At 39.0% G+C, this 121,896-nt stretch overlaps 4 protein-coding genes across 7 annotated transcripts in view; 3 read left to right on the forward strand and 1 right to left on the reverse strand.

Annotated features, from left to right (window-relative positions):
- DCAF17 (DDB1 and CUL4 associated factor 17) overlaps positions 1–4,166 on the forward strand; it is a 12,006-nt gene extending 7,840 nt beyond the window's left edge. For all 4 annotated transcript variants that reach the window (XM_053471579.1, XM_053471580.1, XM_053471581.1 and 1 more), the window contains 5 exons: positions 152–261; positions 2,009–2,096; positions 2,843–2,926; positions 3,702–3,857; positions 4,029–4,166. In XM_053471579.1, the coding sequence (XP_053327554.1) occupies positions 152–261; positions 2,009–2,096; positions 2,843–2,926; positions 3,702–3,857; positions 4,029–4,142 (552 nt within the window). In that variant the 3' untranslated portion in view covers positions 4,143–4,166. The remainder of the gene's footprint in view (positions 1–151; positions 262–2,008; positions 2,097–2,842; positions 2,927–3,701; positions 3,858–4,028) is intronic.
- Positions 4,167–8,980: 4,814 nt separating this feature from the next.
- On the forward strand, positions 8,981–16,848 carry LOC128501810 (plasma membrane ascorbate-dependent reductase CYBRD1). Its single transcript, XM_053471438.1, has 4 exons — positions 8,981–9,272; positions 15,191–15,399; positions 15,683–15,837; positions 16,247–16,848. The coding sequence occupies exons 1-4, from the start codon at positions 9,086–9,088 to the stop codon at positions 16,548–16,550; spliced, it is 855 nt and encodes a 284-aa protein (XP_053327413.1). The 5' UTR covers positions 8,981–9,085; the 3' UTR covers positions 16,551–16,848.
- Positions 16,849–25,378: 8,530 nt separating this feature from the next.
- DYNC1I2 (dynein cytoplasmic 1 intermediate chain 2) lies at positions 25,379–62,763 on the forward strand. The gene is made up of 19 exons (XM_053470635.1): positions 25,379–25,502; positions 27,298–27,341; positions 30,828–30,945; positions 31,820–31,934; positions 37,022–37,112; positions 38,390–38,413; positions 40,556–40,615; positions 41,308–41,423; positions 50,387–50,476; positions 51,033–51,195; positions 51,466–51,565; positions 54,080–54,205; positions 54,954–55,100; positions 56,312–56,425; positions 56,769–56,902; positions 57,415–57,559; positions 60,304–60,444; positions 61,421–61,546; positions 62,056–62,763. Exons 3-19 carry the CDS (start codon positions 30,838–30,840, stop codon positions 62,167–62,169), a joined length of 1,914 nt encoding a protein of 637 aa, XP_053326610.1. The 5' UTR covers positions 25,379–25,502; positions 27,298–27,341; positions 30,828–30,837; the 3' UTR covers positions 62,170–62,763.
- Positions 62,764–68,990: 6,227 nt separating this feature from the next.
- Positions 68,991–120,346, reverse strand: SLC25A12 (solute carrier family 25 member 12). The gene is made up of 18 exons (XM_053470758.1): positions 120,206–120,346; positions 119,391–119,438; positions 105,531–105,673; positions 104,560–104,675; positions 103,082–103,221; positions 102,681–102,827; positions 102,010–102,148; positions 101,727–101,820; positions 100,680–100,764; positions 91,936–92,020; positions 90,445–90,597; positions 83,281–83,333; positions 82,548–82,628; positions 74,187–74,327; positions 73,186–73,324; positions 71,364–71,522; positions 70,872–70,962; positions 68,991–69,733 (listed from the first exon to the last, which is right to left on the reverse strand). The coding sequence occupies exons 1-18, from the start codon at positions 120,215–120,217 to the stop codon at positions 69,538–69,540; spliced, it is 2,022 nt and encodes a 673-aa protein (XP_053326733.1). The 5' UTR covers positions 120,218–120,346; the 3' UTR covers positions 68,991–69,537.
- Positions 120,347–121,896: the final 1,550 nt, after the last annotated feature.

Raw genomic sequence — 121,896 nt, forward strand, 5'->3', positions numbered from 1 at the left:
TAATATTTAATAATGTTTATTATCTTTCAGCTATTATCTTTAGTGACTTTTTTGTTATTTGCAATGTATCTGTACACAGTGTTTGACTTCTACGACATTGGCTGTAGATAAGTAGTTTTTTTTTTAGTGTTATACAAACCTTTTTTCTCAGGCAAAGAATGGAGTAAGAGAAATGAATTGCTGCTCTTTAGAACCCGATTGGATTCACTTTCACCCTGATGCTTCAGAACGAATAATTCATGTAGGACCTGACCGGATCAGGTAAAGTCTAGTTTCCTCCCGGTCTTCTTTGACCAGGTCGGTAGAGAATAAATTAATGAAAGGGTAAAAATAGTTATGCGAATCCAGCAGTTAAGACGACTGTTTCCATAAAGAAAGAGTTGATTGTGCTACTTCTGAATTATATATTTACACAATCTTAAATTCCCCGCAGTTTTAACTATGTCTGCTTCAGTATACCTATGTCATTAATTGAGAAAACCTACTCATTCAGTTGCCCGGCAGCTGCTTCTGTTTTGGCCCTGCTTATTAATCTGGAACACTAGGTCCCTGTAACTACTTCCTCCCCCTTGTGGTCAGATTCAGCAATGAACCCAGCAGTGCCTCTTGCTGTTGGTACACCCTTCAGGGTTATGCTGAGGCTTCTGGTAACCGAAGCGGCCAGCCTTACCCCTCCTCAGCCAACAAATGCGTGTGTGTGTGTGTGTAAGTATGTAATTGTATGTGTATGTATTTTTACTGTTTGTGTGTAGGTATGTTACTGTTTGTATGTGTGTTTGTAAGCATGTTAGTCTGTGTAAGTATGTTATTGTGTGTGTATCTTAATATGTGTATATGTCAGTATTTTACTGTGTGTTAGCTTGTGTGTGAAGAAATCTCTTACTATGTGTGTGTAGTTTTGTTAGTGTGCGTGGATGTGTGGGTGTTAGTATGTTACTGTGTGTGTAAGTAAATGTGCTAGTGTGTGTAGGTATGTTAGTGTGTGTGGGGGTGTTAGTATGTTACTGTGTGTGTAAGTACATGTGCTAGTGTGTGAAGGTATGTTAATAATCAAAATATTTTTGCTCCATGATGCAGACAGGATAAGGCTCCCCCTTTACCATTTGGGATGAAGTACATTAGATGACTGCTGTTTTTTTCAGTGTCCTATGTGTTCATTTGCTGCATAAATTAAGAAAATAAAGATGGATTTTTACTTTAAAAGTCCACTCTAATCCTGTTTGCGTTATTGGGCAGAAATTATTTTGATTATTGCTTATACCAAGCTCACTTGGGCAGGCTGGGAAACTGCCTCTTGATTAAAACCCTGAACTTCAGTTAAAGCAATTTTTCCAGTATGTTACTGTGTGTGTTTGTATGTGAAGTAGGAGCTTGGGGTCCCACCTGTACATTTTTCAGGGCCCCCCTGGCATTTTTGGTTCAGCCATTGAGTACAGATTCAGCGTCTGCCTGCATGGAGAGTGTTAGCTGCGTGGGAGACGGGTCTCAGCCAGGTAAGAGGAGAGTAAGTCTGTGTGTATATATGGGTACTGTAATGTTGTGTTAGAGTGCGGTATGTATGTAAAAGTGTTGGTGTGGGTATATATATATATATATATATATATATATATATATATATATATATACACATACACAATGCTATACACACTCTAACGCTATACATATATACACACACTGACTGTGTTAGTGCTTGTATGTATAGTGTTAGAGTCATTTTGTCTGTTACTGTATGTTGGATAATGTGTGCATGTATATAAGAGTGTGGTGTTAGCTTGTATGAGCATATAGTGTTGTGTGTGTTGGCATTAGTATTAGTGTGTATATCTTGTTGTCTTAGAGTGTGTATTGCTGAATGGCTTAAGTGTGTGAGATGTATAGATCTCAAGTAATGGCATTTTAATAAATTAGTGAAAATATGCCAAGTGACGGCCCAAAGACTTTAGTCGCTAGGCTGTATTTTGTCACACAGATGAAAGCCAGTGTTTATTAACTTGGAGTTTTTCTTTAGTGTTCTAAGGCTGAAGGAGCTTCAGAATGACGCCCATGAACATCAGGTTACGGAAGAGTTTACCATTTTAGCCAACAGAGAAAGAGAGGTAAGCAGAAGTGCATGTAATTAATGCTAGCTTTATGTTAAACATGTTAGATTAAAGGCAGCTTTTGATTTATATACATAAGATTTAGTCACTAAAACGTGGTTGTAGGTGAGTCGCCAGCTCCGTCGGATTCACCTGCCTGAAGAGCTGAGTTGGACTTCATAATAATTTGCTAAACCAGTGAGTTTTCTTCAACACAGGCCTTCTATGCCTTCTCACAGGAGAAACTCACCCAGGCTGGCCCATAATAATGTATATGTACTGCATTTAGCTAGTATAAAACTTGAGGACCAGAGGCTTAGTTGTAATGTAAGGAGATCTTACTTCACAGGCAAGGTGGGACAGCCTTACAGCAAAAGTGGTAGAGGTTAATTTCCGTCAGCTAATTTAAACATGCACTATATTACATTACTTTACATTTATTTATATAGTGCCAGCAGATGCCGTAGCGCTGTTGCAATAGAGTCAGTAGAATATTTTAATATCACACACAATAACAAACTGGTACAAAATGAGAAGAGGACCCTGCTCTTGCGAGGTTACAGTCTAGGTGGTGCTTGAGGGGGACGTGAAACAGTAGAATGGAATAGGCATACGGCTATCCTTAATCAACAACAGGACCATATAAAGGCTAAGATAAAAATAGCCACATGAGATGGACTTGTTTCATCTGCCGTGGAAATCCCTGAAACTTGCTTTATATGAGTTAGGATCGAACTGAACTCATGCTGGTCTTTGTATTTTAGGTCAATAACCGCGTTACTGTAACTGCTTCTGGGAGGTTGGTGAAAAGGCGTTTCAATCAACTAGATGATGATCCAGAGAAAGAGGTAAAAACGGTAGTCATCTGTTATTCCACCTTTACTTGGTTTGTTACATTTGAGGATCATGTGTAAGGATTCAGTAAAATTTTAGAGGTCAGGAAACAAAGTTAGTGTTTATGTCTTATTGTGGTTTCTAATCTGGTACGTCTTTCTTCTGCATTCATGGGCACTGTTTATAAAACTCATGCACCGTATTACTGCCACTTTTGTAATGGAAATTTATATATATTTCAATAATATAAATTATGGATTGATAGTTTGGACCTGCAAAGAACTTCGGAATGTTCCCTTATGGTTTAGCAGCTTCGTCCTGTCCTGTGGTTCTGATTTCTTTGGTGAATTGGGAAAATGCAATGTGGCGGCACTCTAAAGTCAATACCAATATAATGAGAAACATGTTAAAAATGAAAGTGCCAAAGCCATATAGAAGAAACAAGTTTTGTGCATACTTTAGGGCATGATATCCCAAGACACTTGGTTAGGTGTAGGTAGATGAATGTGTTCCTGGATGCTCCTCAGTTATCTCCTGCTGTGTCTGAAAAGATAAATTGCTGAATATGTATAAAAATGATTCTGGTGCGTAGTTTAAAATGGAGTTATCGCTCTGGCAACCAGCCAAATAGCAGACCATTCCACTGGTTGCTATGGTATTAAGAGCACTTTTCAAAGTTCCATCCTTAATGGAAACTGATGCCATGACTGGTTGGTATATTGCATACCATGTTAAAAAAAAACCCAACCATTAACCCTACAGTTCATCCTTCCCTTAAATCTCTTCTAGACTTTTAAGATGGTGGTTTATGAAGATGAATTGGACCTCCTGACCGTGGTTGCCGTGACTCAGACTGAAGCTGAAGGGATAGCACATGTTAACATGCATTGTAACGCAACAGGGAAACTTCTGAAAAAGATCAAACTGCTGGAATCCTGGGATGTGGTAAGAACTTTCAAGGCAATATCTGTCAATCTGGTTTTTTTAAAATGGTTATATGAAGTTAACTGGATTTCAGTAGTAATTGTTAAGTGAAAGCACCCACTGATGTTATTAGTATAGATTTTATAACAGGATCTGAATTACTCTAAGAAGCCACTTTATGTCTTTTTTCAGACCCACAGCCATGCTGTATTTTTTGACAGAGATACCCTGATACACTTAGAGGAAAGACCTAACCGCAATTTCTCCTGCTATGTTTATAAAATGCTCTACAATTCCGAGGACTAAATGGATCATTGTCGATATTCTTCTTCATTCTTCTAAGAAAATTCTAGTTATCTAGTTATACATTTTTTATGACCAGTCTTCAATTCTATTGTTAAATAAAAAAAAGTCTGAAAAAAGAAAAGTCATTTTGCTTGCTATTTTACTAAAATGGATGTCTGTATACCAATAATCTAATCAAATGCCAACAGTTAGTCCTTACCTGGAACCGTAGTTCCTTTACAGTACCCAAGATGGGAATTCTTAAAATCTTTACCAATTACTTTGAAAAGCCAACTGTAAGACACAGCTTGCCATGGTCCATCACAGTCCCTGACCTATGTGAGTTCATTCCTAAAAACACACGAGCCAGTAACTGAGATCTGGAAAGGTTCCTCCAGTAGAGTCCTGTTGGAAATGTTAAGTTCCTCTTCCGATTGTAATTTTGACTGGGACACCATTTCACCACACGCTAGAGATAATGTATAGACTCTATAGATAATGTATAGACCCTATGTCTTTGTGATTCTACTTTCAAACTTCACTTGGAGTATAAGATTTATTATATCTTTTGGGGTACAGAAAACTGTATTCAGGAAAATCTTGCACATAAAATAATTAAACAATGCCAGAAATGTTTCTACAGATGGACCCCTGGCAACTCTTTATAACATTTTGGACCTCTTTACAAAGGTAAACTGACAGCCCTGGTCAATGCATACCCTTAAAGGTCTGCCCAGTTCAAATCTATAGAGACCCCAAACTCCTTTACTGTATCCAATTATCATTAAAAAAGTAATTCTAAAACATAATTCACTTATTGCGCTTATGTAACCATAAACATAAGTAAGAAGCATAACTTCTATATTGCTGCTGCTTTGATTTTAAAATAAAATAATTTGTGGAATCCGTCACCATTTGATTCTGTATCCACACCTGTTTACATTCCATGCATTTTACGCGTTCACATGAGTAGGCTTAAGGGGGGTGAGCTATGGAAATTTTTGTTGCCAAGGGGCTGTATTGGCACATTGTAAGTAAATGGAAACTGCTTTTTTTGCTGGATTTTTTTTACTTTTTTATAGCCGAGATGCACTTATCTGTGAATTTCTTAGTGTCATGGCTGCACACTGTCTTCTGGATGAGCTTATAACTAAAAAGGAATGTTAGTTGGTGGAGGCTCATGATCAGGTGCTGGAAGGAATCCTACACATTCTTTGTAAATTCTTTAGCTGGCATTGATGGAGAGCGGTAACTCAGCAGCACTTGTGTTTGGGGCAGCATGTGATTTGCCCCCAAAATAAATGTATCCAGTATAGTACTCACTTTAACACACCATATTTGCCCGAATATAGGCCTCACTCCCCCCCCCTTTAAGTCTTTAAAGTGGGGGTGCGGCCTATAATCCGGGTTTAGCGCAGGAACGCGCAATTCATATCTCCAGATCCCCCGCAGCGCTGCAGGGGAACTGGATCCTACTCTCCGGCAGCCGATACGCATAGACAAGTTCGGGTTCCGGCACTTCCGCCGTAGGCGGGGGGTGGGCAGAGAGGCATATCTATAACTAAGGTGCATTAAAATGGCTATTGGTTTTCAGTTTGTATGTAATATAAGTTGGCTAACTGCATAATAGAAACCAAATGTTTGGTAGAATACTGTTTTACTATTCCACTAATGTGTATTTTTCCTGAAAATATACATTTTTCTTTTTGTTTAAAAAAGCACCTCTAGGGTGCGGCCTATAATCGAGCCCAATACGGTAATAATCTGAATGATTTCTTCGATAGTTGTAACCAATATGTTTTCACTTTACTCCTATTTTCAGGTCGGATAAATTTGAAGCAATTTGCACTCTGATGATTATCAAAATACCCAACAGTATTGAAAGAAAACAACAGGGAAGGGAATTCTCCTACCAGGTCCTGGTGATCTGGTTTCACAGTGAGAACATCTGTAGTTTTTATAGTACAATGTTTTAGGTTTTGAGAAATTAAATGTTTTCACCGGGCCTTTAAAAATGTCCAGACTCTGTTTTGTTTAAACATCTGTGGTACTTTAGAGGCCGAGGGACTGCTGCTGCATGACTCCCAGCCGTTCCCGGCCACCCTGAAAGGGGCCAATGGTGGAACTGTGACCACAACAGAAAGTTTAAAGGTCCCGCGGGTTATTGTAAACCAAGTTTCAGTAGTTTCATAGTGATTCACAGCAGGGGAGAGGGTGCAGGTTGAGCAGGGAACGTGTCCAAGTCAATCATTTAGGAGCCGGAGTTGTTTCTGAATGAAGCACTCTCACATACTCCCGTTGCGTTTTATCTTAACCCCTTCGTGACAAAACCCTTACATGTCATTTCACTGAAAGATGTGGTTTCCTGCACATTGGTGATTATGGTGCAAACAATGAAAAGTAACCTTTTCACCATCAGTGATAGGCAAAGTGACACCAGTGTCTGTGGCAAGTACATAGAACATCAATTAACTGTCCACCACAAACCCCAGTAAATGTCCACCGTGAGCAATGTTGGTGCCTAACTGTGTTCACTAAAGCAACAAACGATGCAACAATTCAGCAGATGTACTTCATTTGCTACTATGGTGATTAACTGCATCAGACGCACCTTTTATACATAACCCTTGTAGTTCTCATAGGAACACTCGGTGCTTGGCGGGGGGTAGAGGGACTTCAGTTTTCCAACTTTTAACCCCTTAAGGACAATGGGCGCTCCCTAAACCCATTGAAAACAATACATTTTGAGCCCGTACATGTACGGGCTTTGTCATTAAGGGGTTAACATCTTAATTGCCATTTGTGTTTAAAGGATAACATTTTTATAAACGTATTTTTTTCGTTTGCCTCATGTGATTATACGGAATTTTGTTTTCTAAACTTTCTCCCCGCATCTGTTTCCTGTTATCAACTCACCTCAGCGTGTCTGTGTAATGTAGATACGTGCCATCTATTGCTGCAGCCAATAAAACATATTCTTTAGAAAGAAAATTAAAAAGTCCATCCATAATAGCCCCAGCATCACAAGGAGTTTATACATTTAAATTGATTGACTTGTCACCATGGCAACCGACAGAATGGTCCAGTCAGCAGGATTTAATTTGTTGCTATTGTGAGACCACTTTTCTACTGGTCACTATTTATACAAAACCTACTTTGTTTCAGAATAATATGTTAATATATTTTTCTTAGTAAGATTAAACCGTCAGTCCTCTATGTACATTGATAAAGTGTCCTGCAACAAATGAGGTTCTCATTTCTAGGAAAGAATGCATTGGCCATGCCGTGCGAAATACCCAACACTTAAATTACAGCCAGGACTACTGCAGGGGGCCGACTCGTACAGGGTTCTGGACAGCTAATCATTTTAATGTGTACATACGCGGAAAGATGCTGGCGTGGAGACAAAATGATGTGCCATGTTTGTGAGTACAGGAGAGGCTTTGGTATCAAAAGTGGTCCAAGGAAAAAAAAATGGTGAACTGGCGAAAGGGTCGTGGACGGCCAAAGCTAATTGATGCACATGGGGGTGAAGGCTGGTCTTTGTGGTGTCGGAATACACAGTGCATTGCAGTTTGTTGCGTATAGGAGTTGCGTAGCTGCAGACCAGTCAGGGGGCCCATGCTGACCCCTTTCCACTGCCAAAAGCGCCTACAATGGGCAAGTGAGCATAAGAACTAGACCACGGAGCAATGGAAGACCGTGGCCTGGTAGGATGAATCACGTTTTCTTTTATATCACGTAGATGGCCGGGTGCGTGAGAACACATGGCACCAGGATGCATCCATGGAGGACCCACAACTCAGCTTACAGGCTTCTTAAAGGATCTGCTGCTAACGTCTTGGTGCAGATACCACAGCACACCAAAAGGGGGACCTATGCAATATCAGGCAGGTGGTCATAATGTTATGTTATATATATATATATATATATAATGTGAAAACAAAATATGAAATTGATCCTATCATAGGATTCTGACAATTAACAAACCTCCCAAGAGTCCTGGCTTCCATAGGGCAGTCCAGATTTTCCCATGCTATCCCGCGTAGCCACCCCACTGTCCTGCAAGTAGATTCTTTCATCTCACCTGATCGGCTCATGATGCTGCAAGCTGAGTACTGTCTGTTGAGTTTTGTATTGGGGACCGTACACTTGCATGCACACAACAATATCTACCTTATGCCCCCCCCCTTCTGCTACCAGATGGTGTAATTCAGGGACATGTAATGTGACCCCACTGAATGCCTGCTTCCCAAATCCAATAGTCTGCATTGCAGCCTATATGGCTGCTGGTGGTGTAGTGGAAGATTATCCATTCGTACTCAGGGTCCCTAGGCACATGCCTATTGTGCGTAATAGATAATCAGCCACTGAATTTGACCCAGACCCGAGTTGGCCACTGGACCATTTCTTTCTTCCATTGGTATAATAAAAGAATAATATGAAAAGTGCAGTGTAGTTCCCTAAAGACATCCATTATAAATTTTATTCAAGCCAAACATTTCTCGTTACACTTAAAATACATTTAGTGTGTATTTGGCAATACAGCCCAAACCACAAGTTCTACAACATCGGCTTCTACCGTGCGTTCTGTTTAGTTTTCCTCTAGACTTGATAAAGGAAGGTTAATGCTCTTGAACTAAAAACGAACTGTTAGTCCAAGGAAAAAGTATTACCCCATACCTTTTGTGGACAGTATATACAGTTTTAAGGCTAGAGCCCCTTAACGCCGACAGTGGTTACGCTGTGAGAGATGAAGTAGGGTGTTGTAACGGGACCCCGGCCAGGCAGGGATTGCGTAACCCTTTTAGCACACTGTTATGGGGACGTTCTCCCTGCAGAGCTCTCCTCCGCCTCCTTCTTTATTCCTCCACATCAGGGGAGGGAAGGAGGGCCTGTTCGCTTACTCTCTGCACACTCTCTCCGCAGCACAGTTATTCCTGCTGCTGCTGCCGCTGCTGAAGATGGAAGGATACAAAAGTTTTTTGGTTTTCCTAGTTTCGTCTCTGCTGCTTGGATTCCTGGGAGTTATATTTGTCCTGGTTTGGGTTTTGCATTGGAGAGAAGGTCTTGGATGGGACGGTGGATTCGCTGAATTCAACTGGCATCCCGTGTTAGTCATCACGGGCTTCATATTTATCGAAGGCATCGGTACGTCTCATATGTTAAATACTGGGGTATGAAAAAGCAGCCGCACTATAAATAATTAATTTGGGGGGCAAAGACTATGGCGGCGGATACAGCCTGTTGCATTATTGCTAATAAGCAACTGGTAAGCAATATAATCAACATCTAAATTGTACTATTCATTCTCGCCGCAAAGTATTTTTGTTGCTGTTTGTGTTGTTGCGTAATAGTTTGATTAGTATTATATATTTTGTTGTCCCAAATATATAACCTTTGGTGTACTATATCTGCTTTACATTTAACCCTTTGAGTGGTATGGATAGTTTTACGACACAGAAGGCATGTGGATAAATGGGTATTAACGTGAGAGCCGAGTTGTAGATATCTTTCATAAAACTACCAAGTTACCCAATAAAGTTGGTGGCGGATACTCAGAACAACAAACATCTGACAGGAAGTTCTATTCCACATTCTCTAGCACTGATGGGCCAGACGCATCCTCATCATTTGGCTCCAGAACATTTAATATCCCTGTTATTGCGCAGCGAAAATACCCTGATCCTATTTTAATCTGCCAATACTAATTCTACTTGTACCCCCTTTGTTTACTTCAGGCAGGCCTATCATATGAAAAACAAACATGTTAAATTAACGGGAAAATAATGTGGCGGTCCCTAAAAATAATGCATTGGTCTATCCCAATCTAAACTGTAAAATTTGTATAATCGGAACGTCCACTGACTGTCTTGTATGCTAATGTAAGAAATTGGTTATATTTCGCCAACAATATACACGGCACTTCTTATAGAACATAATCAAAGTGTACGATGAAACTCGAACAGACAGGCGAAGACAAACCGATACATTAGGCTTGCAAGCTTATAATCTATTATAATATGTTTATATATATATGGGTGTAATATTGTATCCGTCTGGCTTACCAGTTGCATTATATAACTAAGAAAGTAATATTTCATAAAAGTAGAGGTGTTTAAAAGTTTGAGTATTATGCGTCAAAAGTGCCCAAAACTATTCTTTACATTAAATGCTATTCAAATGTGCAATGTATTGAAAAAATGTTACTGAGAAATGCATATTCCCATCTTTAATTATTTTCTGTAACCTTTTGGGTGACTGTGTCCTAAATCGCTATAATCATATATCCCGAGTGGTCCCCTTTCATAACTAAGATCTTAATTTAAGGATCCTGCCCTCCTCTGCCCTTTGATGTATATGATAGCTGCTGCTTTATATTAGACGGTTTACCTTCATATGTAATGAAAGAGGAATGGGAGTTCCCAGGCAGAGGGGGGGAGGGGGTCATTTAACCCCTCTTGGAATTTTGCCCACATCAGCATTTCCCTTAAAGGGACAGTCTACTGCCCAAAACAGGCTCGCAAAACATGAATGCATATTAACCCCTACCATGCTACTCTCTCATGGAAGTAGTGGGCTTTAAACCTGTTTAAAAACCGCAATGATTCACAGTGTGACGGACTGCCTCACACCAGGGCAGAACGATCCGCAAGCCACCTCAAACCATGGAAATCTTGTACAATTATACACACAATTATATACAATTATACACACTTGGAAACTTCCTGTATAGAATCCTTACATTAGGACCAATTGTAAGCTGTGAACACGAGAATGCAGCTGATTGGTCAGTGGAGCAGGGATCGGTGCATGAACACACCATGGCATCACCATACCTGGGAACTTTGTGGCTCCGGCTACCCCTAGCCCTCAACTTGAGGGATGTGGGTGGACGGTCCCACTGATGTCGGGTTATCCCCACATGCGGGTGGAAGCCATTGTTGTAGGGGATTGGGGGGGGGGTTCCCCATGGTGTCCCAGAGAAGCGGAAGTATGGACATCATACTGGCACATTGGCAGCCGATCCATGCTTCTCTGCAGGCTGGCATGCAAGAAAACTTGTCTGATCCCTGCTATCATGCAGGAACAAATGAGGGGTGGATTGGAACTGGAGACTGTATTATCAAATATAAGTATATCCATTTAAAACGAAGTAGGTTTAAAGAAAAAAGAAGGGATCTTATGATAGATTTTGTTTCTGCCACCTTTTAAGAAAATATTGCAAGTACTTATCATGAAGCTCTATGTACTTTCTATGTCAAAGGAAAAGGACATACATGTGGTATTTTTCAAATTGTTTGAGTTTTTCAAAATTGAGAGAAAAAAACATTTAGAATACTTGAAATGTATGTACTGATTATTACTATGCATTATGCAGGGCAAGCTCAGCCCTTTTCAGAATTATCGCTGCCCGCTATAGGATGGTTAAACCAGTGAGATGGAACATTTAATATAAACTCATTTGTTTCATTTGCAATTATGACAAATAAACTAAAATATAAAAAGTAATTATTTTACATAAAGAACCTGTTATGGTGTTTCTGTGTGTCAAATACTATGCTTCTCTAGCAATATTACATTCTTTACCAAATCTTTTGCTACTTTTAGATGATACTATTGCTGCACATATGCATAAAAACACAAATTATTATGGAATGCTGACCTGCGAAACGTCATAGAAACGCGTGGATTTTAAAAACCACACACACTGCCCTCTAGTGGAAGGATTGTGCACAGCATCAGATGCCTGATTCAGGGCTGTGTATATATTTTCACTTTGTGGTGGTTCAGTGAGTAGCGTATTCGGTACAGATGACGCCTGCGAGCTTCCTAGACTGCTAGAGGCTCTCTATGAGGGATGGTAATTAAAGGGGAAGTCCCATGGACAAAAATATTTTTCTCCTTCATAACACCTGAATTATCACATGACTGCAGGACACGGCTGCAGACCACAGAAGTTCACTGGAACACAATTAAATATTGTTCTCCAATGTTACCTATATTTAGCTGAAAAAGCATTTGGGCCCAACTAAGGGGCCCAAACCCCGAAAAACAGCCCCAGAACATTATCCCTCCTCCATTAAACTGCACCAACTGGGGCAGATCTAGCAGGGCAGACATTTTGCTGACTATGTGCTTGATTTAATACACATTTCTTGGGTCATATGGTGTATTTTTGTATTTCATGACATTTTCTGACCCTGAGAAAAGTCTCTCTAATCCACTGGTAAATATGGATGACCTTTTTAACCATCCTTTGCGTAATACATAAAACAAATAGTACCATGTCTTCTCTGTTTACCATTCAATGATAGGTGATAGCGATGTAAAACCTTCAGCAGAGGCTTAATCAGTCTTAGAGTTAGTGCATCCGTTTCTGAGGTTTCATCGCCATCTTTCATTGGTTAGACTGCTGCAAATTATGTGGCATACAGGGGCATAACTAGACACCTATATGAGCCATTCAAAAACCAAAGGTGTTAATATGAAGCCCCCCCCCTTGAAACTATACCAGTTTCAACTCTTCTGATTTTCCTTATTTATTTTACAGCCAGTTCTGGAATCCACATAAAGAAAGTGTGAAAGATCTTTTGATAAATGTATTTTAAACATTTTTGACTTGCATGAGGTGCAAGGTGATTTAGATTCAGTAGCCATATGCCCATAATGCATGTTTATATTCCCTTACTCTATTAACCTCCACCATTTCTGCTGGGAGGCTGTTCCATGTTTCTACCACCGTTTCAATAAAGTAAAACTTGCTTTCATTACATCTCAACCTCTGACCTCCTTAATTTTAGATAATGATCTCTTGTTCTAAAGTTTCTCCTCATTTGAAATAAAACATAAATCATGGAAGCTACACCGGACAACAAGACAATGCTTGAAAATTAGGACTATCCTGTGAAAATTGGGGCAAGTGGGAGGTATTTTATCCCATTTTTGCTTTACTGAACAAACTACTTTTTCTTCAGGTGATTAAAATATATTTAAGAATTAGAATTTAATGTAATTTGGTTAAATTGATTAAATTAACATTATTTTTGATCACACGGAATACTATAGGTGTATGTTGGATTTTAGCTGGGTCGATTTAACCCCTTCCGTTGATGAGAGTACAGATTGCATCGCAGCAGTTATCTCACTTTACTGGTTTAGTATCTGCCAGGAGTACCTTCCCCATTAACCCCGCATCCAACTCGCTGGGGCTTTTTTGTTTTTTTCCTTTCTTCTGTGCCCTTTGATGATTCTTTGCACTTTTTTATATTACCTTCCCATAGCTGTGAAAATATTTGGACAATCTCTTTTTGTTGCCGAAGTGCTATAACATCATAAGAGTGTTAGCCCTTTCACACTCATTTTTGTTACGTTAAGAACAGATTCAAATGAAAACACACAAGAGTTTACATTAAAAAAAAATGTATTTCAGTTGTAACAGAAAACAGCATATTGACAATGAAGGAAGAAAAACTGTAGGGCAAACAACCCTAAAGGGGAAAAAACCCCACCACTAACCTACAGCCTGATCCTAAACTTCCTGCCTAGCGATCCAGAGGAAGGCAATAAAACTTGGGGGACAAAAGGTTGTCTCTGTTCCAAGTAAAAAATTCCTTCCTGACCCCTTGAATAGGCGATCAGCACGTTTCACACTAAAGAACAGAATAAAACCGCTAACCAAAAAACTGAACCCTAACTGAGCTCACACACTGCCAGCTCCGGCTTTTATAGCTCCAGTCTATTGTGACACGGCCAAGCTTTATGATGTAATGTGGGTGTGGCTCTAATAAGCCTTACATGGAAAACCTGCTTATATAACTCCAGCCTATTATGATACACTGCGCTTTATGAGATAAAGTGGGCGTGGCTCCAACAAAAAATAGTATACATGTGCTGTTGTTTTAACCCATTGTTGCCCAGTTAATAACCAATATTGTGGTTCTAGCTCTTTATAGCTCTGTATGGCTCTAGGGCTCCCTACACAAACCCACAGATTAAATTGTGTTCTATAATTGAATATTTAACAGATTCTGGGCCCAGCTTCTTCCTTTATTTCTGTATTACAAAAGCAAAGCAACAATGTTTAGCTTAAATCAGAGAAATCTTTTAGATGCATATTCACTGTTTAGTTCACTAAATGGCATAATTTCCATACGGTGTGTGTGTGAGTGTTGCTGTGTGTGTCTAAATGCAGGGGCATAACTAGAAAACTGAGTGCCACACAAAATTTGCCCTAGCCCCTCCCCCAACTTCACCAAGCAACATGTCCCACAGTGCCACCTTTGCCCCCCCAAAACAGCTTGTGAGTATCTCATTTGCCCTTGTACTACATTTGCCCCAAGCAGCTTATCAGTGCCCCCACGGTTTATCTGTGTCATCTTTGCCACAAACAGCTTGTCTGTGCCATCACTGCCCCTTGCTCCCCAACATACACTATGGCACACACATATAAACACACTCATTCTAACACACATTCCCTCTCACATCCCTCATGCTAACACAAACTTCATCTACACATCTATGCTCACACACATACATACACATTTACGCTCACACACACTTACACATCCATGCTCACACACACTTACACCCATGCTCACGCACACTTACACATCTATGCTCACACATGGCATTGGTTTCCCAAATAACTATGCTTAAAGTTAGCATAATATAGAACTCCACAAGGGAGTTGGGACATCTAATATGATATATGTCCCTCGAGACTGGGAGTTCGACCAGAGGAATGGTGCAGAAGGGCAGAAGATACCCCTGGAGCTCCTCTAAATGTGTTTTGGACTGCCTTATCATTGTGCCACCTTTATTGACTTGTTTCCCCATGCTGAATACTGCCGACTCTCCTCCTAATTTGACATGTTTGTCTTCAACTAATCATGACCTTGGCACCCCCTTCCTGCATTAAAGTCCCTTCTGTTTGACAATATCGCCCCCCGTCATAGTAAGTTCCCCGATTAGTTCTTATGGACAAGTTGACATTGACAACTATAAAGCACAGCCTATAATGTATTACTGTTGGTTAGTATGCCTGCTGATGACTGCCATTTTTCCAGCTATTATCGTATACAGATTACCGTGGACATGGAAATGCAGCAAACTGCTCATGAAAAGTATACATGCCGGCCTCCATCTCATAGCCATGGTTCTAATGATTGTTTCCTTGGTTGCTGTATTTGATTATCACAATGCAAGGAACATCCCCAACATGTACAGTCTGCACAGCTGGGTCGGTTTGACTGTCGTCATCCTCTTTGCACTACAGGTTAGTTTATTATTATTTTTATTATTATCTTTTATTTATATAGCACCAACAATTTACGCAGCACTTAATACAATACATATATTCAAGGGGTATGACAAGACGAGAATTGACAGACTAAGAAAAACCGATAACATTAGGTGGAGAGAGCCCTGCTCTCCTAAACTACTATGTTATATAAGTGAGCACAGCACATATGTGATATTCTAAGAGTCAGATAAAAGTAATGTATAATTCCAAATAGGCCATTATATTGTTTGCTAAATGTCTTATTTCTTATTTTTAGCTTGTTTTAAGTTTTCTTGTATACCTCCTCCCTTTCGCGTCGCCTTCGTTGAGAGCGGCTCTGATGCCAGTGCACGTCTACTCTGGGATTCTTCTGTATGGGTCTATTATAGCAACCGCACTTATGGGATTCACCGAGAAACTCATCTTTGCGCTGTAAGTATTCACAGGGTGTATATATATAATAGTATCTAATTAAGAATAAAAGTATGGTGATATTTTTGCATGTAAGGAAACAAGACAACATACAACAAGGACATCTCTATCCAGGTCTGAATTAAGTTTACAAAACAATTTAAAGGGGAAGAAAATATATTTTTCAACTTGAGCATAAAATTACAGTTCTCTGTATAGTAATGTGGACTACTGTACTGTAGTACACTGTGTATAGATATATATATATATATATATATATATATATATATATATATATATACAGAATGCAATATATATTGACCTCAAACATAATGTCCACAAGCTATTAGGAAAGCAGGAGAGGCTTGTTCATAACTGTTTTTTTGTTATGATTTAGTCCCTTTACGTGTATATATTCCATTTTTTTAAGGAAATCTCCAGCATACAGTACGCTTCCACCAGAAGGGATCTTTGTCAATACCCTGGGGCTTCTTATCATTGTGTTTGGTGCTTTGGTTATTTGGATGGTCACTCAGCCAGCATGGAAGCGCCCTCAGGACCAGAGTGGCAACACCCCGCACCCTAATAGATGTACCTCTGATGGTTCAGACGGTGGCTCGATGGCCACGGATTGCAACATCACGGACAATAAGTCGGACGTGGAACAGAACAGTGAATCAGCCAGGAAAAGGAACCTGAAACTCGATGAGGCAGACCAAAGGTCAACGATGTGAAAATGATCCCAAATGCTACAACAAAGAAGCTTTTCATTATTATTATTTTTTTTCTTAAAAAACACAAAACATTTTACAGACTAGAAGAGAATACTGCATTTGCTTTGTTTTTTTTTCCTTTTTCAATGTTGCTTTGTGTTTCAGGTTCAAAAATGAAGCATCTTTTTAATTAAGAGGAGATCTGCATCAGACAGCAGCCAGGGTGCCAGTGGCTGTGATCATTGGTCTCTTGGCTATTTTGTTATAGACTGGACATTGTTCATAAACCCCCAGTCGGGTTACACTCAGCTGACCAGATTTTTAAAGCAAATACTCGGCTGTAACATCTCTTGCCTCCTGGGTGCCTTAAGCCGTCATACAGATCAAAGAACACTAACAAAATCCCATGCAGGCTTCTAGGTATTATCTATACCAGCTAAAAGGCAGTAAGTGGGACCAAAGTTTTAATCCCTCATAGTATAGTCATAGGTACAGATTATAAATCAAAATCACGGGACATTTTTCATTTCATGTATATATTATTGAAGTTTGATATACAATACGTTGATAATATTTTTATAATGGTGTTGACTACCACAGTTATGTTTTATGGCATTTAAAGCAAGAGGCCATTCTATTTCTAAATGTTTTTATACGTAGGATAAAGAGGGTTTAGGGGACACTAATAATTAGGGACAGGATCTCCAATTTAGGGACGGTCCCCTAAAAATGGTGACATCTCTTCCTTGTAGGTTATACATAAAAACAAACCGAGCCTAACGAGGAGCTATCCCATTCCAGATATTCTAATATTTAAACCTGTATATTATGTTTTTATGTGTTCTTTTCGCTTCTGTATCATAAAAAAAATACATCTATTATTGTGCTATATGTATTATATGTATGTGTAGCCGCATCACAGATTCGAAAAATGTTTTAAAGGGGAACGGTCACATTATTTTTACAAATGATCCCAACTGTAATCCTTACACCGACGTGCATATACCTCCCGTGACCTTCTGATTGATTTCTCGGTATTGTCAATTGTATACTTTGCATCTTAACACATCGGTGGCTAATGTAAGACATTGTGTCACGAGGTTTGCAAAATATATATACACTAAATAGCCAGACGTTGATAAAAAATAATGAAGGAAAAGTGATTTAACAAGACAGTTAAGGACTTTGGGGACCTTTTGCACAAAGATGAGCCAGTCCAAGGGAACAAGGAGAACCTTGCTGTGGCTAGCAAATGGCCAAGCATACTTGCCTTCTACTTGGTTGATGATAGAGGTGCCCTGGTGCCTTCTGTAAAAACCTAATCCTACAGTCATTATTATTATTCCAAAAGCTTGTCAATTATTGAACGCTGTAAACTCCTGATGCTATCAACAAAAATGTCTTGTTGAAATTAAAGAACACATCAAGTATTATTTATTCATGTCGTCTTATGATGGGTGTAAGAATGAGGAAGCGAGACAAAGAGTATGAAACCTACGTTAGGGATATTTAGCCTTTAGGCCTGTAGTTATTTCTCTACAACTCCCATCATCCTTAGCCAGCCACAGTTGGAGTTCAACGACTGCTGGCTGCCATAGGCTGGGCGTCCCAAACCCAACCTAAGTGAAGGAATTGTGCGTATAAATATTTTTTCAAAGTATTCTGTTTCATATGGTTGGGAATCCGTAAATAGTTTAAGGAGCTTTAGACTCTCAGTTCTATTTTTATTATAATATTGTTATATACATGTAACTGCATCTCAAAATAAAACGCGTATGCCTCACATTCTTGTTGTGTTACTATTGGTGTTTTATGAGGTTGAGTAAGTCATGTTCATGCGATGCAGGGTCATATATAACACGGGCACAGGCTCACCTTAGTACCGACCCCTCCACCATTTCTCCTTCATGTCAGTGCACCACCTAGGGTTTCCATATTGGCCATGTTTTCCTGGACACATCTAATTTATACATGTTGCTAACCACCACCTATTAAGTGCTTCCCTGCATTATGGAGAATGTATTAACTTGATAAAGGAATTGTTTTCCCTCCCTGATTTTATCTATAACACATACTGCAGGGCAGCACTAAAGGTGGTGAACAGAACGGAAACAATAGCCACCTGCTCTAGACCCACTTGCACTGGGATTTAGGGGGAAGGACTGTGCCAGTGGCTCCGCAGACCTCCATTGTGGAACGAAGGGGCGTTCTGGAGCAGGTACTGATGTGGGGGGCTTGCCACCGTCCCCATTACGATTAATAACATTGCTACTATCCAACAAGTAATAAGTGCGGTGCATTATGGGATTTATCAATGAGTTTGCTAGAGTAATAATTAAACCATGTCATGCGCTCTATAATCATGTGTACATTTATTTAAATAGTAGCATGACATTTACCTTCATTTTCACGGGTCACCTACACAATAAAACTCTTAAGAAAAATGGGGCCATTACAAGGAATTTGGGTATTATCTGTTTTTCGTCAGGGGTAAGATTATGATTTGGCATTAATCTTAACGAGTATATTAAGTGTGCATTGTGTGCATGTGTGTTTATTGTGTATTATTTAACTTTACCAAGGTTAGATTGTGTTTAAATGTAGATAATCACAGCCCTACAAACAGTTTGCTGATAAGTTGGGCAAACCAACATGAAAGCTATAAAGTTGCTTTTCCACACCACCCCTAAATATGATTTCTTGTCAATATTATCCTCAAGATACAATTGGAGGATTCTTCCAATGAAATGCTAAATTTGAGCCGTGAAAATCTTAAGGATATTCTGATTGATAATCTTGTAAAACCATATGATCAATTAGTCGACCAATTCTGTTTACCATCTACAGAAGTTTTTCCCTATTTAAGGATAAAAAATTTCCTTAGATATGCACTTTATAACAATGATGCAAACATTCATTCAAAATTAGGCCACATTTTCAACCGAAAAGAATCCAAGAAAATTTTGACAAAGATACATGAGGTAATAGAAAAGATAGACGGAGTAGACCACTCTAACACCATTTCTAAATGGTCTAAAGCGACACGGACACAGATTACAAAGAAAAATTGGCAAAATGCAATATCTTTAACTCATAATATTATACATTCTATTTCAATTAGAGAAAATTATTTTAAAGTTCTAAATTACTGGTATTGGATTCCGTCTAAGTTATGCCTAATGTTCCCTGGAGCATCAGAGATATGTTGGAGATGCAATAGGGAAAAAGGCGATTACATACATATATGGTGGTCATGTGGGGTGGTCAGTCAGCTGTGGGACATGGTCTTTGATCTTCTTACAAAATTGGCAGTAGATAAGATAAATAAGTCCCCTGATGTTGCTCTTCTTCATCTATTTCCATCCCCTCTTTCAATTGATAATAAAATTTTATTAACACACTCTTTTTCGGCAGCTAAAATTTTGATTGCCAGGTTTTGGAAACATAATCATTTCTTTCAATGGTCGCAACTGAAGAAACAATTATTATACCAACTACAAATGGAAAAAGGGCTAGGATGGGTTAGTCAGACTCACCTTAGAAGAGTAGTAATTTATGAGGACTGGATTTCAAAACTAAATAATGTTTAAGCATACCTACAATAATTATAACACCCCCGGCTTCTTTCTCTTTCTCTTTTTTTTTTTTTTTCTTTTTCTTTTTTGTTTTCTTTGCTAGATTATTAGACATAATTGCTTGTTTGATAATAAGTATTGATACTGCTGCTGAAAAATATTTGTATTTATGAATTATGGCATGTCCCCCTTCCTTATTTCTCTTCTGTTATCCCTTATTTTGTTTAAAAAAATCTTAAATAAACATTTGAAATAAAAAAAAAAAAAACATAAAGTCAATGATATATTACCAACATCGGCTCATCACCTCATCGCCAGAAACACATTCATTTACTGAGCCATCGCCCAAAAACATAGGTTTTCTGGTATTTCTTTAAAAGTCTCAAATTATACAAATTAAATAAATGTTTCTGCTAGCTGGCCATTGTATTAGCTGGTATGGTGATAAAACTACTTTTCAAACATTGCATCGGAATTACTTTTTATACTTTCCTACAATATGATCCAAATCTCACAGTAAATTGATAACATATATATATATATATATGTGAGGTTTAGAATTGTATTCATGTTATTGTTTTACATAGCGGGATCATATTCTGCAGCGCTGTACAATTTATATGGCAAAAGCAAAAAAGGTAAAACAGGAGGCTTCTGAATATTTCATTTTTTGTTAGGGTGTACATTACCACCATGTAGCCAAAGTGCAATGTATTTCCTGCCCATCAATGGTCCTATTATAACTTCTGGACAAAGAGGTCCATTGATGGCAGCTCATTCCATTCCCTTGCTTACCTTCTGAAGTTACGCAGTGTCTGTCTGTTGGCTACAAGTAACGGTGCTAGAACACAGGAGCTGATTATCATCATGCATTACTTACATTCACACTTTGAATTGGAGAAAATCAGATGACACCGAATTTTCTGCTGAAATCAGCATTAACGTGCTAGTGTAAGCTGGTTTGCGATAATTTAAAACAATAGCGTTTTTTTTGTTGTTTTTTTTTTATTTAACCCCGCACCTTAACCCTGGACTCTGGACTGGATTCTGTGACGATGGCTTGGACAGAGCATCCCCCCGGGGCATTACTGATTCCCGGTGTAAGGGGGAAATGCTTTGGGATTACATGTAGATACATTCTGCTGGCGGATCGTAGGAGGCAGCATCAATTCCCACCTCTCTACAATGAATCTGACAATTTACCTAAACCCACATCTTGCAGTTCAGTGCACTAAAAGCTTGTAATGGCGCTTACAGATTATAGCAAGCAATATGTATGTATCTGAAGCCTATCCTGTGTGCATTATGCCGTGTGTCATGTTAGCTTTGTGTTGCATGGTTATTCCCCAACATGTTATTTCTCACCCATTGTTGTTAGAGAGACACCCTGACCAGGGTCATTGGTCCAAGTCCAATAGCAAGTGTGACATGTGCCATCAACATCTTTACCTACCTTTATCCCTTTATATATACATATAAATAATAGCTGTATATAAAAAATACCTGGTTTTCAGCTTACTTATGTGCTTTTAGCTTCCCTCCACATATTAAAGAGTTGTGACTTTATTGGAAGCCTGCAAGTCCACCCAGGTGCCCCTGTCTCTGTAATACCGTGTGCAGCTGGAAGGGGGCAGCGTTGTGCCTCGTTGGGTTTAGTTTACTCGCTTTAGCACCCACTCACTCACATCCACATACTCACTATATCCACACACACCAAATGTCTTCTTTTCTCAGAAAAGGCAGGTAAAAATGTTGGCAGTACATGTGTTACAGGACCCCGCAGCGCATCTGGGTTACCAGAACAACCGGGGGCTAAAATGGGAAGCAGTGACCCACTAAAACACTACATATATATATATATATCTCTAACAGCATGTATTCTACGTCAATAGAACCTTTCAATCCAAACATGACATAAATAAATGTTTTGTATGAATACACCCGCTGTATATCTGTATGAACCAAGTAAAGTGACTCACTATACAATTACTTTTTTAATCTCGCAAAAGTTGGTAAGTGGAATCGTCTCAATGAGCAAATACTTGCCAATGTCAGTAAGAGGGCCTTAGTATTATCCCAGTGATGAATGGTAGCCTAAAACATGATGAAATTGCTCGAGGCAGCAGAAAATGTTTACCTGCTTGCAACATACTGTTTTCCTGTCTCTTTCGATGACATCTTCAAGTTAAATTACCCTCAGTTAATCAAGGCTCTCTGCCGTACTACAGTAGATCTTTCCCATTACGTATAAATCTAGGAAAGCAATTTTAAAGTATTTTAGTGGTTCACGTATTATAATCATTGATATGTTCAATCCTATCATCAAGATATAACCTAAAAAGGTTAGGGCAGGAAAACATTTTTCAATTACAGGGAGAAATTGTTAGATTATATTTGCAAAGCTGGAAATATTCACACTAGATGGCAAGCTAGTCAAGGCATTCATGGCTGCTCAGCTATCAATTTGTTTCATAGGGAAATGGTTTTGATAAATTATATATGATGGCATAGTAAGCAACTAAATAGCATTTTCTTGACGGGGTATAGGAGAAAGGTGGTAATGGAGGTGTCATATATATATATATATATATATATATATTGTTTGTCTCAGATGGCCGGGGGCAAGAATTTCGAGAGGGAGAGGGGGCATCCTTGACTTGTGCAATTGCATTAAGTGACATGTTTGGAGAGAGATTACCATCCCTTAAATCATCCTTTAAGAGACTGTTGGTGAACAAAATAGGCATTGTGGATCAGATTCAAGGTATTTTATATGCATTGTTAAAAGCTGGAAAAATATTGCCTTGTGAAGAAGCTGCAGCTTCCAACCTCCTCTGTGGTGGGACATTTCGCCCCACTGATTGGCTGCTTAATGCAGCCAATCAGCAGCAGGAAATCCCATTAAACTCAACGGTAGCTCTTTTCATTCATGCACACAGTGGTCGCGCCAAACCATCACTGGAGCTGAATAACATTAAATTTATCACGTGCCAGCAGATGTACAGTAAATAGCTAGGTGGGGAAATGCAGAGACCACCCATGCATTTATAACAGGGACACCTTCAAAATGCATGTGATGGCTGGGGGATCCCTTTTAAAGGTTACCTTTTGAAGGCAGCCACCCGCAAATGGTAAAATGTATTGTAAACAATACAAATATTCAGCATCTATTTGTACTGAAAAAAGTGCATAATCTGCTACAAATATGGCTTATTATATATTAATTTGCAGATGATTTTGTTTTAACCATGTATTACATACACTTTGACGGGCTACAAGAAACAATGTGTTATATTAGTTGGTATTAAATATACTGATCGCATAATACATTTAAAAACCCGAGCACACATCGTATACAATGTATATACATACACACTGCACACCGCACAGCTGCCAGAGGCGTCTCCCTGCTGATGATCCAAGATTATGGAGAAACATTTTAGGAGTTTAAATGGTAACAGATGTAAATGACACAACATCTCTACAGCAATACAAAAAGTAACTTTTATACTTGGATTACCTTATAACAATAACTTAAATGGACACTCCACCCATCAAACTATTCCCACAAAGTTAGAAGCATAGCATTGTCCAGAATGTCTTGGAATGCTGAAGGAGACATACCAAGACATGGTTGAGTTTGGTCTGGAAGAACTTGACTGGCCCACACAGAACCCAGAACTCAACCCTATCAAACACCTTTGGAATAAACTGGAACAGAGATTGCGAGCCGGCCTTCTCTTCCAACATCAGTGCCTGACCTCACAAATGCTCTACTGGATGAATGGGCAAAACATCCAAAATCTTGTGGAAAGACTTCCCAGAAGAGTAGAAGCTGTTATAGCTGCAAATGGTAACCAACTACATAATAACATGTATTTAGAATGCAATGCCATAAAAGTCGATGTTGGTGTAATGGTCAGGTGTCCCAATAATAATGGTCAGGTGTCCATATAGTGCATGTCTTTGACTCTTTCCTCATCTACCCATGCAGGAGATGTGTTCTGTCAAACTTATCTCCCGGCACATGACATACTTACAGCCAATCAGCTCCAATGCAGGCTCTGTGAATATATTGTGGGGGGAGGCCAATGAAGAAGCACTCGTTTTGATTTAAATGGGAGCTCTTTCATCCTTCAAGCAGCCAATCAGTGGCGCAAAATGTCAAACCACGGAGGGGGCAGGGATCTGCAACTTCTACTTACCTTAAGGGTATGTATGATTTAGGCTTAATCCATGCATATAAAAGAGGTGGCACAGACAGTATGTTTAAGGGGCAGAGGTGGCACTAACAGGCTGTTTAGGGGCAGAGATGGCACAGGCAGGCTGTTTGGGTGCAAAGGTGGCACGGGCAGGCTGTTTGGGTGCAAAAGGCGTTACTGTGGGACATATTGCTTGTGAAGTTGGGGGCAATTTGCGCACATGGGGCCCTGTGGTTTCTAGTTACACCCCTAGTATGGTGTGTGGGCACATGAGCTTGACAACTATACATGGGGCTGGTGTCCATTTTTCCAGGGTTGCTTTTCCTTCCTAATCCGGCCCTGTAAAGGAGCATTTACAAATCACAGCATCGATCCAGGGCCAGTCAAGCTTCATCCTACTGGACTTTTTTACAAACTGAATTAGAAAGTCATCATTAAGGAGCACCTTACATATAAAGGGAAACAAACAAGCCGCACCAGTGTCAATTTTATCCACAGGCCGGTGCTTAAACTCCATTCAGCTTAGATTCATATGTTGTAATGCTGTAGAGTAAATTGACGCTAGCGCGTCTTATGTTTTCCTTTTATGTGTAAGGTGTTTTTTGATGGTTATGAACACCATCGGGGTGCTGAGTAGCTATATTTCTATTACTCTTTTTACTTTATATGTGGGGAGTTGTCTCACCTTTTCAGATATCATTAAGGAGCAATTATGGATTTGGCTCACTGCCATTTCTTTATTAATATTATTATTATTATTAAGTATACAGTTTGAACAGATCCCACAGCACTGCACAAGACAATGTCAGTTAAAGCAAATGGAGACAGAAGATGTGGATGTCCCCGATATTTATGTGGACCTATAAAGTAACAATTTTATTACCAAAGTTAAGGCAGGATAAAAGCTCCGCTATGATGAATATGCTTCTTACATTTCTGATGGAACACTAACAAATGTCAACGCATTCCAATGATCCATCGATTTCAAAAGCATTTTTTTATGGGAAATACATACTTTCCTCCAGTCCATACCGGTGACGTCATTACACTTGCGCCTCCGCAGCTTTGTCCCTGTGTGCTCGCCGTAGAGCTGCAGTCACTGGCAGTGTGTATGTGTGGCGGGCGGGGTTCACGGGGAAACAGTTGGGCGTACAGACGTTTGGACCCAGTGGGGAAGCTGTGAGGTTGGTGACTCGGTGGGTAACGTTTGTTGGCATTGAGTCGAGCTGGCTGCAGAGCCGGGGGGGCGCAGGGTGAGAGCGGGGGCCCTGCGGTGCCGGGGCAGAGGGGAGCGGCCTCAGTCCTGTCATTGTCAGAGCCAGCCGCCGTCATTAGCACGAGCGGAAGAATACAATGAATCAGAATCTTAGGAGAAAGTCGCGGAGGGATACTGGGAACCCTAAATTCTAGACTGAGGGGTGCTGTATGCCGGCATTAGGCTGGTGCCTCCATACTGCGCCGCTTTTCGTGTTTAACCAATGAGATCCCTTTATTAGCTTTTACGACAGGGGTGTCTTTTGTGTACTTCTCTCGCTCATATTATCATATGTTTGCCGGGATGAGGGGCAGACGATACTGTTCTGGAGCCAACACCGATAAACATTCATCAGGGGATATCCCGGTCTATCCCTGTGCTGAGCAAAACATATCATGTTCATGTGCTCGCCGCCTCGGGAGCCAATATGTAGAAGTGTTTTAATCCTTCACCGAAGGCCGGAAGAAATAGTTCAGTCCTCAGTGCCTGGTCCAGATGGCAGGGGGTCCATTACAATGGCTGATGCCCCTTCATCACTGTTCTTCCCGTGTATTAGAGCTCTAGACATGAAGGCCTGGGTGTGGTACCCTGACTCACCCAGAACTCCAGCATCTAATACACTGCAAAGCTTGGCCGGGTAACATGGGAAATCAGTACATTAAACCTATTAAATCTGCTTCATTATTGGCTTAAGGTTTGCCTGGCAATGTTACCATGAGACATAGTCACCGTCACTGAAGCGGTAGATGGTATTAAACATTTCTATGTGTGCGTTTCAATGACATGCGCGAGTCTCCGATTTGGTAGATGCCACCTTACAATGCAACTTAAGGGATGTCAACGTTAAGCTGTCAATGATGCCCTCGTAGCGCCATGTGACAGAGGCGGCTTATGAAGAGTGCGTGATGCGGAGGAATAATTGCAGCCTGGAAGATTGTTTTTCTTCCATAGGCACTCTGGTCAGCTGAGAAACCAAATAAGACATGACTACCCCACCTTCTTGAATACATAATGATCTTTAGTTACTATTGCAATGCTTAGTGGGTAGAATCCTCCTCGCTGATGGTGCCAGAGCTTTAAGGCAAAGCCTCAATAACAGGGCCGTTCATGAGAAAATGTTAAAAATTAGGAGAAATCCCTTTAGATGTATCCTATATAAATATATATATATAGAAGCTCTACGGGGGTTTAGTTTTGATGTTCTATTATTTTACTCTTTTTGGTTCTGGATGGTTTTCCATCTGTATTTTTTAACAGAAATAAGTTATATTTTGATGAGGGACATTCGGTGTTGCCGTGTGAGGTTTTGCGTTATCTAGAATCTTTATCTTCACATATTACATTCACTGGGCTGCCGGGTTCTTTGGCAGATTGGAATGTAATTTTATAGATGTGGAAATACCTGGCAGACGAGGTTCATTCGATGCACCAATGATGTCAGGAGGCATCTGTACACTGCCTTTTTGTGTTACCGAGACACTGAAGCTATTGCTTATTTACAGTTTGCTGATATATTGTTTTCCAAAATATAAACGTTTGGCCATGAATCCTCATCAACCGTGTTTTGGTAAACAAAGTGCTTCATGGCAGAACCTGTATGCTGCCAGCTGTTACGGTCAGGTACTTGGCTACACGCAGCAAACATGTTTGAGAAGATATAATTGTTTCCATAGACATCTTTATTTTGCAGGGTTTATCACCATGTTTGACTTACACAAGATCTGTTTGTATTGCAGATCTCTACACAACGCTCTTCGTTTTCGCTGTAGAAGAATAAAAGGTATGTGACGTGTTAAATTTTTATTATGTGAAAGTAGGCCACTTTGAGTCTTACTCCTATGCCTTAAGTGTGTTTAAAATACCTGGATAACTAGTGCTTGATGTCACTTCGTCAACATCGTCGGGAATAGCATCGAACCCCTACATGTAATGTGCGCAATGAAACATTTTTCTACCCTAGTGAAAAACATGCCCCACCTGCACTGTTTGTGTGTTGTCCGTATTGACTTGGAAATGATTTCTGGAGTTTCCTAATCCGTGGGAAGATTTTAATGTCTCTCCTGCTCACCACCCATATTAGTTAATTGTGACCCCTGTGTATATTTCATAGGAAGGCCCTAGAAATACCTGTATCACCATTTTGGAACATGATTATCGGTCTACGAATGAACGGTTAATTGTGACGCTCTAATGCAAGAACTTGGACTGAGCCATTTTAAGGACTCCGTGATTAATTAGTCTGATAAATTCACTGCCTGCGTTTCCCTTTCCTCCTCATCTATGATCGAATGTATAATTATTGTCTGCCTTAAAGAAATGCTTGTTTTGAAGAATCTGGTCTTTCCATCCTGTCTTCAAGCCCCTTCGCTGTAGCCTTTTATCACGAACCCGAACAATTACTTTTTGAAGGTAATTGTCTATTGTCATCTAAGCAAAATGATTCATGTAACTAATGCTTTCATCTTCTGGAATAAAGTAGTGTACATGTTCTCTGCTAATATGCTTTTCCTATTTGGTATAATTAGTGTTAAGGCACAGAGGAAGTAAATCATTCTGTATAACAGACCGTAAGCTTGTAAGAGCACAAATTACTTCTCTTTCTTACATACGGTATGTTCATGTGATTGCTATTTTTACATGTTAATATATTAGCATTTATTTATTCTTCCACGTTGTAATAGTGCTAGAGAATCTGTTGGTGCAAGTAAATATAATGTAATGCATTGTTTGCCGCTATTGTTAGGAATTCTGTTGTTGTTTAATGCAAAAAACTATTTATGGTAGATTAAGTCATACACGTTTGCCAAAGCTGACACAAGCTACACTATGTGACCAAAAGTATGTGGCACCCCCCTTAATTATTGAGTTAATACAGTTAACATATGCAGCCATATCTTGATTGGTAGAATGAGCCGTACCGAAGAGCTCAGTGACTTCAAACAAGGCACTGACATAGGATGCCACCTTTGGCACAAACAAACTTCTGCCCTCTTAGATCGACTGGTATACTGAAGCATGTAGAGTGAATGGGCACAAATTCCCACAGAAACAATCTTGTGCAAGCCTTCCCTGTTACAGCCATAAAGGGAGGCAACTCCATATTAATGGATAATGGTTTAGAGATGGGATGTCCAACAAGCTCATATAGGTGTGATGGATGGTTGTCTATATACTTTTGGTTATATAACGTATTCGTTGAAGATTCAGTTACTAATAGAGGAAATATCCTGCTGTACTTATATCCCTTAGTTACAGTCCTATAGTTTGTAAGGAGTATGTATGTTGTATGTGTTGCAAAAAGTCATGAGTAGTAAATGTTGGAATGACAATGTGTAAAACTACAAACTATACACACAAAAAATGATCGGAAAAACAATAGACCTCTATCCATACAAACATTTTACAGGCCTGTGAGATCCCTTCACAGATCACCTAACCACGTTATAACCCACTGACCGTCCTCGGGTCACAGCGGGACTCCTAGTAAACGCAACAAACGTTTAGGCGGATCGGGAGCAGAAAAAGGGAATACCAAACCCAGGCGGAAAAGAAAACAATTCTCCTTAAAAGTGCAGATATTTGTGCAAATTTCAAATAATCATTCCATTTAAAGTGACAATAAAGTGATTTCAAGAGGTTTAAAACGTTATACAGTGTTTAGTACAATTACCTTAGAAAGATGTTCTGAGGTTTTTACGCCAGCGACATTAAACTAATAACATTACGTTAACCCAAGAACCGTGTGAAATTCTCCAACGCCGTGTGCTGGTATTCATACGATTTAAATGACAGAAGTCGATTTCCGTAAACGTAATCATTTTATATCGTACAATAGTATTCTTGCTTGAGATCACATCATGGGATTCCAGTAACATGGGAGGCTATAAAGAAATCATTGTGAGACGGATTGTCGATGTAACTTTAACCCGTTATAATTCTCTGCCAGGCTTCACATTGTATACACCCAGTAGTGTTCTTTATTCAGTAGTATTTATGTAATGTTTGTGGAGATTTATCTTCTATTGCAGTCTAATATAAAGCATTGTTGGAAGCTCTGTATATTTTCACGTGAGGGATGGACATTTTCTGGTTGAGGGGTAGGTAGATAGATAGTGGGGTTTCCAGTATGCCCATATTGCAGTTTTCAATCAGTCATTAGCCCAACCATTTATTTTATTTGCGAAAAAGGCATTATAAAGCTTTAGCTTGTATGGCATTTGAACAGGACTTGTTGGTCTGGTTGAGTTTTGGTGCTAAATGCCAGTGGCCAAAGCAATGCAGGCCCTGGAGTCTGGTAATAGTGGTACCAATCTTGCCCACGGAATGAAGAATGAAGGGCTGACTATGTCTGGGCCTGGGTATTGTTGGAAGGGTGATCTGTGGGTTACTCTACCATTTGTATAAGGGGTGTACTTATGTCGCATAACTCCATACTACTGGTTCCCCCAAAGGGGAATTCCATCGATTCTGCGCTGTCTGTCTTCCAGGTCAGGTGTGGTGGTGGTTGGCTTGTCATTGTATGATCATGACCTATAGATGTCCTGTGTCTCCTGAAGAAGTCTGTCAGACGCAATGAAAGACCTTCCTCCAGGGCCCAAAGTCCAGATATTTAAGATATATAAGTTGTTTTTTTTAATTTGTTTCATTATTTAGTATATTCAACATAATTACTGACTGAGGTTGAGTCGTGTGTTAAGCTAGTATCTCATTAGATCCAGATCTTGCAATTTGCTGCGTGGTTAACGGTGGTGTATTTTATAATGAAAATAATGCCCACCAGAGGCATGAAGCTCCTGAAAAATCTTTAGAGTTGTGTGAGAGCAAATCTGAAAATCGTCACAGAGGTAATGTGCCTCAACAAGCGCGTTGTGGTGCGGTCTATAGATTATAGGTGTGTTTCGAAGGAGAAAAGTACGATCTGTGCAAACAATTGTTGCCACAAATAATGAAGTGTGTTTTTGACAGGTCTTCTAGGCTTGAATATTAAATTGATAGCTGCTCTCAATAAGTCCTGTGTGTAATAACCATACTGTGCTGTATGTAATAACCAATGGAAAAAAGAAACACGCTCTTGTTATGCTGTTGGAAAGGTCTTTTAAGGGCGCAAGCTTGGGGGTAGAGGGTTAACAAATGTTGTATGGTAGTTGGTTTGATTTGGGATTGCTGCAGGCAGGGTAAATATTGAAGTGTTGTTATGTTCTGCATTCTTTGTGCTGGTAGTAGGTCTATGAACTGGCAAAAAAGTGAATTTATATCTTATCTACAGGGCTTTCATCATGTCTGACAAAAGCGAGCTGAAGGCCGAACTGGAACGCAAGAAGCAGCGTTTGGCTCAGATAAGGGAGGAGAAAAAACGAAAGGAAGAGGAGAAGAAAAAGAAAGAAGTAAGTTGGATTAGTGTATTTTTATTTTACGTTTGGAAATATTTAACTGGTGTTCCCGGCATAAATCCAAATTCTGGAATCCATTCTGCATTCAAATCAAAACGTACAGATCAATAAATCTTTTAAAAAATGTATATGTTGTATTTTAAGATGATTGAGATGTATGTGGTTTGCAGAGACAATTAATGGGAAGCAATAATCCAATAGATCCTTAGAAAAGTTTGCTGATGCCCCACTGCCAATTATTTCCATTCTCACTGTGACTGGTCCGGGTGTTTGGCAATTTAACGCTGCGTTATATAGGAGAGGTTTCCGAGTTAGTGAATGTTTTTATGTGCAAAAATGTAGGACTGTTTTTGGTCCCCTGGGTAGCAATGATATAACGGCACACACAGAAATATGAAGCAATACAATGCTCTCTTCCGCTGTGGCAGGAGGTGGCATAGCTGTGCATTTTGTATTTATTAATGGAGGCGTTTGCTCTTATGATTTTATGGATTTCTCCACAGTCGCAGTGACATGAAGCTAGCAGCAGGGGGCGCCCAAACCCCACATTAGTCTCTATTTGCTTGGATCCAGTTCACAAAGATATTTTAAAAGTATGACTATAATGATCACCAGTTAGTAACTTTTACATGCAAAAATACTTATTGAAGTGCACAAATATTCACATATTAGTTGGGGTTGTCTATCTCTATGTGCTTAAAGCTAAAAGAAATTAATAGGAGGCAGCGTCACTTTCAAATTAGTCTTTTAAACGGAATATTATGGGATACTATCATGTCTATAGTATCTTTGTCTTTGTACAGTACACTTATTCTTTAGAAAAGCCATACTGCGAAGTCATTAGGAATGTCATGTCTCCTATTTTCAGACAGATCAAAAGAAGGATGCTCCCCCTCCGCAGGAAGAGTCTGACTTGGAAAAAAAACGCAGAGAAGCCGAAGCTTTGCTACAAAGCATGGGCATCACCCCCGAGCCACCACTGGGTAAGAACTGGAAACGCATGATGGAATGGTGACTGCCCCGTATCGCATGTTTGCCTGCTCTGTGCCTGTACATAACACTCTTGTGATGGTCATACGGATCTTGTGCGAATAGCTGTCTTTCAAGGGAAATCTGTACAGCAAAATTTGATGGTTTGAATTTTCTGCTTCCACCTTCTAAGTGGAAAATGTCTGACTCAGAATGTTATTTCTTCTGGTAAGAGGCTCACTTAGTCATGTTAGCAGTCAATGGTATTATTTCATTTTTGCTGTATAGAGTGACACAAACTGTTATTTAGCAATGGTTTTAAATAATGATCTGATATACTGTGCACATGGCTGTTCTGTGACATAAAATCACTCTGTGGGTAACATGAGCCTTCAGCAGATTAGCCCCATTATATAAAATAAATTCTTGCATTGACTGGATCAGCATCCATCAGGATGCAGGCTGGTTCACCGCTCATAATAAGACTATTTTATAGGCTCATTTCCTATTATGTTTAACATTGATGACTCGTATTAATGCCGCAGAGGTAAGACTTTGTGCCGTTCTCTGCTCTCAAAGTGATAGCGGTAAAAATCCAATGTACAACATCTTTTAATTAGACTTACACCTCCGATCCATGTGAATTCTTAGCTAATTCAAGCATTGCCAAGCGGCCCAAAACCGACTGCCCTTTGATTTAATTGGAAATCACAAACCCCTGGAAGTTTTAATAGACGTTACCTGGCCCTTTAAATGTTTGAGAGGGAGAACCCAGTGATGATAAATGCTTGCAGAGTACAACCTCGTCTGTCGTTGAGGTTATTGGGCCTTTGGTTTAAAAGAATAATAAAGGAAAACTTGACGTTTGAAATTGCCATGATATAGGAATAAATCAACTGCAGTTAATGACACATCATAGATTTATTTTCTTATCACTCCAATAACCGCTGAGTGTGATGTACAATTAATATTTTGAAGGCGGCTAATCTATCAGTTATATTTATAACTATATACGGGTGGAAATCTAAACCACTTGGCATCTTCTATCATTTTTACTGAGCTTTAGTCTTTCTCCAGCCACGTTTTGCAGAGCACATGCATGTTCTAAACCTTTGTTTTACCAAAAGTTAATGCAGTGAGACATTTATCTCTGATGCCTGCCTTAATGTGCCATTCCCTCTGTGTAAACCTGCACAAAGCTGTACGAAGCCTCATTATACCCTTTGTGCGCTGGCGGTTTAGGGTTAGTTACTTTTGGCCAGGTGTCTGCATCCTAAACACCATTAATTGGTTTGTTAGCTACAGTTTCCAAGAAGTGGCCTTCCAGTGAATAGATAGAGAGGCTGAGCCGAGCCCTGCAGGTGGCCGGCTCTCACCCCCTTCTCAGACCAAGCCGGGGATTAGAAGGCATTGGAAGTCAGTGGGAATAGGCCAGCTTTTTGCTGTTTCTGTTTTGTGAACCAGCAGGACCTCCCTTACCCACACCGCTCATCTGCCCCCTATTCAGATGACCTAAATCTGCAACTTAATGTTCCCTTTAGAGCCTAAAACAATGATACAGTTGTAATAATATATTAATGCATGTTCAGGTTGCCCTTCTCTAATATTTGCACATTGAACTAGGCAATCCTTCCAATTAAGGAGTTACTAATCTATAAATACACGTACAGTAGATTATTATTTTTTTTATAAAATGCCATCAGAGAACATAACATTTTCTGAAACTCTCCGTCGCAGATGAGGCAGGGCTTTAATTTGCTTTTTTAATTAGGAGCGAAATTACATTGAACAAAAGTTCTACTTTAATGCTTAAGTTTCAGAATTACATTTTCCATCTGTATATATCTAAACTGTTATAATATAGTGTTAAAAAAACAAGACAGCTATCAGAATATGCTGGCGTGGGGCAAACTCAAAATAATACGCTTTCTGGCACATTAACCTTAGTAATCATAGGTTCTGCCCCAAAGTGTGGCTCTTCCGTTACAGATGCAGAATTTCAATTAAAATGCTTTTTATTTTTTTAAAAAGGAGTCATTGAATGAAATTAATTAACACGTGAGCCGCCATGATATAGGAGAAATCATCTGTTGTAGACGGCCTCGTAGTTTGACTTTCTGCAGTTACTGCAACAAAGACGAGCTTCGGGACTCAAACTACTGTCACCGATTTATTCCAACAGCAGAGAATCACTTGGCCCTCTAGTATTATCTCTGAGACCATGGTGGGGGCAGACCTAATCTTCTCATGCCTCATTATATTTCTACAAGGCATTTACTCTTGTTCAAATTACACGCTTAAAAAAAGGGGGAGGATTGGGGGGAGGATTTAAATGTAAATGGCTTTGAGAATCCTTTGTAACTTATCAGCAGTTCTGAAAGAACTAAGAACATCTTATTGATACAAGCAGTGCCTCCTTTGATTCCAAGTGATTCTCCTTCTTTATATCCTAGAAGTTTCACAATACACACACCCCTACTTAACTGCTCTACCGTTCACGAGGACTTCCTTTAATAAAAACGTTGTTCGTGGCTAATCCACAATTAAGCATTATGCCAAAAATTCAGCTGGAGTCCCTTTTGTAGCAATCTGAATATGTTTAACGTGGGGACAAAACTGGGTCATAAAGTACAACTAGAAGGAACATCATATTAGCTATGAGGACATGGGTTTGCATCTTTATAAAGATGAGTACACTTGCTAATATGTATATGTTATGTCTGAGCAGTTAACTTGTGGCCATTTGCAACGTCACATTAGCCATTTTGGGGCATTTTGGGGCTATGTGTAAATATGTACTCGCGTAATCTCTGTTCACAAAGTCACACAAATGAAGATTCATGGAAATGCTAATTAACAAAAAAAAGGAAATCGCTAATCCAGATAAATCCTTTTACTAAGATATTTCTGTGCTGTTTTGTAGTAATCTTGTGGCATTTCTCTGTATGTTGTGACAGTGTACTCATTAGCTGGTGATCACTGTATCTGTCTCACATACAATATCGTTGCGCTGAATGCTCGTAGAACGGTGTTGCACTGAATGCGCGTAGAATATCATTACACTGTTGTCAGCAAACTGTACATCCAATGTATATGTAGTGTCTGTAGTGCACCAGAAGGGGCCGGTTTCTTTAATGGGGCAGATGTATACCGTAGGGTTGAACAGTAGATGGCAGTAGGTTCCTATAGCTCGTAGATACTCTGAATTTTAAGAGACACCGTAGCAGGTGAATTTACACGGTCATAGCGGTTACATTAACTACCAGTCCATTAACAAAACATAATCATTTGCCACCGCACCTGGTAAGAATAGGTTATTTCAGGTGAAATGTGACTCTTTAGGATCGCCATTACTTGGGTAAAAATTACTAAATCCGCATGGCCCTTAGTGGCTAACAATGTCAAAAGTGATTAGCAATAAGTTACAAGGAACAGAACTCTGCTTCTTCATTGAAAAATACTGTACTGTGGAGTTAGGAAGCTTCTTAACTGTATTAATTTGTTATTACATTACATTTTTATTATTATTACATTTATTACATTGTAGACAATCTGTGACCTCTTTTGCTACTGTTCAGTTTCAATTTGCGATGTTTTGAAATATTTCTGTCTCGCTGTCTTCTCTGTGGTATCACTAATTACTGTGATTCTGGCCTACATGCGTTACTACTCTGTTCTGTGCGCTTTTCCTAAAGCTGATTTGTCACCGTTTTGGACAAACATTAAACTTCCTGGTTTATAGGAGTTGGTAGAGGGGTAAAGCAGTATTTTCTCTCTCGCTCACACTCATGCTGTCTTAACGTCTTCTCTCCTTTTGTGTCCCTGTCTCCTTTACTGCAACTTGGCTTCTTCTCTTGCCTCTTCTTCTTCTTCTGTTTTCTCTCTTGTTTCTTCATCTTGGGACGTCTGAGACAGCATAGGAAAAGTAAAAACACCATCCTGAATATCGAAGCCCCGATTATAGGAGGCACCCCTAATTTAAACATTTTAATCAGGGGGAAGTGTTGTCTATAATCGGGACGATAGGGTATTCCTTCAGAAGAAAATCTCTGAGAAGGTTAAACAAGAAAGCTTACAGTGTTGTGAAAAAGTATTTGCTTCCTGCCCAATTTCTTTAATTTTTGCACCTTTGACATCAGATCATCAGAAAAAAACCATCTTCATGACCCCCAAGACTTCTGAGATAATCTGTGGACCTAAAGTTCCAGAAGCATGATGATCCAAAGCAAACATGCATGTCTGGATGGCTTAAAAGAAACATAATTAAGGGTTAAAACCCTGACTTGAATCTGATTGAGATGCTGTGGCAAGACCCTAAAAAGGCAGTTCATGCGCTAAAACCCCCCAATATGGCTGAATTAAACCTATTCTGCCAAGAAGAGCGGCCAAAACTCCTTGACATCGATGTGAAAGAATCATTTCCGGTTATCGCAAACATTTGATCGCTGTCACTCATTTTATATTTGTGTATATATTTGTATTCTTTTTATATTAAATTTAGTTGGATGATCTGAACAATTTAAATGTGACGAATAATCAAAAATACAAGAAATCGTGAACAGGCGAATACTTTTACACAGCTCTGTATGTTCCAGAAGCGATCTGAGTCGTGCGAAAATGGCCCCTAAAGGAGGCTCCGCTTTGCAGTTACCGATAAATGATTATGATGCTGATTAATATGTTTGTCGCAACGTGTGACGGATCTGCTTTGAGATGAGTGCAGATGGCTCAGAGGCTGTACACGACGTAAAATCCTGAATAATTTGCACAAAGTATGCACCATTGGAATGAAATCGCCCCAAACTCTCTCATCACTTTTCATTCCTCCTTCCTTGTATGTCACCGACATGTTTATGCCTATTTGGATGCATGAATAATCTAGCATGTGATTTGTAACACTCTCTTTCCTTCTCTTTCCTCCCATTGTTCATCTCCATCCATGTTTGTTTTTGGTTATCCATTCTTCTGGTTTTGTCGCCCCTTTTTTTTGTTTTTTTTACATTTGTTTTGAACCCTTCATGTTAACTTGCTTTGGAAACATCTTAAGCGGTCCAACCCCTGCGAATAGTAACAGAGGATACGTGTCTGTTTCACTATTTAGTCCCCCCGCCAACGTCTCCGTCCTCTAAATCTGTGAGCACCCCAAGTGAGGCCGGAAGCCAAGACTCTGGAGATGGGCCTGGTGGAGCGAGGTATGTGCCGATGAACACTTGTACTGTTTCTACATGAAGCACTTGTTTGCGCATAACATTTTACAGCATTGGAACTGTTAAGACCCTGTTAGTTGTGAAATAATGTGTCTGTGCGCAGCTGACGCACCTTGTAGCCCCTAGAAAACTCTCGATTTGCCCACTGGATTTAGCCCTCTGGGCCTTTCTCTCATGTGAGTCAAAATCTAGAGACTAGAGCATTGCTAGATGAAAAGACTCAATAAAATGTTTAAAATACTATGTCTACACGGGACCCGTTAAATAAATGGGGATCTGGGGCGTCACTTATCGGGATATAACCCTGAACAGTCCATCTTCAGGATAATCCCTGTTTTTTTTTATATCTGACTGAACTGATCACTGGCATGGAGAATATATCATGTGTAACCTGTAGCTTCCGCATTGCAACCAGATGATATTACGTTGTGTTTATACAATGAAAATCTATGTTCATAAGAGATATTGAGAAAGTATTCTGATACCAACCAATGAAATGATGCTTCTGATTGGTACATTCCTTTGGTTGCTATGGGGATAAGACCACTTTTAACATTTTCCACTAGAATCTGCTCTTTTTATAAGTAACCCTCTTTTTGCATAATTTTAAGCATGTTTTAACTAACAATGCTTCCTGGGATACCTTCCACTAATGTGTTTTGGCGTCGGAGCTGCTCTGGTGCTGAGATTTGTTATATTTGTATCACGCCAGTGCTTTGTGTGTTTATATCAGTCATGTGACTGTAGAAAGGAAAAAATGTCAGTTTATCATTCTTTCTCTTTTATGCAAAGTATTATTCTGCCATCTGTCCCCAGCTAGTCTGTATTTTTTTTTTTTTAGTGTGTATTGCCGGCTTAGGTGGTTTATTGCAAAAATATAATTTAACAAGTGTCTTTGGCACCCCTAGCAAAAGAAATACTTCCTCAGAGTATCTAAACAAGGAAAGGAGTAAATAAGGCACACGGATGCCAATATATCCCAACGGGCAAGTAAAAAATAGCAAAAAGGGCATCCTCCTGCAGTTAACTCTTTATAGGCTATAATTATTAGTTTGGCTGCAGATAAATAAAAGCGTAGAATAGGTGTTACTGGGACTGTAGTCACGTCCGCCGGCACTGTGATTGTTTCAGTGTGTATTAATACATTTACTATCGATCACTTTCTCGCATTAGTTGAAGGTACCTTTCTTGTGCTGAAGTCTTGTTGATATATAAGACAATCAATGATGTGTATTAACCTACTGCATGTGCTTATTTTACAGTGATAAAGCCGCCGCTACCAAGAAGTAAAGCATATACCTTTTTAATGTCTGTGTATTACATGTACATATATTTATCCTTCTCCGTTGCTGTAAGGTTAATGTCATAGCTTTGGTGGCGAGAGAGGTTATAACATATCCCTAGACCATCATTGTGTCGTTATATATACGTAACATATCCTGTTATGTTTTCACAAATTACCCCTCTGTTTAACTAAGCGATATATTTCCTAATTCTCTGACACTCAAAAGACGGTTAATCATTAAGAAGAAACAACACAGCGCCACTTTAATGCATTTAATGACTCTCGAGCACATTGTACAAATTATTATCTCAAGGGTACCGAGCTCAATAATTGAAGAAATACGTTCTTGTTCTTCATGCTGTTCAGCGGTCTGAAAATCTCATGCACACAAGACCAAAACAAACTTTGTGTTGCCCTCTTCTATAATTACAGTATAGATCCTGAAACGTTTAAAATGATCCAGTTTTTTTCTTACGATAGTGAAAATTGTATACATTTGGCCACACAGTTTAACATTATTATAATTTTTTTAGAATAAAATGCCAATTCCAGTTGTTGACAGGATCTGCATTTAGATTTCCACCTTTGATATAGAAGACCCTACATCTTCTTCCCAATGGAAGGCTTACTGTGCCTTTATATGTGAATTTCTTTATAAGCAGAAATCTGATGTAAGCCCCTGACATCTGACATCATCACCCATAGAATCAATCCTCTCTATCATTTAGGTACAGAAATTGTCATTCATTTGAAACGTGACATGCAGAGGAATATACCTAGTACTTTGACTTCTCTGTCATTCTAAACATAGACATAGAACTTGACAGCAGGTATCAACGAGTTACCACTTCCCTGGCCTTGTCCTGTGTTTAGGATTACCAGTCCCAAGCTGCACCGTGTTAATTACGGAGCCCAACGAACAAAACTGTATCTGGTCGCACGGATGTTGCGGTGCATCCACATCAATAGGGATTCACCGGCTACCATTTAAATGCACGGGTTCAGCTTATAATGTCACCCTGCACCAATGTCGGAAACTTGAAAGGCACTAATAGCCACCTACACTGCAGAAGAGAATGAGGGTTAAGCAGCCGTGTCCAATTCCGTTGGGTTCTAGAATATATACATATATGGAAAGTATGGTGGATTTCCCATGAAATGACACATCTGAGCCCGAGGCCGTGCTTAACCTATAATTACGACAGTGTCACATCTTGGAAACTCTATCAGTCCGAGATCCCCATGGAAATGCAGATTGCTTCCTCGCCGAAGAGCCGATGTGTTCTCCCTTTTCCTGCACATGTTTTATGCTGTAGGCGATGTTACCAGATACTGATCATTCACACGCTGGAGACAGAAGTATCGCGTCTCTGACGGGATGGGAAGCACAGTAACACATTCGGGGAGTCCACAATGTTTTTAAACAGAAATGTAAAGACACCTAGATATGGATCGATGGTGACCGTTATGTATATAAACATACAGGGGAACATGGCATTGACTCTACAAACTTAGAAAATAAAAACTTGGCTTTTAGATAAGCTTTTATATTAAAAAACCAAAACCCCAAACGTATATCTAATAACAGTAGCTCACTATTGATATCCTTGTAATATGGCGATGAAACCCATCATACTCTCTTCATTATGTCGTCTAAAAGTACTTTTCTAAAAAAGTCAAAGTGCTCCTTGCTGGACTAGATCTCACTAAAACGCAGCTAAATGGCTACCCGGAGAATCGAATAATAATAATAATACGTCAGTATTGTTCTCGAATGGAAACTCTACTATGTGATTTTTAGAAAGTCGTGTGAGCTGGACTGTGGAGAGTGATGGGATAGTATTTTAATGTTGTGGCTGGTGATTGGTATAAATGGCACTCGTACTGGAGATATTGTTAAAACGTCATAATTATTTTCATCGAGTTTAGAACGGAGCCAATTCCTGTTCGGGTTTTGCTTAAGTGACTCCCGAAACCTAACATCTTACAGATCGCTAACCGCATGGCCGTCGTGCTTTAATTATTCTGTCCACTAACTGTTATATGGTGATAACGTCTGCGCACGCGATAGTTTTTGACAATTCTTGTATGTTTGCTTAACTAACATCTGACCTTTCCCGCTAACGCTGCATGGGTGCCTCAGGACTCTCCATTGGGATACTGACCCGTCCGTTCTTCAGCTGCACTCTGACTCTGACCTGGGGTATTGTAACTATTTATTACTTATACTGCTAATATTACTCCTGATCTTTTCTATGCCATAAAATTAATTGTATATTTTAAAACCTGGCCTAAGCATATATACTATTTTTATTCTAGGCCAGCCCAGTATTTTCTGATTATTGTATTATTGCTCTTTACATCCTATGTAACATTATATAAACGTTCTATAAGGCTGCAAAGCCCTTGCAGGCCCACAGCCCATTTAGTCGACCCCACTGCACACGGCAGAAACACTAAGGGCACATGAATACTTCCCATTCCTCAGCTTCCAAACATGTGCATGCGCAAACACCAGGCACTCCGGACGCAAGCTGCCCTGATGTAGCCCCTGGGAAAGTCCCATGGACAATATATTTAATTCCTTGAGGATAAAATACAATGCAGTGAACGTCATTTATCTGCAGACGTGGAGGCTGCCGTTATCATTCATATGGTATACTTCTGATTCTTTATGGCAGTGCTGAGAAGTCTGGCACTCCAAAGACTTCTATTAGTCAGAGTCTCTGTCAAGGTGATTAAGACTGAGCCGTTTTATTGCTTACCACCGTTGGTATGATGAGGCATGGACATCTATGAGGCATAGATATCCGACCAAATTACAAAATAGCTTCTGCTTATTTTCTCCTTTTTTTTTAAATTTTTTTTTTACCTTGTTTTTTCCTCCCCCTACAGGCGCGGTCACATTAAACTTGGAATGGCTAAGATCACGCAGGTGGACTTCCCTCCACGAGAAACCGTGACATACACCAAGGAAACTCAAACACCAGTCGTGGCGCAGGAAAATGAAGGCGAGTTATTAAAATTATTTTTCATATCAATAAAAAGTGATTGTCTTTATATGACTTATATCTATGCCTTTACTATTGAATATATTTAAATTATATATTTAATGCCTTTCTAATATTCATTTGGTTCTCTTCTGATTTTTACCATATCCAAGCCTGATGAGTTATCTGGGTTTTCAGAACTATTACTTGCCTCAGACCTTACTTTTCAACCGACAGGAGCATTGGATAAAATAAGATCTTCATGCATATTAGTTTCCTACAGGGAGAGGTGAATTTATAATTTTTTATTATTTTTTTTTACTTAATTTACTTGTTTTATGAAGTATGCTGGCTATTTCTACCCTCGAGATTAGGGTCGTATCCCTTTAAATGTCATCATACAGATGCGTTTTCTTTAAGCCGTAAATTGCTCACGTTCACCTCTTCAAAAAGTTGTAATCTTGATACAAGACCACAAAATGTGGCGCTCTGCAGGATAAAGGCAAACCAGCCATGGAATAAAAGTTAACGTCATGTGTGATGAGATCGTGCACATTATGCATTTATTCATTTGCTTTTGAAAAGATAAAATCGTGTGATTCGCAGGTTCAACAGCTCTCGAGAATCGATTCCCAAAATCACCGGGCCTCTGTGAAATAAATGAACGTATATTTCCCCTTCTATTCCTAGATGCGTCTCTAAATAAGTGTTTGACAGGTGCCAGAAATCAGCCCTAAAATAATTGGGCAAGACGCGCTTGAGATTTGCCAATGCAGTGTAAAAATCTATCCCTTGCCACGAGAACACGTACCGCCAGGTTAGATCGCAGCTGTGAGCCGCTGTATAGTGACGGCCTCGAAAGCCCTTTTATTTATCCACGGCAGGAGCATAATAATAATGTTTATTTATATAATGCTCGTCTCCCAGCGGGACTCCAAAGCGATTCACAGACGCAAGTTCACATTTTGAAACTGAAGTGAATCACAGACATACGCTACAATTTTAAAACTTAAAACATTCTTCCCTAAAAGAGAAGAAATGTGATATAATGAATACAGAACTCCACAAACCCATGAAAACCGTCTTCATAAAAAACGAGCCACGTGAAAATGATCTAAATCCGAGGAAGTTACTTTTTAGCCATTTTCCGTGCACCTCTTGAAACAAGATATTCTGTTTATGGCCCTTTATGTGTGTGAGTGGATTATTTTTGTAAGGAAATACAGAATCCCTTAAAGTCTAACATTCTGGTGTCCGTTACACTGTGTAGATTATGTATTTATTTACTTAAAGGTCCGTTTTATTTAGCATAAGGGTATAAACAATCTCTTCATGTAGTACTGTAGGCCGGAGCAGAATCCCGATAATGGTCAGTCTGCCTTGATTGTGAATCCAAATAAATAGCTGAATTTAAAAGTAGGGTTCGTTTGGAGTAACGACTTGAAACCGGGAGACCGCAAGAACCGGTTTCAGGAATTTTTCCCCTTTCTAGAAGTTTGAGGACTGCGTTACTGTCCCTTTAAACTCTGCCTTGCGTGATAATAGTTCCCACACGCATATACTGAAGATGCCAGTTTGCATAAAGAAGCGACTGAAAGAAACATTGTTTAAAGATAACGTGTGCCATATTTCCATATCTAATACGGCATAAACACGCCCATGTGGTGTGTTAACGTTTTAACGTGACATATGGCAGTTCTTAAGATATTTGTAATAAAACCCTATGTGCCGCATTTGTGGACCTATCTTGATGTCCTCCTGTTTCCAGTGTCTCCCGTTCTCCCAGTTTAACAATCGATTGGATTCAATGAACCCAGTTGGTGCCAGCATGTTACGTAACTAATCGGGCCGGGGTGGCAGGGTGACCGTAGAGAAACCCTACAGTATAGAGGAACTCCTTTTTTTTAATGTTTTTTTCTTAAATATATATATATATATATATATATATATATATATACTCTAGATTGTAAACTCCTTTGAGCAGGGCCTTCCTCACCTGTTGTTTCTGTATGTCATATTGTTATGTTACATACTACTTATGTCCTGCCCACCCATTGTACAGCACTACAGAATTTGATGGCGCTATATAAAACAACAAATAATATATATATATATATATATTTAGTGGGCGTGTAACTTGGGAAAACTGAGTTTTAAACTGTTGCTTAAGCTAGAATATGATCTTTGCGATGGTAATTGTGTTGTTGCTTGATTATTGTGTAGCATGACTGACCGCTAAATAATTCTCTCTGGTGGGGTTTTTAAAAATAAGTAAATTATTTCAAACCACCGTTATTCTCTATACATTTGCCGAACTCTGGCCTCGGTGACGGACATCTACTTGGTGACTAGTGTACTTACACCTTTAAATGCTTCACATTTTGTCAAGGACTTTATTATAATAATAATAATTATGGCTTCTAGGTACCAAATTACTGTGCTGTGATGTTACAAAGAATTGATTAAAAGAAATACTCAATTTTGTTTAAAAAAAAATAAAAAAAATGAACAAATTAAATTTTCGGTGTCTGGGTAAGACTGTATTCGCTTTCCTAATGACTCTATAAATAGCGGGTTTCTGATTATTATCCTCGTGGTGGTGTGTCTTAAGACATTGCGTTCATAACCCATTGGCAACCGCTAAACGTCATTAACTATTACATGTTTATTCCGTGTTTTATTAAAGGGGGGAGGGCTGTTACTTGATATTAGATTTCCCAATAACCTTTTTCTTTATGCGAGTCACCTGGATCCAGGCTCAGGTCTTCCGAACTATCTGTGCTTGGAATGCTTTAAAAATAAATTATCGTTGATCCTGTCTGCGTTTCTGTGACAGATAGACATGTTCTGAATATACATGTTTTAACGTCCTTGTTTATGCATGCCACTTCTTTTTTTTTTTTCCTCCTTCTTCAGGCAGGCCCAAAAAATCAAATGAAATCCAGCTAGAATTCTTGATATGAAGACACCTTGAGCTTAACAAAAGACACCCATTTCACAGATGATTTAACTTTGATTAACCTGCTCCGCAGCAAAAGATTATTCAGACAACTGGAATTTCGCTCCGTCGTGTTATTGCTGGCTGCGACTTAATTCACAGAGCTGTTTTTTTCTTTCCATCTCACCAAAATACATCACAATTTTGATGTTATCTCAACGCAAAGATTCCCTGCTTCATTAAACCGGGCTTTAGCATCTATTGACAAGAGGGTTTCTCCTTTCTTAAGGCAACTGCTACTTTTCTGGCGTTTTACCGTTTTATTTGTAACCTTAGCTCTCCTGTCAGGAAAAGCATGGCGTTAACCACTTAGCAAACAGCCATGAATATTCATCGATTAGATGATGTGACGCGCATTTTACAGCTAGAAAATTCACGTGAAGTTTTTTTTTTCCTTTGTTTTACATTTTCCATTCTGCGCTCTATTTTAAGAGCGATAAAACGAAAGCCCTATTATTACAAAAAAAGGTAATGTAGAAAATCCATTGATGTAAGCTTTATACATTTGTTAAGGGAAGTGATTTCTGACAGCACAATGCCAGGATTACTTTTTATTATTTTATTTATATAGCGCCAACAATTTCCACAGCGCTTCTTAAGTCCATACGTTAAAAGGGTCTGACGGAACTAGAACCGACAGGCTAAGACAAACACCAGGTGAGGAGGGCCTGCTTACGACCCAGAGGGAACGGGATGTCGAAGTATAAGGTGTATTTTTGTTTTGAATTCTCTTATTATTGAGAGTTTATGGCTGTTTTGCCAGATCCAAATAAATCAAGTGTGTCTGTTAGATGATCACTACATTTTATTATTGAACAGTTTCCAGGTACAGACTTGCAGCACGTTCTATCTTGGATCCTTGTAAGCTCCTCTTTACGCCCTGTCCCCCCCCCCACCTACGCCGCCTCGCCATGATTGTTTTGCCTCTCTCTTTCTCCGAGGAACACAAAAGCACTAACTGGCATGCTTTGTAAAGAGGCGTCGGAGTGTCAGGGAGTGCGGATCAGTAAGAATTCTTTGAAACGCTCTTTCCCCTTTGCACTGCCGCCTCCTCAGCGGGGTCACTGAGATCACTAGCTTTTCTTGAAATGGCCATTTTCACTGGCAGGTGCATTATACCCTGTATTTTCAGATTGTTTTTCCATTCTCAATGCTTGGCAGGTTGATTGCTCGGGCTGCATTGACGGAGAAAGGGCTGACGAATGCGGTTGGGCCGGCTGAAAAGACAGTGATTACTGTTTTCCTTTGTGGCTGATTGAGGCCCTTGAAAGGAAAGATTTTAACCTTCACCATTTGGTTCAAAAGTATGAGCATATATTAAAATCGTTCACGCCATTTGTACGAGTTCTGTAAACTTGTCAGAACGTGCAAATCACTCAATTTCAAGTAATGTCGGGCTGGCACGTGGCTTCACCGTTTGGATTAAAGCAGCTATCCTCCCGAGGAAGAAGGAATAAAAAGAGGGTTTTCCCCTCTTGGATTATTATTTATTTTTTTTTTGCAGCTTTTTGTGCAATCTCAGCATTTGTAATGTTACATAAATACATTCCCAACACATCTTCCCGGCTACGGTAGCGTAACCCAGTGGGTAAGCCATCAGCCATCGTTATTGCACTTTGTGCTATGAAAGAATAGTCCCTGGGTTTGTATCGGTCCAAAGGAAATAGTAATTATGTGTAATTCTTTTCATTCATGTGCACATGGATGTTTCAGAAAAAAAGATGAATGTTTATACATCTCTAGGGCACTACACCTTAAAAGAGTTCTATAGTGTGCAATATGTTGGTCGACTATTACAGTAGCCTATAACCCAGCATTTCTGTGTTTTCTAGTATAGATTACTACTTCAGTAAATTCATATAGTTACATTTTGGTCAATATTTTGTGACATAAAGAAAATATATGATGAAATCATCCAGGAATATTTGGTTTGCTCACCAGTCGTGGTGTGCAAAAAATATACTCTGTAGGCCATACCTTTTTTATTTTTTTTACATTTGTTTTTCATTTTAATGTTTCTTAAATGCCCAGTAATCTTTATGCCTGTAGTTACAGCAGATGCCACAGCTTGCAGAAAATCCTTTCACTTTAAAGATTGCTTTTGCCTATAGGATGTTTTTTTTCCACCAGCATAAAAGTGAGCGACTTGTGATCCGTCCGTTCTATGTGTGTGGTTTGGCAGCTGTTTATAGACCCTGCAAGCTGTATTATTTTTGTATTGCAGGGGTACAGGCTTGTCAGTGGGGACCGCCTGCGGTGCCAGTAATTGCACATTCTTGCCATTGGGGAAAGCCATGATTGGAAGCAGCCAAGCAGAAAAATGCAGTGCCATCCCATTGCCACCTCCGTAGCGGAGAAAGACAATCCCAGGCAAAGCCATCTGGTAGCTGCTATCTTGTCAGCTGGCCGAGCTTCTAGGGACCAAGGCTTTGCAGCTGTCCTACGTCCCTTGACCACTGTTTTTTTTTATATTTAATGCTTTGGATAACTTTGAACATGGGTCAGTGACATTACAGAGACAAACCAGTTTAGCCCCTGTTGAATAGATGCTCATTACTGGAGATAAAGCTCTCTCTAGTCTCCTGCTGCCATTCCCTCGCAGACAGATGACATGGCTGTTTGGCCAGCGGAGTCTTTACCGTGGGAGGCTCTGTGAATAAAGAACAGGAATAGGAAATACTGCTTCATCTGCATTTCGTTAGGGTTATTTTCTGGTCCCTGTTTGCAGTTGTAGGATATGTAGTGATTATGCAAAGTAGTTGTCACACCATCCTACAAGCAGTGCTTCCCTGCACGCAGTGTTAGGCTTTTACATTATTCATGAACATTGAAAAATACATTTTGGTTTCAGATTCTCATTGTCAAACATGATACCGTGTAGCAAATGAGACTTGCATCCAGAAAGTCAGCAGAGCAAAATGCAGTCTAGGCTATTATGTTTAGCAAGAATTTGTCTCTGAGCAGCAATCTAAAAGCTAATGAAAGACATCTTTATGCCAGGATAGGACCCATTAAGAGAATGATCACAAGCCCCACTTTTGGAGTCTTCCCCGCACCGCAATTTGCTTTTCTTAATTCCGCATTATTAATGTGCCATTGTGTTGCACCAAGATATCCAGCAAGTATTGTTTTGTTTGACTTCATACTAAATTCATAGAGAAATATGTTTATTTTGCAGTGACTTTCACACAGGCTTCTGAGAGATTTTGTATTTTAGCACAGCATACACAGTGCAAGTGTACACAGGTTGAGCACAACTGTATACCAAGTACCTTGGTGTACTGAAGATATCTGTATATATTTTTTTCTGCGGCAAACCACCAAGGTGATTGTGTAGTATGTGACGTGTATTTGATGGGTTAGGAGAGAATAGCTTTTATGTGCTGTCTCTTTCCATAGTATTTGAGTGGCATTAACTGGTATGCACTGAATTCTGGATTTGTTTGTGTATTTATTGGTCACTATTATTCTAGCAGCAACCTGGGAATCTGAATGTTTATGCATTTTATGCTTTTTAGGTTGTGTGTGCCCCTTTTTGTATATTTTTGTTGTGCATATTTGCAGGTTCTGTTCTCATTAACCCTTAACGACCAATGACGTGCCAGGCACCTCACACCAAGACAGTCAGTTAACGACCAATGGCCTACCTGGCACGTCATGGCATTAAACGAGCTTTGAAAGCAATCTACGATTAATGTATAGAGATATTTAGGGGTTTGTTGTTCAGATTTTGATCGGATTGTATTATATTTTTGTTGTAGTGGCAACATCCTCTGAAACTGTTGTTGCTTATTAAAAAGATATGCAAATCTAACCTGCATACAATGCTAAACTCTTTCTGAAAGCTGCAGTGTACAGTTAAATCTAGCTGTTTGTCAGTAGTATATATTCTTTGATGTACAAATGCTTGCCCATACATTGCTGAAGTATCCTTTCAAATAAAAAAAATAAAAACCTTTCCCCATAAATACCAAAATCTGCAAGATCTATGTTTACCATAGAGAAAAATGTTTAATTGCAAATTACGGAGATTTGTTTTGAAGCTGATGATTTTCTTTATGAAATATTAATGAAATCCACACCACTGTTTAAACTGATACTAAATACAACACGATTCAAATAAACGTGCATGTTTAAACAATTCTGCTCAGACACTATAAGCATTCTTTAATTAGAGATGTCTCCACGTTTTAGAGGCACCCGGCACAACATTGCGCTGCCATTAGGTACGGAATAGAGGCATCCTTGTCAGAGCTGAAACAAAATAAGCTGCTGATTGTCATTTTGCTAAATGGGACTGATTTGAATTTCTAAGATAATCAATGTGTAAGGGCAGAATCTTCCCCGGGCCTCCCCGAGCAGATCAAAGTTATGAAAATCTCGTCTGTCTGGGAGGGAAACATCAGGAGAGCATCATTTCGGTTTTACTTCTAGTCTGATGTCACTGACCCCCCTGGAGGGGAAAATCCAATAATAATCAAGGAACGCCAGTACATTAGGAGGTACCCTTCATGCTTCATGATGCTGGGGTACATTCAAGCTTAGGGGATGGCAGCCATTGGCGCTCTAGCTGCTATGAACCGCAAATACAATGATCCATATTAAATAGGAAGCATCATGGGAATAGTAGTCGGTATCGGCTTCAGTGCCAGACCTGGCTGTTCCTGGCCCGGTGGAGTAGAAGTTTCCTCTATCCAAAATCTTTTCAATGTCTTTGCTTCTAGAAAAATATCTGTTTTATTTGGCTGGTCTCGATTGACATTTTGCTGAAGGCCGATCGTGGTTGGATCGCAACATTAAAGAAGATTTTAGTGAAATGAAAGCAACAACGAGAGCCAGATGTGGCGCACATGGAAAACGTACAGATTATTTGTAGGAAGCATTGTGGTTGCCCAGACATTCTTGGAAGGTAGATCCCCTGCTTTCTTGACTCGCGTGTAGTTTGGAACATGTTTACCTTTCCCAGTAACCTGCACATTTCATATTCATGCCACATGTGCGGAATCACTGCGAAAAACGCCGAGACGATTTCTTTGATCAAGTATTCGCTACACTTATTAGGCGGCCTCCCATGACTCCTTGTTTCCTCGTGGAGCCCTTCATTCTTATTTAAAACTTCTTGAGTAGCTCCATTGTATTTTGATTGCCGCAACATTTGTGCAGCTGTTTTCTCTGATTAGAACTGGCAGGAAAACATCTTTTTTTTTCTTTCTTTCTTCCCTTCAGTGTAATATTTCAGTCTTCTGAATATATTTACATTGCAGTTACAATGATGCTCGGCATTAACAGTTACCGCTCTGTAGTGGCTGTTATTGTCAGCTTTGCAACAAGTGTATTATGTTTCATACCCGTACACAGATAATGTATGTGTATGTGCAGATAATGTATGTGTATGTACCTGGAAGATAACACGCAAGCGTTATCAGCCACACAAGAAGAGGGAAATTACTAGTCCACCCGGATTTATGTGTATTGTACGCCAGAAGTGTTACTTGTCTGATGGGTGTTCTTACATCTCAATAGGCCATAATAATGAACTAATTCCCCCAGATGCCTCGCTTGTCCATTTCGACTTGATGGATCATTAGACTGTCTTGCAAGCTATGTTGCCGTTGGCGAGCTTGCCTTCCATATCTGTGCACAGCAGCCGCTGCTTTAAGGGAGCGAGCTGCATTATTTAGTTGGAAATGACACATCGTTGTGGAAAGTATTAATGTGGTCAGTCTGTACCGTTGGATTATTACGTTAACAACATGGCCTTCTGTACCCCAGGACGTCACTGCTCTATGTGGAGCTGTATTTATGTTCTTGTAGGTATCGGGCCGTGGGCGATCCTCTCTATAGTGTACACATTAAAAATATCCGCTGGAACCTATGCGCTTGATTTTTTTTTAAAACTTTCCACGAAAGGGAAATGTACAATACTTATACAATATCTGCAGAAAAACTTACGCTTTGATTTTTTTATGTATTTACTATTATTTAGGTGATGAAGAAGAGGAGGAAACCGTTGCCCCCAAGCCAGCAATTGTACCTGAGGAGTCAAAACCAACTACAAAAGAGGAGAAAAGTGAAGGTAAACACTTAGACGTCCTGACCAGTCTTTGTTACTTCATTCAGGTAGCTGAAGTGTCTCACTAAGGGTACACTTTCTCCCCTTGTATTAAAAAATGCCGATATCCTCAACTGTCTCATGTACTATCCTCTTGGATATACAGCATGCGTGATTGCCCGTTAAGGGAAATTCCAACATAATATACACTTTCATGATAACTGAGGATCCCCTTTAAATTAAAATTTTCCATCTTTCCAGATGCACAAATGCCGCTTTTATTCCATTTGTCCTCTTTCCCTTCTGCCTCCAGCATCTTTGCTTACAGGAGATGTGTTCAGCGCACACACAGTATACTCAGACACGTCCACATCGTTGGTTTGCACAAGATTTCCGGGTGGTCTCAGGAGACCCCTCTACACAGATGCGCAGAAAGCGATCCCATTGTACTTCAATATTGATGCTTTCCTGCCTTTTAATAAATAGCTTTTAACGTTGAAACCTGTAATGATTGGGAATCGTCATCATCATATAATAGTATTTTTAATAATATAGTGTTTTATTGTTTTTGGTCTTTTAGCTCCACCCCACGAACTTACTGAGGAGGAGAAGCAACAGATCGTTCACAGTGAGGAATTCATAAGCTTCTTTGACCACAGCACCAGAATCGTAGAACGTGCTCTGTCTGAACAGATCAATATTTTCTTTGACTACAGTGGAAGGGATTTGGAAGAAAAAGAGGGGTATTATTATTATTATTATTATTGTTGTTATTACATTTTACCTAGCGTCAACAGATTCTGTAAGGCAACTACAATGACATGAGAATGCAAAAACATAATTTCCGTATTGTTCATTTTTAACAATAGTAGGGAAAAGCATAATATACCAGTACAGAAGGAGAAGAGAGCCCTGCTCTGATGAAGTGATAATAAAGAATTGTTAAAATGAGGTAGGCTCAATCCTTTTACATTTCCATGGTATTAATGATTCCAGTTCTTCTTCTTTTACAGAGAGATACAAGCTGGTGCAAAGTTATCCCTAAACAGGCAGTTTTTTGATGAACGTTGGTCAAAACACCGTGTTGTCAGCTGCTTGGATTGGTCCTCTCAGGTAAAGTGAATAATCCAGATTTGCAAAGTGTGTCTGTGTAAAATTAGCTTTGGGTCTAAAGTTTGTCTAAAATTTGAGTTGGGGTCTTATCAGGCCTTACCATTTAGTCTAATCAGCTAGACAGTTTTTCAAGCTTTACACTAGAATCGTGATTTGTGTATAACCCCTTGTATGTATATGTGTGTGTATGTATACAGTTGTGTGAAAAAGAAAGTACACCCTCTTTGAATTCTATACTTTTACATATCAGTACATAAGTTGTCTGTTCCTTAGCAGGTCTAAAAAATTGGGTAAATATAACCTCAGATGAACAACAGAGCAGCCCTAAATCATCTTCCACCATACTTCACCATTATTATATGTGAATGTGGTTCCTTTTTGTCGCAACGTGTAATGGCATCTTCCCAGTAGCATTGTAGGGTTGGGCTCTTTGGCAAATTTGGGGCAAACAGCGATAGAGCAGCGGCTTCCTCCGTGGTGTCCTGCCGTGGGCTAAATGCTTGTTCAATGTTTTGCTTATAGTAGACTCATGAACAGAGATTTTAAGCAGTTCCAATGATTCCTTCAAGCCTTTAGCTGTTACTCTAGGGATCTTTTTTTTACCTCATTGAGCATTCTGCATTGTGCCTTTGACATCATCTTGGCTGGGCGCCCACTTCTAGGGAGAGTAGCCACAGTACTAAGTCTTCTTCGTTTATAAACAATTTGTCTAACTGTGGACTGATGGATATGTGTACTCTTTGAGATCACTTTGTAACCCTTTCCAGTTTTTTCTTTATTATATTCTGAGATTTCTTTTTGTGAGGCATGGTTCACATCAGCAGATTGCTTCTTGAGGATAGCAAGCTCAAAATCTTTGAGTGATTTTTTTTTTATGTCACATTTGCTCTAAAACAGACCATCAATCTAATTTCATTAATTAGACTCCAGGTTTGCTAAGTCCAGGGGTTCACTTGCTGTGAATGTTTGAATGATCAAATATGGACTACAACAATACAATTATTTGTGTGTTCTTAGTTAAAACAGATTGTTCATTACTGCAACTTAGATGACGCTCATGTTTGTGTGTATATGTGTACGCGTGTGTGTGTGTGTATAATATATATTCTCAAGTTCAATGGAATAAAACAAATGAAGCATGTATAATGAAGAGGAGGTAAATGGTTTGAGTCATATGTTGCACCTTAAAACAAACAGTTTCAGTGGTTGAAGTCATAGTTACCGAGCAATCCCAGTAGAACAGTCCTGTCGACTTGAGTTCTAGATGGCATTAGGAAATGTGCAGTAAAAATGCAGAATAACTTGAGCTATTTTAGGGGTCAGCGCTCATGGTTAAGGTCATGTTTATTTCCCAGGAATAGAATACCATTACAGTATTGTTGTTTGAATACACGGTGCTTCGTACATGATGATTCTTTTGAAGTCCAGGGGGAACTCATTTCCCCCATGCCTGTGACTCGGTAATAAGACGTGGCAATTCAGTAGGCCCGGTGGGAGTTTGACGTTGATACCCTTCGTGCATGTGACCTTTTTCTGTGATTCAGTATAGTCAGAATTGGGCATGTGTGCAGGATAATATACGTGACGCTGTTTAATGCTGCGTTTTGTGAAGCTTTGTAGGGCTAGTTTGCAAAGACAATTAGCGTCTCATTATTAGAAAGCGAGGCATGCGTAGTCGGTGGCTGCTACAATTAAGCGGTTTTCTAATTTACTGCTTGTCGGCAGTAGATTGAGCTTAACCTCGATCTGTAGCCCAACGCAACGTGTTTTATTTATTGCTTGAAAATCTGTGTTTTCTTTGTAGTTTTTTTGGGGGGTACTGACTATTTGCATTCATAACTTGAGTTGGTGATGGTTAAATATTAATGTTTCTACTCGCTTTCCTTGTTTCCTTGTAATGTATTGCACACGACTGCATAGCAGGGAATAACAAACCAACACATAAAGAGCTAAACATGATATATGTTTCTCTGTCCGTCACCCTTCTGTCCGCCATTCACTCGCCCTCATCTTCCTTCCCTTTACCCCCAGTAAGATGTGAGGTTAATAGGGCATACGTGTCACACTGGGTAGTTCAGCCATCTTGGTTCTCCCAGCCCCCGCCGTGCATCAGGGAAATGGCATCACGTGTCATTGCCGAGTTGCTATGAGCGTTGTTGAGTGTTGACACCAAGCCTCATAGCCGCGCCTCATCTGGAGAGGGTCTGCCGGGGCGGCTCTAAAACATATGTTCTAGTGTATTGCCCTCAGAGGTCAGGAGCCACCTGTAGTGTGCCAGAAAGAGTGCTCGACGTAGCGACCTTGTGTTTATGGTTCTCTTAACTCAGCTGTGAAGAAAACGTTCCGCGTAGATTGTTAACTTACTGTTACTTACTGAAATACAGTTCTTGTTGATTGTGGTGTGATCTCTCCACTGTCGGGCACGACTTAAGACATTTAAGATCAATCTTTATATCTGATGTCAACAAATCTCCACCTGTAAGACATACCTATATTTTCTGTTTCCCCTGACAGTACCCAGAATTGCTTGTCGCATCATACAACAACAACGAGGATGCCCCTCACGAACCAGATGGTGTGGCTCTTGTGTGGAACATGAAATATAAGAAGACGACCCCCGAATATGTGTTTCACTGCCAGGTTTGTAATGGAATTCCAGTTCACTAAACCAGACGTTTTATGCTAATCAGTTGGATGCATGCCTTTACCCAGAATACTTGTCAGCATAATGATTTCATTGCTCCTATTTAAACCACATGTATTTGCAAACAGATGTTGACTGAGCTCTTCATCAGTTCAAAAAAAAATCTTTATTCTGGACTTGCTGACATCATTCATAATGTTTAAACGTGCCAGAAAACGGAATGCTACATCCCCTCTGATTTATATTAATGCGAGCCCTTCTAATTCCCAGAGAAAAGGATTTGAGATGGTCTCATGCCAGACAAGGAGTTTTGGGCCATTAAATATGAAAAACATGGCCCGAGGAGATGGAAACAGACTTGTTTAAGTGGAAACACATGCTTAGACTGTGATACAAATGTAAAGCAAAGAGAATACATTTAACATGTTTGCCAACAAGTGAGCAACTTGTATTTTCTGGATGTCAAAATTTACAGAGTTTATTGTGATGGATTAAATGTAGCGATTAATCCGATGCTGTCAGATTACTGTCAGGGCAGAAACTATAAGACTGACAAATGTTCAATTCCTTGGAAAGGGATATGAGCGAACCTTGAGGAAATAGAAATGTATCGAATGCAGAAATGATTTGCTAGTTTTATTATATTCTTTTTGACGCCTTTCACAGAGTACTAATCATTATGTTTTGAGAGAAATTAATTGAAATCCATATCTTTATTTCGTTTTGCTGTTTCTCTTTTTAAAGTCTGCTGTTATGTCGGCTGCTTTTGCAAAATTCCACCCCAATCTCATTGTTGGTGGGACGTATTCTGGACAAATCGTCCTATGGGACAATAGAAGCAACAAAAGGACTCCAGTCCAAAGGACCCCGCTTTCAGCTGCCGCTCACACGGTACGGTTTTTCTGTACACATCTGTGGAGAAGCATATCAGTACCATCTTGTAGCAGTAACATTTCCAAAATAACATTTAATGGAAGAAACTCTGAATCCCCTGAAAGATTTAATCACCCATTTCATGTACTGTTGGAAAGTTCCACTTTTTAGATACAAGTGATATTTTTCTTCTGTTTTTTTCCACGAGGCTCTTTTATTACCGTATTTGCTAGATATAGGGAAAAAAACTAAAAGCCTAAATATAAGACTACCCTATAGGAAAAAAGTTTTACTAGTAAATACTAATTCACATGTAAACTATTTTTTCATATTTAAAACTATGATTGAGAAAAAAAATTAATTTTTTGGTTTTTATTTCCTTATATTTGCCAACCTGCCCCTCAGTAATGCACATCTCCGCCCAGATATGCCTTATATCCCTATATGCCACTCTGCCTCCCAGAAATGCCTTTTAATCCCCTATATGCCACTCTGCCTCCCTGATGTTCCTTTTAACCCCCTATATGCCACTCTGCCTCCATAAATCCCTTATACCCCCCATATGCCACTCTGCCTCCAGAAATCCCTTATACCCCCCATATGCCACTCTGCCTCCAGAAATCCCTTATACCCTCCATATACCACTCTCCCACAACTTCCCAGTGCATCCCTAGACTTGTCCCCCGTGCTTCAGATTCCTTGGTGTCTAGTGGGGCAGCCGGTGGAGGTCTGTGCGATGCGTGCAGACAACCTCCGCTGCTGCTGGCCGGTACTTCTGGTGGGGCTTCTATGACTGAGCACCGGCTGCCAGAGAGAAGAATCCGGGTCCCCTGCAGCGCTGCAGGGGATCTGGATCTTAGTCTTGTAGTCCGACCTATATTTGAGGTCTGATTATAAGACAACCTCGAATATAAGACAAGGGGTATTTTTCATAGAGGATTTCTTCATGTGTTGTTCAGATGAAGTCTTCTAATGTGAACAAACAAAATTCATCTCCTTGCACTTTACTTTCCAACCCTTAGAATAAAAGTGGACATTTGGGCAAAAAGGAGTTTACTCATTTTCTCTGTGTACCCATGGACCAAATACCATACGATAAAGTTTAATGCTCGGTTCATAAATATTTTTGTTAATTTCCTGTTGATTTAAGCAGAGAAAATGCCTGACAAAAATCTGTGTTTGGAAAGCTGAATATGGCATAAAATGACCCGCTGCTCTCTGTGTCTTAGCATCCCGTGTACTGTGTCAATGTGGTCGGCACGCAGAACGCTCACAATCTCATCAGCATCTCCACGGATGGCAAGATTTGTTCCTGGAGTCTCGATATGCTGTCCCAGCCTCAGGTATCTGAAGACACTGTGGTTTGTTTGGTTTGGTTTAGTTATAAATACATCTAAACCATTTTAATTAACAATATTTAGATTGTGTGAAATGTAATTGATCGGTATCAGGTGGAGCGAAGTTTCCTTTTGAATCCTAAGTAGACAGTGAGTGCAGCGATTGTCCCTTTTCCTCCCAGCGCTGTCATCTTGGATTTTTTTTTTTTTTGCTACCATTGAGGCAAAGTTGTATACTTGGCTTATTTTTTAAGTAGCTTGAAAACTAACATTTCTACATAAATGCAGCCGAATGATAAATTAAGGAATGATGATGTTAAAAAAACTCTCTGCTCCTCCTCCCTTCTAGGACAGCATGGAGTTGGTCCACAAGCAGTCCAAGCCTGTAGCTGTCACCTGTATGTCCTTCCCAGTCGGAGATGTCAACAACTTTGTGGTGGGAAGCGAGGAAGGTTCTGTGTACACAGCATGCCGCCACGGCAGGTAGAACAAAAAGCTGAACCGTGTAGCTAACCGCAAAGATAAGGCACTTAGCGAGACATGCCACACAAACTTTGCTTTTAAATATTAGAGAGCTGTGGTCCTATTTTTGGTAAGGGCAAAAAATAGCAATTGCCTGAGTGGCTTTAAATAAGCATAATGCCGTTTCTTTCCTTCTTTTTTGTGTCCCGTTGGGTGTTTTCACATATCCCTCTCCTTTCAATGCACGCTGTAAGCCGTAGACTAGTATAGTGACTCTGCGTATTCAGAATAAGCACATGTAGTCTCCAGTATCAAATCTCGAATGAGCTCTGATGTCAACACCAACATAAGATTGTGTCCAAAAAAGTGTGAAGGGGGTTATTTTAACTACAGGGTATGTTTTTAAGAAGGGATATAAGTCACAGCTATAGGTCATATTTATAAAGCGCAATCTAGTAAGTGTGGAGCAGTTGCCATGGGAAGTAGTGTAATGCTTCTACTGTTATATTGATGGTTTTTTTTAACCCTTTCAGCAAAGCCGGGATAAGTGAGATGTTTGAAGGCCATCAAGGACCAATCACAGGAATACACTGCCATTCCGCAGTGGGAGCGGTTGACGTCTCTCACCTGTTTATCACTTCGTCTTTTGATTGGACGGTGAAGCTCTGGACGACAAAGGTATCCCGTGTTACTGCGGTGGGAAAATGTTATACGGCGGGACAGGGGCCAGGTAGCCATGGCTCTTGCAGGGGTCACTTGCCTGTTTTGGGACTGTATATGGCATAGCTATTGCAATGAGGTCTCTTTTGAGTTTCCATTTACTGACTGAACACATTACTTCTTATTTCTATGTTAAAGCGCAACCATGCTTGTTTCCAGAGAACGTGCCTCAAGTTTGATAGCATTACTTGAAATCTTTCCAATTGATATGTGGTTGGCTTTAAATGCCAACCACATATCACAGGCTTGTCGTTTTATATAAATGTTAAAGATGTCCTAATTGCTTCCTTACTGACGGCGTGCAGGTATATTAGGAACACAAGGGGGTGCTGTGCTACTTTAAAATAGAATGTGACTATTCAGCCGGGCGATTGACATTTCTCAAATGTTCAGTTTGGCAACATTTATAGCATTAATTGTGCTGACATGTTTCAGAGGGGATGATGACTTCATATTTCTGAATAAACTGAAGTCACAGCAGCATGTAAGTCAGTTTTGGGTGATCTGTGTATTAGAATGCACAATATTACTACGTCATGATTTTTTTTTTTTTTAATCCATGGGCCAGATGCCTGTTGTAAGTTTATTGATCTGGCCTCCGTACTTATTTTGTATTTTAAATCTAGTTCTTAAAACCCTCCTCGGTGTTGCACAGTATAGTCTGTTGATGAAGATTTCTCAGATGTAGCATATGTGGTTAATTCTTGTTATCAGAGCTGCGTACTCGGGCTCATTTTTTGAGAATGTAAACTTGACCACATAGAGTATTGATTTCTTGAATACAGCATTTAGAAACAGAGTTGTATGTGTATGATCTACAAATATCAACCAGCTGCTTGTCAGCTCTTTACTGTGTTAGACTCCCTTTAATCTTGCGGATTGCTATATGCAGACAGGGCAGCTAAAAGCTTGTATTGTTTGCTGCCTAGGGGATCCCTATTACCCCGGCCAGACTGCCTCTCGGCGTTAGCTTGTGTTTCACATAACTGAGACTTTCTAATATTTTATCTTGTTTTCATCTGTTCCCTGAGAAAGAGCGAAAGAGATTTTGTTATCCATAAAATGACATTCAGAAAAGCCCACGCTAAAAAGAAAACACGCCAACAAAACATTTTGACAATCATTACGAGAAGCTGCGATTTAAAACACTATTTTAGCGACAGTCACCTGTCTCTAAATACTCTAAATGTATAGTGATATCCGTATATATTTAGGCACATACGTGTGCATCAAATTCAGGGGATGGCGTATTGATGAAAGATGCAGGTGTATATAAGCCTCCTGTCCACCCATTGTACAGCGCTACTGAATTTGATGGCGCTATATAAAACAATAAATAATAATAATGAGGAACGTTTTTCTTACGATACACCACGTGGCACTTATGTTCTCACAAAATGACTATCAATTTAAAGGTCTCTGCTGCTTTTTAGGGTTTTCAGTATCACATTCGATTTTTTTTTTTTTTTTTTTTTTTTTTAGGAAACCTATTTGTGGCATATTTTTATTATTTGTATCCACTTGTATGACTTTCTTAGTCCTGACCTCACTTTTTTCTATTGTTTTCTAGTTGGGTGTATGGGGTCTTCAGCAGCTTATTTATATTATTTTTTGCATTTGTCGCTCACTCATTTTTGCTCTATTTTTTTTCCCCCTAAAAAGGAAAGTTAACCTCGCATACAAAATAGTAAAGTAAGATAATTTAAATGGCTAAAAAAGATGTAGCAGCATGCAGGGAAAATAATTATATTGCATTTGAGGTAAAGAGTATTTTTTCCACCTCTAGTCCAGGGAACCATTATAATACTTTATAATACTTACAGGACATTAGCCTGTGAGCGAGTGAAATGCGCTGCTTAGTCTTATGAAAAGAAAACGGCAAAACCATTCATAAAATCCTTACAGATGCTACAAAAAAGAAAACTGTTGTTTGTACTGCAACAAAAAATGGAGTCTAACTATTATTAACTACGGAGCTGAATATTTCTAGGAGTGCCGTGCCTGTTCCGTGAATAGATACAATCATGCAAACTAAAATCCTAATCCAATAGTCCCGGTCCTAGACCCGGTAACATATTCGAGTTATTTGATCTTGGGCCATCAGAGATAAGATTCTATCCCCATACCCAACACGAGCTTCACCTTCTAAAACCTCATCTGAGGACCTTTTATAAGAAGTGAAATCAGTTATATTTTTTCATATGCAGTTCCCTGATATCTACAAAAATAATAAGAATCGTGACGCTAGTAATGTTAGCTTATCCACAGAAGTCTGGTTTTAGCTCACTTCGTAAACCTCCTTTAATCTATTGTTATGTAATATTTTGGGTGACGTTCCTCACTCAAACACCACATTGGATTGATTCTTTATGCCAATGCTAATGCAGTTTGTTCCTCCATTTACTTTCATTAGAGTGTTACCTGTTTTTGGGAAGAATGCTACTGTTTTTGCACGTTGTTTAATCTCATAATGTATTTTCTCTGTTCTCGGGAAGGCATCTCCCGACTCGGCATAAATGCTCGGACTTTTAGAAACCACCGAATAATATGAATCAACAAGTATGTTTTCTCCTTGAGAGCTATCTTTAAACATTAGTAAGCCCTAAAACCAGTAATGATTGTCTAGTGGCGGTGTTCTTTGCGCGATCTAAAATGTTGATTTTGTTTGTGATTCAAAAAAAATTATTTTCTCTCCCCCGTAGAATAACAAACCTTTGTACTCGTTTGAAGACAACTCAGACTATGTTTATGATGTCATGTGGTCACCGACTCATCCGGCCCTCTTCGCCTGTGTAGACGGTGTGGGAAGACTCGACTTGTGGAATCTTAATAATGACACGGAGGTGAGGTAGTGCTCGTCCAGGAATGTTTTTATGTCTCACAACTTTCACCATAGTACTAGACTTCATGGAGTCAAAGAATAGAGGCAGAGACGGCCAACCTGATGTGATGCATCTAATGAGCACGTACACCGGCTTAACTAATGTGTCCTTTTTGCTAATTAAAGCAACAGTGACACTTAAAACTGAGCAGTCGTATGCATTAACCCTGTAGGCACTGGGGCTGTTTGTAGTGCTTTGCTCAGCCCTTGGATACGCGAAAGCTCAAATTCTCTTTCATACCATAAATTTTCCCAGTAGTAGACAGTCTTAAAATCTCGATCACAAACTTGCTTTTCTCATGAATATATAGATCGGCATACGTGCCTTAACACCATGTTCTAGTCTTTAATGACTGGCAAGTATAATGCATGGAGTAATTGATGTGACCTAACACACAGGAGACGTGTATTTAGCAGAATACAAGGGTTAGCTATAATCCATCAGTGATTACCTACTTTACGTATTATCTTTAACCCCTTAATGACAAAGCCCGTACATGTACGGGCTCAAAATGCATTGTTTTCAATGGGTTTAGGGACCGCCCATTGTCCTTAAGGGGTTAAACAGAATTCTACTGGTTGCATACAAGAACAGGATATACATTTTTTAGCTATAAATAAAATATGAATATTATATGTATATTCACAATGTTTAAAGCAAGATATTTAGGGACTGCCATATGCTTTTTGAACAACTTGGATGGACTTGCACCTCAGCTTCAATTGTCTGAATTGTCAAGAATGGTCAACAACTATGACCTCTAACAAAGCTGTAGTTCTGCAATCGCAGCTCTACGACTAATGAAAATGAATTCAAACAAACATTATGTTGGGTATGAAAATGAACAAGACGTCTTAAACGCCTCGCAGCAGGGAATGGATGGTCCGACCGTTTATTGGACCTCCTTCTAATTCTAGAATGTCTTGTTTGGTGACAGGTGCCCACCGCCAGCATAAACGTGGAAGGCAGTCCTGCCCTCAATCGCGTGAGATGGACTCACTCTGGCAGAGAGATTGCTGTTGGAGACTCTGAAGGGCAGATCTTCATATATGACGTGGGAGAGGTATGCTTGGACACAGCTAACCTAATCAAGAACTTGTAGCGTGACCAATCGATTATGGATTTAGTTCACATATCTCTCTTTCTCGTATATTTGTCTGTACAGTATTAATCGTAAGGAACCCCTTTTCTGTTGTCCTCTCAAAAATGCCCCCATTTTGCATTCTCTGTATGTACCCATGACTACCCGTGTGTGTACATGAATCTTAATCCCTGGTACTTATTGCCACATAAGCTCTGGATCAACGTATCGGCATTGCATTTTTCTGTATTCATTATTTTTTTCCCGAGGAGATGAATTTGTGTGTATGATATTCGGCATGGTTGTGAAGCCATTATTAACTTATGCAGAATTACATATAAACTGTTACATATAAAACCCCTCTGCTGTCAACAAGTTACATTGTTTACATGTGAAGTTTATTGGCCATGTCTGGGCTCTGACTATTCCAAAATGTTAAGGTATATGTGTGGGTAACAATATAATAATTTTTATTTATTTACTTTTTACAGCAAATTGCTGTGCCGCGGAATGACGAATGGACACGCTTTGCTAGAACCCTTGCCGAGATCAACGCAAACAGAGCAGATGCAGAGGAGGAAGCAGCAAATCGCATCCCCGGATAAAAGCCTCGCACGCGTCTCGTAACGGGGCGCTCAGCATTGGTTACCCTCCGGAAGCACTAACATGCGTCTGTTCAAAGATAATTTATCAGAAGAAATATATGGAATAGGATCTGTGGACTGCAATGATTTATAAACCTCATTGAAACCAATGCAGTGTCTTTATTTATTTGTACCTACTCCTGGCCTTTGGTTGTGTTACAGTATAACTTGGCCCAACTTGCTGACACTGTCGAGCCTTGGTCTATATTTCCTTTTGGACAAGCTGTTAAGTGTTTCCAATTTTTTTAAACTAACCTACTGATAGAAATTCTGTGATTTTTAGCTTCAGTGCGTTACTACTCAGGATAACACCAATGCATTAGGGCTCGGTATGTAAAGCATTGCTAATATTCCAGGACACACCATAAGCCACATCTAACTGCATGCCACTCCGCACTTCTATAGCCATCTCATGTATAGCTTTCCTGTTACCGCCATCAATAGTATGCCATTTTATTAAAGGAGAAACATTTTTAACTTGCAATTTCCAGTTGACTGCGATACTGTCTTGTGTGGTGTCTAGTAAATTTAGTAAAAAAGATTTCTGTACAAAAATGTGATCTGAACTTTTATTCTTTCACACAGATTACCCATTTTAATTCTGCTCTGCTGAAAGCACATATACACATCCGTGTTAGTCCAGCGAGAGCAGGACAATCTTAAATATATCAACCAGAGGAAAAAAACAACGAGTCTTGATCGGGGATTAGAGCATATACAGATAAGTGGAAATAAAGAAGACGTTATGGCTCTAAAGCATAAAAAAGATACCTAAATGTGTCAAAAGTATGCAAATGATGAGTTTAAACACAGGAGTCGGCTCCACCGTTAAGAAAATTGGTTACTTTCTTGTAATTAACCAACGTGAATATACTTACAGATTTAAATATTTGGAAGATCTTCAGTAGAGTTAGATGAACGCATGGAAAGTAATGATTAGCGTCGTTAATAAGCAGAGCTAATGTGTTTTGTTTTTTGGTTTGTAGGGGATGACAGAGCTTGAAATGACTCCACTTAGTTTAAAGCAAAGGCCAGTCCAAAAGCATATTTTGTGTTCTTGACACCAGTAACAACATTAGTCCGGATGTCGTGGGATGCTTTTTACCAATATAAATAAATGTACCGACTCAGAACAAGGGATTAACAATTGTTACTTTAGCTTTTGTCGATGGAAGGTAAATTATGCCAAATGCTTAGTGGGATAAATGGCCAAATAAACCCCGTCGGACGGTTTACCTGTTTGTGCAGAAAAATCATCCCTGCTGGACTGTGCTGCAGTCTCATACGCACAGCATCATATCGGCCCCAAAGATTTCAGTATTCCTAAAGGAATTTATTAAATCATCCCTTTACTTTTTAATAGTCCCCCATTTTTCTATTTAAAAATAGCTATTTCATCTCAGGCAGGCGAGATGATATGACTTTAGTGCATATGATGGCTGCATGGACCCTTTAAAATGTTGTATGGTCCATTTTGCAAATGCCTTCATATGAGTCTGTCTCTTTCCATGTGATTTCAATGGGAGCATTTTCCTGCCACTGATTGACAGCTTCAAGAAGCCAATCAGTGACAAGAACTGTTGTATCATCTTTTGTGTCAAGGTAAGAGCTTTAAATGTATTGTCTTATTTAGAAAATGAACAACTATCTTAACGGTAGGGGGAGCTTTGATGGGGAGGAATCACACAAATCCTAAGAACAGGATGTTAAGATGGCTGCCCTCATGTGATGTAACTAAAGTCTGATTTTAATATACAAGCCTTGCTTATTTTAATCTGTATGCGCTGTTGCCTGGATTTACAAGCAGCGAGGGATCTGCTTTTTCTAGGATAACATTGCTTTCCATAAGCAGGACCCCTAGCTTTATTTCTTTGTGCTTGAAGGAAAATAATTTGGCTGACACAATATAAATACACTTGAGGCACTTCATGGTGTTTTATGCCCGAAGGTGACTGAAAAAATTCCAAAATTCTGATTTTAGAGCTTGAGGAATGGGTTTTAAAAGAGACACGTCCTGCTGACCCAACATGCAACCCCATCAAGACAAACTCCCTGTTTTCAGTGTCATGCATTTACCTCGAGCTGTTGTCCAGCAGAGATTAGTATTAACACTTTCAGGGGTTGATATATTACCAAAAAATATAAATTTAATTTTGGTGTAATTACAGAACCAACTTCACATGACCAAGTCCTAGAACCAGATAAAGGCGTCAGATTAATCTATCCCAACGTTACACTTCAGTTGAATGATAAAAAAGTCTGGTACAATTTTTTGTACGGATCCTTCCAATGCTGTGTTAATCTATTTTATTACACAAACCCGTTTCTTTTAAATGTTAGTTCTGTCTGCATATGGCGAGGCAGCTTGTAAGGAGAAATGCTTGTCATGCCAGAGCTGGCTGAGTGAATTCTTCCTGGGCTGAACGGTAATGTCCTTTGGAATTGAAAAGCTATACACAGATGCGTTATATTATATTACTTCCAGCAGCACTCGCTCCTCAGCAGGCGTTCATTCTGTAATTGTGCTGACACGTTGCCCAAAGCTCTGAACATCTCACCAGTCACATAAAATTGGTCGCCCACAAAGCTCCTTTCTTAAATGTTGCATCGCGGACACCTGTTCCTTCCCTGAGCCTTACAGAACGTGCCTTACAATCCCTGATTTAATCAGATAATTGTGGGTGAATAAAAGTTAGGATTAATATATTGTATACTATTATTTGCTGAGGACAAATTGCCAGGGTTATTACATTTAAGCGTTATGTCAAAAATAATTACTCCTTCTTAGGTCCCAGCATGACATTGTTCATCGCAAATGGACCTTACGTAATAGTTTGGACATCACGGTTATTGTCATGGGAAATAAACTAATTGGTTCAACTAAAAGGAATCTCCCTTATTACCTAATAAATATGCCACAATACTGAATACGCCACTAAACTAGATATGCATTAAGCTGGAATCTTTATGCTTCCGTCTTGTATGTCAGCCTGGTGTCTGCTCATGCAGAAATTCAACGTTTCAACAACCATAACATGGGAGATTTCATAGGAGGCAACCGAGACTATTAATACAACAAACAATCAAGGGCACGTAAACTTTTAAGGATTGGGCCCTAATTTTAGGTACTTGATTGGATCCTATAAATCTGGACCTCGGATGGGACTTCATTGGGCGTAACTGTGATATAAAGTTTGTAATGAAGCATTAAAATGGTATTGTTTGAAATGCCCCTGGGTCTACGCAATCAGGAAGATCCCAGGGTTGGTGCTGAGCACAGTTATCTCATTCATATATATATATATATATATATGTATATATATATATATTAATTAACATTAATGCATGTAACCAGAATGAGAAGAAAGGTGGAGTGGGCAGTTTATAGAATACCCAAGATTCCCTATGGATTCAGATGTTATTTACACCAAAGCCGCTGGTGAGGCTTGTGGTACCTACGTGGCGTTTAAGAGTTCTCCACAAACCTTGTGTTGCCTACCACTAAAGACCAGCTTGTCGGCTGATGAGATGGTTAAGATTAATTTCTTGCTTAAATCATGTCTGCATCTGATACAGACAATGACTGCATCGCCTCCTGTCTCGTGAGTTGGAAAATGAGCTCCCCAAACCTGTATTGTTCCTGTAAATGTTTGTAAAATCCACTAATCCAGGTACAGGTTGTCCAGCAACATATAATCTCTGAGCCGCTATCCTGCAATCAATCCACGAACGTAGACACGGATACTAGCCACGCAGGCTGGAGGTTTGTACGCTAAATCCCCACGCATTACCCTGGGCTAGAGCTAATTATGGCACGTGGCAGTTCCGGTCCGGTGACTTCTTCTTTTACTTCTGGTTCCAGGCACCACCTGCAGATAGCTCTTTGTTTAGCTGTTTATACCAACTTTGAATTCGTTACCCTGCTGACAATACTCTTTTTAAATGTCTTTAGAGTTTACAATAAGTAACGGCGTTAGCTTGCTGTGTCCAGCTATAGGCAAGCGCTGTATTTATCATGTGAAATATACTTCTTCGTATGAACGTTTCTTAGATTTTGACAGCATAAGAGCGCTTTGTCCCACCTATCCAATTTTCCTACCTGTTGTAAGATCTCAAACTTTACTAGGGTCTCAGCTTTATCGTTCAGAAAAGGATTGTGGCCCAATCATAAACAATCAGCTCAGTGCACAGGGAACGTCACATGACCGACAACAATGGCTGCCTTCAGCTAAAATAAAATCCACTTTTCTTAAATGCTAATCTACGTTACTATATAGAGCACTAGATTTATTTTTCCATATGACTTCCCATTTGTTTCTTCACCATAACCCCTGCATTCCATCTAAGCCCCCTCCCATGTTTCATTTAACTCCTTTATGTGTTTTAATGCTTCTGTTGTTTCTTCCGTCTCATCTTTCCTCCAGGTTTTACATGTTGTCATTTTTACCTTGTAAACACACTGTAGATTAATTAGTCTACTTGGATGAACAGAGTCAAATGCCACGTCTTGGCAGCAATCACAAGCAGCGATGTCTGACTGTTCCCCATTCTTGCTTTGGATGTAGCTCATTACTTATCGATAGAACTCCCATGTCTTACAAAGGTATTTTGTGGCCTTTCTTTTCTTAGTAGTATATATATGTGGTTAATTACTTGCAATCCTATCGGTCATTTGGCAGTGGTTCTGATGATTAATTCATTGTAGGCTTCCATTCAGTGATGGAATACATTACCATCTCCACTAGGTGAGACTTAATAGAGCAAATTGCAGTGGGCTAAGAAACAAGCTTTCTTTCACCGTGAACTACTATCGGAAGTATGTGCAATGATTTGGGGGTCTACATTAACTCCGGGAACCTTTCAATTTGTGGTAGTCTGTCTTTCTTTTAAAATGCCCGAACGGAATATCAGCCAGCCCCTTATATTCTCCAACTCCAGCCAAATGCTTTTAAGTTTGGGGAAGACAAATTCAGCCCACCGCACAAGTTTAACCATGAGAGCCCCAAAAATGGGGGACAATATATGTGATGGGCTCTATCCAGCCCTGCCCCACAAATATTCACCAAAAAAGGTAAAGATTATTCTGATAGTTATTTTTACTGTACGCCCTGCTGGCGATAAGTGGAATTGCAATCAGTACACACACACACACACAGAGGCTTTAGGTCACAAATCAGAGCTGCCCCAGGGCAATTGCCTCTTAGGCTCCCCTGTTGAAGCTCTAGTATAAGTTTCCAGGATCATCTCGCTTGGGGAAGACCAGACAAGTACTTGATTTTCCTGATGCTTCAGAAAGCATCCTTCTCCCCCAGAGACTTGGTAATTACAGGCCAATGCGGCTGACTCCACGCAAATCGAGAGACTTCCTAATGATGCCTTTATGGCAGTGATTAATGCCTTTTCTGTCACACGTGCATCATGTAGGTGAACCGCTTCCCTGCCAGTAACACCAATGAAGCAGAGACTAAACATTTCACAGCCAAGAATAGATTAGTTCTGGGCTATTAATTCAGTCCCAAGACATATTTGGGATTAGAAAGAACTCTTTCAGCACCAGAGATATAATATTTCCATAATATAGCCAGAAAACAGATCATTTTTACGTAGGTGTCATCTTCCTCCATTGCTTCACTCAGCATAACCGGGAATCATTGTAAGGTTTAATATTCATTAGCAGCTGATGAGTACTCATCAACCCTTTCACTGAACAGGCTGCATGGGGATATCATAAGCTAACGCGGACATATCGGAACATTCCCTGTAACTATTGGGGAGAGAGAGGATTGCGGGTTGGAGTACAGGTTGTAGATGAAATTGTCGCCATTTCAATACCATCTGCTTGTGATGTCCCCATTCATTTGGATTTAAGTTTATAATGTTAGGCACAACACAACACCGCATCTCAACCAAGAACACAATATAAAAACCATATTCTTTAGTTATTGCTTTTTTTAATTATTGCTTTTTGTGTGTATTTTAAATGGAGACACCTTTTGTATTGGGGTCCCTAATAACCTACAGCTGCCCCTGCATTTTTGTAATAAAGTGAGACTTTAGGCCTGAGAACAGGGAATCTGCTTTAATGTTTTGTCTTAAAAGATTTAAAAGGATAATAAAGCCAACCCTTAATGTTCTACAAACAGCTAATCTCTGAAACGGATCTTTACAGTAGCTTCAAATTGACTTTATCTTATTAGTTAAAAGGCTCTTTGCATGCAGAGCCACGTTGGATTTCCCACTTGTACCCCGAAAACGGGAATGCTGGGTTTATAAATGCTTTACTCTCTGCTAGAGAATGAGGGGCTTCATCCATATTTGAATAAAAATTAAGCTATTTTGGTCCATTTGAGGGAGCCTCGTAAATTCTGTCTCAGTTACCGTTTGCAATGATACAAAATGAAACCAGAACAATTATTCCCGGGGTGTATAGAACACGTGTTCCTCATCATATAATATGATAATGGGACCACAGATTGTCGCGTTCTTCTTTGTTTATCAAAGGACAGGCGCATAATACACTTTTTATTTAAATCATGGGTCATTCTACAGATCGTGCTTCACATATATAACAACCTAACTTATATCCACGCTTTAAAACTTGACGGCTGAACAAACCGCCCAATAAATCTTTACTACAATTTAGAGCTGGACTACAGCTGTGAGAATCATAATATTTGTCAATATTTACTGTTATAGCTATTTCAACCCACCTTTAATAACTAATTTTCATCTCATGGTAATGTAACCTGTTTTGAGAAAGAAAAACACAGAGTACGACAAAGTCAAACAATAAGTATTTATTTGCATAAAATACATTAAATGAGTGATTAATGAATGGATGTCTTATTTAATACATTATACACCCCCCTCCCCGGGTAACAAACATCTCCAATCTGTCCTGTACATGTCCTGCCACCATTTCTAAAAAGAGTAACAGACCTTATATGTGCCGCTGTGATGTGTCTGTACAGATGTACAATATGTACAGTAACATAAACCCTTTCATGGCCAGAGGGGTTTGAGGCACATTTGTCGTGTATCGCTCAACCCTCAGGCATCTAAAGGGTTAAGTGCAAAGTTCATATAAAGCAACCTAACAAAGAAAAACAAGCCCTCATTAGAAAACATGAATACATTCTACGAGCTGAAATGAAGCCGCGATCTCTTCTGTGCAAACAGGTGATTAGTTCCTCCACAAATTAATATACAGAAATATTCTGGGACAAGCAGCTCAGATAAACCCACATGCAAAAACCGTATAGATACTGCATTGCTTCTTAAATACTGTTTATATCTCACTCTTGGCGTGGATCACGCATCACCTCCGCATTATACAGACGCAGCAGCCTTGGTTTGTGCCGCAGTAATGTCAGGAGACCTAAACTTTGGCAGGTACAGACCAAATTTGTTCTCGATTCCAGCAAATGTTGCTGTGGCCAGCCTGTAACCTCCTATGTGGTCTGGGTTTGCCGGAGGGAGGTCAGAGATTCGGGTCTTCGGGGCCGGCTCCGAACCCGCCGGTTTGCTATAAAGACAGAAAAACAAGACTGTGTGATCAGATAACGAAGTAAGCGTCTCCCATAAATCATTGAACGAGGTGTAATGGAGATTATGTTATAGACAGGACACAAGGTTCTATAGATTTACTTTGTATATTGTACAATATATTATTAATAATGTATGAAACAGGTTAACACATGGAAACGTTCTGCCGCGGATGGGAGGGTGGGGGTTTAGGATTAAAATATTATAATAATCTCTTCATCAGGTGCAGTAAGGATTTAAGGATTTGCAGGACACCAGCAGAGATCAGATGCACCGACAAAGGACTTTAGGTTCCCAATCGGTAGATGTTCCTCTCACAACCACACAAAAAATAATTAGTATATCCCCAGATCTATAAGAACAAGCGGCACCGTGAGACGGGGGGCGCTAAGGAGGAACGTGTCATGTTGGATCCATGGGATGTGCCCACTTGGATTCATCTTCAATACACTTTAGCTCATTTAGAGACATGGAGGGATGAAGAGACACAGGTAGGCTTTGTACAATTATACACAAGAACATGATTGAGGAAGGGGCTGACCTTGCCAGGACAAAAAGTTAAGTCATAGTTTGGCTGAACTGCGTCACCGCCTCAGTGTTAAAATTAAATTATCTGTCAGTCCAGGGGGGCCTGAATATTTTGCTTGTAATCTGATATTTTGTGATCCACTCGCAATGTGTTGCAAAGTGCTGAGACAGCATAAATAAATGAAAAGCAATGATAGCAGCAATAACACTCAGTAACAGCAATAAACTAATTGCTTATTTATTTCGCTGGTATCTTTCTGTTAGGGGTTTCTAGCTGTAGATTTTTTTACAATGACATTCATTATTATAGTGGAAATGTCACAGTAAGATTGTTAGATTTATAATTACTCTCTCATATCATCCTACAGATCATATAGAGCAGCTAAAACCCTAGGATATAGATTAGATGTTTATGCCTTTTCTATAAGATATTTTCAGAAATGGACCTCAGATGACTTCACACCAAACACACGTGCTGAAAACACGTATGTGACATAAATACACATGCATACACACATGCTATAAAAAGGTCTGAATATATGATTTTCTAGGGATCAAATCTAGCATTTGATCCAAATCATGAAACTTACATTCCTCCAAAATCAACACAGAGCCACCGCTGCAAAAGTTCATATGATACTAAGGTGACACCAAACTGAGGAGAGGACCTGAACACTCGAGCTGTGGAGACAGATAATAATATTATTACACCCTTATAGATTCAGCACTGAAGCCAGCAAGCAGCATTAAGCCAACGCTACAGAAACTACGATGGGTGAGAACAAAAATCATCACAATATATAAAAAGAAAACCCTGTCAGGGGTTATAGAAAAATACTGAAAGACGCCATAGGGTCCACATGTAGGACTACAATTATATAGACATGTAACTCGTTCTCATCCATGGCAGGTCTTTAAACAAGAGTTTATGGGGCATCTGGTGTTTGGGAAGCTTCATTTCTCGTGTGAAGCTCCATTTCTTAGCTACGGGCAGAAGGGTATTTTTTAGATATAAAGAAGTTCGGGTATTGGTGATAGCGAAATAATTCATCCTGCGTGAGACACAATAAGCCTGTATTAACCTCCAGCTCCCTTCCACAACGCTCTCGAGCCTTCTTCACTCAGAATCTTTCTGAAACAGTCAATAACCCCGTTGTAGGTTGTCTGCCCGGCTCGAGCTGCCACTTGCAGTCTTGTCTTGATGACATCAGCAGGGGTTACTAAAGAAGCCGCAGGTATCCCTTTAAACAGAAGAGAAAGGTTAATTCATATACAGAATCATGCGGCATGCAGAGAAATCCAGAAATCTGCTAAGATTATCGAGTACTGAGTTAACTCTTTCAGAACAACGTAGAAATTCCATAAATACATATAACATCCATCCCTGTCACATACATACATATGTCTTCATGTATGTTATTAAACATAAGTCATTTAGATATGTATCTATTCCCGTTTACATGTTATTTAGAGATCGTTACACGCGTAACACTATGATATGTAAGGCCACCCGCTGCTCCGCAGACAGTTTATTTACTAGGGTACATTCTTCTGTTATAAGTAGACTTTTCATTTCTATTGTACCGTGTTTATTGCTTGGGTGCGGGAGCATTAATAAACAATAAATAATAATAATAATAAACGTGCATGCTTAATGAACACGTTACGTATTGTCATGCTTGTGGTGATGGATAATGTTGAATGGCTGCTTACCTGCTGCCGTGGTAAGCGGTCAAATTACCTCTTTTTATTGGGAGCAGACTCAATTTGTTTGCTGAACATAAATCAGTCTTGTGATGTTTAATGTATCTAAACGTTACAGAAGAGACAGACATCTTCCAGCCCAGAGAGGCGGATGAACGACTCCTTTGCAGACACAATTTACAATGCGACTTCTATTGCTGGAGGACAGGAAGCCGGGCCGCTGCTTCCTGCCGGGAGCTGAAAGCTTAGCCTTGGGCACGGCTTGGCTTTTGCCCTATTATGCCTCAGAGCCAGGATGTTCCAGTCCTGGAGCACAATGTGTTTTATCCGACACGAAGACTAATGTCTGCACCACCTATTTAACTTGGATGCCTTGAAACAGCTCCCAGGCTCGCTAGCATGTGTGATGTGGACAGATAGTGATGGAAGCAATTTCATTTTTAACCCTTCTAGCGACATGCCCAGCACGTTACAGGTTAATATGTTACGTGGGTAGGTGTTTTGTATTGAGTCATTGGAACACTTTAAAAAAAAAATATCACTACCACCTCCTCCGACTTTATGGCCGACACTGGCACAGAACAGCGCCCACCACACTAGGGCCCTGAGGGTGGTCTTCCATCAACACGAAGAGAATCCTGACCCTGGCCGTTCAAGACATTTTATCTCAGATGCTGCACTAGAGTTATGAAATCCATGCAATACGTTGTACATATGCTTCATAACTACACACACATGATCTCGTTCTATATTGTGTGTACCTTTGTGCCACTTTATTTTTACTTTTTAATAGTGCTTACATTTTTAGTTTTGGGTAAACCATACAGATGACTCCACACAAATAGCAGAATTAATCTGATATCTTTTGGTCTGGCTCAACAAAGACATGCTTAGCTAACTAATTGGAGAAAAAAATATTTTACGCCGATTGTCACTGTCTCCGAACAAAGTGCTGACAGGAACCTTTCACAGACGGACAGATATAACATCGCTCTGAGTTACAGCACGGCATTAAGCTGTTTACAGCGGTTATGCTAATGCAATTAGCTCTCATTAACACGACGGCATCACCCACAGCGAGCATATATTTACCGCGCTGATACTGACTGATACTGCTTTTGTATAAACGGATTGATAAGGACAATTTTCTCGTTCCCGATTAACAACAACAGAAGGGAACAATCTATAAATAGGACTTACCTGCGATAGCACCAGCTGTCAGGAGCTGAAGAGCGCCGACGTGACCGCTCTCATCGGCAAGCAGTGTCTTGCAGTGCGCGTAAACCGGGAAGTAAATGGCCGAGAAGGGGATATCGCGCAGGAAGCACGCTTTGGCACCCTAGGAAGGTGAACATTGTCAGTATCGATTGGGTAGGAAACAGGTGGGTTTTTTTTCTCGAGATAAGATGACCCTCAAAAAACCCTGCAGGACCACCTGGTCCATTCTTGAAGGAGAAGGGCTGGTATAAGATGAATAATGAAGTCAAGGAGATGAAAAGATCAGCTCACCTACAAAATCACAGTTTAAGGAATAAACCCTACAGATGGTGGATCATCAACAGCCTGAGAACATCATAGGTAAAGATATTTTGTGGGCAACAAAAATGTAGCTGTGGGCAAACCCATCAATTAGGGATTTCCTACAATCTGGGCATGAACCGATAATATTCATCATTCAGCAACAGAGAGAGCTGCCATGTTCCTGAAACAGGTTATTCGGGATGTGGAAAAAGCTTCTCGGGGGTATAGACCCACATTCGATATCACTAAGAACCTCTCAGATCTTCTCTTATCTAGATATCTATCCAAAGGTCTCTAGAAGTGAGATGTTAAGTTGCTTTTCCTTTGTAGTTAGGCTCGATGGTGTTAGGTACTGATACTTGTTAATGTAACCGGATTTACCTCTTCTCCTTCCGTACCAATGAGTGTTAATGTTCTAAATCGTTTTTTGTTAGATATTTACACCGTTCCCTATTGTAGCAGCTCTACGGAATCTGCTGGCGCCATATAAATGTAATTAGCCTCTACTGGGAAAGCATTCTATGGTGCGATTTCACCTTTCATCCAGTTAATCAAGTGACTGCTTTATATCGTTGTCAGACAATGACTCCTTATCACGCTGTAAAAAGTGAAAAGGGCCTAAATTACCCATAATAAATCATCTTAATCTAACGAATAAAGGGAAAAGCTGCTCCACTTACCTTATAAAGACCAAAGAAGCCCAAGTCTCTTAGCACAGTGAGGGCACGGACTTTTGGGCCTGTGGTAATTTCTCCCGCGACCTGCAAGCGAATCTTTACTATCTCCAACGGGTTTGTGAAAACGACTTGTGAGCCTCCTGCCTGCAGACAAATTACACCAAATCTCTTAGAAGGACGGATTTAATACTTTCATCAAAAATATACCCATCGCAAATACGTGGGAAACAAGTCAACAAAATAACCATTCGACTGCCGGGCGATAAGCCAAACGCCGCAGCCAAGTTTATTAAAGCCAATAACGTTTTTTTCAATATTAAATAGGTTTTCGATAACCAGGAATTTAAACCATGAATTCTAAAGATATAGCAGGAGAAAGTGCTTTCCTGCGATACGACATTCCCAAAGATGGCTGCGAAGGAGATAATTGAAACAATTATAGGAAATGGAGGTGCAACATAGCAACACGGGTGGCATGACAACCAACGACAAAGCTGCACAAACATCTATATACCATAATATTATACTGTATGTACCAAATGGTCCCAATTTTTATGGGACAGTCCCAATTTTCGGCCACTGCCCCACTGTCTGGGATGGGGGGTTATGGGCCAGTTGGTGGAGATTCTCATAGATGCTCGCTGGGGTAGGCTCTTCATAACGCATATCAGGGAGCTGAAACTCTCTCTTTAGTGAATGAAGTCTCATCCTCATCATGCTAAAAGTCACGTCTGAAGATGCAGGCAAAGAAAACTGCCACTCGCGGGACAAATTCTCCACTTAAATGGTCAATCCAGTCCCCATTTTTCTCATTATATAAGGATATTGTTTCCCATTTTGCGTCAACTTAAACAAGAAGTGTACTTAACTACGCTGCCCATGTATGTTGGGAGTTGAAGTTGAGAGGCAGCCTTTTGCAAGTACATGCATTTGTATACAACATACATAACTATATGTCCTGATTGGGGAAGAACAAAAAAATTGAACATTCTGTCATCGTTGTTTAGTAAAGAAATGATTCTATCTTCCTTTTTCAGGGCTAAAATATTTTCTTCAAATTATAGTAATATACATATTAGACACTGTTCAGTGCTTTGTGGCGACACATTTAATTCACTGATACTTATATTAAAAGTTTCGAAATAACAGACTTTTTCTGAAAAGTCACTGAATTCAATCACAGAAGCATTTTTGAGTTGTCATTAGAAATCCAATAATATCTCTATAGCTTCTGACAAAAGGATATTTCACAACTGAAATCCAAAGATCTTATTTTAAAGCAATTTCCGTATCTCCTGTCCGTCTAATTTTCTCACTCTCTAGCTTTCAGAAGATTGTGGCATGCGCGGGGCTATACAAACCACTCCGACATCACCTCTCTACATCAGCGATGCATCTGTATGACATCACCCCCAATTACAGCATACGAGTGAACATGTACAATTATGGTTTATATGATCAGGTAACAATGGTCCAAATGACCTCCAAGCATTGATATGTCACCGGCACAAAAGAACAAACAAGATTACAAACCTTTCATTTGTGAAAGAAGGCAGAATCTTCTAAAATAGGCATCTTTATTAACTTCTCACCTTTATTCTACATCACTGAGTTAAAGTTGAGCAAGTGAAATTTGAAATATGAGGTTGCATCTCTAAAACAAAAGTCATTTATTTTGAGGGACAGTCCCTATTTTTGACTTCTTTCCCCGGTACTCAGTTGAGCGTCTTTGTATCGGGGGTTATACACCGGCAAACTGAGTAATAAGGGCCAAAAACTGCAGGGGAAATATAGGGAGAAGTATATAAATGTGGAGCAAACACCAACAAAATGTTTCCCCAGAATTGCTCCAGTTTTGTGTGTTAAATTTGTCATAATGGCCCATGGGTCTGTGTAGCCCTCTGCTTAAGATGAATAAATTTATAAAAGTTATTAGCATCTGCCATATTTTTATTTCTTTTGTAATTTTAGGATTTTTTTTTTAAATTACACTTTTATAGACCACACTGTAACTGCATATATTTTACATCTTGCTACGTGTGAGATTTCCTTTTGAAATGTTCCATTTTACATATATTTTGAAAGTATATTTTCAGATCAACAGAATACCCCATTTAGATTTATGTAGATTTACATATATGCTGGGGATTTAATATACAAACAGATTATATATTTTTGTAACTACAGTTTCTTCTTTAATGTATGCATTATACTACGATTAACGTTTCTTGCTGAATATTTTTTTATTTTAAAAATAAACTCACTAAGTAAAAACCTCTAATAATTATCATACGGATTTATGGACTTCGTTTAGGTTTCACAGCTTTGTGTTCTACTGTCGGCCGACCTACATGCTGGGACTCTTGGTAACAGACACCTAGAAATATGTTGACAAATTGGACTGTAAATTTAAAATCATTATTCAATGCATCAGCGTGAATGGGAGAAGTCATCTGTTTAACCTCCGTGTCAAGCAAACGGGAAAAAGCTCACAATGAACAATTAACTTAAGGAGTAAACGGACAAGGAGAGGGCACAGAAAAAATATTCACACTGAGATCCGGCAGACAGCACCCCGTGCCACTTGCAGCGCTGCAGGGTATAAACTTCTGACCTTACACATTAGACCTATTGGCCTTTCTTATTCCACCCAAGGCGACTCTTCCAAACATTAGGATGTTCACTGGAAGAGCCAAGCCCAGAATTTGCGTACCATTGAGCCCTGGTTTGTTTTTTGTGCTTTTTTTGTGTTATTTCTGTTTCTGCCTGAAGAGACAGTCTAACTTCATTCTACATACTTTTTTCTTTAAAAAAAAAAAAAAAAAAAAAAAAAAAAAAAAAAGTTTTGCCCTCCAAATTTCACTAGTATTAGTATTTTACTAATTATCACCGTAGATGCAAAATATATTTTAAATATATTTAAAAAAATATATATTTTTAAAAGACACATTCAGCAAATCTTATTAAATAGAAAATCAATTGTTTCAATGTATTTTTTATCAGAATTAGTCTTTACTATATAGTTATTTAAAGAAGGACTCTCAGGAAGTGCAGTTTTCAAAAACTAAGTGCAATTTAGGGCTGAAAAGACAAAACAAAATATACCATGATAATCAAAACTATTAACATCTGGATGTAATAAATGAAAATGTTCTATCCTACAGAACAATATATTGAATTATATAAGCCGGTGTTGGATCACTTTTTCATAATTAAGTACAATAAAATGATAGGTAATGCAGCAGCAGGATACATCGCAGGTTATATGTCTGCTTAGTGTACTGACCTCAAGCAGTAATTAGATATTCCTAGCCACAAAATAAATAAATATAATTGCCAGGTATACTGAGTTATTCTATTTGGCTTTAAATGTATTAAAAGACAAACATATTCTGACTCCGAAAGATCCAGGGTAGAAAATCAGGAAATGTGCAAAGTGAACAAAATTCAAAATACACAAAGAATACAAAGATCAACCTTGTTGAAAAGTAAAGACATTTCAACCAAATCATCACAACGCAACAATTCTATCTACCTGAAACATTGCGTGTGTTGCAATGTTAATGTAATGACGCACGGGACATCACTGACAGCAGAAACTGGCTTTTTTTTAAAAAAAAAATAAAAAATGGGCAAAGAGGAATTTAGTGACTATTAGCTGTGATTCTGTTTTTCACATGAATCAAAGGCAATTTATATCATTAAGAAGACTGTAGACTTTCCTCGCACAAGTAACGGCTTGACACTACTATATGTTAGCAAACGTGAAGGTGTAGGTTACAAACCCGTATGGCTCAGATGTCATAGAACATTCTCTGGCATAGGGTTCTTCTAGATCAGAGGCGTCCAACCTGCGGCCCTCCAGCTGCTGCAGGACTACATCTCCCATAATGCTCTTTTAGCTAAGGGGCTGGCTGAGGAGGATGGGAGATGTAGTCCTGCAGCAGCTGAAGGGCCGAAGGTTGGACGCCCCTGTTCTAGATTGTAACCTCCTTGAGAAGGACACTCCTTACCTTTTATTTCTGTATGTTCAGACTGTTATGGGATTCCCTATTTGTTATGTCCTGTTTACCCATTGTACAGAGCTGCGGAATATGATGGAGCCAAGTAAATCAATGACTAATAATATTTCCCAGATGCCATTCAATATTTAACATGTGGCATTTAAAAAGTCATTTCAGTTCTCCATCTCTTACGGAAAAATACGATTCTACGCACAGAATCGCAGTGGCAGAAAAGCGTTAGCAACCACCTTAATAAAAATGGAAGTTTAGGAAAGTCATATATGACGTCCCTACATAGAAGAAGGCTACAATCTATTTAGTGACAGAACCAATGAAAAGAGATCTATATTATACAATTCTACCAAGAACTCTCCAAATAACGCACTGGAGCAGAAAAAAAGGTCAATTATAATGCTTTAGCTATACACTATAAGCCATGATTCTTTTTCAAACGGCTTTTCTAAAGCATAACAAAGGAATGACAAGACCTTCATTTGTAGAAATCACAGGCTAGAAGTGAATGTTGGAACGTGAATCATGTGGCAGAAAAGGCTTAAAGGGGAAGTATCATTTAAAAAAAGAAAATTGATCCGGGAGACAACTCCCCCCAAGCTAAGTAATGCTTACTACAGTAACTGAGAACCATGCTAAGAAAATTTTAATAATGGGTTTCATTATATTATTCTAGGCATAGTGCCAAGAGCCAGAGAAACGAATGAAAGGAATGTGTCTTTCTGCACATTAATACGGGTAGATACTACGATACTACAAGTATATATACTTGCATATACCTACAAACGACACGACAGGAAGGTGGTTTTCATTTATTTTTTTTTAGATTTTATATATCTCGTTCATATACCGAACACAAACAAGTGGAACATTCAACATTCCGCTGGGCAAGGAATGACCCGAGACAAGAATAACAAACATGCCCAGGATAAGCCTTCGAATGAAGAAAGCTGATTTGCAAGAAAACAGCACATGATTAGACATCGAGGACCGGAAATGAAATACAAGCATGAACACGGACACCTGGAAGTCGCCACCTGTGTGTCCGTGATGACCAACACACGCTGTCCTATATCTGATCATACATCAGGTACGAGCCTTGAGTGGCCCTGGCACTACCTTCTATGTGCCATTCACAATTTCCTGTTAACTGTATTTTTAAAAGTGAATGAATGATGAACCTTATTAACATTTAAAAGGTTTGCACAGTCTACACTTCCTTCCGTTTGTATCAGGGTTTTTCCATTAAAACATTTATTATATTCTGGAGGTGTTTCCTTGCTACAAATACAATGAATCATACATTTTTTTACAATGTTCACAATGTATCTTTAACTCCCCTTTAATATAACATTATGCTACATTCTGCGTTCGTTGTATTTTATAAGAAAAGGTCTGGAAAATAAGACCTTCTACGTAGGGAAAATCATCAAGGTGCAGTTGTATTCTTAAAAGTATGTTAATTGTTTAACAAGACAGATATTTGGTAATTCCATTTATTAAAGTACAACTTTTCTATTCCAGCAGAATCATCTCCCAAAAGGACACACGACAGCCATGACTAGAAATAATCTATCACCATAAATTGGCAACGTCAAATATAGCCGGGTTTCCACATGATGATCCGCCGCTGCATGTATAATGGGGGCATTGTATCAAGAGAATGCCCACTTTAAGACATGAGGGTATAAATTGTCCTTAACGGGACTCGTAAAAGGTGATCATTGTTGACCTTATTTGCATGCCCCTACCCAGAATCCCTTGTGGTTGTGGCAGCACCATGAGGTTTCTGAGGGAAAAACAAGCCTTCTGGCCTGTCTGGTGTCTGTAGATGAGTGTTTAATAATACTTATAATATTATTATATAGAATATATATTATATATATATATATTTCATTTAAAGTTTTCCATGGATTCCATGACCCACCATAACACCATAAACTGGGTCTATTCATGAAATATGTTACATTGTAACATGAGCAGTGTCTGCAAAAGGTTGTATATTAACCCCTTCACGCATGCAGCGGTACAGAGCCTGCCAATAAGAGGGCAGATGCACTGGGAAGAACACGGCTTTACTGTATGTCTCCATGGTACGTGTTATTTTTGCTGATTGCTTTCACTTGCTTCACAACACAGCTTCTCTCTGCGGCTCTGAAAGCAAACTTTGTGTGGTGACAGGTGAAGGCCTAGGTATGCACACGGCTGCCAGATCCAATCAGAGAGGAACAGAAACAGCCTCCTTTGGAGGGCCTCTGGAGATTTGTCTGTGAATTAAAAGTCAGCAGGGGTCATTAACCTCCCTGCCCTGCGTTCTGTGCCAAGCGAGGCTTTTTTTTTCATCCCATCTTGTCAGCCTCACTCAACTGGAAGTCATTAAACTCCGCATGTTAAGAAACGAACACGTCTCCAAAATAAATCTAACAAAGGAAATGATATATAGGCGTTAGCAGTGTCCAATAAGGCAACTGAAATGTAAACTTTGTCCACTGGGGATGGAATGTTTGGGTTACAAAAGAAAAGTAGGTTTACAGATGATTGTTTTAGGTTCTGCACTCCAGGGTCTTGTAGGGCTTGAAGGTGCTTCTGCTCAGAGATGCCATCCCATGCTTTGCAGCTTGGGAGGAGAAGAGAAAGCTCCTCTCAATGTTCTCCAGCGGGTGTGCCGCTCAGCCCTAAATTACTTAAAAAGGATTGCGTAACCATCCATAAATCGAATCCAAATCAATGCGATAAGAGGAGCAAGAGCCTGAGCAAAGCTGGCTATATTTCTCCATGCCGTCCATCTTTACGAGTTCAGCTAGTCAGGGACTAATCTTCACGCACTGTTTAGGTGACTGGACTATTCCACTGGTTGCTATGGTGATAAGACTTTTTTTTTTTTACTTCTTATACATACACCCCCACCTTACAGAAAATAAGTAAAAAAATAAAAAAAAATAAAAAAAAAAACGTTTTGTGATTGGATTTAAAAAGCCAGGCTGGCCCGACTTGTCCAGAAAGCATGAAACTTAAAAATTTAGTGGCAAACATGCTACTTTGCCAGAAGAAGGACACAGAAAAACACATTTAAGTTTTATAGCAATTTAAAAGATGCACCAATTTTTATGCTGCCTTAAACACTATGTTCCTGAATAAAAATAGCTGGCCGCTCCTTTTGATTTTAGTTTGAAAATTATGTTTTTATTTTTTTAAAGATTGTACCCAAGTATTTTAAAAGGATTATTGTTAAAAAATACTATATATTTTTTAAATGAAATTCAATTGTTATTCATTTGTAAATTGAAAAAAAGAACTAATCGTTCCAGTGTACTATGGGCTACGCCATAATTTTGAGCTAATTCTCAATTTTCTCCCAATTTGTCTCAGAGCACTTCCCTCTAAGGTGGTGTAAAGCCCTTTGATAATCGATCGGTGATGGATGATACCATTTCACAGGATATGTTTCATGAGCAGGAAACAGAGTTACAACCTTTTAATTCCTTTGTGAAAGCAAAGATAAATTACAGAAAAATACTTTCAGTCCTGTAATTTCTTTTTTGTATGACCAATCACTGACAAGATCTACACAACGATTACACTAAAACTGTATCCGTTATTAAATTAAAGCCTGATAGACCGCACATATAAAAGGGGGGGTCTAAAATAGAGACATAAGGACTGTGATTTGATAAATGTTTTAATGTGCAAGAATGCTCAGGGTTAATGGGTGTAACAAAATTGTTTATTGTTGCATGCAAAAGGCTAATCATATATATTGCTTGGTAAAAACTAATTTCCAAATAAACATGAAGAGACAATTACTAGATTATAGGATGTCTACATGAACGTGCTATAGGAATAAGAAAGTTCGGTCAAACAAAAGGTAAGAGAAATAGCTAACATGCAAAAAAGTGCAAGTTGTGGTGCTTAACACAACTAGATGGAAAAAGTTAATTAGATAGAAATCTCATTTTTGGTGGGTAACCTAACTCATGCGCTCCACTCTGATTACTATAAACGGTCTGGGGAAAGATATTTTTTGTTAGATCTAGTATATTATGACAATTTACTTTGAATTTTAAAAAGGCTTTAATAAACGTGTGTGTCCATCTTGGAACTAAAGACTTGTTACAATAAGGATATATTATAGACATTAGTCTCGTTTGAAAAGAATACAGATCCCTCTTCACAGCTGTTTAATTCGATGTATTGCTTACACAGAAGGCCAGGGAATAGTCCTATTAATTTAAGGCAAAATGCAGAATTTGGTTTATTATTATTTTAGCATAGTATGTGGAGATGTTGTAAAGGAGATGGGCATTGTACTCCCTTTTAGACCGCAGATCATTTCTTAAAAGGTACTTACACATCCTCCAGCCATTATTTCAGCTAGCAGAGGGATGGAGCCATCGCGCTGAGTGAACTTGTCTCTGACAAAATCATTAACCTGTGGAAAAAATATACATTTTATGAATATGCTAGGTTTTTGTGTGTAAAGATTGTGTTTATCTTTATCTACATTGCTTTGCTCTTTGTGAGAGTCTAGAAATATTGCAGCACAAATCCTTGGAACATATTCTCAGAAGTCTTCCCCTCCATTGTGCAGAATGTAGGAAAATGCCACGGGCACCTTTGCTTTGTTTTATTTTATTGGTGGGATCCTTCATCGGGTAAGTTGGAATTGAACTCCAGGCTTGGCCAACAACAAAGCGAGTAATGATTTAGCACAGGTGAAACAAGAAAAATGGTTGTTAGGGAGTTCTTTTATTATCCAATCCCTTTCAAATATTCCACCTGTGCTCAGCCACAGCAATCCTGCCTTTTTCTGACATTCAAGTTCAATCTAGAGAAGCTAGACTTGTAAGCCTAGACTCAATTTACAAATATCTTGGGAAAACCATGAAATACATGGTGAAGAGCACAAGTAACCAAGCAATGGCTGGTGAGTCACAGGCCACCAGTAGATTTGGTACATGGCCACTACTTGCCTAACAAACTGAAACCTCATCATCTACCCTCTGAAGATGCTTCAAAATAAAATAATTGGACAATACAACAGAAAAGTCACAGCGATATACTTCTTTTGTCTTTTCACATACCGTCAGTTTAATAGCTTTCTCAGGTGCCACCCCTACGAGCTGTGGTAGGAGACCTGTGCAGAAGTACAAGAATTAGGTGCAATTTGAACTAAAAACACTAAGCTTTTTTCTTACATAAAACTCTATTATTTAAACCAAAGTACTTTACTACTAATCTGTAAGCATACAAAAAATAATGATTTAGGGTGAATTGCATTTTTACTTTTGTTAAATAAGCACTAGTCCTTAAATTACAGAGCATATTCAAAGTTATGCAAAGTCAAATTGTTTTTAATGTTATTTTCATTTCATAATAAATACATTTCTTTTTACCTTTTTTACTCTATTGTGAATGGGCAATGTTGAAGATACCTTTTGGACATAATAATGACCTTTTAAAAAGGTAGGTAGGTTTGCATGAAAACCATTATAATATATGTTAATAGAGTTCAGTTAGCCCCAACTCTTAAACTCATGACATCTACCCAAATCTCTTTGTGAATCCTAGGCGTAAGACAAGGAGCGTCAACTTAGTGTCAACTAATTCCACACCTATGAGACATCTTTAAAACATGGAGAATCTCACACAGTTTAAATATTGGTTCAAATGGAACTGATCCTGAAAAAAAAGAAATTTAGTTGGGAGAAATGTATTTCTGGTACATGACCAGGGCCCGATTATTGGGAAAAATGGCCACAGCAGAGCATGGCTTTACCTAACAACAATGTCACTTGTTAGATAGAGGGTACATCTTAAACATATGTTATGCAAAATGAAAAGGAGAAATGCATTCCTTAAAATTACTCAATAATATACTGATTGATTAAAAATGCACATAATTTATAGACATTACAAGCACAGGCACATATGGGGGAAAAAAGTTCAAAAAACAGATTTATCAGTTTTGAAAAATATGGTCAGCGTCAAGTTTTTAGAGAACTTATGAATTTCAGAGAATATCTGTCCTAACCCCAAGCTGAACCCCACTGCAGATGTTCTCAGAACGTAGAGATGTGATGTTCTGGCACATGGAATGCAGCTATATTTTGTCCAGAAGTTGTCTTCTATTCCTGATGCCCCCCAGGTATGTGGATTTCATGGAATAAGCGTAATGCTGTATGCCAGCTTGAAGCATCTGCAGCATTTTCTCTAACTATTGTGGGAACACAGACTTCAACATGATTTACTAATTATTCAATAAATCTAATTCTTAAAGGGGGACTTCCACCAAAGTTTGTACCAGAACTAGATTAAAAATTTATTTTCAAAAATAATTTTTGCATAATGCAATTTTTTTGTGGTAGATAACAGAATGGCTCGGTTATAATGACCCAGGTGGACACTCAGACTAATGAAAGTCTAAGGAGGAAAGGATTTCACTGAACAACCAGGACCTCATTAGCATTATCATAAATAATTGGTTCTGAGCAGAGATGGTCACCCAAAATATCACATGACAACAATGGGAGCCTCTAGATCTGCACATAAAGTTTATTGGAACACAATGGAATAAAACCAAGTTTTCGTCAGTGCTAACCTACACATTTAAGTAACAACACAGACAAAAAGTTATCTTTTACATGGACCACCTTATGAAGAATAATTTTGTTGTGCAGACATTTATCTCAAATGATATCTCATATTTGGTTGGGGAAATTCAGATTTCATAAATTGGTGTGACCTTGTGACTTCTGCCCCAGGGCCTACCGGCCACAACCTGCCATTGCGATTGACCACATCAAGCTTTTTACATAACTATTTATATGGCATCCAACACGCATAAAATGTGAGGTCATCAAAAACACTCATGGTGACCAAACCTAAGAATAATCAAAAAATAATTCTGCATTAATCATCAGGTGCCAAAAAAAACAGTTACACCTAAAGAGAAGCCCAAAAATACACAACTAACCAAAGTAAATAGGGATCACCTGTACATAAGGGAATGTGTATGTTCCAGGACACCAAAGAGTGGCAAAATAAATTATCGATTATAATTTCTAGTGGATGATAGCAATGTTTTCAGAGAAGGAAATCAACATCTAAGATATGACCAGTTCCTCCAAGGCCAACCCGCAAATTACAGGCCACCCTTACCATGCCACTGAAAGACAAAAGTGTGTTACAATGTTTCATTGACATCTCAAGTTCTGTTGAGATCATTCTTCTGCACTCTTTTTGGCATCCTCACTAACCTGAGCTCTGCTTCATAACATCCCACATTAGGAACTAAAGTCTGTAGGCATGGATAAAGGTAAAAACTTATCCGGTGCCTAATATTTGTGTGGGGTAACTAAAAAGCAAACCAGTCTCGGGGTCCCTGGTGCTGTTCCTAACAGAGGTGAGCAATGCAACGATCAACAATCAGACCCTACTGGAAGCAATCTTTAACAACGCTATAGGGGTTAAGGTAGCCTCACATACTAATCTTGTTTCCGGAAAGAACCCATTTTGATTACACACGGATCAGATAGCGCACACGCTGTCACCAAAGGGATTGGAAAGCAACCCATGTGATTGCAGAGAGATCACATTACTATGTATGTAGTGTGAACATTTATCCTCTCTCATCTGACAGACGTGCAAAAGAAAATGAAATATGCATGCTTACTTCTTGAAAATCACAGTGATTTGGTCTTCAGAGACAACACATTGTCCAATTTGATCCGAGAATGATAACATTTTCCCTGAAGAGAGATTGCTATTTGGTCTGCCTTCTCTTAAGTCAAAAGCACAAAGTAATACGGAGGCAATCAGCTGAGTGCAAGAAGACTGCTTGCAACCTGAACAAAATCGAGATTTTAGCTAAATGAAAAATTACAGTTAACTGTATTTTTTATTTTTACAGTGTTTTGCCACCTGTCAGTATGCCGTAAATGCCTCAGCATGGTATCACGACTAATCGTAAGCTTGGTTCATTACCCGTGGGGTATGAAAATACAATATATCCAAGGCATGACTCAAATTATTCTTATTTTATTTGCTAATCACAATAAAGTTATGAATCCTCACTTTTGTGTCATGTTACGTAGTTTACTAAAGTTCTGGTGAATACCTTCTTAACTGGGCGGCCATTTTTTTTTTAGACAAACAAGAGGAACAGGGCCAGACATTTTCATGTTATATACCCAGTGGTCCTGTAATAGAGAGAACGATGTACGTCCCAGGCACAAACACTACAATCTTTCCTCAATTTTGTAATAAAAATCATAAAAATTGAAAAAATATGGGGTTTCAGCATTTATATGTATAAAAAAACCAAAATATATTAAGTATATGCAAAAACAAAAGATATCATTTAAATAAATGACAGTTTTGAAATGTCACTAAAATACATTTATTTGATATAAGTTCGTAATAAGGGATACCATCATCTTCTCATCTGAGTTTTGATCAGGATACAGTATCGCACGCTGTGCCTTCCCACTACAGAAAAATACTCTTAGAAACCAAGCGTAATTCGTAGGAAAATACCCACAAAACCTTAGAGGATTTTTCTAAAACTACATTTAGAGAAGGGAACCTATTTTTCTCCTTTCTGACAATGTGGTTGCTCAATTGTGATTGCTGGTGGCTTAACTGAAATCGAATCATTCCCTCTGCTTCTATAGACCTCCGAGAAAGGCAGTTATCTAGTCTAAAATCCTTTACGGATCATTGAAACATAGAATGTGTCGGCAGATAACCACTCGGCCCATCCAGTCTGCCCAATTTACTACGCCAGTAACCTTACATACTGAGCAATGCATTACTTAGAACAAGAACAATGTTTACCGCAAATGAATCACCAGGATGGGGTTTTATCTGGAAGTTTTATTTGGCCATGGATCTGCCAAATGTTGACTTTCGGTATAATAAAAATATGTCTTATGTGACAGTGGATATTGTGAGATCTGCAAACGGATAATCTGATCACAACAAAGAATCACTTTGAAATGCTATCCTCCGTTACCTATTATATCCTTGATTTATCTGTAGATTTTTAAATGACAAACCACAAAAACAACCAATCATCTGGAGTGCATAAAGAGAGATAAACTATAAAATGTGGTATAACTTTTAATACTGAAAATATTACACTACAGTTTTACAAGTGCTGGTGTCCTGTTTATACTTTGTATTATTGCCACAAACGTCAAAATCTTAGGAGACACAACAGGCAGATGTCACCTCTTATAGAGCAAAAGGAAGAATTCCAGTGAATGCCTCCTCATTATCATTATTAAATTAATATTAAATTCTGGGTGTGATTGCCAACAAATATGATGGATTTGGGAGACTGTATCTCATCCAGAAAAACTGAAAGGTCCTCCCAAGTCAACCAATGATTGACAGGATGGAATGCAGACAACCAATGTAACTGGAAGAAGAGCATGAAAGGAATTAGATTTATATGATGTTGAACAGAACACAATACAACTGACATGTTTATGATGTTCATTTGTTCAGAAACAATAAAAACCCTACATTTCAAGTATCTTTGCCATGGTAAATCACATCCACAAAGTTAATTATCCATGATCTTGTCACAATCAGTTTATTTGAAATAAGAACAACTTTCCTGCTTTAGTAAATGAAAACAGTGATCATCTAACACTTGTTTCGCTATAGATGAGTAAATATTTTTCTACAGCACCTAGATTTTGTTAATATAAGAAGAGGTCCAAGCGTGTTATGGATCACTGTTCAGACAATGTCAGAGCCGGCCCATACATGGGTCACGGTAGGTCCATGGGACCCAGGCAGCACTTTGACAGGTATGTTCTTTCGGGAAAGAATTGGGTAGCATTTCATCCTTCGACCCAGGCAGCACAATATCCTTTGGACGGCCCTGGACAGTGTTATAAATCAAAACACACTATCTATGAAAGACTAATTCTCCTGCCTCTGTGAAGTAGAGTTACAGATACAACTTGGTATCACTCAAGCTCTTGCTGTCTCAAATAACGATTAAGTTTGTTCAGGCTTAATAGGTGCCGGAAAGCAAATCACCAGTATATTTTGGACAACAACCAGTAACAAAATATCTCGTATAGATTTTCCATTAATAGAAAATGTTCTACATGGAGTACATAATGTTTTTACTTATTATAATAAAAAATGGAGACACATTGTTGTAGTCATTCTGAGATGGTTTTGAGATTTCTGGATCCTAATACATGTGTTCACATAAATTAGAACAATAGCCACGATGTACATTAATGGTGTCTCATTTGGGATAAAATGCAAAGCAGTCCCACTGATTCAGCTCCTTGGTAAGCAAGATAGGCATGACAAATTAGGTCTTATCAGTGTACTTTGACATAGTGAAGGGCTAAGCAATATATGGCCATATAGTGTGATGGAATCCCCAATACTTTAGGTAAGTGTTTTTTGAATAGTATTCGCTGGGTATGTTATGAATTCTTTGTTTTGTGTCTCACAAAAAAGAGCCAGGCTCCTAACATACGTCACTACTCAAATTTTATTAATTTCCTCTACAGTGCCATAAAGTCTACCCACTCTGAAAGATATACAAATTGCAAACTCCTTGGACATACCTTTTCCCGGACATAATAACATTGATACTTTTTTTTTTAAGCATCAACCAAAAGGACCAATAGCTAATAAATGTGCCTTTCTTTCCAACCCTTGTCTGTAATTTAAAAGGCTTCTATGCAGCAGAAAGGTAGTTATTAGATGCAAGGGGAGTTGAAGAGAACACAAAGAAACTGTTCCTCCCTCCCTGGTCTCGGAACGGTTGTAAAGAACACCCACAGTATCTCGCGAAGGAGACAAGTCACAGAGCATTATCACTCCCATTTCCATCTTTTACAACGCAGCGCACCCCTTCAGAACCAGAGGAGCCTGCAATCAACAGCAAGGCGTAAAGACACGCAGGTAGTTCCACGATACAAGCTGTAACTAACTACGGAAGAGTCCTTTGCCACCACAATTTTAGGGTCCTCTAGAAGTATGAACAGCCAGATCTAACACTTTTCCCCAGTAGGTGAAGAGGTGAGTGTTGGGGATCCACTTGGTTATCATCTAAGAACTGAACCAGTATTCCGAACACTTCCTGTTTTGGAACTTCCTGTTTTCTACTGGTCCAGCCAATCGGTACTACAAGAAAGTATTTCTCCTTTAAATATGAACCAGAGACACATTCAAGAATTTATCCTACATTCTACATTCTAGCAAAGTGAAATAAAGTTCTCTATTCAACATGAATAGCCAACGTACACCGCTGTTCCTTCACTCCCACGCCATCCATTACTATTATTCTTTGGGAAGCAGGCAGTATAGACTAACTCCCTTATCGTCAAAAGCAGACAATGACGCAGTTTCTAGAAATAAAGGGTGGGTTTTTTTCCTTTTTTTCTTTTTTAAAATGTACTGTAAAAATAGCCAATAAACATATACTATTTTCAAAGGCATTTATAGTGCTTGCATATTGAAGGAACTCGCCCCTTGCATGCAACAAAAGTTTCAATTAGGATACATATAGCTGAAAATAAATTATACCACTGGTGTAGGTTGGGTTTAATTATTTGAAATGCCATTTTTATTTTCTAAAACATTTGTAAATGCGAGAAGAAAATGTAGTGGATGAATATTTCTTAAATCATTGCAACAAGAATACTGCTCCAGGAGATCATTAATACAGTTTAGATTCCATTATGATCAGTTTTTGTTTGTATTGTTGTAAGTATTTTCTTCTTCTGGTGGCGCGTCGTACATAAAAAATGTTCTTAAAAACTTTTTTGGAGAGTGCAATCATTTAAAAAAAAAATAGTACATTTCATAGGACCTCACTTTAGTTGTTTTTTTTTGGATACTTAGACCAACACATTATAAATGTGCCAATATATGGGTTAACCACAAAACTATTATCATTCTAAGTCGGAGTACTTAACAGGCCCAGACTGACCATTAGGTTGGTGCGTGAAGGTGTCTTTTTTTACAGTCCTTTACTACCGCACACTACAAAAGTATAGTGTGCAACAGTGTGTATAAAGCAAGTGACCACAAATATAGCATTTTATTGGCAACTGGCCTTAAAGTGCCAGGGCAGATTTAATTCAGTCTGGTCCTGGTGTAAAAGAGGAGTAAAAAAATGGAAAAATAAATCGATTTTTGGTTAAAATCAACTCACTTGAAGACAAACTTGGTAAGCTTGTTATAATGGGTAAAAATCAACTCACCTCTATAAAGCCCAAAAAAACCCTCAAAGCGCAAAACCTTCTTAAAACAATCAAAACTGTTTTTATACATCAGCTCTCCAACGAATGAAGACCGTTGATTCTGCATCCGAGTCTTCACAAGGTCAATCGGGTACACAGCGGTTGCTCCAATAGCTGGAAATACAAGGAAATGGTATTTAATAATAAACAAAAGACCGCTACACATCCATATTTAATTTGTCCTGGAACTATATGGCAATTATTTTGAAGTGCTCCTGGTAGAAAACGAAACGCTCTGGAAGCTACTCTGTGCTAACAAAGTAGCTATATTGTTTTATATCAAATTAGGTTTACAAGCGAGGAGGTATAAAGTATAAATGTGAACAAAGTAACCAAATTTGTTTATTTTTAATTCAAAATTAGGATTTCAGGCACATCCAGTTGTGCATTTGGGAAATGATTATCTGTGAACATACATGCGTGTCAGAATGGCTAGTCACGTCTTGTTGATAGACATCAAAGCTGTATTTTAAATGCCTGGCATGCATAATTAAAAGTCTCATTTAAATACTTCTGTACAAGAATTCTCAGCATAAAATCTCCAGGCGAATGAAAGGAGCATTCACATATGGATGAATTACTAGAATATTATCTATACTACCGTAGAACATTGTTTAACGCAACAGAAATGTGGTGTGCTGATTTACTTTACAACTTAATAACAAAAAAGCTAAAAAAACCATAAAAGATATCTTATGATATTCTTAGCTTTCTGTTTATTCTCTCAATCCTTTGACAAAATACAATTATTGGTTCTTGATGGACAAGTTTAACTATTTCTGAAAAATACAGACATTATCATTATGTATTGAGTTATATAGCGCTAGCATATTACGCAGCATTGTATTGAAGTTTAAGAGGGCACAAGGCAGAAAAAAAAGAAAACCAGGAAACATTTAAATGGTTATCTGCAACTTCCAAAAAATAATGTGATTTCTACTTTAATGGAAAAAACATACGTTTCCATGAAAATGTGCTTCTGCAACTAATCTAAACAGATTTCCTTTCCCTTAATTTCTTTGCCCAAGTTTCACAATCAATGCTTATTCCTTTCTCTCTGGACAACCGATGCCCTGTTAAATAAGAGTAATTGCTAAGGAACACTGATTCAATTTCACATTCCCTGTTTCTGTAAAATCTCTTTGGGTGTTTCCCTTCCTTTCATCCTATGCTTTCTAGACCTTTTATATCAGCGTTATCAGCTGCAAATACTGTATCCAGAAGTACTGTGTTATTAAGGTAGTTTTGGTCTGAAGACTGTCTGGAGCCAGAGGTGGCACTGCTGCGCTAGCGGATCTTCTGATCCTTGGCAAAAATAAAGAGCATTTCACATAACGCTCCAATTCCTGCCATGAAGAACAATGCGCTGCACCTTGGTCGATCTGACCTGCTCTACTCATATAATATTACATTAACCCGACCTGGAAAACGGCGCACAGACATATCACTCACCTCCAGCAATTGAACCCAACGTGAATCTGTAGGCAGACTCCGCAGCCTGGAGCCAGATAGGTCTTCCCACATTGCTGTACGATTGCTACGGAAAGGCAGGGAAAAGATTTATGGGAACGGTTTGATGTACAAATCGCATTAATCTGTTTCATTAATAGCATTTGCTCAGAGCTGGTATAGGTATGTGGAACAGTCATATTGGGAATAAAACAATAAAATTATAGCAGAAATCCAAACTGTGTTACATGAAATGTCTCTGACTAGGCACAAGATGGAATATTTAAAAATCGACAAATCAGCACAAGGCATAGGACAAACGGTTTGCGCCCGGTCTGGTCCTGCATTTATGTCTTTGACTAGACCAAATATATATATTCCATTACTTTAGGCACTGTTGATCAGTGTTATTATTCACAAAGCGTGACATACAGTGCCATATTTACCTTGGCACTGACCTAGGCCTATACCAGGGCACCGCCACCAGCTGTCTCTGTCCTCACACTTGGGATATGACATCAAGGATACATGAGGCCGTGGCAGAAAGAAGCTATGGAGAACTATGGCAAACGATCATAGTGTTATTGGGCTGGCTGGGGAGATCTCCCGTTTACCTGGCCCGTTGAGCAGTGGTGCTACAGGGAGCCTGATCGCCCGACAGGATGATTTTTCTTTCTGTTATAAAGCAGAGGGGTTCCCGGCCACTTCATACAAACACAATTTTTAGGGATTTAGCCTGTTTTCACTTATTGAATGAATGGGAGTTTAAATCTGCTGTTCCACAAAACATTAAACACACTTATGATAAAGGTTTCATCGCCTAGAAACATCACAAACATCATAGAGGTTTATTCAGTTTCATCTATCACTGTTTGCTTTTTAACACGACAATTAAGTATCCCAGGTAATAAAAAAAAGACAAATAATGCAAAATTTACACAATTAAAGAAATATTTACTGGGAGTTTGCAAGCATTCGAAATGACTGTGAATCTTGTGTCTGATGCTGTATTATTTAAAAGACTATTACATTCAGCTGAGTAAATGGAACAGCACCTTTAACGTGGCAGACACTCTATCCCTGCAATAGAGTGTTTGAAAGAGCTTTTACTATTCCAATAAGGGTTAAAGAAGCCGATGGTCATACCATTACCAGATGGATTTGCAGAAAGCCAGCGTGTTTTACATGGTAAAGAACAAAGCCTGACAGGGCAATAAATTTATCCCTCATGTAAGCTGAGGATTTTCAACAAATCTTTTTCATAAATTTTCTACTCTGCTGATCTTTTAGTCTCTGGGGACACTTTTTAACACTAAATAAGCTGAGTTACCCCTATGGTTAAGACAATATCCTTAATTTATTGAAGTCCTTTAAGGTGAGTAAATGTTGGCGTTCTACAGAAAAACCGTGATTCAGTCATATTTAAGCCACGGATTGTTGTCAGGGCGAAACTTCTTGAAGAATATGAGAAATCTGCTTTAAAGTCCTAATATGTCCTTCTTTTTTTAATATATTATCCACGTACATCATAAAATGAGGTTCCTAGAGGGCCGAGAGGATCAGTAAAGACCTTCCCACGGCGCTTCAGTCGAGGTGATTGCAGAATTGCAGAATTTATATTAAACAAATATATTAATTGTTAAATAAAACCCTACACTTACGGCCTTCTGCACAACGGTTACTGCTCTTGGTAGACAATATTACAACTTTCTGGTGTACTCCTGACCTAGAGTAACACAGTGAAAAGAATTGTGTATTTCTTTACTTTTTACCTACGTCTCTCCCTATCAAGCTCAACCTGTTCATTCATGTACATATGTATAGCTGTGTGAGTTTTTGTATCATTTAATTTCTCCATTGAAGAAAGGTACAGGCTCATTGAGTGGTGAGTGGAGAGATGAATATCCATGTATTCACTGTATGGTGCACTCCAATGATATCATTGTCTTCAGGTTGCACAAAGCAGAAAAAAAGAGTGTTTACGGATTAAAATGTGCAGACTTACTGTAGCCAAGTGGGAAATCATAAATACGTCTGTCTCTTGATGTTTGAGTTATGAAGATATGCAGGTTAAGAGACAGTCGGAAAGGTAGACACACCGGTTCCTACATATCTGAAGAGGATTCCCTGTCTTAGAAACACCTGCTTAGCTTTATGCCTTTCCAAAGCCGATTCCCTACCTCGTAAGCTTCCTCGAGTCACACAAAAACGAAGGATTATGCTATACTTTGTCTAAAAGCATTTTCTTGGCTAAAATGTCTTTGCTGTTAAATACTGTAATTTTCTTTGAAGGATATGTCTCTTTTGTCCAATTAAGTAGCAGCAGATAACACACAATATCCTGTTACTTGAATTCTGCTGAACATCAGTGATTAGAGATCGGTTGTCTCGTAAACCCAAAAAATACAGCAAAGCACGTAGGATAGGAAGATGCGAATAAATTACTTTAGGTGAACGTTTCATAATATTATAGATATACTGTATATTATATCTATACAGTATGTTCCTGTATGCTTTACGATACAAGAATCCCATAAACTTCTTCCGTCTGTGAAGAAAACATCATTAGTTTGTACATCTCCAAACACTTCAACCGATCAATTATGGCCGGTGTTGTCACCAACAATTTGCTCTGTGGCTTTGACCCATTGTATTTGATTTACACAATTTGATTTATAAACATGTTTTCTGGGGATAATATACACAGTTTTGTAACTTTAGGGCTCCAGAACACATACCAAGCAAACATTCTGAGCTCCAACAAAAGAGGGACAGCAGAAGAGGAAGGACGGACACAGATGGGTCCCACAAAGACTATATTTAAGAGCCGTGCTGAACATCTGAAGGGCCATTTTCTGGCCATCACCAGCCCACAGCTCAGTGTATCGAAGAAGTAGGATTTAACCAGTTCAAAACATCCCTTCCTATGAGCCTGCATTGATGTTGATACAGTATCTGTGTACTCGTCTCACTGAGAACCCTGGAGTCCCCCCTGCCTTCCCTTCAGAAGAACGAGACATAAAAAACATTGCTGCTTAAATACAATAATCAGGCGCTATTAATCACGTCTGTGACAGTAATCAGTCGGAATTCTTTTTCCTGCTTAGCGCAGACACCTATTTTTTCTGTCCCAACAGGTGCCTCATAAACAGCTTCCAGAACAGCAACAGATCCATTGGTTGAGGCAATTATCAGGAACACATCTTGTCACTGAACATGTCAAAGCAGCACTTTATCACTTTTCTAGGTGCGGCCTTCAATACAAGCTCAATCGAACCATAATACCTGTAAAGTTTATTAGGCAAAGGCCGGTCTCTTACATTTACTGATGTTAATATAGCTTAGGGGTTCTGCTTTTTCACAAAAACAAGAGGCGTTTGTAATTAAATTAAATTAAAGTGAAACTATGTTTTAAGGCTAATAATGGTTTATTTTATAAAAGTAAAGCTTTCTGAAGCAGTCAAGTGTTATCATTTTTTTTCTAATGTGGGGCACATATTAATAGCAAGAATAAACCCAGACATGCACACCAATAATTAAATTAAGCAACGGAAACATTGAGTTTGACAGACTGGTCAGGGGGCTACAAATTCATTATCATTAAAAATGAACAATGCAGTTTTAGTCAAATGTAAGATTATTATTAATACATAAGGTTAAGTATGTGGTCTAGATACAGCACAGATCATTTAAATGTGTGTATTCAAAGCCACTTTATTATCAGTCAGATATGCTAATGGAGCGTCTGTCAATCACCCCTTGTGTTAGTAGCCCTAAGACACGTGAAACAAATGAGATACCCTGGGGCTATCGTTTCCGAACAGAAGGGTAATTGCGTCAAGCTTGGCATATGCGGCATAACTATTCGTGTAATTACTGTGTAAGATTGGGAGAATATCTATTTAAAGGACGTAGAAAGAGTAGAAGCAATTAAAAACCAATACATCATGTGATTAGTCAGTTACCACAAACTTAGCATGGAATTAGCGTGGAAATATATTATTCTTCGTTTAAATACTGTGTTGAATACAGTCATGTAGTCTAGCCCTGAAGAAAACTGAGTTGTGTTCCAGTAAACTTTATTTGAAGATCTGGAGGTCACCCTCATACTAATGCAGCCCCTTTTCCCCCTTTTCCCTTTTAATTAGCTAGCGGGTCCCTACGGTGACTAAGACTAAGACACTCTACTGTTTACCACAATGTATTACAATAAGTATGACCATAGTGGGTTTGACTATTAGACTGGACCAAGCTAACATGCCTATGAACATACGAAAAGCCACAATGCAACTGTTGCAAACAATGTTTCCTGCAAACATGTTGCTGAAACAGAAATTGACAATAAGTTGCCTTAAAAATGTTTTACTAGCCTAAGTAAAGCACAGGACAGGAGTCAAGTAGTTAGGCCAAAGAGTGGTTGATTTATAGAAGAAGAAAAAAAATCTACTAAACCCCATTACTATTTAAGGAATAAAGTCCAAATCCATAGGACTAAGTTTCCATTCTTACCTCATACCACATGGTTTTGTTTTTACATCATCTCAAGTCATCATGTGATCTACACAACTGAGTTTTCTTCCTGAAGGATGAGTATCTATTATATCTTCAAACACCCCGTGGGGTCGCTAGGTTTTTTTTGTGTTTTTTTGGTGCTCAGGAATAATGAAGGTCTTGCTGAGAATTGTATCACAGAATGGGTACAATCTGACTGTGGTTACTTCTACTGGTTTTAAAGCACTATTCCTTCATCTTCTGTTTTCTATTTTACCTAATTCAATCTAGTTACTTTGACCCAGTTGTGCATATTTTTCTCATCTTCCAGTTCAATAAATTATTTTTCCATGAACAGAAGGGACTTCCTTCTTTTTGTTTCATTAAAAAAATGTAATGTGACCATCTAGGCATTTTTTTTCATGTATTCTTCTGTGTTTTTCATTTATAAGGCTAATCCACTTAGTTTCAAATCCGCAAACATGGATGTTTTTTAAGATGCAGAACAGAAACCATTCCATTATTAAATGTTTCCCAGAATGACTAAATCCATAAGTGAATATGTTTACCAGCTATGATTGAGTAGGGTTCAGTGATATAAATACCAAGTGAATATCTCAACTTGAGGAGAAACAGACAGAAGACTATCCACGCATTTATTTTTATAGAAACAGTCTTGAAATGTTGTTTTTTTTTTTAGGCATAAGTGGTTTTTCTAAATTTCAAGTTTTGACGCAAACCGCATGTCGGAAGATATATATGTAATATTGTCAAAACACGCCACTAAAAAGCATAATTTACATTTCTTCTATAAGGAGTCTTAAGTAATAATATTAACCACTACAACCACTGTAATCAAGCCTCAGTACAAACATAGCCATGACGTTTACTGTGCAAGTAAGGTCATATGTAGCAACATAAGCTTGTAACGTACTCAGTCTTGAACGCCAAGAGTTAGACTAAAAACGTCTAAATGTATTCAACTGTGCAAAAGTTTTAGGCAGGTGTTGTAAAGTAAGAATGCTTTCAAAAATAAAAATACACTATTAACATGTCTATCACTTAACAAAACGCAAGTGAGTAAACAGAAGAAAAATCTAAATCTAATCAATAATTGGTGTGACCTCCCTTTGGCTTCAAAACAGTTTCAATTCTAGGTAGACTTGCGCACAGTTTTATAAGGAACTCAGCAGGTGGGTTGTTTGAAACATCCTGGAGAACTACGCACAGTTCTTCTGTGGATTTAGGCTCCACAGTTTCCTCTCTCTCTTTGTGCAGCCCCATACAGACTTAATGATGTTGAGACCTGGGCTCTGCGGGGGCCATACCATCACTTCCAGGTCTCCTTGTTTTTCTTTACGCTGAATATAGTTCCGAATGACTTCTTCTTAGTTCTTAATGTCTTTGGCTGTATGTTTGGGGTCATTTTCATGCTGCAGAATAAATTTGGGGCCAATCAGATGCCTCCCTGGTGGTCCTGCATGGTGGATAACTATCTGCCTGTACTCTCAGCACTGGAGAGATTATTATTTCTGACCAAATCCCCAACTCCATTTTGCAGAAATGCAGCTCTAAACTTGGAAGGAACTTGCACCATGCATCACTGTTGCCTGCAAAAACTCATTCCTGTACTGCTCTCCAGCCCTTCACCGAAAGATCGGCCATCTACTATAGCCAAATATTTCATATTTTCACTCATCAGCCCAGAGCACCAGCTGCCATTTTTCTGCACCCCAGTTCCTGTGTTTTTTTGAAGAGTTGAGTTGAGTCGTTTGGCCTTGTTTCCATATCGGAGGTATGACTTTTTGGCCACAAGTCTTCCATGAAGACCACTTCTGGCCAGACTTCTCTAGACAGTAGATAGGTGTACCAGGGCTCCACTGTTATCTGCCACTGCTGAGCTGATGACACTGTTGGATATTTTCCAGCTGCGAAGGATGTGTTTTTCATCTGCTGCCAGTTTCCTTGGCCGGTCTACGGCCCTCAACATTGCCCGTTTTCTTGTGCTTCTTCAAAAGAGCTTGGACAGAACATCGGGGACCCCTGTCTGGTGTGAAATATCTGCATGAGAGAGACCTTGCTGATGCAGTACAGCTACCTTGTGTCTTGTTGCTGTGCTCAGTCTTGCCGTGGTGACTTTTGACATTAAACTGTCTTCGGCAACCTCACCTTGTTAGAGAGTTTGGATGTTTCTCACTCAATCGTATTCCTCTCACACAGCTCTTTCTGTTTCAGTCAATGATTATGTTTTAACCTACAAATTGATGATCATTAGCAACTGTTTGGTATAATTGTTTAACCTCACACCTAACTACATCCCTGCAATATCCCTGACTTTGTGCATGTGTACCTAGAAGAACTGATGATGTTTTGAAGGCAAAGGGTGGTCACACCAAATATTGATTTGATTTAGGATTTTTCTTCTCTTCACTCACTTTGCAGTTTGTTAAATGATAAAACCAAACTATTAACCTGTCCTTTTTTGAAAGCATTCTTACTTTACAGCATTTTTTCACATCTGCCTAAAACATTTGCACAGTACTGAATTTCCCATAATGCATACACGGTTGTGCTCTACACTGCCTTTTATTTTAGGGGTTCCACTGAATGTGGATAAATGACAGGCTTCCCTATTGCTTAGTCTTGCATATGCTGTGACAATATTGTCTTCATTAAAGAGGATTTACACGGATGGAAAAAACACTAAAATTACTTGTGCCTCCTTTGGAATCTAAACATTAACAAAGTTTGCAATCAAAATCTTAGTGCTACCGGTCATTGTCATTACTAGGAACACACCTTTTATCCATGCGCTATCATTAATTTTTCCATATATAAGTCAAGCTACAACAAATATTTGCTAAAATAAGTGAAAAATGTCTTTTTCAAGGACTATTATTCTCAAACAATAAATGTATCGGTTTGTCTTAGTCTGTCAATTCTTGTCTTGTCATATCCCTTGAATTTATGTATTGTATTAAGCGCTGCGTAAACTGTTGGCGCTATATAAATACAGGATAATAATAATAATAATAATCAAATACTTGGGCGCTTTAATTTTGTAGAAAAAAAAATAAAAAATAAAAATCCATGGATTTGACATGTAAGAGGAAATTATTTGGTTATTAAAAAAAATAATAAAAAAAAAAGACTGATGAAGGTTTGTAGCAGATGGGTGCATTGTGGCTAAAGAGTTATTCTGGGATCCAAAAATCTGTACAAAATAAAACTTTCTTCCTCAACTAATTTGTCTCTGTTGGTGGGCCCTGTGAAGTTCACTGTTGTGACATTCACCAGCCTGGAGCGACAGGTTGTGAGTAATTCCTGAACACGTTTAAAAAAACCTAACTTCCTGAACATCTGTTCGTGACACTTCTGTAGCACTGAACAGGCCTGGCAGGTACGTGCATCCCCCAAGACTGAAAGACGCAGACCCCAGCAATGCTCGACGATCATAAACATCAATTGTTTTATGTATTACTATCAGAGCGCTATTCCTGCTACTAACACTTTGTACCTATAGGTGCTTGAATGTTACAATATTCTGTAATACACCGATTTAGCCTAACGCACAGATAAGCAAACTAATGTATTTAAATAACCAAAGTACATTTATTTAGTGGTGCAATGCGAGTAGCTATATTTTCATTTAAAACAATCATGTCTGATAAAATCGACTTTACATTAATCAAGTCTTATAGGGTTATAAAAGCACAGAGATTCTCCGCAGTCTTCACTTACACAATGAGAAGCTATGGCACAAATATAAGACTATCTACTGGTCGCTTTACTGGCACTATAAGGAGCAAATGGATGTAATATCTAAAACCTAGGAATTTGTGGGTTCATAGAAATGGCAATGAATATCATTTATGGTCGGCCTGCATCACATGATGTAGCAATGATGGAACGTGGTACAGGGATATCCCCCAAACTGTGCTGGTATACGATATTTAGGAAATATTTACACTTGGTCTAGACTCCAACAATGCTCAGTGTTGCGTGTGTTTGGTTACAATGTAAGCATTTTTTTTATTTTTTTTTTATTATTTTATTAGCATTAAATAAAAAAAAATTCTTTCAAATTTGCAATATGCTTCAAGTTGAAACCCTGTTATTGGGTCAACATAAAAAAAATATGTAAAGTCACGTAAGCTTTCACAATCTCAGAGGTCTTTTAAATATGTTGCTCAGACGGCTAAAGCTTCACTTTACAGGGATTCCCATTTGATTATGGTTGTGAATTTTTAGCTTACCTGTCTCTGGATCTCAGCCAGGTTGTAGGGCAGGGCCCCTTCTTCTAGTGGTGCCATTCTCTCAATATCAGTCAAAGTCAGACGCCTAAAAAAACCAAACATGTTGAAACAACAAGCACTAAATCCTAAGGAACCGCCTATGAAGGAGGATATGGTTAACAGTGTGGAGACAGAATGACGGTTGACAAAGACAGCTTAGACCATCTAACGCTATCTGCAGAAGGGCACACAAAACACACCTCAACTTTCTCAATTCATGTAAAACAAAAGGTAAAGGTGAGAAGTATCTGTCCAGGCAAAACATTCAATCAGGGCTGATTTTCAGAAGGGTCCAGTAAGGCTGATAACCTGAATCCTTTTCATGACAACTGGACAAGAGCTCAGTTGGTCTCAGTAAAAGTAAAGTAAGTTATTTTATTGAGACCATGTGAGCTCCTGTCCATTTTTTGGGGATTGCTGAAGGGGAACTTGGGGAGGTTCATGGGTGTAGATGCTCCCTGGTCGGATTGAGGAGTGTTGAAGTGACCGTGAGAAGCACCCTTTTATATTCATCCTTTTAATGACCACCCAACAGGGGTTTATCTAAATCCATGTCTTTCTCTACAATCCAACTGTAATGGGCATGAGACAGTGGGCAGAAAAGGGACCAAAGACTACACAACTGACAGTGATAAGTCAAAACGGGGCGACCTGGTAACTTTTCTTTTTGTAAAACATCCCTAATTGCAATTTACTATAACATATATATGGTGACTGTGATGAGGATACAGATAAACATTGCCTATCTTCTCTGTTTTGTACTCTCACCAATAATAAAACCATATAATTCTGGGCAGAATCTACATCTTGGTTGTGTTCTATTTTATTAAATAAAACTGCATATTATAATAAAATGCATTAGAACGAGAATTGCATTGCCCAATAGCTCAATGGCTAGTATGCGACAGATCAGAATGCTGTGTTTTATGGCATAAATAAGTATAGACATACAGATTTTCTATGTAATGAAATGCGTGTCATGAGTAGGCAAGCAATAGCATTACATACCCAGTAGCATTGAATAAATCGGACAGCTGAAACAAGATGTCAATTTCCAATGGGGTGATCTGTCCAAATTTGTTCGCTGAATTGGCAAATTCCTCTGTTAGGATAAGAGATCATTTCAGTATTTGTACAAAAGTTACACTGTTGAAAAATATATATGCAGATCAACCACCTTAACACGTAGTTAGACAACACGGGTTATATGGAAACCTCCAATGCATTATCAGTCCCCCCAGCCGTTTGATTTTTTCTTATACTATACATTAGTCCAGGAAAGAAGTTTTACCCTTGGTAACCTCTAGGTCCTTTCTGGAGCCCGCTAAAGTGCTGTAGATCTTTCGTATAAGTTCCATGTTATTCAGCAGTGAATTGAAAGCATTGAAATAGGAGAAGCTCACTTGATGTGAAATGGTTCCTCCGGCCGCCTGGAATAAAGGGGAGCGCAGGAAAATACGAATGATTTCCAAATGGGCCAATCAGTAAGAGATAAGTACATTGATCTGCAAGTTACCATTATAGATATGAAGGTATACATATGCACATAACATATAAACACACGTGATAAAGCGAGTAGATAACAGACAGCTATGGTTTTCATTATTTGATAATTATGGATACACAAAGATGAAATAAAAATAGATAACACGTTCTTTTCATACCTGCTAATAACATTCCTATCATGCTGCCATATTTAAATGCGTCATACCTTGTTACTCTGCACATGTCCTATGGCTTGTTTTGAACCAGTAGAGTCATATTACCAGTCCAACAGTACGTTAGGTCAGCTCCTACACACTATTATCATGATAATAACATAAATTCAAATCTCTCCTGTATGGCTTGAGTGCTTTATTTCTTGTACTTTCACTTAAAATGACTATTACTGTGTATCTATATATATATATATATATATATATATATTAATTACAATTTTGATGGATAGTGATTCTTACTTACAGATACAAGATTTTCCTCTACAAATGAAGTCAGCATGTGTGAACGTATGGTAACCATAATATCGCTGAAGTCCATGGCAGAAATCATTCCACTTTTATTTTTGTCTTTTAGAGCAAATGCTTGTCTTGCATGTTCCAGTTGCAGTTCCTGAAAGTTAAAGGATACCCCGGTTTAAAAAAAAACCACAGTGGTGGACACCCACCTTACTTTAAGGACCCCAGGTATTCCAAGTGGGGTCTCTATAGTTGGCATTGGTAATATTTGCCGCCAATCTTTAACCCAGCTCTCCCAGACATGGATTGCCCCTTTGCCGTGGTGGGATTGTGGCAGAGTAGTACAAGCTATCTATTGGAGCACAATGTACAAGGGATTCCCATTTTCCCAAACTCAAAACAACCAACCTGTAAAAACTCTGTGAATTCCAAATAGGAGAGATGCTTCTTTCGATTATGGCCAAAGTGAAGGCGAATAAACTCACAGTCCCAGTTGAAAGGGATATGATGATGGATCATGGTCTGTCCAAAGATTTCCTTAACATTTTCTTTGCAGATAAGAGAAAACAGGGGGAAAAAAATCAGATGAGATGTGGAGAGGAGAGTCCAAATTACCTGGATCCCAGGTTATAATATTTAGAACAATGAAGTTAAAAAGTATGAATATGTGGTTACAGATCAGAAATAATGAGGGAAAACGGAATCCCTGGTCAGTTACATGGAGGGTCATCATTACATGATCCATAGTACAAACAATGGAACTACTGACGTTGTACATAACTGTATAACAATATGTTAGGTACGATCTTAAAAATGGCGCTCGACGAAAGAGTAGAATTCAATTTCCAAGGTAAATGTAGTTCGAGAAAGATTAAGCTACAAATATGCAATATTCAGGTCAAATGTCCCAGGTGCCCATCCTAAAAAAAGGGTGTTGGAATTCTTTGCAAATCGTACTTTTCAAACTTTTACTATAGAGTCAATTTGTTTCTAAGGGATAATGAACGCTGGTGGAATTTGTGTAGTAACAGAGACAAAAGCTGTAGTTGCAATAAACTATATCAAAATGATTAAAAACAACTACAAATCTGTCTCCCTTGCTGATCTTTACATTAAGAATTTCATGCTGCCCCACTATAGGACTAATAGTACTAATCCATTAATCCATTAAGAAAAACAACAAGCTATTATTGCTTGCGAGTGACAATTAAGGGTCGGCAGCAAGAATTGGCTAAATGTTGCTTAATTAAATTTCGAGGAAGTTTCGAGTTTGGATATTCAAACAGTGTTACAGATCATAGTTCCAATTCTGCATAAGCTACAGAAATGTTAAGTGCTGCATAGTAGGTGGAATAGCGCTGTTAATTCCGTTCCACGTTGCATTGTGATAACGTTCCTGCAAGGGTTCATTTCTATTTTTTGCACTTAGCTTCTGGGCACGTTCTCAGCTTGCTATAATACTAGTCTAGAAACCCTTGATGTTGTAGATAGTACTGAGGTGTTACACAGAGGAGCCAGGTGGTATAGAACATGGTATTGGAAGAGGGGCCTACAGAGTAAAATCACTGGGTTTGCTCAAATAAGCCGAGATGCTTTTTTTATTCTTTCTATAGCTCTGTGTCATTACCCAGCACCCAGTCTGCCGCGCATGCTGCTCGTTTCAATTAAGTATGTACCAGTGGAGTCCAATCCTCCTCTTCGGTTTCACCCACTCACCACCCCAATTTAGGTGGAGATCCGTCAATAAAAGCGATACAACTACCTCGATCATTCCGATAACAATACAAGCAAAAGTACCTATGCATTTTATCAATGTCTTTAGGGTACACGCCAACTAACCTTTTCCATTTGTAATTCATGTAATTAAATTGTTCATTCATTCTTACCGAATGTCACTTCTGCAGTGCCGCTCTTATCAAACAACTGATAAGCCACAATGAACATTGCATCGGGGGCACACAGCACCGACTCGAATGCCAAAAACTCTTGGAAGGAGATCAGCCTGAGGATAACAGAATAAATACTTTGTGAAAAGAACCGGGAGAGGGAATATTCAGCAGTGGCCTTCATTTAACAAAGAGGCACATTCTGTAAACATTTGCCGTATTATTATCTAACCAGCAATCTTTGCAGGTTGCACTAGTGCACATTTGACTTAATGCGCACAGTAATGTGTTATCTTGTGTTAAGCCCCGGATGTGTTGACAGAGTTTTAAGCAGATGGAGTTCGGTCTAGAAGCAGCAGTAGTCGCTAAAAGGGTAATGTTCTCCTCAGGTATCATGCCCTTGTTATTTCCTTTTAACATTTTGTTAGCAACGCTATCTAATGGGATTTCGGAAACCTGAAACGTTAACTACTGGCAACTGTGCCAACATACATATACATACATTAAAAAAACAACTCTTTTAAAGCCCCCCCAAGATGAGTATTTAGATCATGTAGAGTTGAATTACCCGGCCAACCTATGCCATTACCTCGAGGCCCTCAGAAATGTATTGGGATATATAAATGGTGAGCGAAACCCTTTCCGTGTCAGAAAGATGCTTCCAAACGAATGTGAGTTCAAAATATACACCTCCACAGATACCAAAAGCAGATTCATACATAACATCCTGATTCTTCATATCAAAACTATCATTGTGACAAACCCAGGCTGACATCATGTTTGAGCAGAATAATACAGAAAGTGTGGCACAAGGAGCGTTATGCAGCATCGAGGGCCTTCTTCAGCCCCTGCTCATGTCTAAAAAAACATTTAGGTTCCACTGCATATCAAAGGTAAACTTATATGATTTTCCGCCACATTAAAAAGGTTAGAAAACACGGACCTAGGGCACCATGATGTAACGCTCTTACCCATCTTTGGTCTGGTCAGCGACTCCCCCCAGCAGCTCAACAGTCTTGGGGTTATAGTTGGGTTCGGCGTGCAGGCCAAGGTATTTCTGCACAAAGTCACTTGGGGTCATGTAATGTTCTCCATCTTTTTCTACGCTGGCGTACTGTGTATCAGAAAACAGAACAAGAAACACAAAGGTAACGATTAAAGAAAGTTTTACAATTACAATGCCAACATTTTGTTGCTTCATTGACCAATCTTTCTTACGTTGTTGGACGCCATTCATGTGTCCTCATATAAAGTGTCACTTGCCTATTCAGTCAAACTACGACATGCTAATGAGGTAAGGAAAGGGATGCTGATTTGGCAGCCTAGCAAAACTATAGAAACCTTACAGACTGTGAGGTGAGAGTATGGTATATTTGCATCTAGGCCCACCATACCAACCCCATATCCCATACATGGGCACTCTAAGAGTTAACATAAGACATCATTTTGATTGAAAGATGATAAGATGTTTGATAAGATGGATTCTGCTACTACCTAGCAGAAATGTTATATTGCCAGGACATCATCTTTATCTCAGGGTTCTTAATACAATCTTCATCCCATTACCCACTAACATTTTCCCCAAAACTTAAATCCCCTTTTCTGCTGGCAGTGTGAGAGTTGTTTCTTTTTGGATTTTGCTCTTTGATTCTGGTCTACCAAACCCAGCTTGTGCCATGACGCCAAACTCATCTCCAATTCCTGCGCTCAATCTTTACCTGCCCTTTGACCCAATATTTCTTCCTCTGGTGCTCCACAGGAAAAACCCCCAAACCACCAAGAACTTGAGTGAAAAGAAGGTTATCTGCTAATGTACAGGAGTAGCAATCCTTGGGTCCATCTCAGGAAGAGAATAGAACAGATATTTACAATGCCATGCTACAAATTCCAAATTTGTACACGGCTAAGCCAGAACCCACAAGCGTTACGAGTCTCCCACTCAAAAGCTGGAATTGCTAAGACAATAAACGGCCTTCTTTCTGTGCAGAAAGTTTGTAAAGCACACATCTGCCATAGCCCTGCCTAGAATGGAGACGTTATTATCTTGGAAACCCACAACAATTTTACACCACCAAAAAAAAACATATGCTATATTTTAAAAAGCTCTACTACACATATTTGATTCAGCATTGGAATGTTCCTGCTATCAATAATTATAAACTAGCAAGGAAAGGCATAACGTGATTCAACATGGGAACAGTCTTCTCAGAATCATTTGGCTACGCTCTGGAATGTAAATTGTTAACCAAGTTAACATTAGTAAGTACCCATCAAGGGCTTGGAAGGAAAAACTAAAGGCGCCACAGTGTAGGTGGGCAGGAGGGGGAAATGCAATAAAGATAGGATGATACAGAATGATACAATGAGGACCATATTGAGCCATGGAATGCTATGTATAATCCTCTCTCATATGGGTTAGTTTAAGTATGAGAACTAAAGTTGTTAATCTTGCACAGTTATCATGTTGAGGTCGGTGGAGGATATTTCTGTGTTAAGCAATAAGCAATTTAACTGCTGTCACAATGTGTCTCCTGAAGAGAATAGTTTATATCTGTTTTTATGCTAGAGGGTAAATGATGACAAAGACGACCATGTAAGAAACAAATGTGGAGGCCTGTATGTGAGGATCACCAGTTATTGAACAATGAAAAAGAAAAAGTAAGCAAACCCTTTGGAATTACCAGCATTCATGTAGAAATTTCTATTATATAATCTTTATCTTAGTTACAATAATGAGCAAACACAATCTGTTTAACACAAATTATCGTATTGTTCGTGTCCATATTGAATACATCATTCAAAAATTCACAGTGTGGATTGGAAAAAGTATGTGACCCCCTAGGCTAATCACTTCAACAAAAGCTAATTGTAGTCAGGAGTTAGTAAATCTGGTGGTGTGTTAGAGTATTTTTCACATAAAAAAATATATTCAAAATATAAGTCAACACAACAACAAATGCTCATTAGAAGTTGGGTGATGCAGCAGGACAATGACCCTAAACACCAAAATAAATCAACTACAGAATGGTTTAAAAAAAAGAAAATCCGCCTTCTGGAGTGGGCCAGACCTTAGCCCGTTAGAGATGCTGTGGAATGACCTCACACCAGACATCCTGGGAATATAGCTGAGCTATAAGTTATGTAAGGAAGAATGGTCTAAAATTCCTCCTGAATGTTGTGCAGATCGGATCTGCAGCTGCCGGAAGCACTTGTTTGAGGTTATTGTTGCTAAAGGAGGTTCAATGAGTTATTAAATCCGAGAGTTCACTTACTTTTTCCATCAGCACTGTGAATGTTGCGTGTATGCTAATAGGTATGATTGCTCCTTCAATAATACAAATATCACCAATAGGTCTTACCTATACTTCTTCAGCCAGGTTAGAAACATTTACTTCGTATGGTGTAAGCTTGGGTGTATGTTTTGTTCTTTTTATTTAACAAATAATATAACAAAAATGTATAAACAGCAAAAACCCCAGCAAAAACGTAAACATTACTTTACTACATAGACCACAAATAAGAATATCTCAAATCAAGAACACACAAAAATATACATCCATCAGCTTCTTAGCTGAAGGCAGCTTGTGTAACCCAGCGTGTTTTGAAGGCTGCTGACATTAATTCAACATGAGCACAAGTCACAAGGCTTACTGCGTGACACCGCAGAGAAAAGAGGGATATCTTCCAGTTTGGGATCCCACAGAGGGGTATTTAACCTTTCAAAGGCCAAAGAGGCCAAAAACATGTTGCAAAGGAAAATGTCTTTCTAGCACTGAAAGGGTAAGGGCACTTTGAGCTTAAAGCAGGTATTGGGTTTCTGTAGTGAGTGATAGGATTTGATCACTTTTGTCCCGTCACTCTTTTGGATACGGCTAAGTTATTCATGACAGTGAATGGCATTGCTCCTTAAACCAGAAACCTTGTAAGATTCATAGAAACTGAACGCTGTGATTGCCAGGGTACTTTCAGCAGCCGAACCTCTTCAAATTCAGTATGACTGTTTCTAATTCATTCACAACACACAAGGGAGGCTCAGCTTACATGTTAATTTGAAAAGCAAACATTTTGCCTTTCATTTTGATGCTGACTTCAAGTAAGTGACAGGAGTTGGATCAGGCTTGCAAGAGACACTTCTAGTTACAGTTCTCCATTCAGGACACAGAAACACAAGTATACACTACCGTCATCATTAAACCTACACAACACCAATTTCTTCTGAGCAAAAAAAATCCTAAAATATCTTTCTTCAATTAATAACATCACAAAAATGTTTAAGAAGCACTTTTGGTTTCTATGGGAACAGCCCATCAGCGCCTGCTTATGTGTCACCTGAGAAAAACTACGAATAATGTAAAATTTTATGTGGATAAAGAATTATTTCTGAGAAGGGGTTGGGCATTCAACAGTACTAGGAATAATGTGTCTAATGTAGAGTTTAGTTATAAAGTGCTTAATTCCCCCAAGTAGCTGAAACGTTGTCTTTAATTGCTGGATCTTAAGAGAGTTGCAAACACATTAATTTAGTGAATACCTTAACTTTGAGCAGTCAGACTTTGATCCCACTGGGATTCAGTAAACAGGCCTCTGATGTGATTTTTCATAGAGTATAATGGATTCAGGATGAGCACCCACTAAAATAAGACATCATATGTGTGTGTGTCCTGAGGATAGATCCAATCTGCATTAGATGATGTGACGGAGTGATGTGATGTGACAGCTCAAATACCAATATGAAAAGCAGATGTGGCATCAAGAGTTAGGACCTCAAAGATATCTCAAAGCTCTATTCATTTGCTCCGTTTTGCTACATCTAGATACATTAAAACACACACACATCTTCAGAAGTTCTTCAAAGAAACATTTTGATGACTGTTTCACTTTAACCACCTTGATCAGTTCCCGACAAAGAGACCGCAGAAATAGATATCATGTCGTTTGACATGTCCCTACGGAAACTTATTGCACTTAGCTATGATTTCTGAAGGCAAAATGGACACACACGCATTGCTGCATGTTTTGCCAGAGTCTGTAGCCCTTACTTGCTGGGGTTACTGTGTGCCTTATTAATGAGGGAAGTGGAAGGCGATAGCTAGGGGCCCGATACGATAGACTGGCGGAAGCCACCTACATGTAAAAGAAGGATACAGAACATTTAGAACCATAGTGCTTGTGTTATGACCTCAACTGAACTAGTAAGGAACCAGCAGCTTTGGAAGCCATTTACTATTTTCACCAGAACCTTAAAAACTTTTCCGCACATTCTTGGCCTATAAGAACTACAAGCATAACAGTCCTGAAAATACCCATTATGTATCCCACACATGAACTGTGACAATTCTGTCCTACTGCTTGTATTCCATATATTTCTGATCTCCCAGACTCAGGGTTCTAACTACTTGGCAAAGTATCTTCTGAAAACTAATCGTTCATTGTTACAGGATGAGCATCCTATGTTCCTTAAGACTTCAAAGCCATTAACTCACTAAAGACCTGTCCATTTGGAAATCAGATTACAGGGACAGCAGTTTGCCACAACTCAACAGGAATATGGAGTCTGGGGTCCCCAAACCAAGCATTTTCCCCCCACAGAGGAGCAAAGACAGATTAGCTCAACTTCCCATCGGGCAAACTAACCGTTTTCTACTAACAAGCAAGTTTAACTAATAGAGATTTGACCCTATACAATTTTATAAAATACGCACAGAACATTATATAATTGTAAATACTTTGTATCTATACATTTTCACAAGTCCTTTCCACGCTTAGGTTCTAAGGGGAAAAAAAAGAAAGAAAATCAATGGAATACATAGTGAGAGCGAGCTGTAAAGAGCAACTGGAGAAAAACACTGGAAGTGGAGAAAGCTGAAATCTGTACATTTAGTAACAGGGCGCCCTCAGAAATCTTTTGCTTCATGGCTGGGCACCCATTTCCTTCCCGTCAGCCAAACATGTCCATCCCACTGCCCTATCTATTGCTCCACTCATCACACCACGTTAATACCCTCCGATAAGATCCAACCACAGCCCTCTCTGTGTGTCGTACCCACCTCTGGTGTTTATTGCCAAAAAGCTCTATTCTGGTTTTATCTGACCATAGAACTCGATCCCATTTGAAGTTCCAGTAGTGTCTGGAAAACTGAAGACGATTGGGTTTGTTTTTGGATGAAAGTGGAGGCTATTTTCGTGGTGAAGTAGGTGATGTCAGATTGTAGTTTTGGAGACTTTCTGACCCCAAGACTCAACTAACTCTCTGCAATTCTTCATTTTGCTGCGAATCACAGCTATATTCCAATGTGATGAATGACTAAGGGTATTTTGTCTATGTGTTACCTAGTATTTATACCGCTGTGAAACAAGAAGTCACAGAGGAACATCTTCCTGTTCCTGGGCACCCAGGGTGTAAAATATCAATGGAAATAAATATATTTCTCTTATATGAATTCATAGGGGTGTCAATAATGGTGGCATGCATATATTTAACTATTTTGGGGGAGAAACCTGTATTTATTGTGGATTTTTTGTGGGACTACAGTTACTCACACTTTTACATGTTCACTCTCTCTTACGCTCTCTAGATGAGCGGTTTGCGGTCTCAAAGATTTTCCCCTTTCTATCTATGCAAGGTCAGCTGGGACAGGCCATAGAATGTCTTGCTATCATATGTCTTGGGCATAAATAAAACTTCACACACTGTAAGTCAGCTCCCTTACGCAAACTAGTGTTGATTTTCTTTGCTCTGCCATAATCACGAGCAGCGACAAAGGTCTTCACATTTAATTATGGAACGATAAAATAATATCTTAACAATAACTGAATACAACGATTAAAAAAAATAATAATACATTTCTAGGTCAAGCACACATATATTACACATATATTACAGTGTATCTTGCAGGAGTTAATATCCTGATGAGAATGCACGCTGTACAAGGACACAGTGTACCAGAGACAAGAAAGTAACCGCTTTTTAAACGGCTCTCCTAAGACATGAAGCCAAATTTAGGCTGGAATGTGTGGCCTTTAACAGCTCCGTATGAGATGACCTCCACTCTGTTCAAGATGTGGCTTTCTGTAAAGCTGCTTACACAATAAACAATAATTGGTGCTTTTAGCTCCAAACGTGCAGTAGCAATGAATAAAGTAAATGATTATTTTTGGGGTATATAGTCTTCACACTAGCTTCTTGCAACTCCTCAAGAAGAAATTTTGCACAGGTCAATCTGTGTCTAATTTTGTTTGCACGGGAGTCAAAGTCTCATATTCTCTCTCTTTGGAAGACTTTGAATTACTTTGTAATTAAACAGAACACAGCTGACTGTCTTCAGTCATTCAGAGATATGTTTGTGCTTTACAATTACTTGACTTAAACAAGAAAAAAAATGACCCTTGCCAGGTCTTGACCTCTGCTGACCTCTGACCCACATATCTTACTACACAGAGGATGCGAAATTGAGGGTTTTCTCACTAAATAATTTCTTTGTTCTCCAAAAAGTTTATTATCTTTTCATCCAATAATATTATATAACTTGTTATCACTAATTTATACAGCGCCAACAATTTCCGCAGCACTTCTTATGGTCCATACACTAAAAGAGTCTGACACAACTCGAAGTAACAGACTGACGAGCTGTTATGTTAAGTAAAGAGGGTCCTGTTCACAAGCTTACAATCCAGAGGTCGGAAATAATGTGGGGGCATCCTTAAACTAAAATATCTAAAATACAAGTCGTAAGTGTCTTAGGACATGACCACTATTGGCTCCAAGTTAAATTTCAATACCTGCCAACTAAGCACCAATCCCGTAAAATGATGGAGGGTTCCGTCACAATGACTCCGACTTCAATCTAGTGAACAGAATAGGGACATCAAGCCATCTGCTGTAGGGCTCAATTTGCCTTCATTGCAAAGATGGCTAAACATTTTCAAGAATGGAAAAACCTGGTGGATAACTGGAAAAATATTCTGTCATTGGGGTCTATTCACCAAAGAGGGGGTTTGCAGAATAGTTTAACATGGGAAGTAATAGATTTAACAATGTGGTTTGTCCTGTACGACTTCCCAACATACATCGGGGGGGGGGGGAAGCTGGGTAGCGTGTTCTGATTTCAGGAACATTTCTGTTCTTTTCAAGTATCTAAAAGTCAGGACAACAGCTTTATTGTACGCTGTGTACAGTCCCGAGGCAGCCTTCTTTTGTGGACACTTTCCGCGTGCTTTTATTTTCTTACATGTATGTTTAGGATGAGTTGCTGACTACAAAAAAACTTACAATTGTTTAAATTGAACTATGGATCGGGGACAAAAGCTAACAGCACTGTTCTGTATATCTGCTTTTATGTCATCGAAATACCGCAGCTTCAACTATTCAGAGATCTGAAAACACGGCTCATGGAGTTTTCACACCAATTGATATCATTCATCTCAGTTTATTATTGGTAATAATATTATAAAGCTAAATCTAAAGATCCTATGAAATGAATGCATGAGAGCTTAACATGAACCAAGATCTAATAATGTCCCTCAGCTAAATAGTATTACATATATATATATATATATATATATATATATATATATATACATACATACATACACACAAAACAACACTATTCCCAAGTACACAAATATTGCAAATGTGAACATCTTAGACTTGGATTCTTAATCAGCTATAAATCCTAATGTGTCAATGTTGTTGGATTAGAGTTTGCTTCCAAATTTAGCTGCTGTAGTTGGAAGAATAAAACGGTTGAGTAGCTTATTTGTCATACAAGAGGAAATTTCAATAGTTATATACCGTATGTGACTTAATGTACTTCGAAATTGTCCACTAAGGTCGGGGACTGATCTGTATAATCCAGAGCCAAATCAAGACTGGCTTTCATTTTATTTTATTTATTTATTGGTCTTCTATAATAAGTTATCTGGTTTAAAGGTAGGGTCAGCGCTATAAGACCACCAGGGCGCTACCAGGAAAGTCCCAGCTTGGGCCCCTCATCATGTGCCAAGAGAAGCTATGACGTTCTGGAGCAAAGTGCTAATTTGGAGTAATCAACGAATTCCATGGTTTCTAGGGCAATATTTCTGAATTTAGAACTTAATGCCAGAACGGATCCAGTCTTTTAGTAGTATTTTACTCTTGGTCTTCTTTTACGCCATAACAAACGCCTGGTTCAGGGCTAGCCCTACAGATATATTCAACCTAGATACCTCATAACTACAGAGTTAACATTATGTATAACTCTACATATATAGGATATATTTATTATACCTTTTAAAAGCGTCAGTAATGCTTCATCATCTTGCTGATAAATGTAAACTGTTTTCATGAAGTACCCACTTAGTATTAACTGTATGTTTGGTGCCAATTATATGTTTGACATTGTACTCAATACAGAAAATTGGTTAACCCCTTAAGGACAATTGGCGGCCCCTAAACCCATTGAAAACAATGCATTTTGAGCCCGTACATGTACGGGCTTTGTCATTAAGGGGTTAAAGAAACTAATTTGTAGAGATACAGTATGTTTAAAAGAACACATAACCTACAACATACATTAAAATCAAACTAAACACTTAAAGTTTTGCTGAAAATGCTGATTTTTTTTTTAACGAGTTCCTTTTAAACAAAGGTTGTTATTACAGCAAAAAAATATAAGACTGATTAGTTTTATTAAATAATATATATTTGTAATTATATTTATATATAAGGGATTTATGCAGCATCTGTCTACCGCTGGCCACAGGCATTCAAAAATGATCTCTCCAGGTTAACCAGATCTTCGTTATAAGTAACGAGTATTAAGTCATCCAATGGAAACGTTGAAAAGGCAAGCATTTACTAAATTTCACAAGACATTTGCTGTAAATATCTCTCATTTATGGTCCATTTACTCAAATGTCACGAGCATTCTCAGCCATTCACTTAAGTGGACAGTGCGTCTTAAATACCGGGTAGCCATGTGTTTAACATTTGAGCCACGGGGAAGCAAAAGTCACTCACCTTTCCTGCATTCCAAATGGAATAAAATAAATGTTACAAAATGAATGCAAATCATTATATTTAAGACGTCGTTAAACAGCTGAACAACAAGCAAATTCAATTTTTTCCTGGATTAAATGGAAAAATCCAGAGAAATGATAAAACATTTAGTATGAGTGCATTACGAGTACTTAACACAAATAGGATTTATTATTCCAAAGGCTTCCACGTACTTCTAAGCCTAACACTGAGAACTTTCCCATCCCAAAAAAGAGATCAAGAAGAATAGGTGCGATGCTGAGCTGATGGGACGTACAGACAGACAAACAAACAAACTGGCAACACGGCGACTATTTAATTATAGCGTGTCCATTATTTCAACGCCATGATGGGGATGCCAATTATAACGGTAACCGAGATTCACAACATTGGAGCAACTTTATAAGAAATATATTACATGTTTTGTGACGGATTGACAGGTAGCAATCTGTTCCCATAGAATACATGATTGAGGAATTGGTTGTCTGATTCAGTCTTGCTGTAGCCTTTCACATGTACTACGGAACTGCGTGCAAGAAAATCTGTTTTAATCCCAAGGATATATATTTATATTTTTATTAAATGTCCAAAGATTGAATACTTTGTGTGCACCGCAGATAATAATCACATGACTTGGCAATTCTTCTCTCCATTTTCCCGGAACTCATACCCCTAACAACAAATATATTTGTTGGTTTGGGATTTTTTTTGGTGTAAAGATCTTTTATTTTTGTTGCATGTGACCTCTTTATTTTTCCGCTATATAATTTAATGCACAGCTTCATCTGTAGACACCAAGTCACAGCCGACACATTTGGTCCACCAGGCAACAAAAGCGTTTCAACAGGACAGAGCTGAAAACGACTTTCCATACAAGCATCCAGCAGGTACCTACACACCATAACACTGTGTTACCATGGATACACGGGGAAATCATTATTATGACTCAGCCAGATGCCAACATACTCCACAGTGTAGTACAACGAGCCTGTGCCAGCCTGAGCATGTACTGGAGGGGCAGTGAAAGCCCTCTGTGCCTTGACCTTTTTAGAATCGCATTTAACAACTGAAAGATGCAGAAAGAACATAAAAGCAATAGTTGAAGGTATAACTTCACAAAATCCTTCAATTCCATGGCTGCGCTTCCAGAATGGTTTACAATCTGAGGAGGACATAAACAGCTCTGTCACTTTCATGGGGGTCTAACAAGTGCCCCCAAGTGCATCTGCAAAATGCACTTCCACTGATTGTAATGGGGGTCCATAGCTCAAGCTGATTGGCTGCAGAGCAAAACATAGACCCTGGAGGGGACGGTGCACTGCAGCTTCTCCTAAAGACAGGAGAAGATTTTGTTTTGTCTTTCTTTGTACAGGTAGAAAATGCATATTTAGATATTTGCACAGTTTTTGGTGATGCTTCATGAGGGAAGTTTTTCCTTTAATAAATCTATTTAATGATCCAAAAGTGTACCACGGTATGATGAAATACAATGAAAATCATAAGCTTTAGATACTTTTAATAAATGCATTTTAATGATGCTAAAAGCCGAGTTGGTAACAATTCCTCTTTAAACATCATTCTGTCTGAAGCTAATCTGAAGTTTTCTTATTTCAGATATTTTCATATTAATGACCATTTGAAGTGTGGTCCTCTTGGTATAGCACTCATAAGATTGCAACAGCTGCAGTTTCATGTTGATAAATGTAAAATAACGAGCTTGGGATGTAAAAAAAACAAATACAAACAACATAATTGGGGCACTGTGCTGTCAGCAACAACATAAGAGAGGGACTTGGGAGTATTATATAATATTAGTATAATATTATTTCTGAGGCCTTACAGGTAAGTAGGTAAAGCAACAAAGCATGGGCAAAAAGTGGTAGAGGCAGATATAGTGAGGGAATTTAAATATAAAATAGGCAGGCTGAATGTTTCTTATCTGCTGTTTATTTTTAAGTTTAACCTATGAAATCTCCTTCAATCTTTCAGTTGCTATAGTAACAATCAACACATTTTGTGTCTGAATCCTTAGAGATTTTGCAACTTTGAAACAAACTAGTGAAATATCTGGCTGTCAGGGCGTGTAACTGAAGTCAAGTATCATGATCAGTCATCACCTTCATTTTCTCTCAAACATCTCATGCTGTGGAAGTTTTTATCTCATGAACACAATGCTGGCTTAAGACAGACGAACTGAGATCATTGGGTACAAACTGTAAAAAAAAATGATGTTATGAAGGAAAATGCCCATTAACTGTTTAACGAGATTAAAATACAACTCCTTCTGAAAGTTACCAGGAATGATTTCATGGAGAATGATTTTGCTTTATAAATGCAGTGACATAAAGCATACCCACAGAATACAGCGCTGTGTGTCCATTAGACCAAATTCCAAAACTGTCCTACATAGCGTTTCCAGACACCTTAAAGAATCCAGGTGCGCTCTACGTGCAGAATTATCTGCTCTACTGGGATGAGCGATGTAGACAGAGTCTTTGCGCTTAGATATAATATTTTCACGGTGATGTTTGACGTGTGCAAGGTATGCATAGAGTACACTGTCTTATATGTGTCCAAACATAACATGGTACATTGAAAGCCAACGCTAGTAAGACACACATGAAGTGTGTAACAAGACGTGTCCAGCTTTGTCCAAGTCCTCTCATTCACTATTCACTAGGCTTGTATACTCTAGGGTGTGATATTTTATTGGGCTGTCCTGACTTGATATTCTCTGTATAGTTGACCTCTTGCTCATCGTGATCATTTACCCATGACCTTGTTTATGACATTGTGTCCTCTATGTTGGATATGTATTCAAATGCAGCTATTCCAGACCTTGCTTTGTCTATCTAGTGCCTTGTACCATCACAGCCGTATACTTCTACCTCCTGATCTCAAGGGATCACCACTGACACACTCCAAATTACACAGACACTTTAAGAAGTCTGTAAATTCCAGTGAGTATGTTACATTAAGATGTTTAATGGGCTTTAATTTTATCACAACAACAAATGTATATTGGCACAAGTGGTTGCTCGGTTATATACCAGCATCAGCGTTCCAAGTGGACCATCCAACTGTCCAAGAGGACCTGTCAAAGACGGCAGATTTTTGGGCTGGGGACAAGCTTGCCGTCCTGCTAAATCTGCTAATCGTTATACCCCCTTGGGTTTAGCCCTTGCTACCAATTCCTCACTAGTGATCCTGCTAATCTGGTTGAATTTATAGCAGCCTAGTAAAGAAAGTGGGAAAAGTTTGACATTTTGACGTCAAGCGATCAGCTGGCAGTAACTTGCCAACTGCCCTAACGTGCCGCATTTCAGACAGTCGCAAACTCTGCATTTTATGCACCAACCATTATAAGCTTACCGGAAAGCACAAATTATTAAGGGTTTTTACATACATTAATAGCTTAATCTGGCACGTGTGTTTCCATCGAAAGTTTTAAAGACCCAAAATGATAGATTCACTCATTTTTCTCAGTTTTCAGGTTAATACCTGAGAGTATGTGTCTTTTTTTAACTGATGAATATGACCAAATCTCATAAATCAGGAATGGCTGATCACCCCTTACAAACAGCAGACCCTGTGTGTAATAAAAATAGCATTGTCTCTGTGTTGCAGAGTTCTTTTAAATCACTGTTTATTTACTCCACGGTATCGCAGAGTAAACAGTTTATTACATATTTCCTTGTGTCGAAAAACTGCGCTGCATAGCAACCCACATTGTGTAACGAAACATGGCTGCGTTGCTAGGGCTTATGGTCTTTATACTTGTTTATACTTGTTTAATGCAGGCAGTTGATTGAGCCGGAACCCAGACTGGGGCAAGAGCCCCCCGGACCCTGACTATGGATACCCATCATTACATGAACTAAGAAATCTGTAGGTATCTAGCGATGAAGACGATAACACTAAATACAGAGATCCCAAATAATGAGCTGAATGTCGTGATGCTCTGAACATTTCTATAATTTGATTTTACTCTTGATTTTCTGATTCCGACACATCTGTTATGCATTCTGTCAACTAAATGGATCATAACAATATGGAATAACGTTTTTGGAAGCACATCACATATATGTATATATATAAGGGTAGATATGCAAATAAATGAAGGATCTCTCTTGCTCGGTTTTAGATGGGACCCTAATCAAGGATTGAACATGAATACATGCACAAAAGTTCAGGTAAGCACAGGGCAGATTCACTGCATGTTTCAGGGTTGAGAGAAGAAGCGGTGATAGCCCCATCCAACATGGCCAACCCATGATCCACCCACGTCCCATCTGTGACCCACCTGCAATGCCTTTTTGTACATACTTTGTACATGTATTGGCCCCGGGAGGACAGACATGTCATTCATTTAAGTATTCACTATGCACCATTCCATTGGCTAGTCTAAAACTTGACATTCATTTAAAAGTATCCTCCAGGTTGTATAAAATAGTTTACTAAAAAATGAATGTCAATGTAACACTGAACCAAGAAATACTAACAAATAAAGTCCTTTTTACCAGTGATCTTGTGACATCATCTGCGCACACTCACACACTTTATACATTTATTTTGTACCCTTGGCAGTGTCACACACAGTTTGCTTTTGGTCCTCTAGTTATTTATCTCTTTATCTTAACTGGTCTCCAAAAGCAAAGCAAATAGAGTTCACATCAAACATTTCAACAGACCCAGTTATGCTATCCAGCAATTCATTTTAAAACCACGATTAGCAGATTATGCGTGCAAGAACCACACATTTTGATCAGGAACCTTTTTTCACAACACAGATTACGATATTTTAAACAGATCTTACCTGTAGAAATATAGCCTTTAACTCGCCGGGATCGGCTCTTTTCGTGTACTAGAATTAAACAAGAATAACATTTTTTTTAAAGAAGTCTGTTTTTTCCTCCCCATTTTTACAGCCTTATTAAATGCAGTCCCCTTGGGGTAATTATTTTAGAGTCAAATGACAAGCTAGTTCTGAAAACAATTACCATGAGTTATTTGCAGCTCCATTTAAAGGGGTAGCTCTTTAAGCTTAAATTCCAATATACTCCCAAAATATCATTAGCATTTTGCTGAATCACAAGCAGATCTTAGCGCTGCGACCAGAAGCAAATGGCTCGATCTCCAACTGCGGAGCTTCCCTAACAGAGACGAACTGGACTTGCAGACAGGGGTTCTTTCACATCCAAACCTTTAAAGCCCTTAAAGGGACCCGATCGTGTCACTTCTGGGCTGTCAGATCCTGCCAAACAATGCATCGCCACGGAGAATGGGCAGAACATGTGATTGTGACACGTATCTGCACATGCAATGTATATACATATATATATATGTACATATATATATATATATATGTATGTATCTCACAGCAGTAAACAGTGGGTTAATGGCAGGCTGGACAATCACAGCAGCGCACAGCAGCAGGGCCCGGGTGATACACAGTATATCAGACACACACACAGTGCAGCGATCTGCAGCCTCTCCACCCCCCGGCTCCTCCGGCACAAGCCATGCACTCAGCCTGAGGATGCCCCTGACTCCCAGCGGCTCGGGTAAAGGTAAAGCGGCTACAGAGTATGGAGACGGTCTTATGCAATAGCAGCAGCTAGTTAGAGTCACCTTGACCGCCATGCTGAGGCTGTGATGTCAGAGCTCGTAGAAGGCGCGCTCCCTCCCCGGTACGCGCGCTCTATGCTAATGATCCGGGAGAAGCGCTCTGCACACCCAGGCTGGGGTCTGTGTCTTGTCCTGCGCCCAGGGGCTGTCACTGTGTCACTACGGGGGGCTGACACTGTCTCCCTACATGGGCTGTCACTGTCTCCCTACATGGGATGTCACTGTGTCACTACATGGGGCGTCACTGTCTCCCTACGGGGTCTGTCACTGTGTCCTTATGGGGGCTGTCACTTTGTGTCTACATGGGGTGTCACTGTCTCCCTACATGGGGTGTCGCTGTCTCCCTACATGGGTTGTCACTGTCTCTCTACATGGGGGGTCACTGTCTCTCTACATGGGGGGTCACTGGTACTGTCACTGGGACCCATGTATGCCCTTCCTTCCACTCCTTGTTACAGAAGACAAGACAGTTTGTTTTTATTTATGTATCTCTGTGACAATGTATCTCTTTACCAGATCACCCATTCACCATGTTGAAGACCAATGACCTTCTGCTGGCCTGTGATATACATTAGTAGTGATTTTGTATTTTAGCATCATTGCTGATGTCATATGCAGGAGGTTATTCATTCTGATGCCTTGTTTTATATAGGGGGCTGGATTCCTTTACATCCAGATCATCCCCAGCTGTTCTATAATCAGAAGGGATTCTTTACTAATTTTATTTTTTAGTTAAATGGGGTCTGCGAGCCAAGTGTCAGATCTCTGTTATTAGGGGTTATTATATTAAATATACACACAGAATGTAGACCTGTGATATAAATTTACTGGAGTTGTGTGCTTTAGTGTTATTCATTGACTATTACCAAGATTTTTTTTAATAAAGTATGCTAAATGTGAAATTACCTATTTTTTTCCAGTAACCTCAATTAATCCGAGGTCTGGTCATCATTCTTAACTTAACAAACAAATGATATGCCAATGTTACGGGACACAGGTTTGATTAGTCATTTTATGTGTAATTGGCATGTATTTTTTAATACGTGCCAATTGTGGTTTTAGCTGGGACACTAAGCCAAGGCAAATATTAGACCCCTTGACGATCAGATTGATGTATAGTTTAAAACTCACACAATTCTAGATTGTAAAATTATAGATATACTTTAGGGAAATGGTTTGTACAGAAAAACATGAATATAAATTAGCACACGGATCTGTAAAAGAACTGAGGACCAGTAAAAAGTATATTATTTCCATAGGGGTTTTGCTGTAAAAATTCTAAGAATTTGCATAGATGCCTATTCTGCCCTGACTGGTCACAAAATATTCTTGTTTCGTATGCTAAATTTAGCCAGCTACCAAAGAGGTTAAACAAGTGGCAAGTGGGGCAAAGGACTGGGGGTCATACTCCATCCAGTGCGCTAAAGGTTAGGAGTTCTACGCATTGCAACGATGCACAGGTGGTAGAATTCCTATCCCTAAATATAGCGATCCTAACGCAGAGTCTAACGCAGACGGCACATTTCATCTGCAAAATCTGTGTTTTCCAGCCATAATAGATAAGTACGTATCTGTGCCCCAGTTAGTTAGGGCTTATCAGTGTTCTCATTATAGTCACTATAACAGCGCTGTGGAATATGATGGCGCTATATAAAACCATAATAATAACATTGTGGCATAATTTACCTTAAATA

Source organism: Spea bombifrons, chromosome 7 (assembly GCF_027358695.1).
Source record: "Spea bombifrons isolate aSpeBom1 chromosome 7, aSpeBom1.2.pri, whole genome shotgun sequence".
Classification (NCBI taxonomy): Eukaryota; Metazoa; Chordata; class Amphibia; order Anura; family Pelobatidae; genus Spea; species Spea bombifrons.

Bases quoted from the DNA above. Each gene is read 5' to 3' on its own strand.
- DYNC1I2 (XM_053470635.1), top strand. From the start codon at position 30,838: ATGTCTGACAAAAGCGAGCTGAAGGCCGAACTGGAACGCAAGAAGCAG. The intron at 40,616-41,307 runs GTATTGTAACTA...CTCCCCCTACAG, and splicing joins CACTCTGACTCTGACCTGGG to GCGCGGTCACATTAAACTTG. The intron at 54,206-54,953 runs GTTTGTAATGGA...CTCTTTTTAAAG, and splicing joins AATATGTGTTTCACTGCCAG to TCTGCTGTTATGTCGGCTGC.
- SLC25A12 (XM_053470758.1), bottom strand. The intron at 82,629-83,280 runs GTATGTGAAAAG...TTTTTTCCACAG, and splicing joins AGAAAGCTATTAAACTGACG to GTTAATGATTTTGTCAGAGA. The intron at 74,328-82,547 runs GTAAGTACCTTT...ATTTGTCTGCAG, and splicing joins AAATAATGGCTGGAGGATGT to GCAGGAGGCTCACAAGTCGT.
- LOC128501810 (XM_053471438.1), top strand. From the start codon at position 9,086: ATGGAAGGATACAAAAGTTTTTTGGTTTTCCTAGTTTCGTCTCTGCTG. The intron at 9,273-15,190 runs GTACGTCTCATA...CCATTTTTCCAG, and splicing joins CATATTTATCGAAGGCATCG to CTATTATCGTATACAGATTA. The intron at 15,400-15,682 runs GTTAGTTTATTA...TCTTATTTTTAG, and splicing joins TCATCCTCTTTGCACTACAG to CTTGTTTTAAGTTTTCTTGT.